The sequence below is a fragment of the Salvelinus alpinus genome, chromosome 4 (genome assembly GCF_045679555.1).
Source record: "Salvelinus alpinus chromosome 4, SLU_Salpinus.1, whole genome shotgun sequence".
Lineage (NCBI taxonomy): Eukaryota > Metazoa > Chordata > Actinopteri > Salmoniformes > Salmonidae > Salvelinus > Salvelinus alpinus.
In genome coordinates this window covers 52886920-53008815 of record NC_092089.1, presented here as the reverse complement: position 1 = coordinate 53008815, position 121896 = coordinate 52886920, and the positions used below count along the sequence as shown (strand labels likewise).

Sequence of the window (121896 nt, the reverse complement as noted above, 5' to 3'; positions counted from 1 at the left end):
TTCAGAATATGACTGCATGTTGAACATAGCCAGTAGAGGAACACAAGCTAGCTGAAAGGAAATGGCCTCTTTTTCAATGTAGATGAGGGGGAGTTGTTATGGAAGGGACCGTCGCCTTGTGAACAACAGAACAGAGAGGAGAGGTAAGGGAGATGTCACTCCAGTTATACCATCCAGCCTCCCTGTGGGTTTTCAAACAAGAAGGGGTCGGGAGAGAGACCGTGGGGAAGAGAGATAACAACGAACAAACAAACAAACAAGACGCAACCGATTAACACCATTTCATCACGTGTTTTATAGCAGAAAAAACCTGAATTGCTATAATGTGTTCTATCAAATGTGCATCCAATGGCGACACAGTACATAGCACTGTTGAAGTGTTTTGTGATCAATAATGCACGGCTGTCCATCTTGGGAGATGAGACACACCGGAAACACACCGGAGGCATCATCCTTCGTTTTCATATCATCCTGAAGGTCACTGAAGCGATGTGCGTGTCCGCAGTCCAGCTGCACCAGAGACAGGAAGTAAATAAAAGAGATGCTGGATTCACTCCTCTCTTTTATAGAGCACTTGGATAATAGATTTTAACGGTCCTCTTTCAGATAATGTGTTGTTAAGCCCATGTATGCATTTGAGTAGGCAAAGAATGTGATTGCCCTCTTCTATTTGTCCACCTATTTCTATGTTGTACAAATTACAATGCTGCAAATCTGGAAGCCGGATCACTGGGTTAGCTTTAGGTTGAAGGCTACTATCTTAATTCATTAATGTTTTCCTGATTCACTCACATCTCATCTGGAAGGCAATTATAGCAACCCCATGCAGCCACCCCTCACCCACAACCGTACACACACACAACCACACACACACATAACCACACACACACACAACCACACACACACACACACACACACACACACACACAAACACACACTACTAATGCTAATCCTTTCAGGATGACACATATAGATAATCGCCCCCCGACCGTATGAAGCCATGGCCACATGACAGACCAGGTCAATTAGACACCATTAAGGGCTGGTCCCAGAACAGCGGTAAGGACTTCCTGATGTCTTGTTTTTCTCTGCATGGTGCTGCAAACCAAATCCATCTTCTCCCTCACCCAAACCTAATTACAGGTATAGATAGTCTGGGCGAGATGAAAAGCTGGAAGATGCTTTGATGGAGGGTAAGGCCTCTGCAAAGAGAACAAACAGGGCATTAACATGACAATAGGGATGATGCAATGGCCTCATACAAAAGACACAGGAGAGTAGAGGTGGGGGAGAGAAGAAAGAGAGCAAAAAGCAAAATAGCAGGAGCCATGAGAGACCAGTAGTGAATAAACTTTGAAGCCCGGGGGGAAACAGAAATCTATAATTTCAATAGAACGGTAGTGGAGTGGTGGTAGTGTCGAATCAGAGAGAACACCTCCACTCCCTCCTCACATAGTTTCTCCCAGCCCTGTTTTCTATACGGGATTTGAGCATGAGCGCTGGGGTTAATGGGGATGTTGGAAGCAGGCAGTAGGGAGTGAATAAATGATTTATCCTTCAACAAAGTATACCTCATTAATATTGCATGAGAGCGTATTTTAAGGTAAATCATGAAAGCGTGGGGCTGTTGCATGATAGTTGTATCAGTTTTAAAGGTCACATCTGTAGCAGCAGAAGTGGCGCTCTTCCTATTCAGAAGATTCAGTTCAGTTTGTGCCTTGGAGTGTGAACAGTGTCAATACGCAGTGTGGGTATGGAGTAAATATGTATAGGGGTCTTTCTGCCCCTCCTCTCTCTCTCTCTCTCTCTCTCTCTCTCTCTCTCTCTCTCTCTCTCTCTCTCTCTCTCTCTCTCTCTCTCTCTCTCTCTCTCTCTCTCTCTCTCTCTCTCTCTCTCTCTCTCTCTCTCTCTCTCTCTCTCTCTCTCTCTCTCTCTCTCTCTCTCTCTCTCTCTCTCTCTCTCTCTCTCTCTCTCTCTCTCTCTCTCTCTCTCTCTCTCTCTCTCTCTCTCTCTCTCTCTCTCGTGCTTTCATAAACTAGGCGCTAAACAGCTTCCTGCATGCAATGGAAAAGTACAATTCTGACTGATTTCTGACTTTTGTTTGTGTTGATGGAAGATGAAATAAACGTATCCAAAGACATGTCATTAACTAAAATAAGGAGTCATACAATAAAAATGCTGAATTCTTACAGTTCAAACACAAACTTGGAAAACATGTTGAACATTGAGGAATATTATCATTATGGTGATAACATGACATATTGCAAATTTCTATTCTCCAACTGGCAATCGCCTTGGTTCAACACACTAAGTGAAAGCATGCCATAAACCCAGTTTGATAACACATCACATGATTGAAGGCCTCCAGTAACTCCCATTTTGCAAAAGAAATATTCCTGTGTGATTATTCTGTTGACAAGACGCCTTTGTTTTGGATTTTAATCCACTAAACTCTCTGGTCTCAAATTATTTCACAGCTTTGGTATCCATAGTAATGAAAGTGTAACCCCTAAAAGACAAAATAACTTTTATATCTGATCTCAATTTCCCCTTCGATGCATTTTCACAGAAGTAACGTTTTTATTATTTGGTTAAAATTTTTAAAAACGGTTAGGAAACCACATTGATTTGTGTTTAGCTGAGATCCAAATGAGTTTGGTTATCATTGACAACAGTATCATTGACAATGTTTAGTCGACACACAAACATGTTTTCAACTTGTTTGACAAGCTCTCACTGAATTAGGCTAGATCAAGTGCCATCAATATTTAATATGACTCCAATTAAGAATTACATTTGCTTAAAGTTTTGGGACAACTACTGCCTCCAATGAAGAGGTCCGTGTCACAATTCTAAAAGGGATTTACAGATGACAGGCATGCAGGGCAGTTTTTGGAAGACGGGAGGGAGGTTTGAGACAGTGCAGACAAGAGCAAGGCTATTGTTATGGGGCCCCAGCCCAGAGAGAAGGAGGATGGGGCACCCTGCTGTGACCAATCCTTCCTCATTAGATAAGGACTTATTATAAACCAGAGGATGTGATCATTCCTTTGTTTATTTTTACCTTTACTTAGCTAGGCAAGTCAGTTAAGAACAAATTCTTATTTTCAATGACGGCCTAGGAACATCGGGTTAACTGCCTCGTTCAGGGGCAAAACGACAGATTTCTATCTTGTCAGCTCGGGGATTTGATCTAGCAACCTTTCGGTTCCTAGTCCAACGCTCTAACCACTAGGCTACCTGCCGCCCCAAAGGACTGTCTCCAAGCCCTCCACGGGTGATTGGAGGTGGTAGTGATGACGATGCTGATCGATGTGCACATTGAGTGAGTAAAGGCAAAAAGTGTTTTTGTAATTTCCATTATCCATAGTGTGTCAACTGTGTAGCATCCTATTAATATGCATTTCCTTTCGTAAAAATGACTACAAAACTATTCCACTGTCCCATGCTTAGAAATGTCCTCTAAATGTAACCAAAGGTGCATATTGACTCCATGACATATCCTATAACTACACGCCGACACAAACACTTTGACGGAGGACGTTTACTTTGTTGTCTCTCATTTTGAAGTTTGACATATGATGTTCCTCACTTGTTTATTGTATTTCAGGGTGTGTTTCGTCAAGCACTCGAACAAAGATGAGAGGAGAGAACAGAGGAAGAGGGAGAATCTAAAATCACCCATCCCCCCCCCTCTCACAGAAAGCAGTAGCTCCGAGATTTCCTCCTTTACCTTCTGATGTTGCCGCTGTTCTTTTCCCTTCTTTCCCTCCCTCTTTCTGAAACACTTCCATCTGAGCTGCTCGCACTTCAGCCTACTGCTGCTTCAACTACAACAAATTGAGTTGCCCTAATGTGAAACAGACTCAATCCTATCAAGAATGCAACCTGTTTCCCCCCCTAAAAAAAATATGTGAGAAAAGGTCCTTCGATTATTAATACAGGTAACATAACATTGTAGATGTAGTCGCTAAATTCTGAAATGTACTCATATCTCACTCCTAACGCTAGAAACATTTTCTCATTCACCTGTCGGATGATACTATATATCTCAAAGTCAGCTGGGCTTCTGTTGGCTTCAGCTATTATTGTCTGGAGTGTGTGTGAGTGAGTTCTTTTGTGTGTGCATGTGTCAGTTTGGGGGAGGGGTAGTGTGTCGAGGAGGGAGGAATAGGAGATTGGGGATTCCAGTTCCTCTATTTTTTGCCAAACTCACTAAACTGAAGCGTTTGTCTAATTACAAGACAGGTTGAGCACTCAGCCCTACACAAACAACAGCTGTCTCTGACACACACACACACACACACACACACACACACACACACACACACACACACACACACACACACACACACACACACACACACACACACACACACACACACACACACACACACACACACACACACACACAGTACTTACTTAGATGTAATTAGTGTGATCAAGATGAGTGAAGAGATGAAGAGATAAGCAATAGATCTACATTGAGCCTGTGAATTTCCTAGTATGTGTTTTACTGGTCTTGCAATATAATTGTACTAAGACATTTAAAATCTATAGTCACCTACATGCAAGGCAATGGATTTGCATTATTTTTTGACATATTTATTTTAAAGAATTAGTTTTTAGGTTGCATTATGTGTCTACTGAGGATATCTCAGCAGCAATGTGCTGGCTGGAGAGCCCAGTCAATTGGGCTAATAGAATCCTAATGTCAGACAATGATGTGCATCAAAACCTTTAGGAGCTGCTGAGATGGTCAAATAAAAGATGATCAAATCAAGTAAAAAATCGAATCAAAAGTTATTTGTCACGTGCTTTTTAAACAACAGGTGTAATCTAACAGTGAAATGCTTATTTCCTGACGGACCGCCCCCAGGTGGTAAAGGTAGGCAACAACACATCCGCCACGCTGATCCTCAACACAGGGGCCCCTCAGGGGTGCGTGCTCAGCCCCCTCCTGTACTCCCTGTTCACTCATGACTGCACGGCCAGGCACGACTCCAACACCAACATTAAATTTGCCGATGACACAACAGTGGTAGGCCTGATCACCAACAACAACGAGACAGCCTATAGGGAGGAGGTCAGAGACCTGGCCGTGTGATGCCAGGACAACAACCTCTCCCTCAACGTGATCAAGACAAAGGAGATGATTGTGGACTACAGGAAAAAGAGGGCCCGAGCACGCCCCCATTCTCATCGACGGGGCTGCAGTGGAGCAGGTTGAAAGCTTAAAGTTCCTTGGTGTCCACATCACCAACAAACTAACACGGTCCAAGCACACCATGACAGTCGGCGGGCACGACAAAACCTATTCCCCCTCAGGACACTGAAAAGATTTGGCATGGGTCCCCAGATCTTCAAAAGGTTCTACAGCTGCACCATCGAGTGCATCCTGACTGGTTGCATCACTGCCTGGTATGGCAACTGCTCGGCCTCCGACTGCAAGGCACTACAGATGGTAGTGCGAATGGCTCAGTACATCACTGGGGCCAAGCTTCCTGCCATCCAGGACCTCTTTACCAGGCGGTGTCAGAGGAAGGCCCTAAAAATTGTCAAAGACTCCAGCCACACTAGTCATAGACTGTTCTCTCTGCTACCACATGGCAAGCGGTACCGGAGCGCCAAGTCTAGGTCCAAGAGGCTTCTGAGCTCGGCCCCAGTGATGTACTGTGCCGTACACACTACTCTTTGTAGCACCTTGCGGTCGGATGCAAAGTAGTGATGCAGCCAGTCAAGATGCTCTCAATGGTGCATCTGTATAACTTTTTCTACAATTGCATGCCAAATATTTTCATCATCCTGAGGGCGAAGAGGCATTGTTCTGCCTTTACTTCATGACTGTGTTGGTGAGTGTGGACCATTATAGGTCCTTAGTGATGTGGACACAGAGGAACTTGAAGCTCTCGACCCGCTCCACTACAGCCCTGCCGATGTGAATGGGGGTGTACTCGGCCCTCCGTTTCCTGTAGTCCACGATCAGCTCCTTTGTCTTGCTGACGTTGAGGGAGAGGTTGTTGTCCTGGCACCACACTGCCACGTCTCTGACCTCAATATACTGTAGGCTGATCAGCTCTGATTAGGTCTACCACTGTAGTGTCGTCAGCAAACTTAATGAATGTTGTTGGAGTCTTGCGTGGCCATGCAGTCGTGGTGGGTGAACAAGAAGTACAGGAGGGGACTAAGCACGCACCCCTGAGGGGACACCATGTTGAGGGTCAGCATGGCACAGCGATCTAAGGCACTGCATCTCAGTGCTAGAAGGTCAGTGCAGACACCCTGGTTCGAATCCAGGCTGTATCACAACCGGCCGTGATTGGGCGGCACACAGTTAGCCCAGTGTCGTCCGGGTTTGGCTGGTGTGGGGCGTCATTGTAAATTAGAATTTGTTCTTGACTTACTTGCCTAGTCAGGAAGTCCACGATCAAGTTGCAGAGTGAGATGTTCAGTCCCAGTGTCCTTAGCTTAGTGATGTGTTTGGAGTGCACTATGGTGTTCAATGCTGAGCTGTAGTCAATGAACAGCATTCTGACATGGCTGTTCCTCTTGTCCAGGCGGGAGTGGGCAGTGCGGAGTGCAATAGAGATTTCGTCACCTGTGGATCTGTTCGGCGGAATGCGAATTGGAGTGGGTCCAGGGTGTCTTGGATGATGGTGTTGGTGTGAGCCATGACCAGCCTTTCAAAGAATTTCATGGCTACAGATGTGAGGGCTACAGGTCGATAGTCATTTAAACAGATTACCTTGGCATTCTTGGGCACAGGGACTATGGTGGGCTGCTTGAAACATGTAGGTATTAACAAAATGGCATGTTTTGAATGAAATGACTGGTGGCTCACTCTACCCGATGAACTGTTACATGAAGTGTTACAATGCCAAATAAATAAGGGGCTTATGTACGGGTGCCATTTTAGAACAATGTCATTGGACAACCTAAGCAGCAGAAAGTGCAACCAGCTAGCTTCAGTGACATTATAGTACGATAGCAAACGTCTTGTATTGGAGTGTGCCAATGTAAAATGAGCTTGATAATCAGAACATTTTACGAGCTGAGCTGTCACTCACACGGGCACACAGACACAACCATTCACACAGTGTTGGTAGAAATGTCAGTTCGACATGATTCAAGGGATAGTTCACCCAATCTACAAGATATTGTCTTCCTTACCCTGTAAGAGGTCTATGGACAAGGTAAAACATTAATCCATGCATTGGTTTTGTTTACCTGGCCACTATCCTCAAATGCTAACTTTTTAGCATTACAAAACCAATACAAGTCAATATCCCCCATGTTAGCATTCTTTGCGCTTCATATCCAAATCATCTTAAAGTTACTATACCCCTAAATGCATAAGTGCATATTATGCATTATTTAGTCACTATGAATAGCATCAAATACACTATATATACAAAAGTATGTGGACACCCCTTCAAATGAGTGGATTCGGCTATTTCAGCCACACCTGTTGCTGGGAAAGGCCCTTTCCTGTTTCAGCATAACAATGTCCCCGTGCATAAAGCGAGGTCCATACAGAAATGGTTTGGAAGAACTTGACTGGCCTGCACAGAGCCCTGACCTCAACCCCATCAAACACCTCTGGGATGAATTGGAACGTCGACTGCGAGCCAGGCCTAATCGCCCAACATCAGTGCCCGACCTCACTAATGCTCTTGTGGCTGAATGGAAGCAAGTCCCCACAGCAATGTTCCAACATCAAGTGGAAAGCCTTCCCAGATGAGTGGAGGCTGTTATAGCAGCAAAGGGGGGACCAACTCCATATTGATTCCCATGATTTTGAAATGATATGTCCGACGAGCAGGTGTCCACATACTTTTGGTCATGTTGTGTACTTCCTTCAAGGTCAATGGTGTATTCAACTATTTGTCAACGAGTAAAAGCCGTCGTAGTGCATTCAAACAGCTAAAAACGACCCTGCTAGAGGCAAGCCCAGCCCTGTATTTAAAAGACACTGATGAGAAGGGAGAGTTTTTCCTTCCTTTCTCCTCCATATAATGTGTCCTCAGCTACATATGATGAGGCCATCATCGAAAGAGAAACCATGCATGGCAAGGAATCAGAAAGTACTTCCTGCCTCTGTGCTCCAAAACAGGATATGTATACAATGTATTCAATAAGCTGACAATGTGCAGTTCACCTCCTCAGCTCAGGAATCATATTATCCTCTTAGTTGTATTTTTGTCCATACCATCCTGGAAGCTTACTGTATAAAACACATACATTCACGTCATAGACTCCTGATGTTTTGTTTTTGTTGTTTGTTCTCGCGGCACCTTGTCTGTGTGCATGCTTCTCTTGCTTTGAATGATCTCGTTCCTATACGTGTGGCAGCCGGGATTGCATGTCTGAGTGAGGTAGGGGGGATACAGTGGTTTTTTTGAAGGGAGTATAGTGTGTGTGTGTGTGCATGTGTGTGTGTCTGCATGTGTGTTTGTGCCTGCGTACGTGCATGTGTGTGTGTGCCTGTGTGCGTGCGTGTATATCTGCATGAGTGAGTGCGTGCATGTGTATGTCGAGGAGAGTGGGTTTTAGACAGTGATAATTCTGGTGAAGAGAGGCAGAGGAGGGGTGGGTGGAGGAAGGAGAGCTGAAGAAGACAATGTCAGGGCTGCAGCGGCATCACTGTGTGCCGTATCCATCAGGCTCCCTCCTCCTCCTCCTCCTGCAGTCACTGCTGTTAAAATGCACTGCCAGAGACACACACACACACAGCCCCCACAGGAAATGGGTTCACTTCCTGGGTTGGCTGCTGGCTGCGCAGGAGTCCACTTTCTCATCCAAGATAGGATTAGCATGATATTACATGATTACACCACATTATTATATTAGCGGAGGAGGATGCAACCTGGGACTTCCAAATCAATTGCCTTATTCCCTATCTGAGGCAATACTTGTCAACACAATCACACACCCGATAAACAATGACAGGCATCTATTCATATTACACAATCATATGGACCTGCATCAATATCCACTTCAATAGTAAAATGCAGATGAGACCAACGTGTAATGCCTAGATGTCAAGTCAACCTTTTATTAACGGTGCATAACACATTTTACAAAAGAACAGCATTTTAATGTTTGTGTGACGCCGTGTGGTGTTCACTACCAACCCCGGTTGGTTGCCTGTTCTGTTGGCATTGATAACAGGGGTTGTTGTGATGTAATGCTTTGTGTTGCATGTCAAGGCCTGTGGTCGGATGTATTCCCCGGTCCTGAACGACGTGGCTAAAATAGCATGATCAATGGTGGGGGCGGATCCCCTCTCTAAGGCCACAGTGGAACTTGATAAGAGGGAAAATCAAACAGTGCTTTAAAAAGACAGCGAGGTGGAGGAGAGAGACAGAGAGGGGGGGGGGGGGGGGGGGGAGAGAGGGAGGGGGGGGACAGAGAGAGAGAGGGGGGGGGGGGCGTTAAGGAAACGGATTTAAAAAACGATGAAGGATAAGGGATAGAAAACAGAGGGTAAATAGAGTGTTAGTTATTTGGCTCTTATTCAAAACAAGTAATCTGATATATCACATGAATATTTGATATTGTATAGCCTTATGGTGGGGATTGTGTGTGCTCGTGATGTGGCCATTGGCCGTGAGGTAACAAAGCCCTCCACTTCAATCCCTGTGGTAAGGCAGTAAGGTTGTCAGTGCACACCAAACAGCTGACAATTAGCAAGGTGTCAATATTGCACTGGGAGCTAATTGAGCACAAGGGGCTGTGGTGTCAGTCAGTTGTGTAACACACCTTCACTGTTACTACAAGCTAGCTCAACAAAGGGCTTTTATAAACATAGTTGCTGTTGCATTCGTGTATGAGTGGAATATTACGTAGTGTATGGCATTGTGGTGAATACAAGTAGAAGCTATTAAAAGCCTGTCCTGAGGTTAGGACCAGCATGTGCTTGTGTGTGTGTGTTTTTGTGTGTATGTGTGTGTGTGAGTGCGTGCGTGTGCACTACCCTAGTTACTTGTGTGTGACTATGAATGAAGCCTAGAAGGCTAGGGTGACATTGCTTCGAATGACTCATTGAAGTTTTGTTTACAACCCTGAAAGCAGCGTTATTGCTGTGTGAATAAAGAACCTGCGACAGGACGTTTGACAAATGACAGGGAAGCCTCTTGAATGAGTGGCTTACAGAGGACACCTTGTCTCTTGACCCTCCCTGCCTCTCAGATGGTAGAGATAGAGGGAGCTTGGAGTACGACGCCTCTATTGTGACAAGATGCATCTCAGAACACTAGTCTAAGTCACTGCAGAAAAACTTAAAGAGGAAGGGAGCTCTATAGCCATGGTGTTATTATATGGCAGTGTGTGTACTGTACACATGTTCAGTGCATATACATTTTTTAAAGGGTAACTACCTCTCCCAAAATAATTATTTATTCGCTTGTCTTTGTGTATGTGTGTGTGTGCGCGTACGCATGTGTGTGTGTGTGAATATACAGTGCCTTCGGAAAATATTCAGACCCCTTGACTTTTTTCACATTTTGTTATGTTACAGCCTTATTCTAAAATTGATTAAATCGTTTTCCCCCCTCATCAATCTACACACAATAACCCATAATGACGAAGCAAAAACAGGTTTTGAGAATTTTTTGCAAATGTATAATAAAAAAAGATATAATATATATATATATATATATATATATATGTATATATATATATATATATATATATATATATATTACATGTACATAAGTATTCAGACCCTTTACTCAGTACTTTGTTGAAGTACCTTTGGCAGCGATTACAGCATTGTGTATTTTTGGGTATGATGCTATATGCTTGGCACACCTGTATCTGGGCAGTTTCTTCCATTCTTCTCTGCAGATCCTCTCCAGCTCTGTCAGGTTGGATGGGGAGCATTGCTGCACAACTATTTTCAGGTCTCTCCAGAGATGTTCGATCGGGTTCAAGTCCGGGCTCTGGCTGGGCTACTCGAGGACATTCAGAGACTTGTCCCGAAGCCACTTCTGTCTTGTCTTGGCTGTGTGCTTAGGGTTGTTGTCCTGTTGGAAGGTGAACCTTCGCCCCAGTCTGAGGTTATGAGCGCTCTGGAGCTGGTTTTTTTCAATGTTTTTATGATCTCTCTGTACTTTGCTCCATTCATCTTTGCCTCGATCCTGACTAGTCTCCCAGTCCAAATGCTGAAAAACATCTCCACAGCATGATGCTACTACCACCATGCTTCACCGTAGTAGAGGTCGACCGATTAATCGGAATGAGAGCCGATTTCAAGTTTTCTGTTATTTGGAAACCGATTTGGACGATTTTTTATTTATTTTTAAACCTTTATTTAACTAGGCTGTCACGTTCCTGACCTATTTTATGTTATTTTTGTATATGTTTAGTTGGTCAGGGCGTGAGTTGGGGTGGGCATTGTATGTTTTGTGTTTAGATCACTGTTAATCAGCCTTATATGGTTCTCAATCAGAGACAGGTGGTTTACGTTTTCCTCTGATTGGGAACCATATATAGGCTGGCTGTTCACACTGTTTGTTTGTGGGTGATTGTCTCCTGTGTTTGTGTCTGCGCACCACACGGGATTGTTTCGGTTGTATTTCGTTTTGATGTAGTCTGTTTCCTGCTCGTGTGTTCTTCCTGTCGTTATGTAAGTTCCATGTTCAGGTTTCGTCTACGTTGTCCGTTTGTTATTTTGTATCATTTCTAAAGTATAGTTCGTGTCAGTGTTCGTTTTGTTCAATAAATTCATTATGTCATCACACCTCGCTGCGCATTGGTCTACCGATCCTTCTCTCCTCTCCTCGTCCGAGGAAGAGGAGGACGACACCCATTACAGAATCACCCACCAACCTAGGACCAAGCGGCGGGGGAGAGCTCAACAGAGCAATCAGGACTCGTGGACTTGGGAACAGATCTTGGAAGGAAAAGGACACTGGGCGCACATTGGGGAATATCGCCGCGCTCGTGAGGAGATGGAGGCAGCGAGAGCCCAACAGCGGTGGTATGAGGAGGCAGCAAGGAGACGTGGCTGGAAGCCTGAAAAGCCCGTGAGTACTACCCAAAAATTTCTTGGGGGGGAGCTAAGAGGTAGTGGGCCTAGGGCAGGTAGGAGACCTGCGCCCACTTCTCAGGCTAACCGTGGAGAGCGGAAGTACGGGCAGACACCGTGTTACGCAGTAGAGCGCACGGTGTCTCCTGTACGTGTGCATAGCCCGGTGCGGGTTATTCCACCTCCCCGCACTGGTAGGGCTAGATTGGGCATTGAGCCAGGTGTCATGAGGCCGGCTCAACGCGTCTGGTCTCCAGTGCGTCTCCTCGGGCCGGCATACATGGCACCTGCCTTACGCATGGTTTCCCCGGTTCGCCTACATAGCCCGGTGCGGGTTATTCCACCTCCCCGCACTGGTCGGGCGACCGGGAGCATTCAACCAGGTAAGGTTGGGCAGGCTCAATGCTCAAGAGAGCCAGTAGGCCTGCACGGTCCGGTATTTCCGGTGCCACCTCCCCGCCCCAGCCTAGTACCAACAGTGCCTACACCACGCACCAGGCTTCCAGTGCGTTTTCAGAGCCCTGTTCCTCCTCCACGCACTCTGCCTATGGTGCGTGTCTCCAGCCCAGTGCCTCCAGTTCCGGCACCACGCACTAAGCCACCTGTGCGTCTCCAGAGCCCTGTACACACTGTTTCTTCTCCCCGTACTAATCCTGATGTGCGTGCCCTCAGCCCGGTGCCACCAGTGCCGGTACCACGCACCAGGCCTAGAGTGCGCCACGAGAGTCCAGTGTGCCCTGTTGTTGTTCCCCGTACTAGCCTGAAGGTGCGTGTCCTTAGCCCGGTACCTCCAGTTCCGGTACCACGCACCAGGCCTATAGTGCGTCTCAGCCGGCCAGAGTCTGCCGTCTGCCCAGCGGCGCCTGAACTGCCCGTCTGCCCAGCGGCGCCTGAACTGCCCGTCTGCCCAGCGGCGCCTGAACTGCCCGTCTGCCCAGCGGCGCCTGAACTGCCCGTCTGCCCAGCGGCGCCTGAACTGCCCGTCTGCCCAGCGGCGCCTGAACTGCCCGTCTGCCCAGCGGCGCCTGAACTGCCCGTCTGCCATACGCCGTCTGAACTGTCCGTCTGCCATGAGCCTGCAAAGCCGCCCGTCTGCCATGAGCTTGCAAAGCCGCCCGTCTGCCATGAGCCTACAGAGCCGTCCGCCAGACAGGAGCCGCTAGAGCCGTCCGCCAGACAGGAGCCGCTAGAGCCTTCCGCCAGACAGGATCAGCCAGAGCCTTCCGCCAGACCGGATCAGCCAGAGCCTTCCGCCAGACCGGATCAGCCAGAGCCTTCCGCCAGACCGGATCAGCCAGAGCCTTCCGCCAGACCGGATCAGCCAGAGCCTTCCGCCAGACCGGATCAGCCAGAGCCTTCCGCCAGACCGGATCAGCCAGAGCCTTCCGCCAGACCGGATCAGCCAGAGCCTTCCGCCAGACCGGATCAGCCAGAGCCTTCCGCCAGACCGGATCAGCCAGAGCCTTCAGCGAGCCATGACCGTTCAGAGCCGTCAGCGAGCCATGACCGTCCAGAGCCGTCAGCGAGCCATGACCGTCCAGAGCCGTCAGCGAGCCATGACCGTCCAGAGCCGTCAGCGAGCCATGACCGTCCAGAGCCGTCAGCGAGCCATGACCGTCCAGAGCCGTCAGCGAGCCATGACCGTCCAGAGCCGTCAGCGAGCCATGACCGTCCAGAGCCGTCAGCCAGCCATGACCGTCCAGAGCCGTCAGCCAGCCATGACCGTCCAGAGCCGTCAACCAGCCAAGAGCGTCCAGAGCCAGCCAGCCAGGATCCGCCAGTCATTCTGGTGTTGCCCCTCATTCTGGTGTTGCCCCTCATTCTGGTGTTGCCCCTCATTCCGGTGTTGCCCCTCATTCCGGTGCTGCTCCTTATCCTGGTGATGCCCCTTAATTTAGGTGGGGTTATTTGGAGGGTGGTCATAGTGGGGAGGCTACAGAAGCGGGGATTGATTATGGTGGGGTGGGAACCACGCCCGGAGCCTAAGCCACCACCGTGGTCAGATGCCCACCCAGACCCTCCCCTAGACTTTTTGGTGGTGTGTTCGGAGTACGCACCTTGAGGGGGGGGTTATGTCACGTTCCTGACCTATTTTATGTTATTTTTGTATATGTTTAGTTGGTCAGGGCGTGAGTTGGGGTGGGCATTGTATGTTTTGTGTTTAGATCACTGTTAATCAGCCTTATATGGTTCTCAATCAGAGACAGGTGGTTTACGTTTTCCTCTGATTGGGAACCATATATAGGCTGGCTGTTCACACTGTTTGTTTGTGGGTGATTGTCTCCTGTGTTTGTGTCTGCGCACCACACGGGATTGTTTCGGTTGTATTTCGTTTTGATGTAGTCTGTTTCCTGCTCGTGTGTTCTTCCTGTCGTTATGTAAGTTCCATGTTCAGGTTTCGTCTACGTTGTCCGTTTGTTATTTTGTATCATTTCTAAAGTATAGTTCGTGTCAGTGTTCGTTTTGTTCAATAAATTCATTATGTCATCACACCTCGCTGCGCATTGGTCTACCGATCCTTCTCTCCTCTCCTCGTCCGAGGAAGAGGAGGACGACACCCGTTACATAGGCAAGTCAGTTAAGAACACATTCTTAATATCAATGACGGCCTAGGAACGGTGGGTTAACTGCCTTGTTCAGGGGCAGAACGACAGATTTTTACCTTGTCAGCTCGGGGATTCAATCTTGCAACCTTACGGTTAACTAGTCCAACGCTCTAACCACCTGATTACATTGCACTCCACGAGGAGCCTGCCTGCCTGTTACGCGAATGCAGTAAGAAGCCAAGGTAAGTTGCTAGCTAGCATTAAACTTATCTTATAAAAAACAATCAATCAATCAATCATAATCACTAATTAACTACACATGGTTGATGATATTACTAGTTTATCTAGCGTGTTGCAGTATAATCAATGCGGTGGCATTCGCGAAAAAGGACTGTCGTTGCTCCAACGTGTACCTAACCATAAACATCAATGCCTTTCTTAAAATCAATACACAAGTATATATTTTTAAACCTGCATATTTAGTTAATATTGCCTGCCAACATGAATTTCTTTTAACTATGAAAAATGGTGTCACTTCTCTTGCAACAGAGTCAGGGTATATGCAGCAGTTTGGGCCGCCTAGCTCATTGCAAACTGTGAAGACTATTTCTTCCTAACAACGCCAGCCAACTTCGCCAAACATGGGATGATTTAACAATAGCACATTCGCGAAAAAAGCATAATCGTTGCACCACTGTACCTAATCATAAACATCAATGCCTTTCTTAAAATCAATACACAGAAGTATATATTTTTAAACCTGCATATTTAGCTAAAAGAAATCCAGGTTAGCAGGCAATATTAACCAGGTGAAATTGTGTCACTTCTCTTGCGTTCATTGCACGCAGAGTCAGGGTATATGCAATAGTTTGGGGCGCCTGGCTCTTTGCGAACTAATTTGCCAGAATTGTACGTAATTATGACATAACATTGAAGGTTGTGCAAATTAACAGGAATATTTAGACTTATGGATGCCACCCGTTAGATAAAATACGGAACGGTTCCGTATTTCACTGAAAGAATAAATGTTTTGTTTTCGAGATGATCGTTTCCGGATTCGACCATATTAATGACCTAAGGCTCGTATTTCTGTGTGTTATTATGTTATAATTAAGTCTATGATTTGATAGAGCAGTCTGACTGAGCGATGGTAGGCACCAGCAGGCTCGTAAACATTCATTCAAACAGCACTTTCGTGCGTTTTGCCAGCAGCTCTGCTGTTTATGACTTCAGGCCTATCAACTCCCGAGATTAGGCTGGTGTAACCGATGTGAAATGGCTAGCTAGTTAGCGGGGTGCGCGCTAATAGCGTTTCAAACGTCACCCGCTCTGAGACTTGGAGTAATTGTTCCCCTTGCTCTGCATGGGTAACGCTGCTTCGAGGGTGGCTGTTGTCGATGTGTCCCTCGTTCGAGCCCAGGTAGGGGCGAGGAGAGGGACGGAAGCTATACTGTTACACTGGCAATACTAAAGTGCATATAAGAACATCCAATAGTCAAAGGTATATGAAATACAAATGGTATAGAGAGAAATAGTCTGAAAATTCCTATAATAACTACAACCTAAAACTTCTTACCTGGGAATATTGAAGACTCATGTTAAAAGGAACCACCAGCTTTCATATGTTCTCATGTTCTGAGCAAGGAACTTAAACGTTAGCTTTTTTACATGGCACATATTGCACTTTTACTTTCTTCTCCAACACTATGTTTATACATTATTTAAACCAAATTGAACATGTTTCATTATTTATTTGAGGCTAAATTGATTTTATTGATGTATTATATTAAGTTAAAATAAGTGTTCATTCAGTATAGTAATTGTCATTATTACAAATACATTTTAAAAATCGGCCGATTAATCGGTATCGGCTTTTTCTGGCCTGCCAATAATCGGTATCGGTATCGGCGTTGAAAAATCATAATCGGTCGACCTCTACACCGTAGGGTTGGTGCCAGGTTACCTCCAGATGTCACGCTTGGCATTCCGGCCAAAGGCTTCAATCTTGTTTTCCTCAGTCCAGAGAATCTTGTTTCTCATGGTCTGAGAGTCTTTAGGTGCCTTTTGGCAAACTCCAAGAGGGCTGCCTTTTACTGAGGAGTGGCTTCCGTCTGGCCACTCTACCATAAAGGCCTGATTGGTTTAGTGCTGCAGAGAAGGTTGTCCTTCTGGAAGGTTCCCCCATCTCCACAGAGGAACTCTTTAGCTCTGTCAGAGTGACCATAGAGTTCGTGGTCACCACCCTGACCAAGGCCCGATTGCTCAGTTTGGCCAGGCAGCCAGGTCTAGGAAGAGTCTTGGTGGTTCCAAACTTCTTCCATTTAAGAATGATGGAGGCCACTGTGTTCTTTGGGACCTTCAATGATTCAGAAATGTTTTGGTACTGTTCCCCAGATCTGTGCCTCGACACAATCCTGTCTCGGCACTCTGCGGACAATTCCTTCGACCTCATGGCTTTGTCATTGCTCTGACATGCACTGTCAACTGTGGGACCTTATATAGATGTCACGCCCTGGCCTTAGTTATCTTTGTTTTCTTTATTATTTTGATTAGATCAGGGTGTGACATGGGGGATTTATGTGTTTGTCTTGTCTAGGGGTTTTGTATGTTTATGGGGTGTTTTCTAGTCTAGGTGTTTGTATGTCTATGGTTGCTTAGATTGGTTCTCAATTAGAGGCAGCTGTTTATCATTGTCTCTGATTGGGAACCATATTTAGGCAGCCATATTCTTTAGGGATTTCGTGGGTTATTGTCTATGTATTGGTTGCTTGTGTCTGCACTTTATATATATAGCTTCACGTTCGTTTTGTTTTTTTGATTAGTTTGTTTAAGTGTTCTTCGTTTCGTGTTAATTAAATAAATAGAAGAATGTATTCGTATCACGCTGCGCCTTGGTCCTCCTCTCTTCCTCCAAACGACGAACGTGACAATAGATAGGTGTGTGCCTTTCCAAATCATGTCCAATCAATTTAATTTACCACAGGTGGACTCCAATCAAGTTGTAGACACATCTAAAAAAAAATGTCAAAACATGTTTTCGCTTTGTCATTATGGGGTAATTTATGTTTTTTTGATGTAGAAATTATTTAATCAATTTTAGAATAAGGCTGTAACCTAACAAAATGTAGAAAAAGTAAAGGGGTCTAACATTTTTCCAAAGGCACTGTATATGTGCATGCCCATGGAAGCCATTGTAAGCTGGAGGGTGGTGTGTCAGTGCATACCGATTCAAGGGCTTGTGGTTGATAAGATGTGTCAGTGACTTAAATCACTGGTACATCAGAAGTTAGGAAGAAGGCTTTTTCCCTGTGCATGCGACGCAAACACCCCTATCCATGGCTTACTCACTGCAATGCAGATGTGAATCTACCCACAATCTAAATTTAACTCAAAGTTTCACAATTTAAAAGTATTCTCATATTATCTAGGCCTCTTAGTTTAAATTCAACCTACCATAGACTAAAGTCAATTTAGGCTGTTCAAGAAATAACCTTCAATTTATCTTTCAAATCGGTGTGCTTATACTTCCTATGCTAGTGAGTCTACAAAAACCGGCCAACCTACCACGCAGATATTTTTTTCACTGAAACCATATATTATTATTTTTTACCTCTAACACCACAAGTGGATTCCACTGTATCAAAAATAATAGATTAGGTTACAACATATCCTGTATTAATGCAATTGACAAATGCATACACTTTGCTTTTAGCAATTTTTACAGAATAAAAATGTAAGTACACCTTTGTAAAGATTTTAATATAGCTAATACATGTTTAATGAATTATATTTTAATAAAATGCCATGGCGTTGTAGCGAACGGAGGGAGCGGGAAGCTTACTGGGTCTCTGCATCGTACCAATAGAGTTAACTCACTTTGTGGAATTGTAATATGGCTCATATAACGAGGGCTACACTGCCCCATCCGAGCAGGAAGGTACGTCCCCATGCTTCGACTAACTTCAGTCTCACGATGCAATCCGATCGGCCCACGGCCCCCATCCCATTTCTGACACCGATATAGCTAACGAGGGGCGTGGGAAGCGAACCCGGGCCTCTGTGAAAGGCATACAACCTACGCATCTTGCCAATATGTTAACTCGATGGGAATTGTAACTTATATAGCGTGGATCGCTACAGTATATTACTTATAATTACCTAGGCCAATTAGAAGTTAGGCTAGTTCAACTAGGCTATTTGTGTTTTGGATTTATCTGATTCCTCTGTCTGTAACTGCATGCATTCCAAACGGCTTCTGTCTATGACGTCCGTAAGCAGGTTTGAGAACCTGTCTGAATTGAATCCAAATGATAACACATTGATACTCAATATTTTGTCATGTCATTGATACTCAATATTTTGTCATGTCGTCGTGTATGTCAACCGAATACTTTATTTAGTATAGTATCAAGAACTTTGTGCTGATGGAGACAATAGTAAATAGTTCATTTGATGCGGGAGAGACCATCCACAGCACTGAAAGGTGTTTCTATGAAACGATCGAGGAGCAAACGTCTTTGTTTTGCTCATAATGTAACACAGTCCAGGAAATACGCTATACTTAGGAGTTAAAGAAGCAATTGGAGGCTTTGCTTATCGTCATTGCTCGAGAGGAATCAAGCTCTTAGTGCATTGAATGCTTGGAGACCGATGACTATCCCTATGTCACAGTGGTTTCGACTCACTCAATCATATGCACTTCAACATACAGCGCATGCTTTCACCTTTGCTTTCGCCTATTCTTTGGGAGTCATTCCAGGATATTTTTTTGATCACACACTTGCACACAGGTACGTAACTATATTAGATTACATTGATGTTTCGCTTCCGTGTGTTTGGTGAGGGTTTTGAATGGCAGCCGAGTCGAGGAGTATGAGTAGGAATATGAGCAAATGCGAACCTATTAACACACTCGAGACTATATCAAACAAACAAACAAACATAACAAACGTTCCATTATCAACAGTCTGTATCGGTATCAATAACGACATTAGTACGTGGTTATATCATATGGGTTTGATAGAGCTGCCCTAATATAGGCTACCTTTGCTTTGTCATATTCTTGAAAATGTGAAGTTGAAAAGGTTGCCCTGTTATCATGCAACATCAAAACCCAAGGGATTAATCCGTTTGTAGGAACGTTATTGGAAGAGCTTGGTTGACTAGATTCATGATTGTTGTTTTATAATCATAGTCAATTATTAAATGGCTATTTAATAGACTTTGTTGTTTGTTCCTTAAAAACAGGCAGAGACAGAGGAACGCACATCCATATTAGGAAGTCAAATGTCCTACACATAGGCATAATGGACATGCCATAGCTGTCATTTAGTTAGAGGAACATGGCACAAATGTCATGCGTTCATAATAGCTGATTTTGAGATCGCTGAATCAAAAGTCCCCAACATCTTAAATAGCCTACCATCAAAATTAGTTGGAGCTCATTAACATGTGGCGGGGGTGGGGAGTCGAAAGATGCGGGCTGGGTGGGGGTGTCGGGAATCAGCACAACTTTTGAACCACATGGTATTCATGTTTTATTGTCCTTCATAAACTTCAATAAACCATTGTGGACGTATGTCCTATGCTCTATATGGGGAAGCCTAAATCTCCTGTACGTGGAGATGTGTGTGACATTGTGGAAGGAAGACAAGCAGGAGGGCTGTGCCTTAACAATCACAAAGTAGTGTCCACGTAGCGCAAGGGAGCATATTACAAGTCTGCGCACAGATTTCCGTCAATTAGGCTACGCGTAGCCTATTCAAACCTCATATATATATATATACTTTTTTGAACATGTGTTTACATATTTTACTGGTTTTATTTACTGACAGAATTCGATAACGGCTATAGGCACAGTACCCAAATCTATTGCCGTATAGGCTAACAATGAAACATGAAGGCCTAAACAATTTAAGCCAGCTGTGGGTTAGTATGCAATGCATAATTTTGATACAACTTTTCTGTTTCCCCTTTTTCAACCTCGAGCTGCCTGTCCTCGGTTCTAGTTGCAGGGACGTCACGCGGGTGCTCTACATTCTTAGCGCAAGTGACACGAGAGAGAGAGAGAGCGGGTGACAGACAGGGAGACAGACAGACAAACAGACAGGGATAGAGAGAGATAGAGAGAGAGAGCATGGAACCTGTACAGTCCTACAGCAACAAGAGAGCAGCGCGAGGAAAGTACGCGAGAAACGTGTCATGCAATGGAACTAATAATTCATAGAATAAAAATATGATAGTGGAACCGGCACTCTCGAAATAGTGCCCCAAGTCGTCTAGGCTAGGCCTATCTGGAGTAATTCCCTCATATTGCATAACCATACCTCTCCTAAGGGAAAACGGTTGTCCACTGTCTTACTGGGAAGGAAGTCGCTAAATACATATTATTGTTCCTGGTTGCAGGTCGAATGGTATTATAGCCTCAGACAGACTTCTTTGACTGGCCAAAGACTCAAAGCATTAATTTCCTTGCCCCTGTGAATACAGTGTTACTTGAGGAATGGGAGTGGTCATTAAATTAGGCTACTATTTAGTTTTATTTGCTTGTGCCCTGATTTGAACAATGTCATAACATCAACACATGGCTGTTTTGTTTCGAGGACATTGCAACATGTATCAGTATAGCAGTGCACTTGTCTGGCTACATTTCGGCAACAATGTAGTGTACAATCAGTGAGTGTTTTGAATGACACTGCTGCACACTGAAAAAGTTATGATGTAGTCCTACAACAAGACAAAACTTGAAAGATGGAAAATAACTTGACATGTTTGATACAAAGCAGACGTTTAGCAGGCTAATAACAGTGCAGTGGTCAGCATTGGGGACAGTTTCCTTATCCTTGCACACCTGTTTTACAGGATGCAGTTGTTATCTCTGGCGGAGTCAGGTTTCAGACTTACAGGAAAATTGTATTCACCTTTCAAAAGTCCGCTGATGAAAACAGTTTTATGAGATCCACAATCTCTTCCGTGACATTTGGACATGATTGTAACACATGACGTAGCCTAATTGTATTCTCCCTCAGAACTGAGTAGCCAATGAAATTAGAATGATAATCCACTGGAGCGTCACCTGATGTAATAGGACCACATATTATCTTCAAATTCATTACAGTGTAAAGGTGTCCATCCAATCTTTTTATGAGAGTAAATCACACGTCGCATAAAAAAATGTCACGACAGGCCTGATGGAAACGTCACATTTGTTGGCAAACTTTCCAAATGTCAACTAAACAAATACTCTAGGCAAGGTGGGATCTTTTTGTGTTGGTAAAATTTATTATGCGAGAAATGGCTCTGGAAACCGTTTTGTGTGCAAATATTGATATCATAACATTTATATCAAAGTAAATTTGGAGTCACGAAATGAGATGTTATTTAGTCCTCCCACTACGACTCGGGAAAGCATGCAGTTTATTAGGCTACAGATGAAATAAAAGGTTGGTGAAAGTGCAAGGTGGCAAGCAACATCCAATAACAACATCCACCTTTCCAATAAATAGAGGGTCTTATTCTGGGGACATGATGATCAATGCTTGGCTGCAGTTTGACAAATACACATAATCTCGCTCTTTTGTCTGTAATAATCTCATCATGTAGGCTATACCTGCACTGTAGGCCTTATACGCAGTCTGTTGGCTAGAGCGAATGTGCATGTGCTAATACCAGAGTGGGCACATTAGCTAAATAAAGCAAAAACATTTTTTGTGACAAAACCATTAGTAGAGTTGAAAATGTATTGGAAACCCTTTTCATTTGTATTTATATTAGGTACATGGGAACTTAACCCTCTATGACATAAATTTTTTGTTGTTGTTGGGGAAAGCAATATGCTACGAGGGTACTGAAACCACAAGGTTTTCTATAATACATATAAGTGGAATAAGGAAAACAAGCAATATATGCATTAGAACAAGTTTTATTTTGACAAACATCAACCACAAATGGTTCCAACCAATCACAATTAGAAGCTTTAAAGTCAAAACATCAAACAATCAAATGAACAAACTACTACTAATTACAACTAACACCTCATGTATAAATGTTTCTCACATTTCATATGAACATATAAACCAACATCCAAATGACTGTGTGTGTTTGTGTGTGTGGAGGGGTTAGCCTGTGTGTGCGGGTATATGTGCGAGTGTGTTTCAGTGTGTCTGAATGTGTGTTTGCGTGGGTTATTGTTTGAATCAGTATTTCTCTTTTTGACAAAGCACACTCTTGATTTCCTATTCTGTGTGGAACCTCAGGAAGCAGTTGCTGGTGGATGTGAAACAGAGGTGGACATCACATTTCCAGGCACTTGGCCATTGGTGTACATGTGTACCCTGGTACCTTGCATCTACCCTTCTTTTCAGCCATAATCATCCAGTAGGCTGTGGCATCCAGGCACACACCAGGGACTGGAATTGGAGCAGCGGGTCCTTTTCTCCTCTTCTCCCCATACTCACCAGCAATTGTGGAACTGGGACGACCTTTCTTGCGCTCCCGATTCTTTCCACTTTTGCATAGGCCTTCAGCGATGTATGACTTGAAGGTATTCAGCTTCATTTGTTCCTTCTTTCTCATGCCAGTGCCTTCACAATCTCTTCGGTAGAACCGCCAGTTGGTCACGATGATCATATCCAGGAAGTGGAACACCAGCCGGTGGTACCACTTCTTTGATCTGATTTTGTTCTGGCACAGTGCAATCAGTGAGTCAAGCAGATCCACCCCACCCATATTCTTGTTGTATTCTTTCACCACAGCAGGGCAGGGGACTTTGGTGATCATCTTTCGCTTGCGATCCCACCTGTCAACGTCGGTGACTGGTTGGGCTCCAGTGTAATCACTGAGAAGGGTGACTGAGCGGTTATCGTACCACTTCACAACGGGCAAGGCGGTTTCTCCAACCATGGCCATCTTCTGTTCAAAAGATCCACGTCCTACTCTCTTCAGCTCAGCATCGCACATCAAGTTGACGCCTGGTAGTCTGTTGCCACGAACAGTGCCAGTGCAGTGAATTCCCGTCAGTGTTCCTGCTGAGCCATCCAGCAATGTTCCTGCTGAGCCAGTGTGAGCACGAGGGACACTCGTAAACCAGTTGTCGAAGAAGAGCTTGTAGTTCTCTTGCTTGGGTATAGGCTGGGCCAGGCAGAGGACAACGTTGCCACTTGCTCCCACATCTGCTAGCTCGGGGTTGTACAACTCCCCCTGTGCAGATTTCTAAGTTGTGCGGGACACCAGCAGAGCCAGCCAAGACGAGAATCTTGTAGCCCCATTTCTTTGGTTTTGATGGCAGGTTTTGCTTCAATCTATTTCTTCCCTTGAATGGGACCATCTGCTCATCAACAGCCAGCTTCTCACCCATTGGGATCGACGTCAGTTTGGAGGTTAGATGAGTGACCAGTGGTCGGATCTTGTGGAGTGGATCATTATTTTCCTCCTGTCTCTCTTCATTGTTACTGAAGTGCAGGGATTTTTTGATGGCCTCCCATCTATTCAGTATCATGGTGCCAGCTACTTGGGACACTCGGCAGGCTTTGTTCCAAAACATGCGGGTGTCTGGTAAACCAAACAATGACATGTACACCACAATACCCAGGAACTGCTCCAATTATGTTGTAGTGAGGTTAAGGGGCTTGTTTGCGTTACATTGTATCGCATATAGATTTGACTGCCCTACAATAACTTCCAGAATGTCTTCAGAGAAAAACTTGAAGTACTGGAGGGGGGACATGATATCATCAGATCTTGAAAGCCGTTCCTGCCATTCTGAGTAAGCATTGAAGTATGCATTGTGGGGTGTTCTCCACCAGGGTAGGCATGGAACATCAACCTCTGCTACATCTTCATCCTCAGTCTCATTGTCAACAGACATATACCCATCTTCATCCACTGACACACACACACACACACACACACACACACACACACACACACACACACACACACACACACACACACACACACACACACACACACACACACGTTACTTTGCTGACTGACCTCTAATTGACCCCTGACCTCCTAACTGTCTCTCAAACCTGATTCGGGGATCCACTCTTCCTGACTCTCCTCAAGCTCACCGTCCTCACTGTCAGAGGGAATGACCCTAACTGCTCTATCATGTTCCTTCCGGCTATAAAATGTTCTTGTGTCCATTTCCTGTATCAGTAGATAGTAAAGTAAATACATTGACTATTGTCATAATTATGCATTCAAGCACATCTCCACACTTTAGCATGATATTGCCCGAACAAAAGTGGTCTAACTGCACAATGTTGCCCTGAGGCAACGAACCAAAAAACACAGTTTTAGTATTTAAATAAAAAACGAAATAAGTCTTTAAACAATCAAACATACTTCTTTACATACTCATGCACATGTATATATTTTTTATATAAAGTTATTTAAATTTAAACATGTTAAAAAGCGAATTGGATGGAAACCTAGCTACTAACCACGTTTCCATCCACAGTTGTTATGCGAGTAAAGTCATACCATTTGAAAAAATAAATATTGACAGCTGTGATTTTCTAAATGTTGACAGAGCATTTTTCGTTTGAAAATGGTGGTGGAAAAGCCTTTATGCGAAAGTTTGATATGATAACCATCATATTCGATGTAAACTTGAAGTCACGCGATGATATGGTGTCTGGTCCTCCCACTATGACTTGAGAAACCATGCAGTTTATTAGGCTACAGATTAAGTAAGTTATTATGCACTTCACAGGGTGTTGAAAGTGCACAGTGATTTTGATGCTTTCCTATAAATATCCAGGGTCTTATTCTGATGACATGATTGAGGCTTGACTGCCATTTGACAAATACAAATATTCTCGCTCTTATCCATAATCATCTCATCATGTAGACTAGCCTACCCGCACAACCCACCTGCGTTGTATCTGCAAGCTGTCGGCTAAAGCTCACGTACCAAGACCACAGTAGCCACATTTGCTATTTAACTCAACAGCTTTTGTGACAAAAACTCTCAGTAGAGTTGAAAATGCAATGGAAACACATTGAACTTTCAATTTGTTTTCGGTACATGAAAACATAAGTGAAAAAGTACATTTTGCGTGCACTATGTCATCACGGACTGACTTTTTTCCGCAACAATTGTTTGGTAGGAACACATCAATGGCGTTCTTTATGTGGAATTTAGAATATTCACATTAAAATCTGTCGCCAATTGAATGGAAACCAAGCTTGTGACTCAATGCGATAGATTTGTATGGCTTTGTGAGAATGACACTTGACAGGCACATTTACTAGTCTTTTTGTAAGTTTACAATTTTACAAGAGTAGGGGATGTTATTGTTGTTGTGTCAGTTGATTTAATGTCTGACATGAATTTAAATATTATGGTCTTAATAGTCTAAAACTAAAGTACAGTACCGGTCAGAAGTTTGGACACACCTACTCATTCAAGGGTTTTTCTTCATTTTTACTATTTTCTACATTGTTGAATAATAGTGAGGACATCAAAACTAAGAAATAACACGTGATGGTGATGGTGCTTTGATGGTGACCCTGTCTGTGATTTATTTAGAATTCAATGCACACTTAACCAGCATGGCTACCACAGCATTCTGCAGCGATACGCCATCCCATCTGGTTTGCGCTTAAAAAAAAAAAAGATTTCACTTTTATTTAACCACGTAGGCTAGTTGAGAACAAGTTCTCATTTACAACTGCGACCTGGCCAAGATAAAGCAAAGCAGTGCGACACAAACAACAACACAGAGTTACACATGGAATAAACAAACATACAGTCAATAATACAATAGAAAAAAGTATATATACAGTGTGTGCAAATGAGGTAGGATAAGGGAGGTAAGGCAATACATAGGCTATAGTGGCGAAATAATTACCATATAGCAATTAAATACCGGAGTGATAGATGTGCAGAAGATGAGTGTGCAAGTAGAGATACTGGGGTGCAAAAGAGCAAAATAAATGGGGATGAGATAGTTGGATGGGCTATTTACAGATGGGCTATGTACAGGTGCAGTGATCTGTGAGCTGCTCTGACAGCTGGTGCTTAAAGTTAGTGAGGGAGATATAAGTCTCCAGCTTCAGTGATTTTTGCAGTTCGTTCCAGTAATTGGCAGCAGAGAACTGGAAGGAAAGGCAGCAAAAGGAGGAATTGGCTTTGGGGGTGACCAGTGAAATATAACCTGCTGGAGCCCTACGGGTCGGTGCTGCAGGTGGGTGCTGCTATGGTGACCAATGAGCTGAGATAAGGCGGGGCTTTACCTAGCAAAGACTTATAGATGACCTGGAGCCAGTGGGTTTGGCGACGAATATGAAGCGAGGGCCAGCTAACGAGAGCATACAGGTCGCAGTGGTGGGTAGTATATGGGGCTTTGGTGACAAAACGGATGGCACTGTGATAGACTGCATTCAATTTGCTGAGTAGAGTGTTGGAGGCTATTTTGAAAATGACATCGCCGAGGTCAAGGATCTGTAGAATAGTCAGTTTTACGAGGGTATGTTTGGAACATGAGTGAAGGATGCTTTGTTGCGAAATAGGAAGCCGATTCTAGATTTAATTTTGGATTGGAGATGCTTAATGTGAGTCTGGAAGGAGAGTTTACAGTCTAGCCAGACACGTAGGTATTTGTAGTTGTCCACATATTCTAAGTCAGAACCGTCCAGAGTAGTGATGCTGGACAGGCGGGCAGGTGTGGGCAGCGATCGGTTGAAGAGCATAGTTAACACAGTGCACCCATGACCAGCTCGGAAACCAGATTGCATAGCGGAGAAGGTACGGTGGGATTCGAAATGGTCAGTGATCTGTTTGTTAACTTGGCTTTCGAAGAGCTTAGAAAGGCAGGGTAGGATGGATATAGGTCTGTAGCAGTTTGGGTCTAGAGTGTCTCCCCCTTTGAAGAGATGGATGACCGTGGCAGCTTTCCAATCTTTAGGGATCTCAGACGATGCGAAATAGAGGTTGAACAGGCTAGTAATAGGGGTTGCAACAATTTTGGCGGATAATTTTAGAAAGAGAGAGTCCAGATTGTCTAGCCCGGCTGATTTGTAGGGGTCCAGAATTTGTAGCTCTTTCAGAACATCAGCTATCTGGATTTGGGGGAAGGAGAAATGGGGGAGGCGTGGGTGAGTTGCTGTGGGAGGCGCAGGGCTGTTGACTGGGGTTGGGGTAGCCAGGTGGAAAGCATGGCCAGCCGTAGAAAAATGCTCATTGAAATTCTCAATTATCGTGGATTTATTGGTGGTGACAGTGTTTCCTAGCCTCAGTGCAGTGGGCAGCTGGGAGGAGGTACTCTTATTCTCCATGGACTTCAGTGTCCCAGAACTTTTTGGAGTTTGTGCTACAGGATGCAAATTTCTGTTTGAAAAAGCTAGCCTTTGCTTTCCTAACTGCCTGTGTATATTGGTTCCTAACTTCCCTGAAAACGTGCATATTGCGGGGGCTATTCGATGCTAATGCAGTACACCACAGGATGTTTTTGTGCTGGTCAAGGGCAGTCAGGTCTGGAGTGAACCAAGGGCTATAACTGTTCCTGGTTCAAAATGTTTTGAATGGGGCATGCATATTTAAGATGGTGAGGAAAGCACTTTTAAAGAATTACCAGGCATCCTCTACTGACGGAATGAGGTCAATATACCCGGCCAGGTCGATTAGAAAGGCCTGCTTGCTGAAGTGTTTTAGGGAGCGTTTGACAGTGATGAGGGGTGGTCGTTTGACCGCAGACCCATTTACGGACGCAGGTAATGAGGCAGTAATCGCTGAGATCCTGGTTGAAGACAGCAGAGGTCTATTTGGAGGGCAGGTTGGTTAGGATGATATCTATGAGGGTTCCCATGTTTACGGGGTTGTACCTGGTAGGTTCATTGATCATTTGTATGAGATTGAGGGCATCTAGCTTAGATTGTAGGATGGCCGGGGTGGTGGTGCACGAGCTCTGAAGATAGATGGGGGCAATCAATTCACATATGGTGTCCAGGGCACAGCTGGGGGCAAAAGGTGGTCTATAGCAAGTGGCAACGGTGAGAGACTTGTTTCTGGAAAGGTGGATTTTTAAAAGTAGAAGCTCAAATTGTTTGGGCACAGAGCTGGATAGTAAGACAGAACTCTGCAGGCTATCTCTGCTGTAGATTGCAACTCCGCCCCTTTTGGCAGTTCTATCTCGTCGGAAAATGTTTTAGTTAGGGTTTGAAATTTTGGTGGTCTTCCTAAGCCAGGATTCAGACACGGCTAGGACATCCGGGTTGGCAGAGTGTGCTAAAGCAGTGAATTTAAACAAACTTAGGGAGGAGGCTTTTAATGTTAACATGCATGAAACCAAGGCTTTTACGGTTACAGAAGTCAACAAATGAGAGCACCTGGGGAATGGGAGTGGAGCTAGGCACTGCAGGGCCTGGATTAACCTCTACATCACCAGAGGAACAGAGGAGGAGTAGGATAAGGGTACGGCTAAAGACTATAAGAACTGGCCGTCTAGTACTTTCGTAACAGAGAGTAAAATTAGCAGATTTCTGGGCACGGTAGAATAGATTCAAGGCATATTGTACAGACAAAGATATGGCAGGATGTGAATACAGTGGAGGTAAATATAAGCACTGAGTGACGATGAGAGACATATTGTCTCTAGAAACATAATTTAAAACAGATGAGGTCACCGCATGTGTGGGAGGTGGAACTAAAGGGTCAACTAAGGCAGATTGAGCAGGGCTAGAGACTCTACAGTGAAATAAGGCAATAATCCCTAAGCAAAACAGCAATGGACAAGGCATATTGACATTAGGGAGAGGCATGCGTAGCCGAGTGATCATAAGGGTCCAGTGAGTAGCTACACGGCGATTCAGACAGCTAGCAGGCCGGGGATAGCAAGCTAGCAGAAGGGACTTAGAGGGACGTCACGACGGAAGATGTCTGTTGTAGCACCCTCGTGCGGTTACGTCGGCAGACCAGCCGTGATGGATCAGCAGGGCTCCGTGTAGTAAAAGGGTCCAGGCCAATTGGCAAAATAGGTATAGTGGCCCAAGAAATTGGCCAATGGGCCTCTTAAGCTAACAGTCCGATATGCTCTAGACAGCTAGCGGGCTGCGGGTAGCAGGCTAACAGATGGGCATTCAGGGGACGTCACAACGGAGGAGAAGGTTGAAAAACCCCCTCGGGCGGATTATGTCGGTAGTCAAGTCGTGATGGATCGGTGGGGCTCCGTATCGGCAATAAAAGGGGTCCAGGCCAAATGGCAAAATAGGTATTGTAGCCCAAGGAGTGGCTGATGGACCTCTTCAACTAGCCGGGAGATGGGCCTAGCATAGGCTAGCTCCAGGGTAATTGGTGCATGCTTCGGGACAGAGACGTTAGCCAGGAGTGGCCACTCGGATAGCAGCTAGCTAGCTGCGATGATCCATGTGAATAGTTTTAGAGCATGCGATAGGAATCCGGAGATATGGAGAAAAATATGTCCGATATGCTCTGGTTTGAATCGCGCTCTGCAGACTGGCAAGAGTTGTCCGGGCTAAAGGTTAGCTGATGGCCGCTAGCAGTAGCTAGCTGACTACTAGCTAGTAGCTAGTTAGCTGGCTAGCTTCTGTTTGGGGTTCCGGTTCTAAAGTAAAGAAAATAGCAGATCCATACCACATTGGGTGAGGCAGATTGCAGGAGAGTGTGTTGAAGTTGAGGTTAAGAGAAATATTAAAACATATATATATGCGAAGAAAAAATATATAAAAATATATATACACAGGACACGACAAGACAAAGACAAAGATGTCTGACTGCTACGCCATCTTGAAAATCCAAATCCATTTAAGGACCTACTTTGTAGCAACATGCCATGATCCACAGCTGATCCTATTGGAGCTCCAAAAATGCAGAGCTTCACAAAAGAAAGCCATTGGTGAAAAAGCCTGTTGCAATGTTTTATATTCATGAATTCACACAGTGGCTCATACAGTACACGACCGAACAGAGATTTTATTTGATTGGGAAAGGGGGATACCTAGTCAGTTGCTCAACTGAATGCATTCAACCGAAATGTGTCTTCCGCATTTAACCCAACCCCTCTGAATCAGAGATATGCGGGGGGCTGCCTTAATAAACATCCACGTCATCGGCACCCAGGGAGCAGTTGTTGTTTGGGGTCAATTGCCTTGCTCAAGGGCGGAATGGCAGATTTTCCCACATTGCTGGCTCAGGGATTCGAACCAGCGACCGTTCAGTTACTGGCCCAACGCTTTTAACCACCAGGCTACCTGCCTTTTACCATCATGCATTTTTTGACTCCAAATGAATGATGAATGAAATAAATAAATTTAAACATTCGTTTTTCTGGACAACTTTACTTTCCATCTCTTGGCTTGTCACACTTAAACTTTACACACTGTACCATGAGATGCCTTTCAAAGACGTTTTGTCATAGTTCCCCCTCCCTTTCTCTATCTGTAGGAGTCAAATTTGTGATTTCATTTTTTTGACCTGAACTTGTTTTATCGGCCTATGTGAAACAATGAGGACAAGGAAGGCCTTTGTGGTGGCTGCAATGCATTTTTAACTCATGTGAATGGTGCCTCACATTCCACAGCAGCAGGCCCTAGCTGAATGGCACCAGTAACTCCCACTGCTGTTTTCATTACTGATTACTCTGTTGGGCTTTTTGAACAACACACACACACACACACACACACACACACACACACACACACACACACACACACACACACACACACACACACACACACACACACACACACACACACACACACACACACACACACACACACACACACACACACACACACACACACAGGAGTCATACACATCTTAATATATCTTATATCATGTCATTATGGAAGAGCCATAGATCCCCATTTGGAGACACTGGTTATGCATCTTCATTTCCTGTGTATCCAGTCTCTTTGTCCAGATAAAAGACACACGGTTGTGTGTCTTTTGTTTCCTCCATTTTTGTCTACCACGGCGACACCTTTATGGGCTAGTCCGATGTGGTAAACACACCACACCTCTACTACAGTCTAGGATATATAAGATACGTAATGTTGTTGCATAACCTGTATCTAGAGTAGAAAATACTTCCTATGGTCTTTTATCCATATACACAGTGTTGACTAATTTCTTTGTGGCTCACTTGGTTTGGGTAAAACAGCTAAAACAGCTATTTGTTTTTATGAAATGAATTTACTGTAATGGAATCTCTACCTGATGGCTATCTACAGACAATCCCATAATTAGTTTATAGTCAGACTGATAGGAAGTGGTACCGGGCTGTGTTAAGTTTGTGGCCATGGCATTGATTTCAGCTGCACAGTGGGACTCCTCCTGTGAAAGGGCAGTCTCTCTCTGCCAGCTCAGAAAGACTGTGGCTCCTGGATTAAATTATAAATGAGCCCCTCCATAGGAAACTCATTGCTTATGTCCTCAGTATAATCAAAAGGAATGTATTTGGCAAAAGACTGACTGCAGTCCCTTTAAGGCACTGCTGTATCTTCTCTCATCATCACTCCATACAAGAACACACACACACAGGCACACACACACACGGGCGCGTGTGTTTTCTCCAAATTCTGAGCAAGGGGTAACAGCTGGGTGTGTAATCCCCATATTTGGGTCACACCTGTAACCCCATGGCTGGATCAATGAAATGCCATGCTACGTAAGCATGGGCTTGATAGTAAGCTATCTAGCAAGATATCTGGCCAAATTAGACCCGAAGAAAATTATTTAGTCATCGGGGGACTAGGCATTAGAGGAGAGGGGTTGGAATGAGGTTGGGGGGAGGCTGTGGCCGAGGGATTTAGCATGACACATTTGAGACTGCATGGTTAGGTAGTGAAGAGGCTGTGCTGTTGTGATGGGGGCACAGTTAATATGGTGTATTGGTAACACTCGATGACACACATTCATGAATAAGCATTACAAATAAAAAGTCATTATTTGTAAACATTAGAAGCATTATAAAAAAGTGTTACTGTTGTTTTTCAGGGACTGTTGTAGTGAGACTGATTGTGGAATGCTGAATCTGAGATTGAATGAGGAGTTTCAATGGAAGATTTGATTGGGGGATTCCGAGACTGCCTGGTGTGTGTTCGATATTTTTTTCTTACACATATAAATGCTTCCTTTCCAATTAACACATCATGCTTATTATTGGCCATTCATCTCACATGAGAGAGCGAGAGAGAATGATTGAACACCATGTTGATTATGCATCTGTCCCACTCCTGGTGAGTCAATATCTTACCCCCACAGCAGATCACAAAAACAGTACTTTGATTAATACTTACAGTAATTATTTGAATCCCCGTCGGTTGTGGTATGCTATAATAAAAGAACATATATCTAATAGATTTTTGCCTGCTCTGTGAACCAATGGTGGCATTGTTGCTCTGATTGCTAAGGGATTAAAGAAGAGAAATAAGATTAGGGAGAAGAAGCCCTGAGCCACGTGGATGCAATCAGGGATTGGAAAGAGACTCCGTGTGTGTGTGTGTGTGTGTGTGTGTGTGTTTGTGTGTGTGTGTGTGTGTGTGTGTGTGTGTGTGTGTGTGTGTGTGTGTGTGTGTGTGTGTGTGTGTGTGTGTGTGTGTGTGTGTGTGTGTGTGTGTGTGTGTGTGTGTGTGTGTGTGTGTGTGTGTGTGTGTGTGTGTGTGTGCGCGCGCGCGCGCACGCTGGGGTGAGCTCATTGTCCAGCCCAGATGTCACTAGCGACTAGCTCACTGGTATTATTGATCCCCTTTTTATAGACCCACTGCTCAATAGAATAATTACATTATAAGCAGACAGTGTGTTGAATAAGACCAACATGATACAGTAAAAATGACTGTGATAAAACGCTCGCTCAGAGAATCATATTTTGTCTTTTGATCTGTTGCCTTCTTCTGTTGCCTTTTAATTCAAATGACAAAGGTCATCAAATTAAATTGATTCAATTAGGCCTTTCGCTTTTGAACGTGACTTTTCCATAAACAAAGAAAACCTTTTGGTAAAAATGTACCAGTCGATCAAATGATAATCATTAAATCAATAATAGGTGGGACTTGAAGCTATTCTGTTGCGCTTTCCATTCTTGTCCACAACAGCTCCATTCAGATTTAACAACAGCCTACCTGATGCTTGCTCATTGTAGCCTACTCCTTCTCATTTAACTAACTTCATTCTGTAATTTTAACTCCATTTTGCATTGATTAGAGATCTCTCACGTCGGTTGCTACACATGGAGCCACTGACAGTGCCACTTTGATTTGCCAACAATAGCAACAAACGCGTGAAACCTGTGTAGGTTTTCGTAAGTATTCAAACACTAATATCCGTTCGGATATTCGAATAACCGTGCCCATCCCTATCTAACACTACTAGTGCCCTAACACTATTCCCCCAACACTGTGCCTTCCACTGGCCATGCCTCTGTGTCTGTCTCTGCTGTGTGACTGAGGCTGTGGCCTTCCTCACGACCTTGTTCGTATTTGATGAGACACCGCGAGTCGCTAAGCCCCAGCGAGCTCTAAACACCCACCGTCAGGCCTGAAGAGAGGAGAGGTGGAGGGTGGGAGGGGTGCAAGGGTAAAGGGGTAAAGGGATAGAGAGGTGGAGGGATATGGAGTGAAGGGGTAAAGGGGTAGAGAGGTGGAGGGATATGGGGTGAATGGGTAGAGATATGACGACACTTTACAAAGTTAATCCAAACTCTGTGTTCTAAAGGGCAACAAAGTGGGGAGGGGGGTTGAGGCAACCATTCTCAAAGGAGACTCCTCTGTCCATGGCTTTGGCCTATATCTCATTCAAATCTCGAGAGGTGACCACATTTTTTAATGACAACGCTGGTTTAAAAATACATACTACTGTTTTTCTGCCACAAAAGTGGTGCTTCGAATTCCTTTGAATCCCAGTCGGATACAGAGCTCTTATACTTGTAAACAAACACATCATTTAGCTGAGATTTATGTACAGCGGGACAACTAGCTGGCATGTTATTTTTCCTGGTCCATGAAATGAACAGCAGGAGATGTGGTTGTGCTGTGAGTAAGGCTGCTTCATGGTGGTTAGTGAATGTTCTTATTAGATTAGATTAGCACGGCATCGTAGGCTGGACAGGCTCACACAAAGACCACACCCAACAGTCACAGTCATACATACAAATAGCACAGCAGACTCATTGAAGCATATTTAAAGTGGCTATACGGAACTTTTGCCTCTGGGTTGCTCTTGAGCCAAAAGGGGTCCCATAAAATAGACTGAAATATTGTCAAGAAAATACCTAATTGGAAAGAAAGGGGCATATATTTCCACACCCGTGAGCCAAAACATATATTGTTTACCCAAAACAAAGGATCTGCTTGGTCATCCCTAATATTTGTGGATGACAAATGTATTTCATTTATTTTATTTAACCTTTATTTAACCAGGCAAGTCAGTTAATTAAGAACAAATTCTTATTTACAATGACGGCCTACCAAAAAGCAAAAGGCCTCCTGCGGGAACGGGGGCCTGGGATTAAAAAAATAAAATAAATAGAATATAAATATAGGACAAAGACACATCACAACAAGAGAGACAAGACAACACGACATAAAGAGTCTAGATGTAACTTTAGCCTTCAGCTTTGATATGTGCTGAGAGAAGGACAGTGCACCGTCTAGCCATACTCCCAAGTACTTGTATGAGGTGACTACCTGTAATAACACCTGTGGTAAGAGGGGTATTCTTCTTACCAAACCACATGACCTTTGCTTTGGAGGTGTTCAGAACAAGGTTAAGGGTAGTGAAAGCTTGTTGGACACAAAAAAGCTTTGTTGTAGAGCATTTAACACAAAATCCGGGGAGGGGCCAGCTGAGTATAAGACTGTATCATCTGCATATAAATGGATGAGAGAGCTTCCTACTGCCTGATCTATGTTGTTGATGTAAATTGAGAAGAGGATAGGATCGAGCCTTGGGGTACTCCCTTGGTGACAGACAGTGGCTGAGAGCAGATTTTCTGACTTTATACACTGCACTCTTTGAGAGAGAAAATTAGCAAACCAGGCCAAAGACCCCTCAGAGACACCAATACTCCTTAGCCGGCCCACAATAATGGAATTTTCTACCATATCAAAAGCTTTGGCCAAGTCAATAAAAATAGCAGCACAACATTTCTTAGAATCAAGGGCAATGTTGACATCATTGAGGACCGTGAAGGTTGCAGTGACACATCCATAACCTGAGTGGAAACCAGATTGCATACCCAAGAGAATACTATAGACATCAAGAAAGCCAGTCAGTTGATTATTGATACGTTTTTCCAACGCTTTTGATAATCAGGGCAAAATAGAAATAGGCCTATAACAGTTAGGATCAGCTTGATCTTCCCCTTTAAATAAAGGACGGACCGTGGCTGCCTTGTAAGCAATGGGAACCTCCCCAGAAAGGAGAGACAGGTTAAAACAATTGGAGATAGTCTTGGCGATGATAGGGGGCAGCAACCTTAAAGAAGAAAGGGTCTAAACCATGGCCCAGATGGTTTTGTGGGGTCAAGTTTAAGGAGCTCCTTTAGCACCTCGGACTCAGTGACTGCCTGCAGGGAGAAACTTTGTAGAATAACTCGAAAACAACATAGAACAGAAGTTATTTTTCTGCCTTCCACTTAACTTGAATTCTATGAGGATGATCTAGTTTCTAAATAAAGACACTGAGTAGATGTGGGCTTTGAGAGTGGAACAGGATGGATGTAGGCCTCGTTATTGTGCTCTTTGAAGCCTGGTGATGTGAGATGTCTGAATGACTTAGGGAAACAAGCTGGAAATGTCTCTGGGCTACAGCTAATCATTCACCACAGAGGAACTGATCGTTAGCCACTGATGTCAACCTAACCTTGCATGATGGAGGGGGATATTTCTGTTCCTATTTGTATGGGTGTGTATTGGGTTGTGTGTGTGTAAATGCATGTGTGTGTGTGTGCATTCGTGCGTGCGTGTGTGTGCGTGTGTGGGTGTGTGAGGGAGGGGCCCCCCAGTAGCCAGGCCCAGCTGTTGTTAAACACACTACTTCACTAGAAGTGTGTTTCTGTGTGTGAGTGTGTGCCTACGCACGTACATGTGTGTCCCAGTAGTACAGAACAGTAGTTCTGCTTTTACTTGTTCTGTAATAAAGTGCTTTCATGTACATTATAGTATTTTTTTCCCCCCAAAAAACTGAAATGTTTATTGTGGTTGTGTTCTCTCTTAGTTAGCATCTCTTTCACTAAGCTACTCATGTGGAAAGCCAGACGGAGGGAGAGATAGTCTAGGATGGTTATTTGATTTCTCTGTTTCTGTCAGTAGCTGTGTCTGCATTCTCAGAATGAGGGAGAGAGATGGAGACAGAGAAAGGGAGGAGGGAGTGGGAGTGAGAGAGGGAGAGAGAGAATCCATATTTATGCTTATTTATGTTGTACTTTTTTTGTACTTTAACTTTTTCTACATCGTTACAACACTGTATATAGACGTAATAGGACATTTTAACATATGTTTCCCATGCCAATAAAGCCCCTTAAATTGAAATTCAGAGAGAGAGAGCGAGCTGTGGAAAAGGGAGACAGCAGCAGACTGGTTTTGAGGTCACTGAGGATGGGGGTGAGGATGATGACTGCCAGGGGCTAATGAACTTGCCCCATAGCCACGTGTGGAGCTGAATGTAAAGCTGGACAGAGCTAGCTACCACATTATCCACTGACTATGCTGGCCTCTCTCCACTACATAAGCCAAGGCAATGAAACATCACTGCTTCCTGAGTGGCATTTCTCTCTTCCACCCCCCCCCCCCCCCCCATCCTCTCTCTTTGCTGAAAGGCTCCACTATTGTCCCAAACTAGGCTTTTTAATTATTTCTTTTTTTAACTAGGCAAGTCAGTTAAGAACAAATTCTTATTTACAATGATGGCCTACTGGGGAACAGTGGGTTAACTGCCTTGTTCAGGGGCAGAACAACAGACTTTTACCTTGTCAGCTCGGGGATTCAATCCAGCACACCTTACAGTTACTGGCCCAACGCTCTAACCACTAGGCTACCTGCCGCCCCTGCTGCTACCTGCCGCACTAGGCTTAATCTGAGTCTGGGAACCCGACCCTCTATGTTTTCCACCTTCTTCTAGTCCAGATTCTGTCTTCTACCTTCTGTCTTCCATGGGCTACTGCTGCCAGCGGCCAGTGTTTTCCACTGGGGTCGCACGTTTCCCAGCTGCTGCCTCTGTACCTCTCGCTCTGTGGCTTGGTGGTGTAGTAGCGGTTCAGAGAGGGGAAACCAAAGTCAGAGAGCTCTTAGCAATGACCCCCGACCCCCCACTCGCCCCTCCTCATTGGTCCATTGGTGTTTTTTAAAGACCTAGATCTCCTTGCACTCCCCCGTACCCTCCCCTACCCCGCTGACCTCGGTGTCCTGTTCCCACATTATATCCAGATGTGTGTGTGTGTGTGTGTGTGTCCTGTATATGTATGTATGTGTGTGAGAGAGGGGCCCCCCAGTAGCCAGGCCCAGACTCAGATTATCTGAAGCTGCTGTTGAACACACTCATTCACTAGACTTCTCTGTTTACCCTACTACTGAGAGAAAGGAAGTCAGATTGCATCATGATGAACTGACTACCATGCCCTCTTTCAATTTACATGCATTTCCATATAAATAAACACTTTACATTTTCCAGGGTCGAGCAGGAACCTGCCAGTAAGAATTTCGTTGGACGTTGTATACCATGTGTATCCTGTACATACGACTACTATTTTTCTTTAAAAAGCATGCTTCCTTCCTCCCTTCATTGAAGCAATCACTTATCTGGCATGACAATAGGTGAATGGAACTCTGGCTGTCACAATTGATGTCAGAACACTGATAACTTCAAGGATGGTAGAAAGGGTATATTTTTTAAAGTATTCAAACAGGGCCCTGGAGGTATCTAACCTAGCTTCTCTAAGCTCTACTGGGTTATAACACTTTAGGAATCACAACAAACTCTTTGTCGTGATCTTGTTTTGTTTCCGCGATTCACTGTAACTCAACTCATTTCAAATAACATTTTATTTGTCACATGCTTTGTAAACAGCGGGTGTAGACTAACAGTGAAATGCTTACTTACGACCATTCCCAACAATGCAAAAAACAATAAAAACAATAAAATAATATAATGTTTAAAAAATATATATTTTATAAACCAGGTATAAATAGAAGTATAATAACACAAGGAATAAATAATACACAATGAGTAACGATAACTTGGCTATATACACGGGTTACCAGTACCGAGTCGATGTGCGGGAGTACGAGGTAATTGAGGTAGATATGTACATATAGGTAGTGATAAAGTGACTAGGCATTGGCAAATACAGTATAATAAACAGTAGCAGCAGTGTATGTGATGAGTCAAAAGAGATTAGTGCAAAAAAGGTCACTGCACATATTCTGGGTAGTTTATTGGTTAACTATTTAAGAAACTATTTAGCAGTTTTATAGCTTGGAGGTAGATGCTCTTCATGGTTCTGTTGGTTCCAGACTTGGTGCATCGGTACCACTTGCCGTGCGGTAGCAGAGAGAACAGTCTATTACTTGGGTGGCTGGATTATTTGACAATTTTTAGGGCCTTCTTCTGATGTACTGGGCCATAAGCACTACCCTCTGCAGCACCTTGCGGCCAGATGCCAAACAGTTGCCATACCAAGCGGCGATGCAGCCAGTCAAGATGCTCTCAATGGTGCAGCTGTAGAATGTGTTGATGTGTGTGGACCATGATAGTTCCTTAGTAATGTGGACACCGAAGAAATTGAAGCTCTCGACCTGTTCCACAAAAGCCCCATCGATGTGGATGGGGGGTGTGCTCGGCCCTCCGATTCCTGTAGTCCACGATCAGCTCCTTTGTCTTACTGACGTTGAAAGAGAGGTTGTTGTCCTGGCACCACACTGCCGGGTATCTGACGTCCGCCCTGTAGAGTGTCTCCTCGTAGTTGGTGATCAGGCCTACCACCGTTGTGCCTTCTGCGATCTTAATGATAATAATAGTTTGCAAGCCCTGTCACATCCGACGAGTGTTGGAGTCGGTGTAGTATGACTCGATCTTGGTCCTGTATTGACACTTTGCCTTTTTGATGGTTTGTTGGAGGGCGTAGCGGGATTTCTTCTAAGTGTCCGGAATAGTGTCGCCCTCATTGAAAGCGGCACCTCTAGCCTTTAGCTCAGTGCGGATGTTGCCTGTAATCCATGGCTTCTGGTTGGGATATGTTCTATATCTACGGTCACTGTGGGGACAACGTCGTCGATGCAGTTATTAATGAAGCTGGTGACTGATGTGGTAAACTCCTTAATGCTATCGGATGAATCCCGGAACATGTTCCAGTCTGTGCTAGCGAAACAGTCCTGTAGTTTAGCATTCGCTTCATCAGACCACTTCCGTATTGAGCGGGTCACTGGTACTTCCTTACAAGTTTTTGCTTGTAAGCAGGAATCAGGAGGATAGAGTTATGATCATATTTGCCAAAAGGGAGGGCGAGGGAGAGCTTGTGTGTGTCTTTGTGTGTACAGTAAAGGTGATCTAGCGTTTTTTCGCCTCTAGTTGCACAGGTCACGTGCTGGTGAAAATGAGGTAAAACAGATTTCAGTTTTCCTGCATTAAAGTCACCGGCCACTAGGAGCACCGCCTCTGGGTGAGTATTTTCTTGTTTGCTTATGGCCCTATACATCTCGTTGAGTGCGGTCTTAGTGCCAGCATTGGTTTGTGGTGGTAAATAGACAGGTACGCAAAATATTTCCATGAGAATTGTGGAAATTCAGTTGTTTGGTCTCTAGCATTGCTAGACCTGTGTCACCTGTGGAAAACCTTTCTATGAAAAAAATGACACTTGTTTTTGCTGAGCCTACGTATGAATGGTAATCTAATAGACCTCGGAGATTCAGAGCTCGTTGTCAGAATATTATTGATTAGAGGTGACACACACACAGAGACTCTCTCGAATACCACTATCTTGCTCGGAATGATTGTTGTCATGGTATTCCCATAACAAAGTCAACGAGACAGAGGCTCTTTTGATCTTGAGGCTCCTGGCCGTGATAATCTCATCTCTGGCCACAGAACTCTATTTAAAGAGCAAACTAATCTCATTAGATGATACCTGGCTGACTACCACAAAATCACCCAATTGGTGCCCCATGGCCATGGGTGGAAAATTCTGTTCGCCGTCGTAACCGATAGAATATATAGGAGGGCTGTGTTCATTTGAGCATGACGCATAAAATGTTTAAAAACATTTAGTAACAGAAAACAAAAATGTCTGTTCCTTATTGGACAAGTCGAGGTAGTCCCTCCCTGGTTCAGTCTGTTTTCTCCTGTTTGGTGCCTAATGAACACGACCCATGCTATTAAGGCAGAAAGGGAGTCAGTTTACAGGGGGCTGCAGGCAGGTGTCATTGGCCCAGATAATGCTAGCGGACAATTGTGAAGTGAACACTTGTGTTGTCTGCAGCCTGTTCCGTTGTGCTGCTATGTTACATTGGTCCTTTGTCTCTGTGGATCTTTACAGTCAGTGTATCACCACCACCTTATACTGTATGTCTTCAACTGTCTTCAGCTGTGCCAATATGTTATTCGCTCCTCTCCTCGGTGCTCGTCTATTCTGGTCTAAATCACCTCATTCTGTGCAGTGCAGACATCACTGACATGAGTTCTATGTAGGCTAGTGTATTGCTCTGTGCAGGGCGCTGTAGCACTGAGCTGCTGTGTGTGTTTGTGTTCCACTGTGCTGGTCCATGCTGCTGATTTACAAAGAATACACACCCATACCTATGTCTGCTATTATATGCTGCTCTCTACAGTCATGACGCCCTTCTCTGTGCTTATAGACACATACGTGTACATAAGACAAACACACAGATATACAGATGTTGTATCTTAATTTGACCAGTTTCTCACAGCAGAAAAATAATCCTGCAGCAACAGGCAATGTGAATTATTGTGTGGATTATAAGAAATTGCTATTTTTTTAGGGGTTAATAAAAAAAAATGTTAGGGAAAATCAAGTCTGACATTATATATATTTTCTTTTGTATATATATATTTTTTTGTATTTTACCCCCTTTTTTTCTCCCCAACTCATGATATTCAATTGCGATCCAATTACAATCTTGTCTCATAGTTGCAACTCCCGAACGGGGTCGTGAGAGGCGAAGGTCGAGTCATACGTCCTCCATACCGTGCTCTAGCAACAAGGAGTTGCCAAGTAAAGCTACCCCGGGGGAAAAAAACTCCCCTATGATGACGCAGGGCCAATTGTGCACCGCCCCTATGGGTCATGGCCGGTTGTGGAAATTGCAGACTTTAGAAACCTTTTTAAACCTTTTTAAACCTACACCCCTCAAACGCAAATATGGACCTCGAAGCCAGTGCGTTTTTTCATTATTCCATTGTAATCAGGGATTGATTTAGACCTGGGACACCAGGTGGATGCAATTAATGATCAGATACAACAGAAAACCAGAATTCTCCAGACCTCATAGGGTAAGAGTTGAATACCCCTGCACTACATGTTTGCATTTCCTGCAACAACCGGGGGATCAAATTAAGAGCGTACAGCTGTACAGGTTGTTTCCATCAGTAATGCATCCTCACACAGCTACAGTATATACGAGAAACCATGCTAGACATCTAGCCTAAATGCTGCAAAAGCACACTCTCTCACACACACGTATACACATATACACACAGACCCAAAGTCTGTTGTGTAAGGAAGGGCAGTAGCTCGGCCTGATGTGAAAAAAAAACGAAATGAGTAGTAATCCTTTGCTTATTTGTTGTGTAACAGGGCTGAGGGTTTAGCATCGCTTGGGCAGACAGAGAGAGACGCGCACGGCCCAGGTCTCTGTCGTCACGGAAACCGGGCGGCCCGCCTGGCAGGTGAATCCCGTTGGAATCATTGAGCTCCGTCACTGACTGTCTTGAGTTCTCCAGAGACCTGTAGACATGCTGTAATCACTACTGTTTACAGTATGGTTATGTGCAGCTGCGTGTGTTCAGCTTAGCTGTGCATATTAGTCCGCGCAACCCTCTGATGACATCATTGTCTATGCTACTTTACCTTACTCATCGTTTACCTCACTACTGTACTATCTAAAACCAGTGCGGAAATCTCATTATCTCACCCCAGGTTAATATACCCCACCAGGACACTAACACTAACACTAACGTAGGTGACTGGTACACTGTTAAAATTGAGTGTTTTGTAACACTAAAACTAGTAGCAACTAGTAAGCTGCCACCATCGTTAAGGAGACGAAACCGTAACTTTCCTCGAGTTTTAAAACACATGGGTGTAAGGGGTTAAGATACAGATTGAAGGTGTACTGAAACATTCATCCCGAGGTGTTCTGTAACATGACATAGTGTGTTGTAACACCACTTAGTCAAGAGTTGGGCAACACCTTGCAAGAGATTGGGCATGCTAACCCGGATAATGTTGAGTACACTGTTATGGCATTTCGAGTCCTGTCTCATGCAGAATTTGATCACTCATCTTTCGGAGCCGTTTCCCCTCTCTTAAGCTCCTAAACACTGTCACGGTGTGTCGAACGCTGTCTAGTGCAAAGAAAGATCCCTTCTTCTTGAGTTTCCAAATACTGTAAATGGGAGTCCCTCCTCTTGTTGTGTATTCCTTGCTCTTATAGGGTGTGTTGATAAACGCCTCATTGGTCATTCCCAAATGTCAAATATACAGTATTATGCTCAAACAAAGGGTAAAAGAAAATATAGTTTTGTGAAAGTACAAATGAATACGTTTGTCCAGGGTAATAATTCATGAGCACAAAATGTATTTTTCAAGACATGATTTTGAAGCTTCAAATGCTTTCTTTTCTTTGCAGATGTATTTGTTCTGTTACCTCACAATGGGCTTGGCAACTGTAGCCTGTAATTAGTGCCATTGCCTACCCTAGGAAAAGTATTAAATTCCCACGGTCTTCTTTAAAATGTTAATTAAAGAATCAATATGTACGCTACAAACCATTGGCATTTCAAAACCATTTGATTGTATGAGAGGCACAGTTTGCCAACATCAGCTTTTTGTGTTTTGATGCTGCCTTTTACGTGCACTGAAACACCAACAATGGTTTTCACAAGACTCTCTTAAAAACATGAATATTTCTGTGTTTCAGAGTACTTCCATTCTGTTTTTTAAATACATTCAGTGTATTATAACACTTACATTTGGTTTACATTCAAACACCGTCCATAGATTTACAGCCATGTGCCTTATCTCAAATCGACCCATTGCCCCTACGTCAGCGTTTCCCAAACTCGGTCCTGGGGTCCCACAGCTGATTCCTTGAATTAACTAATCATCAAGCTTGGATTAGTTGAATAGTGCTAGAGCAAAAAACCAAAACGTGCTTCTCTTAAGAAACCCAAATTTGGGAAATGCTGACGTATGTCTAAGCAATGTAGTGAACGTTTCACCTAGCTTATCAAAGGGCAAGATAGATTTAGAACCATATCACTCACGTCAATCAAATTCTCTCCGATCGTCACAGTTAATTGTACCTTTAATTCTACAGGGAGTCCCATTGAGGCCAAGGTCTTTTTCACAAGGGAGCCCAACATTTTACAATTTCACACATTTTACAAAATAAAATAGAATAAACAAATACAAGTGCATAGGGCATAGGACATAGGGGGTAGGGGTCGATTTTGGATTGGGCGACGGTATTTCAGAGGCACTGGTAGTCATTGTAGGAGACATTATGGCTGTAATGTTCAATAGACGCTGGCAGGTTGTGGCTCCCGACTCAAGTCAATCCTGGTCAACAGTAACTACTAATAAACAGACCAGCCCAGGTTCCTCTCTATCTCAGAGAACAAAGCAGAGTGGAGACCTCGAGGAACTTGAGGCAGACCAACGTAGTATTGTGCTGGTCCTTCTGGATAAGACACGTCCATTGAAACCACCTGTGACAGACATCACTACGTCCTTACTACTACTTGTTTTTAACCTCATGTATCTGAACTTTGACCTTTTAGCATTTCAAATGGAAGGGGACTCTAAATCAGACCATTTGAATGTATCTGTATTAACAAATCCCATGCAACATGAGGAAACATTTGGGTAGATGCAGTATGAAACTATGTCGAGTCATGATGCTATGCTAACACACAGTGACTGTGGCGTTATACTGTGTTGCCTTTGGGATGCAGAAAGAGACTCCTGTCTTCAACATGCATGTGGCATCCATAAGCCATAAACTGACAGAAAGAGGAAGCCTCTGAAATACTAATCCTATCAGATTCTCCCCCATAGGAGCTTTCTTGGCTAGAAGTGTTTGGAGATTGGAGAACACGTAGCATTTCCTTGGTGTGGTTTGAGCCTGCGGTTTACCCTCTCTCTCTCTGTATCTCTCTCTCAATCATTCACACAATCTCTTTTGTTTTCTCTCTATCTTGCTTTCTCATACTCTTTATCTCTATCTCTCTCTATCTCTCTCTCAACCTTCCTCCCCTCTCCCTCCACCATGCTCTTTTCAGAGGTAGCTTTCACTACTGCTTTCATTCTTAGTTTATACTTTCCACTTGGTGAGATAGCAAGCAAGGCTGATGTTCACCAGCGGGAATCAGTCAGCCCTGTAAAGACATGACCCAGATGTCCATGGTTCTGCTATCAATCACATCATTATGCTCATTGTAATGTCTCAGAGGCAGTTTGAAGGAACTATTTTACATGTAGCTTCCTTGTAAACAGACCTGGGTTCAAATGCTATTTTAAATCATGTCAAATACTTTATCTGAGCTTGATTGATCTTGCCTGGCTCAATAAACCAATATAATAGTTCCAAAACACCAAACCTTACCATTCTGGCACTCCTGGCTGGCTAGAGCAAACTCTCATGGTATTCGAAAGATTTCAAGTACTATTTGAACCCAGGTCTGCTTGTGAACTCCTTGTAAAGTTCTGTGTGAAACTGTGAAATATCAAACACCTAAAGTAGTGGTTTTCCTGTGTGCTGGTTCTGACTTATTGTTGTTGGCTCCGAGTCCTCGAGCAGCTGTTTCTTTCTGTTCCCAGTCCAATAGTGAAGTGGACTTCGTGACACAATAACAAAGTGTTTGTGGCGAAGAAATTGGATTTCACCCACTAGTTCTTTTATTTAGGTTGCACCTCGTTGTGTTATTGTATTTGTTTTGAACAGGTTGAGCCAAGTTAGTGTTTGAGCATCCACAGTCTCCATTGAGCTGAGGAGTTCTCTGTGAAAACACATATGCTTGAGAGAGAGAGGGAGAGAGAGATATTTTCTCTGTATCAAGTCCTCCATTCTCTCCATCCCTGTTTGTCGTATCTCTTCCTCTCATCCTCCTATGCACTTCATTTTCTATAATGTACACATGCTATGTTATCATTAGGTTTTACATCAAGTTAGGCGGCAAGATTAAAAAGGATTAGAATGGAATAGACAAACAAGAAAAGACAAGAGGAGAAACCCTGCCACAGCTATACATTGATAATGTCCTTCTTTCCATCCATCATTTTTGTTCCTGATTTTGTTTGTGGCCACGTGTGTGTGTTGCTGTGGGGCTGGCGGGAAGTGTCTCTCGTGGGCCTGCGCTGCAGAGGGGGAATGCACGGGGAGTTCAGTGGCCTAATTGCATTCCAGAGAGGCTCATTTACGTTGCTGTTCCAGGGGTTATTCTGGGTTGCCTACACAGGTGGGCGTAGCGAGAGAAGACCCTGGGACAGACCCTGGGATGCAGGTTCCACATGGGTCTCATCACAGCCTACTACTCTCTCCCTCGCCTCAGTCACAACAAGTCCATAAGAAACCTGTTAGAACTGGTTTGGCAAAGAACTCAACATGAAATGACCAAAACAAACAAATGCATCTTATCACTGTCCAAGTGTGTTTATAGTTCCAACATCTACTATTTTTGTTTTAATTGATCTGTTAAACCAGATGTCTTGTCTTGGGAGCTTAAACCGGATTTCGTGTTTTATTCGTAAGACAAATCCTGCATTCACGCTAGCTCTTTAGCGGTCTCTCATTTAGGGCGGGGAAATGCCAGGGACCTCACGATATGACATTATCACGATACATAGGTGCTGATATGATATGTATTGCTATTCTCACAATTGCGACTCGATATTGTGATTTTCTTGCGATTCGATGTTCCAAACATATTGTTCACCATATCTGTTGCAGAGAGACGAGATAGAATGAGAACTAGTTTTGATCAGTCGGGGAAATAGAAGTGCTGAAAACATGTTGGCTCACTATTTATAAGGAAGATGGAGTACAAGCTATAGGATGGACCAGAGTTTGGCGCAAGTGCCGTCGACTAGCGCTAGCTAACAATAGCAAAAACAAAAAAAATGGCTGCAGTCTCCGTACTAACCATGCGATTAGCAAAAAAAAAAAAAAGAAGTGTTCTCCTCCACTTCTGACTGCATGTGCTGCCATTCAAGTCCGTGATGGCGTAATGGGTGGACTGGCGGCATTCTTGTGAGAGTATCCATAGGGGCAAAGCAGGAAATAAAAGCAGGAAGTGTACCCATCAATATTTGCTGTGATTTGTTGATTCAACTCAACTGACATTACAAAAAATACATTCCATTGCGTGAGCCACATCAGTTTTATGGGCGCGCTCGTAAATTTGCTCTGGCTATCTACTCCGATTTCAGAGCACTCTCATCTGAGTGAGGTGTTCTCTCATTTGTGTCTGGAAGGAGCTAGCAAGCTAGCCAACGTTAGCTAGTTAGCTTGGATGCTTGACTGCCATTGTGGGGTCAGAACACTCTGATCAACCCTACTCCTCGGCCAGAGCGTCCAGTGTGCGCTCTTAACGCTCCGAGATCTGACAACTCTCTGAATTTTAAAACACTGGTACTCCAGAGTGAGAGAGAGTGAGAGAGAGAACGCACCTTACATCATTTGAATGAACATTCTAAATTATTGCACCACAATACCAGGCAGCTATTGCAAGTGTACCCATGGGTTTACCATTCTAGATTACCATGGAAATTATTGCATCACGATACCAGACAGCTATTGTGAGTGTACCCATGGTTTTACCATTAAAATGTCCACAGTTATGAGTTCCAAGTCTGTTATATTTATTCAAATTCTATGTGTGCTGCTGCTGCATAGTGGATGTCGTTGCCTAGGCAACCGAAGACTTGTTTGCTCCGGCGCCTTGCTTGTTTCAGCTAGGAACAACTACGTTTTATCACATTGCTAAGAGTCCATGTTACCGCAGAAACTAACTAAATTGCCCCGCAGTCCTTTCTTCAGTCAGCTGTTAGTTGATGCAATAATTTCCATGGTAATGTAGAAGTTTCATTCAAAGGATGTAAACTGATGTGGCCAAACCAAGTACCAAACAAATCAACCTAAAACAACAGTAGTGTATACTTGTTGTCTGTATGTTGGTCTGTCGAATCCAAATGTGAGAAGGATCTGAAAAAAAGGGAAGCACACTAAGGCTGCCCGCTTATGAAAGACACCCTTAACTGGCCCTCACATCTGCAGGGTTAACTCCAGTGGGCCTTGTTTGTGTGTCTGTGTGTGCTTTCCTCTCCCTCCATCCCCCCACCAGCCCTGTCTGTTTTTCTCACACCACTCATTTACCCCGAGATGCTCTCACAAAAAAAGAAATTATATATATATATACAGTTGAAGTCGGAAGTTTACATACACCTGAGCCAAATACATTTAAACATTTAATCCTAGTAAACATTCCCTGTTTTAGGTCAGTTAGGATCACCATTTTATTTTAAGAATGTGAAATGTCAGAATAATTGCAGAGAGAAAGTTTTACATTTTACATTTCAGGTAGCCTTCCACAAGCTTCCCACAATAAGTTGGGTGAATTTTGGGCCCTTCCTCCTGACAGAGCTGGTGTAAGTGAGCCAGGTTTGTAGGCCTCCTTGCTTGCAAATGCTTTTTCAGTTCTGCCCACAAATTTTCTATAGGATTGAGGTCAGGGCTTTGTGATGGCCACTCCAATACCTTGACTTTGTTGTCCTTAAGCCATTTTGCCACAACTTTGGAAGTATGCTTGGGGTCATTGTCCATTTGGAAGACCTATTTGCAACCAAGCTTTAGCTTCCTGACAGATTTCTGGAGATGTTGCTTCAATATATCCACATACTTTTCCTCCTCATGATGCCATCTATTTTGTGAAGTGCACCAGTCCCTCCTGCAGCAAAGCACCCCCACAACATGATGCTGCCACCCCCGTGCTTCACGGTTGGGATGGTGTTCTTCGGCTTACAAGCCTCCCCCATTTTCCTCCAAACATAACAATGGTCATTATGGCCAAACAGTTATATTTTTGTTTCATCAGCCCTGAGGACATTTCTCCTAAAAGTACGATCTTTGTCCCCATGTGCAGTTGCAAACCGTAGTCTGGCTTTTTTATGGCGGTTTTGGAGCAGTGGCTTATTTTCGGCCTTTCAGGTTATGTCGATATAGGACTCGTTTTACTGTGGACATAGATACTTTTGTACCTGTCTTCTCCAGCATCTTCACAATCTTCACTTTTCGCACCAAAGTACGTTCATCTCTAGGAGACAGAACGTGTCTCCTTCCTGAGCGGTATGACAGCTGCGTGGTCCCATGGTGTTTATACTTGCGTACTATTGTTTGTACAGATGCACGTGGTACCTTCAGGCATTTGGAAATTGCTCCCAAGGATGAACCAGACTTGTGGAGGTCTACAATTTTTTTCTGAAGTCTTGGCTGATTTCTTTTGATTTTCCCATGATGTCAAGCAAAGAGACACTGAGTGTGAAGGTAGGTCTTGAAATACATCCACAGATACACCTCCAATTGACGTCAATTAGCCTATCAGAAGCTTCTAAAGCCATGACACAATTTTCTGGAATTTTCCAAGCTGTTTAAAGGCACAGTCAACTTAGTGTATGTGAACTTCTGACCCACTGTAATTGTGATACAGTGAATTATAAGTGTTGGAAAAATGTCTTGTGTCATGCACAAAGTAGATGTCCTAACCGACTTGCCGGAATTATAGTTTGTTAACAAGAAATGTGTGGAGTGGTTGAAAAACAAGTTTCAATGACTCCAACCTAAGTGTATGTAAACTTCTGACTTCAACTTTATTTACACTACCGTTCAATAGTTTGTGGTCACTTAGAAATGTCCTTGTTTTTGAAAGAAAAGCAATTTTTTTGTCCATTAAAATAACATCAAATTGATCAGAAATACAGTGTAGACATTGTTAATGTTGTAAATGACTATTGTAGCTGGAAACGGCAGATTTTTTATGGAATATCTACTTAGGCGTACAGAGGCCCATTATCAGCAACCATCACTCCTGTGTTCCAATGGCACATTGTGTTAGCTAAACCAAGTTTATAATTTTAAAAGGCTAATTGATCATTAGAAAACCCTTTTGCAATTATGTTAGCACAGCTGAAAACTGTTATACTGATTAAAGAAGCAATAAAACTGGCCTTCTTTAGACTAGTTGAGTATCTGGAGTCCAGCATTTGTGGGTTCGATTAAAGGCTCAAAATGGCCAGAAACAAAGTCCTTTCTTCTGAAACTCGTCAGTCTATTCTTGTTCAAGAGAAATGAAGGCTATTGCATGCCAGAAATTGCCAAGAAACTGAAAATCTCGTACAACGCTGTGTCCTACTCCCTTCACAGAACAGCGCAAACTGGCGCTAACCAGAATAGAAAGAGGAGTGGGAGACACCCACTCAGCAGTAAAGAGGCAACTCCAGGATGCTGGCCTTCTAGTTAGAGTTGCAAAGAAAAAGCCATATCTCAGACCGGCCAATAAAAATAAAATATTAGGATGGGCAAAAGAACACAGACACTGGATAGAGGAACTCTGCCTAGAAGGCCAGCATCCCGGAGTCGCCTCTTCACTGTTGACGTTGAGACTGGTGTTTTGCGGGTACTATTTATTGAAGCTGCCAGTTGAGGTCTTGAGGACTTGTGACTTTCTCAAACTAGACACTCTAATGCACTTGTCCTCTTGATCAATTGTGCACCGGGGCCTCCCACTCATATTTCTATTCTGGTTAGAGCCATTAACAATGTCTACACTGTATTTCTGATCAATCTTATGTTTTTTTAATGGACATTAAAATGTATATTTCTTTTCTAAAACAAGGACATTTCTAAGTAACCCCAAACTTTTGAACGGTAGTATATATATATATATATATATATATATATATATATATGTATGTATGTATGTATGTATGTATGTATGTATGTATGTATGTATGTATGTATGTATGTATGTATGTATGTATGTATGTATGTATGTATGTATGTATGTATGTATATGTATGTGTGCATATGTTGTTTTTTATCTAACAGCTGACTGAAGAAGGGATGGCCAGGTGTTCATGTGATTTCGGTCGTTTATGCGGACTCTTAACGTGATAAAACTTTGCTGATCCTTGTAACAACAAGCAAGGTGTTGTTGTTACAACTAGTCTTCAGTTGCCTAGGCAATGCCCCCTACAATGCAGCAGCATACATTACAATATAATTATTACAACAGACTTGGAACCTCTAACCCTGGAAATTTGAATAGTAAAAAAAATTAAAGTTTCCATTTGATTTTCGTCCATAACCGTCAGTTACGCGGTTATATGTTAATTGTGCCATCCCTCATCACTACTTTCAATGTGAAGCCACTGCTGTATCTCTCCGGGTGGTTTAGCTCAGTAGTAGTTCGTCTCTGGTTAAGTTAAGTGGCCAACTCTGCATCTTTGTGTGGAATGCTATCATGAGTAGAAGAGGTCATTCAGATTGATACAAACAGGGCGTTCCTGTGGGAGCAGCTAAGGGTTAACAAGTGGTGTGAGAAAAGCAGACGGGAGTGGTGGGGGGAGGGGAGAGTGGAGCACACACAAAAGGGCCTCTGGAGTTAACCCTGCAGATGTGAGGGCCAGTTGGGGGACAGCCTCAGTGTGTTTCCCTTTTTTTCAGATGTTTCTCACATTTGGATTAGACAGCGCAACATACAGACAACAAGTATACAGTACACTACACTCTTAGAAAAAAAGGGTTATTCAGCTGTCCCCATAGGAGAACCCTTTTAAGTTCCAGGTAAAACCCTTTTTGGTTCCAGGTAGAACCCTTTGGGTTTCCATGTAGAAACTTCTGTGGAGAGGGTTCTACATCAAACTCAAAAGGGTTCTACCTGGAACCAATAAGGGTTCTTCAAAGGGTTCTCCTTTAGGTTCTAGGTTGCACCTTTATTTCTAAGAGTGTACTGTTGTTTTAAGTCGGTTTGTTTGGTAATTGGTATGGTTTCTTACTAGAAATGAGTAAGATGCTGCCAGTAAGGAACATAGAATAAAGAATTAAGGATCTTTTTAAAATAAATTATCCAAGTAGACAATGTGAGAATAACTCAAAACAGATTCCAAAGTGTCCAGAACATTTCAATTTAAGGGGCTTTATTGGCATGGGAAACATATGTTTGCATTGCCAAAGCAAGTGAAATAGATAATAAACAAAAGTGACTGCAAACATTACTCACAAAAGTTCCAAAAGAATAAAGACATTTCAAATGTCATATTATGTCTATGTACGGTGTTGCAATGATGTGCAAGAAGTTAAAGTACAAAAGGGAAAATAAAGAAACATTAATGTAGGTTGTATTTACAATGGTGTTTATTCTTCACTTGTTGCCCTTTTCTTGTGGCAACAGGTCACACGTCTTGCTGCTGTGATTGCACACTGTGGTATTTCACCCAATAGATATGGGAGATTATCAAAATTGGATTTGTTTTCAATTTCTTTGTGGATCTGTGTAATCTGAGGGAAATATGTGTCTCTAATATGGTCATACATTTGGCAGGAGGTTAGGAAGTGCAGCTCAGTTTCCAACTCATTGTGTGGGCAGTGTGCACATAGCCTGTCTTCTCTTGAGAGCCAGGTCTGTCTTTGGCGACCTTTCTCAATAGCAAGGCTATGCTTGAATCTGTGCATAGTCAAAGATTTTCTTAATTTTGGGTCAGTCATAGTGGTCAGGTATTCTGCCACTGTGTACTCTCTGTTTAGGGCCAAATAGCATTCTAGTTTGCTCTGTTTTTTTGTAAATTCTTTCCAATGTGTCAAGTAATTATATATATTTTTCTCATGATTTGGTTGGGTCTAATTGTGTTGCTGTCCTGGGGCTCTGTGGGGTCTGTTTGTGAACAGAGCCCCAGGACCAGCTTGCTTAGGGGGGTCTTCTCCAGGTTTATTTCTCTGTAGGTGATGGATTTGTTATGGAAGGTTTGGGAATTGCTTCCTTTTAGGTGATTGTAGAATTGAACATCTCTTTTCTGGATTTTGATAATTAGTGGGTATCGGCCTAATTCTGCTTTGTGTGCCTTTATTTGGTGTTTTACGTTGTACACAGGATATTTTTGCAGAGTTCTGCATGCAGAGTCTCAATTTGGTGTTTGTCCCATTTTGTGGATTCTTGGTTGGTGTGCGGACCCCAGACCTCACAACCACAAAGGGCAATGGGTTCTATAACGGATTCAAGTATTTTTAGCCAAATCCTAACTGGTATGTCGAATTTTCTATTCCTTTTGATGGCATAGAAGGCCCTTCTTGCCTTGTCTGTCAGATCGTTCACAGCTTTGTGGAAGTTACCTGTGGCACTGATGTTTAGGTTCGAGGTATGTATTGTTTTTTTGTGTGCCCTAGGGCAACGGTGTCGAGATGGAATTTGTATTCGTGGTTCTGGGAACTGGACCTTTTCTGGGGACTGCAACACTATTCTTTTTGTCTTACTGAGATTTACTGTCAGGGCCCAGGTCTGATAGAATCTGTGCCGAAGATCTAGGTGCTGCTGTAGGCCCTCCTTGGTTGGGGACAGAAGCACCAGATCATCAGCAAACAGTAGACATTTGACTTCAGATTCTATTGGTGGGGGGCCGGGTGCTGCAGAACAACTGTTTTTTTGTTGTTGAACACCCCTCCCTCCTTTCCTTGACCATGCAGTAAATCCAGCAGCACGGCCCACTCTCCGAAATCGAACATGACATTGTTGACCCAAACACCTGCTCTGGCCCCTGTTCCCTCCTACAGCCCTGCTATATACACCCAAGCAGGGATCCGGTGGGTGCTTTTCATTTGTAAGACCCTTCTCACGTAAATAGAGAGACCCCCACCCTCCTCTTCCACCCACCACCCTCCTCTTCCACCCACCACCCACCACCCACCACCCTCCTCCCATCCCACTTCTCAAAGGTCTGGAGACAACCAGAGACAGAGAGAGAGGATCCCTCCATTGCTTTGTCTATGCTGACACATTCATGGTGGGTTTCTGTTGGGGCTGTGGCTGGGGTTGAGTGGGGGGTATGATTGGTATGGGTATAGGGGACGGAGAATGGGGGGGGGTGGGGGGAGATAATGGACGCTGTGAGCCCCCCGCTGATCTCCCTGTCTGTGAGCTTGACCTGCTTTGACAGTCCCAGACCCAGACATTGGCCCAGGCAGTCCACAGGGTGCTGGGTTATGGGACTCTGCTGCCCTCCACCCAAACACTACATGGGCCTGTCCCACGCACACACCACAATGCTCATGCATGCATACACACACACACACACACACACACACACACACACACACACACACACACACACACACACACACACACACACACACACACACACACACACACACACACACACACACACACACACACACAGCAGGACTGGGACTACACTAGAACGCAAAGCCTCATTATTGTCATTGAAGCAAATACATTCAGCTATATGAACAGGGAGCATGACAAGAAGAGTTAAACAACAAAGTAAGCTACAGAGAATCAAATTGATTTGATTTTTATTTGTATGCTACAGGCGACACCAATTGGTCATACGTACATGTACATTAACATGCATTACATACGTACAAAAGTCATTAGATAACATAACTCCACTGTGTCTAAACAGTTGTATGCAGAAGTAGTAGCCTATGCTTTTCCAAACTGGGCATGCCATGGGTCGTCTATTGCCCTGTACTCCTTTCGTTGTTTATCCCTCTCTTCTTCTCGTTCTCTGGTTCTCTCCATCACACGGCTTACAGCAAGGCTCTTTGTCTGCCTGCCGGGAGTGGGGAGGCAAAGCACAGTTTGTTCATAATGGATTATTGATTGGTCTGAGAATCCACTGGCTTGGGGTTGATGGAGGGAGAGGCGAGGTGACGGGGGCTCTGTCCACACCACTGCTGTCCCGCTCTGAGCACTGAATGTCCACTTTGTGAGCCCGTGTCTCTATACTGTGTGTGTGTGTGTGTGTATGTGTGTGATTTTAAAGAGTTCTCTCTGTCTAATGCCCAAAGCACACATGTGACTGACTGCAGCTCTCAGTATGAACCAGTCTCTCTCTGTATGGAGCAGTGTTAGAAGCTCACAGTGTGCGTGGACCTCATTGAAATCTGGGTGGATAACTTTTGTAAAGCACCCCTCTGTTTGGCAATTTCATTTCTGTGTGCGTGTTTCTGTGTGCGTGTGCAGGCGTGTGTATGTGCGTGTTTGTGCATTTGTTCAAGCATGTGTGTGGGAATAAGCAGTCCACTTTTCATTTTCTATCCGTATAGGTTCCTCTTAATAAAAATTAAAACATTTATTTCACCTTTATTTAACCAGGTAGGCCAGTTGAGAACAAGTTCTCATTTACAACTACGACCTGGCCAAGATAAAGCGAAGCAGTGTGACAAAAACAACAACACCGAGTTACACATAAAGAAGGTAGGCAATAAATAGGCCCTAGAAGCGAAAATAATTACTATTTAGCATTAATACTGGAGTGATAGATGTGCAGATGATGATGTGCAAGTAGAGATACTGAGGTGAAAGAGAAAGAGGGTAAGTAATAATATGGGGATGAGGAAGTCGGGTGTGCTATTTACAGATTGGCTGTTTACAGGTACAGGTAAGCTGCTCAGACAGCTGATGCTTAAAGTTAGAGAGGGATATATTTGACTCCAGCTTCCGAGATTTTTGCAATTTGTTCCAGTCATTGGCAGCAGAGAACTGGAAGGGAAGGCGGCCAAAGGAAGTGTTGGCTTTGGGGATGACCAGTGCAATATACCTGCTGGAGCGCGTGCTACGGGTGGGTGTTGCTATGGTGACAAGTGAGCTGAGATAAGGCGGGGCTTTACCTAGCAAAAACGTATAGATGACCTGGAGCCAGTGAGTTTGGCGACGGATATGTATTGAGGGCCAGCCAACGAGAGCATACAATGCTGTGCTCTCTGTAACCAATGAGGCTACAACAGACAGCAGGGCTGACGATGCCCCACACTGAAATGGCCCTGAGCCATTTGCTTTAATAAAGCGCATAGTGAGTGAGAAGGAGAGAGAGAGTGTGTTTTTAAAGGCCAAATCACTCCACCCCCCCTCCTCTGTGTTTGGAGATGTGTGCTGCGTCTCCGCCTCTCTTTGCTCTGTTTGTTGTGATTGAGAGCCCTCCCTCTGGCTGACAGTGTCGTCCATCACAGCGATGAGAGTAAAGCTATGGCCCTCCGCTCTCCTCACCCTCTTGCACTCCTTCCTTGTCTCTCTCCCTGCCTGAAACACAGATGAATGTGCTGCAAGACCAGCTCCAGATGTCCCAAGAACCTCCCTGAGATCTGAGATGGAAATAGGCCCCCTTCTTTGAAGGGCTCTGGACCGGTGGGAAAAATAAGAGCGGATTTCCTCGTTTCACACAGCAGCTAGACCTTCAGCTGCCTGAGTTCAACATTTTGTGGGGGGGAAGTGTGTTTTTGTCTTCCTCTCCACTAACACCCCCCTTATCTCAGCTGATAGGGGTTATTTGGGTTTTAAACTCATGGTACGATACATTTATAGAGCTACAGTATAATAGACTTAGCCCTTCTCAAACCATGCGTCCGCATCAGGGTTGGGATCAACGACGCTAGCAAGATGGAGTGGGCTACATGACAGCCAAGGCAGTCATTTCAAGGTTGGGCTTATCATAGTATATGAGGAGCTTTTTGGATCAGTGGGGTGGGGAGAATGGGGGTGTGGACATGTTGAAATCAAGACTTTGAGAAGAAGCCCTTGGTGGGTGTAGTTTTTGCATTAGTGTAGCGCTCAGCACAGAAGTCCTAATAATGAATGGTAACGTTGTCCCTCTGGACACACGCACGCACGCACGCACGCACGCACGCACGCACGCACGCACACACACACACACACACACAACTAACCCCTAAACCTAACCCTAACCCGTACTCTTACCTAACCTTAACCTTAACCTTAATCCTAACCCTACCTCCTAACCCTAAAACTAACCCTAGCTCCTAACCCTGGCCCTAAACCTAATTCCAACCCTAACACTAATTCTAACCTTAACCGTAAACCCCCTAGAAATAGCATTTGACCTTGTGGGGATGAACATAATTACCTCAGCTGGTCAGATTTTTGTTTGCTTACTATTCTTGTGGGGACTTCTGGTAGAATAGTTAAACACGTCCACAGAGACACACATACACTATTAGTCAATTTGTCCTTTTTTCCCTTACTTTGTGTTGAGAGGGGAACACATTGTTTCTCCTTCAGCTAGGCTAATCTCATTACAGTTTAATTTGGACATGTGATCGTCTGGTGGATGACAGGCTTAATGCTCGCTGAATACTTACCCAATCAGCAAACCCCATTTAATAACAAATAAGATCATTATCCTCTTTTTTACGCTTAAACAGGAAGAGATAAACCAGGAAGTATTTATTAAAGGGGCAATCTGCAGTTCGAACAATAACGAAGTGAACTCTCCGCCACTGATTTGGTAAACAGCTGAGGAATGGGACTGGAGAAATGTAACCACTTTCAGACTGAATGGGGTAAGAGACAGATGGGAGGGATATTAAGGAAGAAAAAGGGGGAGAATGAAGATCTGTTCAGATCAAGGTGTTTGCTTGTCAGTCCTTTCCAGCAATGTGAATTCCTTATGGGTGATTCCAAGGTATTTACGCTTTGACTTTAAAATGGATGCCAAACGAAAACCATTGATTTCAGAGTACAACTCTATGGACAAGGAATAGTTTTAACAATTTCTACAGAAAAGTTTACAAAAACAAATTAATTGGAAGAACTGTGCAGATGCAAACTTTGGTAACAGAGTTATGGTAAAATCTCCCTCAGCTTTTTATGCGACCCACGTTTTCCAAAACCTCTGTTAAAAAAATGCTCCGAATTATTATTCAAAGATGTCTGCAGAAGAATGGGGTGTCAGCTATGACATGGTACCTTGAATTTGAAAAAAATCTCTTGGTTATTGAACTACAGTAATTGAAGTGGATTTACACCCGGTAACGGAATTACGGTATCGGAATTACATGATCTGTACTATACAGAAATGCATAATTATGTATCTGAATCTCATTCTCCTCATGTTTCACAAGTTTGGACATCACAGTACAGCACAGCAGAGTACAGTGCAGTACAAAACAGCACAGCAGGACAGGGCAGAGTAGAATAGAGTAGGGCCGAGTAATGCAGGGTAGAGTACAGTGCAGTAGAGCACAGTAGAGTTCAGTACATTACAGTAAAGTAGAGTATAGTTCAGTACAGTAAAAAAAAAAATCTCTACTGTGCGGTACTATCCAAACTTGTGAATCATTCGTCTATGATAGGTTCAGATTTGTCCCAGTCCAGTCTGTCTGTGGACGCTAACATCAACGCCAGTGTGGACTGACCAAATGTCAACTACTTTTCAACGTCCATGGACGTCCAGTGCTTAGTGGGTGAAAATGCTGGTTACAGTAAATGGAAAGAGAGGGTGCTTATGGGTAGGTGTCAGTAAGAGCTGGGAGAGGTGACCTGGAGAGGGAGAGAGATAGAGGGAGGGGTTGTCTAGACTCAGACTGTAACACTCTTGGTTTGACCACAAAAGAAAGACAAAGGAAACAGTTATCAACTGAACGTAAGTGTGCCAGTGGAAGGGAGGACAGTAGCAGATGATCCAACTGTGGTTTGTGACTACTACGATTTCCCATTGCAGCCAATTCAGTTGCAGTAATTCCGTTACTGATTTTGGGGTAATCTCGTTACCAATTTGGTTATGGAATTATGAGTTTGAATCACTTAATAATTCATAAACAAAATTGATATCAGTAAAATAACTATAGCTAATTGATGGGTCTACCTTTACTTGTTACTTCTGTGAACTTTCATTATCCTCCTTCCTGATGAGGGAGAGACATTTGAAAATGTCTTAAAGATATGTGAGTTTTTGGTTACGGAATTACAAGGCCATATTGCTTAAACCTACAGAAGGTCAACAATTTCTCCAAAAACTAAATATAAGTGTTGATATTAGTTGTCAGGGTCTGTCCGTCAACATTATTGTGTTTGATGTATTTTTGACACCTTTTAGGACTTTTTCTGACAGACCCCTTTTCCACCGGTTTATCATAAATTCCAAAGCCTTTACTTATGCCCACATTTTTTTTAAATGGAAAATGGTTGAAAAATGTATCTATGCCTTAGTTTCCCCCAACTATAGACTCTTAGCTTTCATTTGACACCCAATTTGACATGCTCCTATGAACTTCACATGTTGGTGCTCATGGGTCCTTTTACATGGAAATGCCCTTATGTAATTTGCTTAAGGCTTGTTTTAGTGTGATTCAGTGAAGTTTAGTCTCTTTTAGTTTTTTTGTGATTACTAATATCTGTTTCTTGAGGCTCAATGCTCTGCCAGGAAAATCATTCTTAGACTTTACTTTGATCAAATCAAAGCAAGGTGTATTGGTCGCGAACACGGATTTGTAGATGTTATCGCAGGTGCAGCGAAATTCTTATGTTTCCAGCTCCAGCAGTGCACTAATATCTAGCAATACAATAACAATCCAAACATAATCCAACAAGTAGAAAAAGAATAGCAAGAAGTTAAGAAATATCAGAACGAGCTATGTCAGAGACCGGAATACAAAACATTAGGAACACCTGCTCTTTCCATGACATAGGCTGACCAGGTGAATTCAGGTGAAAGCTACGATCCATTATTTATGTCACCTTTTAAATCCACTTCAATCAGTGTAGATGAAGATTAAATAAGGATTGTTAAGTCTTGAGACAAGACAACATATTTAAGTGCCTTTGAACAGGGTATGGTAGTAGCCAGGCGCACCGGTTTGAGTGTGTCAAGAACTGCAACGCCGCTGTGTTTTTCACACTCAACAGTTTCCCGTGTGTATCAAGAATAGTCCACCACCCAAAGAACATCCAGCCAACTTAACACAACTGTGGGAAGCATTGGAGTCAACATGGGCCAGCAAACCTGTGGAACGCTTTCGACATCTTGTAGAGTTCATGCCCCAAAGAATTTAGGGTGTTCTGAGGGCAAAAGGGGTGCAACACAATATTAGGAATGTGTTCCTAATGTATTGTACACTCAAGTGTGTATAAATGGTGTGTATAGACAGTGTGGACAGTATATGAATAGAAAAGTTGTGTACAGCACTAGTATATATAGGATAAGCCATGACTAGAATACAGTATATACACATAAAGTTAGTAAAAACAGTATGTAAACGTTATTAAAGTGACCAGTGTTCAGTGACTTTATGTACATCGGGCAGCAGTCTCTTAAGGTGAAGGGTAGAGTACTTTGATGCACCTGTACTGTCTCACTTATTTAACAGTGACTGTTTAGCATTTAGGTTGTGGCTGGCATTCAGACCTTGAATCGTTCAGTAATTCTCAATGGAACATATTGTCTTCAGCACCTTTGAGAACAGCACCGTTGGCTCTTAGTTTTTCTGGGGGGAGGATGTGGAATAGAGGCGACAACTAAAGTGTTACAACTGGTTTTAACTTTAAGTGGCTTAGATTGTAACGTGTGGACCGGGGGAAATCTTAACGTCTGAGATATTCACTCTCTCTGATACAATACAATGGGCTTCTGTCATAGGCATTAGGCAGTGTCATGCTCGCACAAATGTAGGCACGGCGTTCACCATACCTGTTGCGTTTATGCCTGACTTGCTGTTGACATGTTGCTCAATCCATATGATGTCCATGTACAGCAGACGATAACTGCTTTGTGATAACTCACATAGGCACGGTTTAACTTACATATAGGGCTATACTCTCCCCGTGTAAAAGCAACACCGTTTACTCAGCGATGGCAGTGTGTGTGTGTGTATCTGCACGCGTGTGTGTGTTTTGATAGCCCCTCATTTCCCACCTCATCCTCTTATGATCAAGGTCAATTATCCACTTACAACGATAGTCAGTCACTCAACCTGGTGAGCTATGAGCTGTGAGTTACGTAATAACCTGTAATTGTGCTGTCAATCATCCTTCCTCATAACTCCAACTCAATCCTCTATTATTCTCCCTTTCTATGTATTTATTATTCCTTTTAGTCTCTTCTGGTATCTTGTCAAATGAAAATTAATTTGAATACAGTGAGGGGCTTTTTGAGGTAAAAAGTTCACATTAGTCGGTGCCTTTGTCCTTTGTTGGTATGTGCCCTGCACTTCAATTGAGCTTTTGTTGAGCCCACATTCAGAATTGTGGAACTTGCAACAGTGAGATTGAGACATGAGAGAGAGTGTAAAGCAACTCATAAATGATCTCTCTCTCTCTCTCTCTCTCTCTCTCTCTCTCTCTCTCTCTCTCTCTCTCTCTCTCTCTCTCTCTCTCTCTCTCTCTCTCTCTCTCTCTCTCTCTCTCTCTCTCTCTCTCTCTCTCTCTCTCTCTCTCTCTCTCTCTCTCTCTCTCTCTCTCTCTCTCTCTCTCTCTCTCTCTCTCTCTCTCTCTCTCTCTCTCTCTCTCTCTCTCTCTCTCTCTCTCTCTCTCTCTCTCTCTCTCTCTCTCTCTCTCTCTCTCTCTCTCTCTCTCTCTCTCTCTCAATTCAATTCAATTCTTTATTGGCATGGGAAACATGTGTTAACATTGCCAAAGCAAGTGAGGTAGGTAATATACAAAAGTCAAATAAACAATAAAAATGAACAGTAAACATTACACATACAGAAGTTTCAAAACAATAAAGACATTACAAATGTCATATTATATATATGCAGTGTTGTAACAATGTACAAATGGTTAAAGCACACAAGTTAAAATAAATAAACATAAATATGGGTTGTCTCTCTCTCTCTCTCTTTACTCTGGAAGAGTAAAAAGAGCCACTTCCTGTTGTGTGCTTAAGATCCCTGCCATGTGATAGTGTCAGTTGAAGCGGGCGTGGGGAATATGGTGGCTAGGCTCAGGCTGCTGGTGCTGATCTTGCTGATGTGAATGAACGTTGCTCTGCGGTGCGATTGTGTTCAAAGTGTCGACTCAGCTGGAGTGGCGTCAGTGGCAGCGCCGTGCACAATCACACACAGTGGCCCTCTCTGTCTGACATTTCAACAGACTTACATATGATATCACCCCATGCACACGCCGAGGTGCTTACTTACATAGAGACGCACACACATGCTGCAAGCTCTGACACATACCTGGAGATATGAATATGCAAATGTGTAACGGATCACTGTAGGTGAAGTGGCGTGCTTTGGCTATGCTAACGCTGTCTCTTTGTTCTCTCTCTCTCTCTCTCTCTCTCTCTCTCTCTCTCTCTCTCTCTCTCTCTCTCTCTCTCTCTCTCTCTCTCTCTCTCTCTCTCTCTCTCTCTCTCTCTCTCTCTCTCTCTCTCTTTCCATTTCTGTATTGCCAAAATAAGCATGTTGAACAATTCAATAAGATATAAAAGATATTTAGAAACATTTATCAGAATTAGTGAGTTACTCGATTTCATTTGATCTCTTTCTCTCTCTCTCTCTCTCTCTCTCTCTCTCTCTCTCAGGGTGAGGCCCTGCACAGGCTGTGCAGAGAGCTCACAGAGAGTGATGCAACCTGGAAGCTGCTGATGTGCTGAAAAATAAAGCCAAAGAAAAGCCAGCCAGTGAACTGAACAGGAGAGGGGACATGGAGTAACAGTGTCTGACTATACACAGCCGCAGATAGAGCTTGTTAATGTGTTGCCATATACCATGACGGATTCAGTCTGACACAGTGTAAGGTACCCGGAGATGTACGATTCCAGATAGCGCTGTGTAAGCTATTTCACAAAGGCCCCTATAGCAGGTGCAGAGACATCGACTGTGTTGGATTCACTGACTGTCAGTGCATGGCTGAAGACCGATAGATGGCATTGGATTCATTAAGAAAAGAGTGTTAGATGAACACGGCCTAAATAGCACTGGAAGCACCCTTACAGTTGGCAGTGGATGAGCACGGACAGATAGCATTGGGATTGGCTGATACAGACGGAGAACGCTAGAGCTAGATGAGCTACTGCAGATAGCAGTGTAGATCCACTGTTAGCGAGCTAGCGCAGGCAGGGAGTTGGAGTGGGAGGCATAGCACCATGAACCCCAGAGAGAGCGGAGGAGGAGGAGTGGAGGCCATGGAGACCCAGGCGGGAGGGCTGGCGTTGGGGGAGGAGGGTGGCAAGGCCAGCCATGGAGGAGATGGAGAAGAGGGGGAAGAAGACAAGGCCTCAGCCTACGACTGCAACGTGTGTGGCCGGAGCTTCCCCTTCCAGAGCTCTCTGTCGCAGCACATGCGGCGCCACACAGGTGCACGCCCCTACAAGTGTCCCTACTGCGACCACCGTGCCTCCCAGAAGGGCAACCTCAAGGTCCACATCCGCAGCCACAAGCTGCGCACACTCACTAGCCACCACCCCGAGGAGGCGGAGGATGGGCCAGAGGAGGAAGAGGAGGGGTCAGGTGAAGTGGGTGTGTCCGAGGGCCTGGACGGTGGAACCAGTCCGACGAAGAGCAGCTCGGCCTGTAACAGGGTCGTCAACGGAGACGCTAACACAGAAGAGGGCATAGGGAAGACGGCGGTGAGGAGCGTCAAAAGGGAGAAGTCGAGCTCTGAGCAGCGGCCATATTGCTGCCGTCTGTGTGGGTACCAGACCCAGCGCGAGGACCAACTCCTCAGTCACATCGAGAAGGTCCACATCACAGCTGACATGGAGGACGAGACTAACCCAGTGAGTCAGGAGGCAGTGGCAACGGAGGGAGAAGCAGGGACTCAGGTCACTGATGGGGCCTTCCCCTGTGAGACGTGTGGCCAGGTGTTCACACAGGCCTGGTTCCTTAAGTCCCACATGAAGAAACATGCAGGACTTTTTGAGCACTGTTGTCGGGTGTGCGGCCGCCGTTTCAGGGAAGCCTGGTTCCTCAAGAGCCACATGAAGACCCACACTGGCTCCAAGTCCTCCGGCCGGGGGAAACCCAAGGCAGACTCCCTAGAGGCCGCGGCCACCATCAACGACGTGGCCCAAGACCCAGAGACCAATGTGACCTCCACAAACCTTTACCAGGTTTGCTCCAAGTGTGGCAACCTGTTCCATGACAGAGAGAGCCTGAGGGCCCACGAGAAGGTCCACAACCAGGCTAAGCAGCCGACACAGGGCCAGAGACGACCTAGTGATGACGGGGACTCTCCCAGTGCCAAAAGGCGCCTCCTGGACTACCTCAGCCTCCGCCCAGCTGCCGAAGAAAAGCCCCAGGAAGAGAAGAGGCTCTTGGGCCAGAGAATCCCCGAGCTGGACCCAGTTTGTAGCTACCAGGCCTGGCAGCTGGCTACTCGGGGCAGGGTTCTAGAGCCTGTGGAGGCATACAGTATAAAGGCTACGGCAGGTGGAGAAGGGGATGAGGTCCTGGCTGGAGGGACCGTGGTGTACGAGAAGGAGAGCAGCCGCTACATCCTGGAGGGCCAGCAGAGGGAGAGACGCTCAGGGAGACGCAGCAGCACCAGCGGGGGAGGGGGTAGTAGCCACTACACCTCCCCAGGGGAGCACACCCCCGAGAGCCTGAGCGACTCGGAGTACCGTCCCTCCTCCCGCCAGGGCCGACGTCCCTCGTCCTTCCAGCAGAGCCAGACCAAGTCCACCGAGTGCTTCGAGTGCGGAAAGGTGTTCCGCAGCCGCCACCAGATGATTGTGCACCAGCGGGTCCACCAGAGGCGAGACGGGGGCAGGGGTTCCGGGTCCGGAGGGGACAACAGGGCAGGGCAAGGAGTGGACCGCTGGGGATCCACCAGTGACCCCGAATCAGGCTCCCCCAGCAGGCCCAGCACCCCAGGGTACGGGAACTCACCACCAGCCTCCACCCTGGGAGAGGACGCCCCTGAGATGAGCACCGCCGATGCAGTCCAACTGGCAGGTTAGTGAACAAACCTCGACTGTTAGTTCCTGACCCTAATATAAGCCTTCTGGCGGGTGACCTTAGTTGGACTAATGAGGGGGGAAATTGGGCAATATTTAAGAGGAAATAGAATGTAAACAAAACCCTTTCTCTGACAACAGCAAGTTATTTAGCTCTGTCCTCAACGCGCAGATGTTGTATGCAGATTTAGAATGACAACAGCCAAGAGATAAGCTTCAATGCAAGGAATATGTTAAGCATGCTGTAGGAGCTCATTCCTTTTCAAGCTCTTTCAATGCCCCTGATCTTGACACTCTCACTAGCAAACATCTGTTGGTGAGATCCCTATCATTGTGATTCCATCTCATCAACTCAGCCCCATATGGAGTGGGGACATGAGCCACCCTGTGGCGATAGTCGGAACTGCTTAGGATCTGTTTTTGAGTGTGCTTTACAAAAACAACATGATAGACTGCATCATGTCAGGTCATTATATTCTCATTTGAGTTCAAGCCACTGTTGAAAAGAACAAGACTGTTGACAAAAGCAGTCCGAGATGAAAAGTCAATGGGTGGTTTGATGAAAGCTTATGCTTTGAAAGTGGCATTACAATGGAGTTGGAATTTTCGGAATGCCTATCATTTCTTCACTCCTTTGAGCAATAAACACTGTGAAAAAAATCTTTAGCTATAAACACCGTGCGGGGGGGGGGGGGGGGGGGGGATCATGATAAACATATACATCTGGGTTGATTTAAGAGTCAAGATTGCTTGGTATGTATGTTTTGTTCTTCAGAAGGGTACAGACACAGGTATTTGAGTGGGTGTCAGTGTTAGCACTAACTTGTTGAAAATATGTCTCTGCTTATCATGGTTTCATACACAGTTTAAGAATCAGAGCTTAGTCTTTCACTCTCTTCCCTGGCGGTTTAGAATGGCAGAAATAGAAGTAGCTTTTCTTCGGGCTCGAGCAGTGTGCTATTTCAGCTTTTCCTGTCTCAGGAAACCCCCCCCTTTTATCTGTGTGAATATGTTTTTGCTCTCCTTTAAAAAAAAATATTTACAGTGAAAAAATCTGTATTTTTTTCTCCCCCTCAGCTTTCAACATGAGAATGTTTGAAAATTGAGCAGAGAGAAATAGAGAAATAGCATGAGAACAGCCAACCATAGACGTTCAGTAGACTAAAGAAAGAAAGGAGCACTTGTTGCTTTTTTAGTCGACATAGTGTCACACACAAGAAAAAAAATAAAACACTTTTTCATGTCTGTTGTGAACTTCCTGTTTTGTCATTCATGTACTAAATCCTCAGACAGAAACATGTATTTATTCAGTTAGTATGCAGAGAATGGATCTTACTTATGATATCCCTTAGGATGTTATGTGCAGTAGCCTATGTATGAGAACATTAAGAATATTAACTCATGGTAGTCGGTTTAAAACATAACTCAGGGTCATGTTCATTAGGTTACACAATGAAATACATTTTTAAATGTTCTACAACAGAAAATACAAATAAGAATTTCTTATTGGACAAGGACAGGTAGTCCCTCCCTGTTTTTCAGTTTTTTTCCCCATTTGATGCCAAATGAACAGGACGCCAGCTGTGGCAGTGATGGCCACATTTTACATTTACATTTTAGTAATTTATCAGACGCGACTTACAGTTAGTGCATTCATCTTAAGATAGCTAGGTGGGACAAACACATATCACAGTCATAGCAAGTACATTTTCCCTCAATAAAGTAGCTATTAGTAAAGTCAGAGCTAGTAAGGCGGCGACAAAAGTCAAGTGTGAGTGTTAGGTCACAAAACCTTTTCTGGGGGGGTGCGAGGGGGGGGGGTGATGTTGTGGGATTACTTAAAATACTCTTTGAAGAGGTAGAGTTTCACTTGTTTTCGGAAGATGGGCAGGGACTCTGCTGTCCTAGTGGGAGGGTCAAGAGACCAGAGGTAGCAGAATGGAGTGCTCGGGTTGCGGGTGTAGGGTATGAGTGCAGTCTGAAGGTAGGGAGGGGCAGTTCCTCTTGCTGCACTGTAGGCAAGTACCATGGTCTTGTCGTGGAACTAAGCTTCGACTGGAAACCAGTGGAGTGTGAAGAGGAGCGGAGTGACATGGGAAAACTTGGGAAGGTTAAACACCAGGCGAGCTGCAGCATTATGGATACGTTGCAGGGGTTTGATGGCACAAGCGGGGTCCCAGCCAACAGCGTAGTCCAGACAGGAGATGACAAGTGCCTGGATTAGGACCTGCGCCGCTTCCTGTGTGGGGTAGGGTCGTACTCTACGGATGTTGTAGAGCATGAACCTGCAGGAGCAAGTCACTACTTTGACGTCTGCAGAGAACGACAGGGTGTTGTACAGGGTCTCGTCAAGGTTCTTTGCACTCTCGTAGGGGGACACCGTGGAGTTGTGACACCGTGGAGTTGTGAACCGCGAACTGTGATGGAGAGGTCTTGGAGCGGGAAGGCCTTCCCCGGGAGGAAGAGAAGCTACGTCTTGTCGATGTTGAACTTGAGGTGGTGAGCCAACTTCTAAGTTAAGATATCTGCCAGGCACGCAGAGATGCGTTTCGCCACCTGGGCATCAGAAGGGGGAAATGAGAAAAGTAGTTGAGTGTCATCCGCATAGCAATGATATGAAAAATCATGTGAGGTTATTTCGGAGCCGAGTCACTTGGTGTATTGAGGGAAGAGGGCCTAGAACCGATCCCTGGGGGACACCAGTAGTGAGAGTACGTGGTGCAGATACAGATCCTCTGCACGTCACCTGGTAGGAGTGGCTTGCCAGGTAAGATGCAATCCAAGAGTGTGTAGAGCCTGAGACGCCCAGCCCTGAGAGGATGGAGAGGAGGATCTGATGGTTCACGGTGTCGAAGGCAGCGGATAGTCCTAGGAGGATGAGAACAGAGGAGAGAGAGAGTCATCTTCTGTGACACAGAGAAGAGCGGTCTCGGTTGAGTGAACCGTCGTGAAGCCTGACTGGTTGGTGTCAAGAAGATCGTTCTGAGATAGATAATGAGAGAGTTGGTTAGAGACAGCACGCTCAAGCATTTTGGAAAGAAAAGAAAGAAGGGATACTGGTCTGTAGTGTTTGACGTCAGAGGAGTTGAGTGTTGATTTCAGGGATGAGTTGATGAGGGTAGTGAGGAATGGGAGAAGGCCTCCAGAGATGGCCTAGAGAAGGGAGGAGGAGATGGGGTCGAGCGGGCAGGTTGTTGGGCAGCCGGGCCTCACTAGCCGCAGGATTTTATCTGGAGAGAGAGGGGAGGAAGCGGTCAAGGTGTAGGGTAGTTCTGTGGGACCACTGGACTCAATAGGCTGAGCGAATGAGAAGCGGATGTCGTCAGTCTTCTTTTCAAAGTGGTTGACAAAGTCGTCTGCAGAGAGGGAGCAGGGAGGCGGAGGGGGTGGAGGATTAAGGAGGGAGGAGAAGGTGGAAAGAGCAATCTCAGATCCCCTGTCAGACAGTCCGGTAACAGGGCCTGGTAGGACGTCCTCTGCCCTACCTATACCCTCTATGTTCCACTGGCTGGTTACCTAATCCCCGCTGACGCCATCCAGTCACCCTGATCCCTATCCTGCTCTCCACGTCTCAGGGATTTGTTATTTATAGAGACACTCCTAATGGACACACATACTCTCAGAGGACACACACACACCTAGCATGCACCAGCTGCATACCTCCCTGCGTCCCACTGCTGGCTTGCCTCTGAAGCTAAACAGGGTTGGTCCTGGGTGGGAGACCAGATGCTGCTGGAAGTGGTGTTGGAGGGCCAGTAGGAGGCACTCTTTCCTGTGGTCAAAAAAAAAAAGATCCCAATTCCCCAGGGCAGTGATTGGGGACATTGCCCTGTGTAGGGTGCCGTCTTTCAGATGGGACATTAAACGGGTGCCCTGACTCTCTGTGGGTCACTAAAGATTCCATGGCACTTATTATAAGAGTAGGGGTGTTAACCCCGGTGGCCTGGCTAAATTCCCAATCTGGCCCTCATACCATCATGGCCACCTAGTCTTCCCCAGTCTCCAATATTGGCTCATTCATCCCATTCCTCTCCTCTGTAACTATTCCCCAGGTCGTTGCTGTAAATGAGAATGTATTGTGAGTCAACATACCTGGTAAAATAAGGGTAAAATACAAATAAATGCATGTGCACACTCAGTTATACACACAAACACACACACACACATACTCACTCCCAGACAGGCTCGCCAATCAGATCAAGCGTTGAACGGCGATAGCCGGCAACCGCACAGCTGATGTTTTGGCGGTGTCGGAGGTGGAACTGCGTTGGAGCTGTCAAATGTGATCATTGTCACGAAGCCACACCAGTCCCACTCGCGTTGGAAGTTCAGAGCGAGAAAGTCTAGGCTATATAAAATAAATTAAAATCGTTAAACAAAATAATACGAATTTATATCAGCCTAATCAGGGTGTAGATTACATCTCACGTCCCAGTAAACAAGGCTGCATGGCTGCAAGATTTCTCTTAATGCGACTCCGTGCAGCCAATGGCAATGTCCGCTTTAGGGATACCGTGAGCCTCTTGTGGATTTGACAGCTCTTACGCCGTTCCACCTCCGACACGTCAAAACATCAGCTGTGCGGATGTTGGTTAAAGCGGATTTGATTGAATCGGTCCCCGAGTCATTCAAATCAGGGGTTCGTTCAAGGTTTGCACTGTTGACAATGTTGTTTATAGTTTGGAAATGCCAATGAACATGACTAGATGGCTGCAGGAGTGTGCTGCTCAGGTGATATCTTATCAGGTGATCAGGTCCATGGAGGTGAGGTGATACACTGCTGAGGAGTTGGCAGGTTGCCACCCTGTCCATCACTCTTATCATCCCCAGACAGAGACAGTATTTAAAGTCCTTTTTTAAAAACCTATTTACTATTTGTACAGGAGAACATGATCATTTTCAGGCCGTTACTTATGAAGTGTGGATAGTCTTTCTAAATGGCTGAGTAATGAAGGTTTAGAATGTTTGTATGGTTACTGTCGGCAGTGGAAATGGCGAGCGCAAGCCAGATCTGGTTCTGGGTTCCAGGAGTACCTGCATGTCTGCACTGCACGTGGAGGAGAAGAGCGTCGCTACAGTGTCAGTCTCGATTGCCTTGACTCAGAGCACTCAGAGAGTGCTGAGTGGGAGGGAGCGAGGGAGGCAGGGAGGGCGGGAGGGAGCAAGCGAAGGAGGGAGGGAGCGAGGGAGGTGTGCAGTTAATGGCGGACATCCCACCCAGTGTTTGTTTATGTCAGATGGATGTTATTTCCCCCCGTGGTTTCCCCTTGGCAGCGAGGCAGGTTATGGCACTGACAGCTCTATGGGAACCAGGGCTTTCCCCTCCTCAAACACAGACATGCACACATGCACCATCTACTAGCACATACTTTTCTGATAGTACGTTTTTACTCAATACAGTAGCTAACTATGTATGACTGAGAGATGTGGTTGTCTCACCTAGCTATCTTAAGATGAATGCATTAACTATAAGTAGCTCTGGATAAGAGCTAAATGACTAAAATGTCAAATGTAAAACACACTCACTCACGCACTCACGCACGCACGCACGCACGCACGCGCACACACACACACACACACACACACACACACACACACACACACACACACACACACACACACACACACACACACACACACACACACACACACACACACACACACACACACACACACACTCAGAGATTAGCCTCCAGCTCAACCCTGGCTGGGTGTTAGCCACTGCAGTATGTGGATAATAGGGAAGCCAAAATGAAAAGCAGATGGCAGTGGCATGTTCTAAGTGCCGCCTTAAGGGGCCTCGAGAAGTGTTACTGGACATTTGTGTGTGTTTTGTGTTTCTTCCGGTATGAGGGAGAGAGAGTGAGAGGTGGGTGATCAATGCTCTGGAGTAGTGTGGGTGTTTTTGTATTCATGTTTATGTGTGATAGATTGCGTGGGGTTCTGTTTATGTGTGGGTGCAGGGTGGATTCAGTATATATGCCCCCATGTGGCGAACATTGACAACTGCACTCTGAACTGAACAATAATATAAACGCAACAAAGATTTGACTGAGTTACAGTTCAGAAAAGGAAGTCAGTCAATTGAAATCAATTCATTAGGCCCTAATCTATGTATTTTACATGACTGATCACAAGTACCTTAAAAAGGAGGGGCGTGGATCAGAAAACCAGTCGGTATCTGGTGTGACCACCATTTGCCTCATGCAGCGCGACCTCTCCAGCGTGCCAGAGCCATCGAAGGTGAGCATTTTCCCTCTGAGGTCGGTTACGACGACGAACTGCAGTCAGGTCAAGACCCTGGTAAGGATGACGAGCATGCAGATGAGCTTCCCTGAGATGGTTTCTGGTAGTTTGTGCAGAAATTCTTCGGTTGCGCAAACCCTCAGTTTCATCAGCTGTCCGGGTGGCTGGTCTCAGACGATTCCGCAGGTGAAGAAGCCAGATGCGGAGGTCCTGGGCTGGTGTGGTTACACGTGGTTTGCGCTTGTGATGCCGGTTGGATGTATTGCCAAATTCTTTAAAATGACTTTGGAGGCAGCTTTTAGTAGAGAAATGAACATTCAATTTTCTGCCAACAGCTCTGGTGAACATTCCTGCAGTCAACATGCCAATTGCATGCGCCCTTAAAACGCGAGACATCTGTGGCAATGTGTTGTGTGAGAGAACTACACATTTTAGAGTGGGATTTTGCCTCCAGCACAAGGTGCACCTGTGTAATGATCATGCTGTTTAATCAGCTTCTTGTTATGCCACACCTGTCAGGTGGATGGATTATCTTGGCAAAGGAGAAATGCTCACTGACAGGGATCTAAACAAATTTGTGCACAACATTTAAGAGAGTTAAGCATTCTGTGAATATGGAACATTTTGGTGATCTTTTATTTCAGTTCATGAAACACTTGACATGTTGCGTTTGTATTTTTGTTCAGCGTAGTAATGCAGCCAATTTAAATACATTAATCAGGGTATCAAAAGGCAGGAAGACTATTTTCCCTTCAGTTATTCTTATCGTGATATCAGAAACCATGATCATACTCATCATTAGGCCTAGGAATACTTCTCGCATCAGAGTGAATTTCTACATGTTGTTAATTTCCCGATAAAAGACACTGTTTACTCTCGTATGTCGGAATAATCTGGAATGACACTCTTGTGACATGTACAGATGCACTGAATCAGATGCGAATGCCATACATTTTAGCCTATGGGAGAGTCTCAATTGCATTTCCTTGACTCTTGTCCGCTCTCCTGGCCTCCTTCTCAAAACCCATTGTATAAGAAAATCAGAATTCCCACCCCTCTGACCTCATGCTCCTATTGGTTTTGGGAAGGAGGCGAGTAGAGGGGACATGAGGTATCAATTCAGATTCTCTCCATATATTCTTATGGTTTGGTATTTAGGCCAACACTGTCACCAAGTGGTCATGAGGAAGCGCAACACCCCCCTTTTTCATTGAACATGACTCGATTAAACTTGTCAGCTACTATTTCAAGCATATCTCTAGGCAGATCAATGTTTTGTAGAATGTTTCATAGACGTTAGCAAGACAGAATGTTCATATAATATTTGTAGAATGCAGTGGTGTAAATGAACTAAGTAGAAATACAGAAAGTTCGGAAAGGAAACACCAAGTAGAAATATGTTTAACCATTTATTAAAGAATGGATAATGCCAGTCTTGCCGATATAGGCTCTGCTCCTTCAGGGTAGCTCACTGCCCAAGCAAAGCGTCAATATATAAAATGACCAACAAGCAGTGAGCGCGGGAAGCTATAAAAATCCCCCAGCAGGAAAACAGAACCTAACAGGTGGAGGCAAAAGAAGCAAAAGCATACTAGCAGCAAGTGGTAGCTGGATATGTGAACAGAACCGGTCAGTTTAAATAGACCACCATATAAGGCAGGCGTGATTGTTACTAGCATCTAATTGGTGCAATCTCAGCTGATGCGTCAGCTGAGGCAGGGACTCGGGTTCCGTTTCTGAACTGGCTTCTCTTTATTTGTTTTTTGCGTATCTGTACTTTTCTTTCCTACTTATTTTTTGACAACTTTTACAATTTACTCCACTACATTCCTAAAGGAAATATGTACTCTCTACTCATGCCATACATTTTCCCTGACATCCAAAAGTGCTCGTTGCATTTTGAATGCTCAGGCAGGAGAGCGATATGGTCCAATTCACGCACCTATCAATATAACGTGTTGTCATCCCTACTACCTCTGATCTGGCGGACTCACTAATCACAAATACTGGATTTGTATTTAGTATTTTATTAGGATCCCCATTGGCTGCTGCCAAGGCAGCCTCTACTCTTCCTGGAGTCCAAACAGGAATAAAGCAACAGATCGCAACCAAAAACATTGTCTACATCATTAATAAAACAATACATCGCACAAGACATTGTGAGCTATACAAATGTACACTGCTCCACAATCGCACATGTACAATGTACTAGTGTGTGTCTCTTTGTGCCATGAGGTGTTGTTTTGTCTGTTTTAAAAGAAATCAGATTTGAACGCTAGCTTGAGCTACCTGATGTGAAAGAGAGTTCCATGTAGTCATGTCTCTATTTGCTACTGTTTGTAATAATGTCTGTGTTGGAGTGTGCCCCTGTCTGTCCATAAAAAAATACAAATAAAATATATTTGTGCCATCTGGTTTGCTTAATATAACATAAAGAATTCGATGCAATTACTTTTTACTCAAATATGAAAATGTACTTTTTCCACCAGATACTTTAAAACCAGATACTTTTAGTAGTATTTTATTGGGTTACTTTCACTTTTACTTGAGTCATTGTGTATTAATTACTTTCACTCAAGTATGACAATTGAGTACTTTTCCCACCACTGGCCGAATGTTTCAGAGAAGTGACCAAACCATCTCTGTTCTGTTTTGCCTTCCACAGATGAGAAGCCTTACGTCTGCAGCCTGTGTGACTTTGTCAGCACGGAGTCCTCTGCCTTCCTGTCCCATCTACGTCTCCAGCACACCTGTGACGGCCGACCCATTCCCAACCCCAGCTCCAGCTCTGAGAGAGGCACCCCCAGTAGCTTCCCCAAGCTGAAGAGGGCCCTCCTCGACGGGCTTGCTCAATCCTCTGCCCCCCACCCTTACCTCTCTGTCCGGCCGTCGAGAGACAAATGCACCGACGGGAGCAGTTCACCCACTGACCCTCACCATATTGCTCCTCTGGACCTGTGTGTGAGAGCCGAGGGCCACAGGGGCCCGGCCTCCTCAGCCCTTCAGCAGACGGGCCTGCCCAGTCATAAGTGCTCCTACTGCTCCCACTCCACCCACTACCTGGAGGTGCTGTGGATGCACCAGACTGTCGCCCATCGCATCAACAGCAGCGCCCTGGCCCCCAAATGGGCCCTCCTGAAGAATGGCTTCAAGGGCCCCCGAGAGGGTTCGTCCTCCAGGAGACGCACGGGCCCTCCTCCCGCTCTGGATGGGAGGGAGTGTCCCCCGTTGCCCCCTGTGGTGCGCACCCCCCGCACACGCCCCCCATCGTTGAATGGGGGCCAGAAGAAAGACGTCAGGGACAGGGCAGCCAGTCAACCCAGCACCTCTTCCTCCTCCACACAAGGATCCTCTGCCTCAGGCTCCCAGAGTGTGCGGCCTCCCAGGCCAGGCAGCAGACAGAGAGGCGAGGCTGTGCCGGATCAGGGACAGCGCTCTCGCTCCAACTCCAGGCCCAGGGTGGAGATCTACCCACGGGGAGGCTCCTTGACCGGCTCCCTGGAGAAGAGCACTGCGGCCGGGGCTCCCCAGCGACCCTCAGCCCCTAGCCCCAGTGTTGGAGGAACCACCAGGCTGGTGGATAGGTACATGTTGCCTCAGGAAGGCCTTGGATTCATGCTGTCCAGCAAACATGGCCTGGCAGAGTACAGCAGAGCCAGAAGCTCGCCTCAGCCCCAGCCCAAGTCCAGCAGCTCCCAGTCCCACACCCAGTCTCACCCCCAGTCCCAGGGCAGACCCAGGGCAGAGCGCCCAGCCCACAACACCACCACGGCAGGCCAGGGCTATGGAGCCTCCCACTCCCAGACACTTGGGAGCGCCGTCCAGGTATCCTCCACCTCTTCCTCCTACTCCTCCTCAGCCCAGCATGTGGAGGTGAAACAGGAGGAGGCACGGGGGGTGGAGACACCAGAGCTGCCCATGGACATCTTGAGCTTCCTGAAGAACTGTAACTCCAATGACCTGGCGACGCTCTACCACCGCTGGGGCGCCGCCAACCCCCTACTGGACCCCACAGGTAAGAGCCAGGGCAGAGCTATGAAACAACCTTAGGTCCTTTAAATAGATAGGAAAATATGTTTAGCGAACTTGGCACATGACGTGGACACAAAATAACATCAAGAAAACAGAGGGAACGTCCACTCATTGTTTGCCACTCTCACAAGAGATCTTTAATGACGGTAAAGTCACCCTCTGGCACAAAACTCAACCTTCTCACAAACAGTGAGAAAAAAATGACATTTTTTCCACATTTAGGCCTGCTCTAATACTCAGATCCTCAGACATGTTTTTCATCTATGCAGCCTGTCAGTGCTGTGATGAGAAGGGGAGACATTGAGAAGGGTAGTAGGGATAATGATAAACATGCCTTAGGATCATGTGTTTAGAGGAAAGGCAAAATGTCAGGAGATGTTGAGCAGACCTTTTTTGGCTCGCTGATTGACAGCTCATGTCACATGTGGCGGGGAGCTTCACTGGACTGGATCTGCCAGCAGGACTGGCCCCTGAGGTGGTCAACACAAACACACGGGCTCAGTTCTGTACACGCACACATGTATGCAGGCGTGCACACACACCGCGCACGCACGCACACAAAAACACTCGCACGCCTACACACACACCATCTAGCAGAAGATGATTGATAGACAGGCCGACTGGCCAGTCTGACAGGAGCATAAATAATGAAAGGGAGATGCATTAAAGTAGCTGTGTGTGTGCTGACCATGTCAGAATACATGTGTGTGTGTGTAGGAGCACACAAGGTACTGTATATTGTAAAAAGGCTGTATCTGGGGCAGTGTGTGTTCTATATGTAGGGAGCAATGGCGGCTGGTGGGATGCGTTATAGGAGGACGGGCTCATTGTAATGGCGGCAATGGAATACATGGAATGGTATGAAACACATCAAACATATGGGAATCACACGTTTGAGTCCGTTCCATTGATTCCATTCCAGCAGTTACAGTGATCCCGTCCTCCTATAACGCCTCCCACCAGCCTCCACTGGTGATGTTATAACGGTGAAAGATGTGGCAGGACCTTCGTGGGTCTCTGTTCTGCAAGGCATATCTCCGCTCTCCCGGTGACCTGTCGCCAACTGTTTGGTTCAGGGCTCCGGCTGATGATACTCCCACAGACGGGGGGGGGGGGGGGGGGGGGTAAGAGACATAATAATTAACCCAGCAGCAGCTGCTTTAGAAATGGTGATTACCAAAACATCCTGAATTTTCCCCGTATTCTGCTGCTGCTTTCCTAAGGTCAAGTGGGCCTCTGCTTAAGACACCCAGCTGGCAGGCTTCTATTCCTCCCCATGTTCCAGAGAGAGAAAACAGCCTGGGAGGCAGACGTATGACATCGCTGTCACCCGTCCAGGCAGATACCGTCACGCTCCGCCTTAGCCCTTTGAGTCAGATGCTATAAAGTGACCTTTTTTTGAGAAAGCCAGGATGTGTGTTGTTTGTGTGTGTGTGTGGCAGAGGGGTGGGGTGTGTGTGTGTGTGTGTGTGTGTGTGTGTGTGTGTGTGTGTGTGTGTGTGTGTGTGTGTGTGTGTGTGTGTGTGTGTGTGTGTGTGTGTGTGTGTGTGTGTGTGTGTGTGTGTGTGTGTGTGTGTGTGTGTGTGTGTATGCATTAGTGTGTTTAGTCCAGCTCACTTGTCTTTCATTGGTGCCTCAGAGGGAGAGAGAGAGAGGCTTGTGGGTCTGGCTGGATGTTTCCTGGGGCCAGGCAGGGTTAGATCTGCCAGAGACACTCTCAGTCACCTCCCCTCCCCTGTCACCCATACCACCAGCGGGTACCACGAGCCCAGGTACATGCCAAGGCAGGGCTGGGAACTCACCCCCTCACTCACTGCACACACCCCAAGGGCTTTTTGGCTGGCAGGGGAAGAGGTCATTGGAGGGGTTGGTAGTGGCGGTGGTGGGGAGGACAGGGGATATGTGACGATGGATGGACCAAGTTGGTCTCTCTCGTCTTCCTGCTGCCTCCCTGCATCCTGCATCACCGGATGACACGCCGGTGATCTTTTATATCCCCCTTCTGCACATGTACCCACACGTACAAATAAACAGAACTCACTCTCTCTCTCTCTCTCTCTCTCTCTCTCTCTCTCTCTCTCTCTCTCTCTCTCTCTCTCTCTCTCTCTCTCTCTCTCTCTCTCTCTCTCTCTCTCTCTCTCTCTCTCTCTCTCTCTCTCTCTCTCTCTCTCTCTCTCTCTCTCTCTCTCTCTCTCAAACACACACACACACACCTGACATGTGACACGCGGGCTGGGCAGCGGAGCGGGCACATCACAGCCGGGGCGTTTTAATTGGCTGTAATTTATGCAGCGGCCGTGTAGCTGTGTGTGTCTGCCTGTCAGAGCCTGAGATGATGCTGTGTGACAGCTGCAGTCCAACCCCTGGAGCTAGCCTCCCATAATGACACATTAGACATACTAATGATGCTTCCCTCTCTATACTCTACTCTTCTCTACTAGAGTTGAGGCTAGCTCTCTCCAGCCAGAGACGAGAGACTAGTCTGACCACGTCTGTCGGCGTCTACTCCTTTATGGCCCTGTGTTCCATTCATATACTTCCAATCAATCAATTACACGTGATTATAAAGTCCTTTTTACATCAGCAGATGTCACAAAGTGCTTATACAGAAACCCAGCCTAAAGCCCCGAAGAGCAAGCAATGTAGATGTAGAAGCATGGTTGCTAAGAAAAACTCAGTTGAAAGGCAGGAACCTAGGAAGAAACCTAGAGAGGAACCAGGCTCCGAGGGGGTGCCAGTCCTCTTCTGGCTGTGCTGGTGGAGATTATGAGAGTACATAGTTTACGTCATTTTATGTATTGTTCGTCGTATTAAATCCCTCCCAAATGAAATCGCTCAAGGGGAGAGTTCTGCCACCACCTGTCCTCTCTGGAAGGTCATGCCATCTCTGTCTTGACCTGTGCCGGTGGATATTATAAGAGTACATGGCCATTAAGGCGAGATCGTTCTTCAAGATGTTCAAACGGTCATAGATGACCAGCCGGGTCAAATAATAATCACAGTGGTTATAGAGTGTGCAACAGGTCAGCACCTCAGGAGTAAATGCCAGTTGGCTTTTCATAGCTGAGCATTCAGAGGTCGAGGCAGCAGGTGCGGCCCTTCATTTAGTCCTTCACTTCTATCTCTCCTTTTTTCTTTCCATCCTCCCATCCATCTCTACATCTTCATTTTGGTCATCAGGTTTTTTGTGTGGATTTTCATTTTTTTCTCTCAATTCCCCATTCCCCTTACTCTTCCTTTATCACCCGTTCCCTGTTACCTCTCTTTCTTTCTTCCCGTATCCCTCTCTCTGTGTCGTCACAGAGGGTGTGTGTTTTAAGATGACGTTTTAGCCCATGTTCCTCTCTCTCTGTGTTGTAGGGATGCTGAGGTCTCAGGTTCGACAAGGGGAATATGGCTGCCAAGAGTGCGGGAAGAGCTTCAGTCAGCCCAGTCACCTCCGCACACACATGAGATCCCACACAGGTAAATGGGGATTAACACAGACACACACACGCACACACACACACACACACACACACACACACACACACACACACACACACACACACACACACACACACACACACACAAGCACATACATACGCAGGTGTGTGAATACACATGCACACGTGCACATGTATGTGCGCACAAACACATATGCCTGTACACACACATGTGTACACACACACACACACACACACATACACATACAATCACATATCCAATACTGAACATCAGTACCATTCAACTAGATTATTTGTTCATTTGCGCTCCTCGGCCTGTGGGTTCATTCTTTGCCCTCGACCAGAATAGCTGTCTGTAGGTTGTAAACGAATATGATTTGCTGACCTGTGACAAATATTATACATTATTAATCACCTGTCAGTTAGAGAGAAGGAATTGTGCATGCTAGTGAACCATAGAATTTGTCCATCATGCCAACATATGTCTCCCATTATCACGCATCCTTGTTCAGCAGCCAAACCAGTTATTGTGCCTCCTTTCTTATCTTTTCCTCTCCTCTGCTCCTCCTCTTCTTTGTCCTCTTTCTCCTCTCCTCTCTGGTCATGTCCATCAGTGGGGGCCAGCTGTAATAGGGGTAGACAGTGAGATAAGTAACTTCTTTATGGAGAGTGTGAATGATTTGTGGCACAGCCAGTGATGCTAAGTGACAGGAGCCAAACGGTAAGTGATGCAGAGGGAGTCTTCTTCCCCCCCAGCATCCACTGTAAACACACATGAGCGTTTGCAGGCATGCACACACACACACACACACACACACACACACACACACACACACACACACACACACACACACACACACACACACACACACACACACACACACACACACACTTTACCCCCTACACACACACACCGCACAAACACACACACACTGCACAAACACACACACACACAGAGAGAGAGTGAGCTGTAATTAATGTTGTCACCGATGGTTTTATTCAGCATGGACGTCATCCTCACGCGAAAGGCCAGTCACCCCGAGGCCTCCCATTAGCATGTCTGTGTCATATTAAATCACTGGCTTCACTCCACCAGGTCTCATCATCATCATCATCATCATCATCTAGCTCAACTCCGCTCTGCTGTTGTTGTGTTGTCTCTCTCTAACTAACTGGTCGTTGCTGTGGTGATGCTGGCGAATGGAGACTATGAGCTTTTTTTTTAAACAAGTACCCCCCCCCCACCCCCCCACCCTCCTTCTTCCCCACAGTCGTGTTTGATTATAACGGACTCCGAGGTGCTGACGCTCAGACCAACCCCTCGGAAGCTCCCAAACAAGTATGTTGTTCCCATCGATTCACGTTGGGTTGCTGCTTCCCATTGCTTATGCCCGTTAGTTTTGTGTGCATGTGTTTGTCAGTGCATGTTTGCTGGTGCTCATGTCCTCTTTGTTTTATATTCATTCTGTTTTTTTTTCACTATGAGTTATGTGTCCTTCTGGAATCATCCCCTTTCAGACTACCCATATTTCTTGTTGTCACTATGTCACCAAGTGACTAGAACCATAGACAGCAACAATACAGTTCCGGTAGTCTGTCCCTGTGTGAAGGATTGTCCCTGAGAACACACAAAATGTCTCTTTTCTCTCTGCATCAGATGAAAGTTTTCTGAGAGAGAGGGGGAGAGAGAGAGAGGGTTAGGTGAGGTAAATCTCCTCTGCTTTGACATTCGGAAAGAGCCAGGTCTGCAAGCCGCACCTCCATCTTAATGAATCACCCATCCGCAAATTTATCGCAACGCTATGAATGATGGGAGCAGAAACAGCGTCGGGGTCCAATTAGATGTAGTGTTGGCGGTGCTTTACAGTGACGATAACCTTTAGTGTAATTTAGTGCACCACTCCCATCCAGCCTCCCTCCCCGCCTCTCTTCCTAACAGGACGACGGTGTCCTAGAGGTGCTCGCTTTCCGCTCACGTCTCAACCTGCCCGCCTGATCGCCTGGCTCTGCTTTTAGATTCTGCGTGATTAATTGTGCATTTTTGTGGTTTTATTTCCCCCACCGCAATATAATGATGTATGATAACACACATATGTTTCTGTTTCTTCTTCAGGTAACAGAGAGAGAAGAGAGGTTGAGGGCAGAAGGAGTCATTTGTTTTCCCCCATTTATATTCTTCCATTTATCATCGCGATAATTAGGCGCAATTAAATGGCACTGTCATTTGTTTAGTTCAGGTGTGCTGTTGCTTATTTATGTGATGGCGTCAGAGCCAGTTGTAGGTCATTCTAATTAGCAAAGCGAGTGGGTGGGGCCGGCTGATTGAGGGAAAGAGAGAGAGAAATGAAGTAGGACTTCACTGACATCAGGGTTGCATGGCCCTTTTCCACACGCGTCAGGCTTCTCTCACAGGAGACGAGGGCAGGTTCATGTAGGTTAGAAAAGAGGAAAGTGAACTTGTTGTTTTTGGAATCAGGTGCGGTATATTTTAATGGTTTAGAAGTCTGTTGCCATGAGGTTTCATGATTTGGGGTTAAATTCGTTTTTTGTGTGCCTGTTTTGTGTTATAACTGTGTGTATGTATTCATGTCTTATTCATTGTACCGTTTAACTACAGTCAGTCCCAGCATGGTTTACGTCATTTTATGTATCGTTCCTCGTATTAGATCCCTCGCAAATGAAAGCGTTCCAGGGGAGATTTCTGCCGCCGCCTGTACTCTCTGAAAGGTTACGCCATGTCTGCCCTCTGTGTGACCTTTGAACTCTATGTGTGACCTCTGTGTGTGTTGTTGTGTGTGTGTCCCAAAGGGGAGAGACCGTTCCGGTGCCGCCTCTGCCCGTACCGAGCCTCTCAGAAAGGGAACCTAAAGACTCATGTCCAGAGTGTCCACCACGTGCATTTCGACAACGCCCAGTACCCTGATTACAGACCACCAGGACTGGGCCCCGAGCAGGAGGAGGAGCAGGGGGACTGGTTCTCACCCACCACCACCAACCCACCCCGACCTAATAACAGACCCACCAGCGTGACATCCCCAGGGCCTAAGATAGAGATAGAGACTCCATCCATATTCCCAGCTGTGTCAGAGACACCACCTGACAGAGTGACATCAGAATGAACTCACCCCTATTGCCCTTTTAGATTAAATATTACCAGGACTAAATGTGTTTTAAAATAATAAATAAAAGGATTTCTTGGAAAGAGAAGAAAAATCGGACACTGTGCAACCAAATGCTGTTTTTTTCCTCTGTGGACCCATGGGCAAGGATGGCATGGTGGCATAGCGACGCCCCTATAGCTTTCAATTGTCCTATTTTCCCCCCCATTTGATTTAGATTGTGATGAAATGGTTTTGTGCATTCCTCAGGACACTGATCCCTTAATAACACACGGCAGAATGGAGCAGCCAAGTTGGTGATGTTTACACTGACTGAACTGAACTCACTTAGCTAACCCTCCGATTGCAGCTGACTTGACAAGCTCAAGACGGTGTGTGTGTGTGTGTGTGTGTGTGTGTGTGTGTGTGTGTGTGTGTGTGTGTGTGTGTGTGTGTGTGTGTGTGTGTGTGTGTGTGTGTGTGTTCTATCCTCTCGAGCACCACTATGACGAGTCCAGTATGAGTGGCTGTAGTGAAGTGACCACTACACGATCTGACTCCGAGGCTGTTTGGCCGGTCATTAAAGAGTGAGAGAGTGAGAGAGAGAGAGTGAGAGAGGGCTAATGACAGTGTGAGAGGAGGTGCCTCCTTTACTGTTCATTAAAAAGAGTGCGCTTTTAATGGGGGGTATGAACGAGCGTGCTGTTTTAACGGTCGTTCAATTATTGGGAGAAGAAGAAGAGGCCGTTTTCTGATCCCTCTGATCCGAGCGTAGTCCTCCTCCCACACCCACACCTCCAACCTCAAATTAGACCCACTTACTGAAACCTCTTAGCAGGAATAAAGTGGTCGGACTGTTTGGTTCAAGTTGCCCTTACTCTCTTTTCTACTTGAATAAGAGTACACTCCTAAAAGCTAGTCCTCACAACAGTGGCTTTTTTTGGGGGGGAAGGTTGAGAGGTCAGGCGTCTAGAGCTTTCAGGGAGCATTGTTGGAGACAGTGTTTTGTTTCTGATGGCTGCGGAGCCGTCGCAGGGTTGGTGTGTGTGTGTGTGCGGCTTGTGTGTGTGCGGCTTGTGTGTGTGTGTGTGTGCGTGTGTGTGTTTTGCCCCTTCTTGATTACCTCTGCGTATTAGACTCCCTTTAGACGCTTTGCATACTACCTCCTTTGCAAAAAAAAGCTTGTTTTGGTTTTTGTACGGCCAGGTATGAAGTGAGGACCAAAGCCATGCTTATATACTGTATATACCATATAAGGAGAGGCTTCACTGTAACCATATGTGTGATGTTTTTCTCAAAGTTGCATTCACCCTCATAAAACGCCTCCTGGAGTCATAGCCATGCCTATGACTATTGGATTACCTGTTCGTTAGGGCAGACACCAAAAAACATTTTTGCAACGGAAAACAAAAATGAGCATTTCTGATTGGACAAATCCAGAAGTGCCCTTCCTGTTTCAGTCCACTTTCTTCCGTTGGGTGCCTAATGAACACAACCCAGGTGAGGTGAATCTCTAATAAGTTAGTAATTCTTGTTTTGTTGCATGGATGTCAACATGTTCGTTCAGACAAGCAGACTATTGGTCAGACAGTCTTTTTGAGCAAACGTATACACGCAAGGCCACATGCACTGTACAAGACACTGCAAATGTCAAAGTGTGAGACAGATAGAAGTGAATAATTATCAGCTGTTTAGAATTAAAACCAAAAAAATTGGGGGGGATTCAAAGATATGTAATTATTATGTCATGGGACATAATACTGTCTACTTTGAGACCTCGGTAGTAGTTTTTACATGAACACAAGATGAAACGATTTCTGTGTCAGTTTCTTTATATGGTTGATTGAATATGCATACAACAGTGTGCTTACGTATACCGACACATACTGTACGTGTATATTAAAGATGAGGATAGTCAAATAATTGTAACGGATATTATAGCCTATCAAGTAGTGTCCTTAATAATTAGTGCCCTTAAATACTGTTGTACAGAATTACCCTTTAAGATTAACTCCTAGAATACACATTTGTACTCCTAAGTGTGATTTAGCAAATATGAGCAGACCACACGGGAGTGAGAGAGTGAGTATTTGTCACAGCGTTAGATACCAAATGGCATTTCCGGTGCACTTAGACTATGTTACTGCTTTAACCCGTTTAACTGTCTTCATTTCATTCAGTCTTTGATTGGTAAAGGTGGTCCAGTTCAATGTCACCTCTGGTTTTTAATCATTATTGTTCTATTATTAAAGATATCCATGATTTATTTAATATCATTTGCTATGTGTTTTTTTTTGTTTTGCGTTTGGTTTGTATTACACTGCTCAGTTCAGTTTTCGAATGGAAAATGATAGGCGCATAAATCGTTTTCATAAAGAGTGTGTTTTTAGTCTCTCTCTCTTTGCTAAAAAGTAGAACTTCTTCAGTAGATAGCCATGGTTACCCTCCCAAAGAATGTGGTGGAAGTCATTATTTCTATTTGGTTGGGGTTTTAACAATGCCTCCAAGTTGTGTGTGTTGGCTTTTTATTTGTAATTAACTACATTGTAATTTTTCCGTAGAGGACATTATTTGGAATGTATTTGGTTGACATCTGTATTTATTAGTTACAATGATCAGAGCAGAAGCAGACAGGAGTTGTTTTATTTGATTCTTTTCAGACTTTGTTTTTTTATACTTCGTTTTCACTGTCCCCGATGTGAAAGCTCTACCTCGTCTGAGACCTCCTCAGTTCTGTTAAAGTTTTGTACATCGTTGCAGAAAATGTAAAAGTCATCATGTCCACATTAAATACACGAACATGGCACCATTCAACCGGTTTCATCAGTCTCCCTTGCTTGCATGTGATAGAATGAGCAGCATCCTATTGGGATCTGCAGATTAAATACTCTAGGCTCCTGAATGTAAAAAAAAAAATGGCACAATTTACCCCGCTCTCCCCTACTGCATCAGGAGTCCTGATGCAGTAGGGGAGAGTGGGGTAAGTTGTGCCTTCTTTTTTTTTACACTCAGTATGACTCTGTCAAGAGAAATATAGTATTCTTTCTAACAAAGATATCTACATATATTTCAGGATTTTGTGCATCTCTGGAAATAATCTGAATTCATGTTACCATTACAGTTTTGAAAATGTAGCTTGTCCAATAAAGTGGTCTCTTGACATTTTTAGACTGAATTAATTATTCCCCACTACCTTTTTAAAACCATGTCTATGTTAATTTCCCAAATTCAATTCAACATCACTTTTTTTTGTCTTTTAATCATTTAAAGCATATTTTAACACAGGCTTAACACCTAACAGACACTTTTTTTTAAAACACTTTGAACATCGTTCCAGCGACAATGCCTTGCATTACACCTGGGGAAAAACACTTCAATTTGCTCAACTTGCCATTGGCTCAACTTACCCCAAGGCAAACATTTTGGGGTGGCAGGTAGCCTAGTGGTTAGAGCATTGGGCCAGTAACCGAAAGGTTGATATATTGAATCCCAGAGCTGACAAGGTAAGAATCTGCCATTCTGCCCCTGAACAAGGCAGTTTACCCACTGTTCCTAGGCCGTCATTGTAAATAAGAATTTGTTCTTAACTGACTAAAAACATTTTGACTATATTAGCCCACACAGCTACAAGGATGCACTTTCATGCTAGATTTAGGACTTCATTTTGAAGCTTTTAGAGACTCCAACGGATGTATTAAACAATATTACAATTGATCTACTTTGGTTTAGATACAAGCATCATGAAACCTCTAACACAATAAATTCATTTGACTTGTTGAAAATTGTTTTTTTTGGACCTAACTTGCTTACCACTTTTTCCATGTGGTTACTTCCTTTACCAATTCCATGAAATGATGACCTCTAACCAAAATTGTTGGTCAAATCATAAATTTTTTGTATGGTTTCCTAGAAACAAGGGCTGCTCAACTTACCCCTTTAGCTCAATTTATTCCACTCTCCCCCTCCAGAGAAGTACTGGGTCATGTTCATTAGGCACCAAATGGAAGAAAATAGGGAAGGACTACCTGAACTTGTCCAATAACAAACACTTGTTTGTGTTTACTGTTGCATAAGGTTCTAAAACGTTTTTGTTGTCTAGTGCCTTAATGAACACGACCTTGTTCTACACTATTCTACTATTCCTATAATTCAGAGATCTGACTTTCAACTTGTAGTAACATGCCATTTTCATTAGGCATAAACCATTTTCAGATGCAAGTATGGTAGGCCAGGAGGGACAAAATACATTTTTAGGGGTTGACCATCATTTTTTATGAACCACATGTGACACTTGAAATTAGATGCTTACTGACACCTATGATTAAAGGCCCAGTCCAGTCAAAATTCATTTTCCCTGTGTTTTGTATCATATTGTATAACAGCTGATGAAACTAACTAAAAGTGTGAAAAATGTTGATCAGTGTTATTTCTTGATAGTTGCTGGTTGAAAATACAATCTACTCAGGACTTTCTAATCAGCAGGTTCGCTTTGGCTGAAGTTTCAGCTTGCCTGGGGACATCACCAGGTGGTAAATTGGTGTTTCAGTTTCTGGGAAAGTTTTTTTGCTAAAAAGCTATTTTTGTCAATTTTAATCAAAAACGAATACAGTAGAGGTACTTTAATACCCATAAATGATTTGATTTAAAAAATGGCTGCATTGGGCCTTTAATGTGGAAAAATAGCTTGAGCTCGTTTCTATTTCTGATGTTCTGCCTAGTTAGAACCAAAGTCCACTTGAGGCAATGTTCAAAAATGGACTCCCAGTCTCCCACCCACCTATAGCAGAGACACACTAGGACTTGACAGTACTGCTGCTCACTTTACCAGTCCTTTTCATGTACTAGCCTGTGACTGTGTGCTTTGAGACCTGACTGACTGAAGGACTGACTGGCTGAGTGGTGAGTGACAGGTTTTCCCGGAGAACATGGCACATGACGTTAATGCCAGCGAGGCCTGCAGGCCGGTGGAAAGACAGAGAGACAGCAGCTGCCTGTCACTCTCCCCCTCATCAGTCACTGAGAGCGGCCGCCCCAACATGACGGCCATGCAGGCAGCACTCACTGAGAAACCTGTTCCCTGACATCTCTGCTTTCTGTCTTACTGACGGGAGAGAGAGAGAGAGGAAAGAAGATCAAACTTCAGGCAGCAGACTCCATTTTGATGACTGATATGATATGTGCCTTCTGAATAGATGTATCCTTTTGAACTTGAATAAACTTGTGAAATGCAGTATTTGCAGTTTAGAGTACTTCAGGGATCATCAACTAGATTCAGCCACTGGGAGATTTTCTCTTGAGTGGATAGTCGGGGGGCCGAAACATCATTACAAATCATTTGTAGACTGAAAATTGACCTCAAGAAGCCCAAACATATAATATTTGACAAAAACATAATAATTTCAAACCTTGCTTACATTGTTTACGATCACGTGTCTATATTATGTGTTAAAAATGTAAGGTATTTTATGTCCAACCATGAAAAAGAACTAAAAACCTGAGGGGCCAAATAAAACCACCTGTGGATAAAACTCATTAGGCCTATATTTTATAAATGTTTGTGATCATACATCTGTTTTCACCCCACAGAGAGACACAAAATATCACGCGTCCCTTTACAATACACCGCTCAGACTTTAGTGGTAGTATTACTGTATGTACAGTGTGCCTCACAGCTCACACTCACAGCCACAGGACATATCTTCAGTGCTCTTTGCTGTTGTTCTACTGCGTAAACATGTCTGTATCTATTGTCTCTCCAGACTAGCTCTCCTATGTGTCTCTTGTCTCTGTACGGTCCTCTGTTGTGTCTGTGTCAGGGGGCATGATCTGAGCCTGCCACCAGAGTGCAGCATTCTGCTCTAATAGTTACTAAACTACCATCTTCGGGAGGACAAGGGCCACATCAAACACCAACCCTGACCAAATGGCACTTGTACCGTGTGGGGGTGTGTGAGTGGGGGAGGGGGTCTAAATCAACTTTAAAAAACACACACACTCGCGTACACAGAACAGTAGAGCTCTGCTCGGCAAATCCAGGCAAAAGGCCAAACACATTTACAACACTTCAAGTGTCGGCGACACGAGAATGCCCTCTCCACCGAGAAATATGTAAATATTGCACTAATCAAAGGGTTCCGGAATCGCCAAATGCCACAGAAAAGGTTATGACCTGGAGCCTGTGGTAATAGGAGAGTGAAGGCGGGTTGGGGGGAGGTCGAGAAGGAGAGGGTGTCGGAGTGACAGCTTCCACAGGCACTCCTCCTGCCTGAGGAGGACCTTCACATGGTGACCTCTGCCTCCTGTGCCTCACCGCGCCTCCTGCACTCCACCAACGCTGACAGTAATGAATAGAAAGGGGCTGTATATGAACCACAAGAAGAAAGGGAAAGAAATAGAGAGAGAGAGAGAGATGCAGAGCCCTCTGTGCACAATGCATAGGAGGACTGTGTGGACTTCGCTTTGAGTGGAGGTCATCTGTCACTCATTTAAAATAACATGTCATGTTTGTTGTTTTATTTTTCATGGATGAATGTTTAATGGTTCATTCATCAGGAACACAAATATGGAATTGCGAATAGAGACGATAATTAATTATTTCTTAAAGATATATCAGTCTGTTTAATAGTTTTACCCCTAACCAAAGCCATATATAAGCAACAACTATATACGGCCCTGCCGTAAAACACTGCAGGGTACTAAATTCTGAGACAGAATCAGGAAATACATACATTCCAGGCATGTCATTTCTCTTCGGTGGGATTAATTAGTTTTTACATTGACGTGATTGGTCTTAAATACCCCTGGAACCTTAAAGCCAAAAAGGAAGAGAAGCCTGAGTGGAATTATTTAAGGAAATTATATTCTCGTGGTGACACGCTCAAGAAAATAACCTTGAGCCAGCGAACAATGAGCAATCAGCTGCCAAAAAAACGTATGTGTTTTTTAACACTACGTGTCAACATCAACGGTTTACCGCTCTGGTACGTTTTATATCACTCCTTGCAAAGAATTAAGTTGGATCTTAAGTATGCAAATGAGAACCTATTCTGTGCCCCACCACCACCACCACCACCACCCTCTGTATGATTCCCTGGACACCCCATGGCATTTAACATCTCCTTCACTAATTTGTGCTTAATAGCCAAAAAGTGACTAGAATTAACATTAATGACATTTCATATGTCCTCCACATTCATGTCCCCCTATTCTGCTGATACTTAACCAGCTAATGCTTGTGGCTGCTTCTTCTTACAGCTTAAATTTAATGGAACACTTTTGGCAGAAATCCTTCAGTCGCTTCTACTTTTTCTCTCTCTCTCTCCCTAACAGCCACCCTGCTTCTTTTGCGGAGTAACAACAAAAAAAGGAGAAGAGAAAGACTTAAAGCGAGAGATTGTGGATTGTAGTAAACCCCTTTAAGTTTAGAATCTATTCTATAGGTCACACACTCTTTACCAATTGACATCAGCATCACCAGAGATTAAGAGGGGAGGGGGGGGTCGCTTTCTCTTGTCTCTTCTGTGCACATCTCTAATTTTAGCTCCCGCTCCCCCTCTTTAAACAAATGCTGTCCGATACCCTTCATCTTCAAACTCCAACCCTGTGGCATGCCTATAGTCTTCCTCTCAACGCCAAATCACAGAAAGGACAACGTGGATATAATATAAGAGGAGAAATGCTACCATGTGTTCCTACTCATTCTTAGGACGGCACAGAAAGAAGAAAAACATGGACATTGAGCACTGAACGGCCAGTCCCTTCCTGTGGCTCGGCAGTCCCATGTGTTCTTTGTGTGTAAACCACACGTGCAGATGAACACATCAGCATTGCTCGGTGACTGACTGTCAGAGAAGGAGACAGCGAGGATAGCAGCTGAGCTCATCTCTTGTTCCGTCTAATCGCTCTAACTGGTCACTCTCCCCTGGGGGAGGGAGAAGAGGAGAGGTGGAGGGGTAAAAGGGGGGGGGGGGGTGGTGGTGGGTGCTCATGGGTAATGGCAGGGGCACTGGCGCTGACGGACAGCCCAATCTCCCGCCTGGACAGGCTCAAGAGAGACGTGTCACTCTCCTTAGGCACCCCAGGCCGGCCGAACCGCTACAGTGCTAAATGCATATTGGCAAACTGTCCGTGCCAATGCCATTAGCCAGCAGACGTAAATTCCCCTGTAATTTTCCACGGGCCCCTCGTTATTGGCACCTGTGACGGGTTAAGTATTTGAGTCCAGGTTCAGCTTTAATGGATGACTGCATGGTGGTGGGGAGCAGGGGAGCGGCTCACGATTTCACCCCCAACCACTCTCTGTCTGCACGTCCCAATGAGACAATCACTGACGCTACCCAGCATCCTTCGTTACATCAACAGGAGAGATCTAATGGAGGAAACCATGGGAGAAACAGAGGAGATCCAGATTGGACAACCCCCTGTTTCTTCTTGACTTTCTGGAACCAACTGTCTCCTCTCAAAACTAACTACACTGAACAAAAATACCAACGCAAAATGTAAAGTGATCATCCCATGTTTCTTGAGCTAAAATAAACATCCCAGAAATATTCCATAAGCACAAAACGCTTATTTCTCTCAAATGGTGTTCACAAATTTGTTTACATCTCTGTTAGTGGATATTTCTCCTTTGCCAAGATAATCCATCCACCTGACAGGTGTGGAATATCAAGAAGCTGATTAAACAGCCTGATCCTTACACAGGTGCACCTTGTGCTGGGGACAATAAAAGGGCACTCTAAAATGTGCAGTTTTTTCAAACAACACAACGCCACAGATGTCTCAAGTTGAGGGAGTGTGCAATTAGCATGCTGACTGCAGGAATATCCATCAGAGCTGTTGCCAGATATTTGAATGTTCATTTCTCTACCATAAGCCACCTCCAACATCGTTTTAGAGAATTTGGCCGTACGTCCAACCGGCCTCACAACCACAGAGCACGTGTACGGTGTCGTGTGGGTGAGCAGTTTGCTGATGTCAACGTTGTGAACAGAGTGCCCCATTGTGGCAGTGGGGTTATGGAATGGGCAGGCACGAGCTACGGACACTGAACACAATTGCATTTTATCGATGGCAATTTCAATGCAGAGATACTGTGAGATACCCATTGTCGTGCCATTCATCCGCCATGACCTCATGTTTCAGCATGATAATGCGCGGCCCCGGGTTGCAAGGATCTGTACACAACTCCTGGAGGCTGAAAATGTCCCAGTTCATCCATGGCCTGCATACTCACCAGACATTTCAGCCATTGAGCAAGTTTGGGATGCCCTGGATCGACGTGTACGACAGCGCGCTCCAGTTCGCGACAATATCCAGAAACTTCGCACAGCCTTTGAAGAGGAACGGGACAACATTCCACAGGCCACAATCAACATCCTGATCAACTCTATGTGAAGTAGATGTGTTGCGCTGCATGAGGCAAACGGTGTTCACACCAGATACTGACTGGTTTTCTGATCCACGCCCCTACCTTTTTGTGAGATCTATAGATTAGGGCCTAATCAATTCATTTCAGTTGACTGATTTCCTCATATGAACTGTAACTCAGTCAAATCTTTGAAATTGTTGCATGTTGCGTTTATATTTTTGTTCAGTGTATTACCAAGACCAAGTAGGCAAAACTGGTTGCAAAGCATCAATTTGGTGTCTTTTATGACGTTATGGCCAAGTTGTACACTATCATCACATCCTAAGCAAAACTTCAACACTGTCAGATAAACTTGTCTGTTTCTGGTCTGCTTGTGTTGAGGTCCTGTAGTATCTAGCTTGCTAAATCAGCCCTTGCCTAAGCCATGGATGGAGATGTGCGTTTGGATTTGTGGTTTTGACTTAGTTCTCTGTACAGGCCAATGATTATGACGGCGATTCTGATCTAACCATAAGTTCATATGTTGTGCCACTGGCCTGAGACGATTGAAGATCAATATGTAACCTAGATGTAGCCTAGATGAGGTCAAAACAATTGTTTTACTTTCACAAGCAAGCACACACATGCTGACATGTACGCGCAAACACACACACACACACACACACACACACACACACACACACACACACACACACACACACACACACACACACACACACACACACACACACACACACACACACACACACACACACACACACACACACACACACACACACACACACACAGATAGACAAAGACACACACACACCCACCCACATACAGAGAGAGAGAAATCAGTACCATGGACAGCCACATGCTACTTCGCAACATTGATTGGACTAAATTGTTTTTGGTATTTTTGAATTCAGTGTATTAAACTAAGCATATACTGTATGTATGCATTGTTGATTTGATGATGTTTCAATGTTTAAACTGAAATGGTGCTGGAATTTCGGAGGATTACTCCTGATGTCTTTGTGCTGACTTGCGGTTACTACATGGTAACCGCTAAATCAGTAGTTTGTTTAGTAAACTGTCGAAAACATTAACTCCTTGACCATGATGCAGGTCATATAACTGTTTGTTACTTGTTTGTTACTTGGAATATTTGCTTTGTGGACTTTGCTCTCTGGTTTTGTGATGAAACAAATGTATGTGCGGTTGAATTTATCCCACCACTGTGTGACTGTTGTCTTTTTGTTGTCACAGCCTTATTGTACAGTGGCTTGCGGAAGTATTCACCACCCTTGACATTTTTTCTATTTTGTTGCCTTACAACCTGGAATTAAAATGTATTTTTGGGAGGTTTGTATCATTTGATTTACACAACATGCCTCCCACTTTGAAGATGCAAAATATGTTTTATTGTGAAACAAACAAGAAATAAGACAAAAAAACAGAAAACTTGAGTGTGCATAACTATTCACCCCCCCCAAAGTCAATACTTTGTAGGGCAACCTTTTGCAGAAATTACAACTGCAAGTCTCTTGGGGTATGTCTCTATAAGCTTGGCACATCTAAACACTGGGATTTTTTCCCATTCTTCAAGCCAAACTGCTCCAGCTCCTTCAAGTTGGATGGGTTCCGCTGGTATACAGTAATCTTTAAGTCATACAACAGATTCTCAATTGGATTGAGGTCTGGGGTTTGACTAGGCCATTCCAAGACATTTAAATGTTTCCCCTTAATCCACTCAGGTGTTGCTTTAGCAGTATGCTTTATGGTCATTGTCTTGCTGGAAGGTGAACCTCCGTACCAGTCTCAAATCTCTGGAAGACTAAAACAGGTTTCCCTCAAGAATTTCCCTGTATTTAGCGCCATCCATAATTTCTTCAATTCTGACCAGTTTCCCAGTGCCTGTCGATGAAAGACATCCCCACAGCATGATGCTGCCACCACCATGCTTCATTGTGGGAATGGTGTTCTCGGGGTGATGAGAGGTGTTGGGTTTGTGCCAGACATAGCGTTTTCCTTGATGGCCAAAAAGCTCATTTTAGTCTCATCTGACCAGAGTACCTTCTTCCATATGTTTGGAGAGTCTCCCACATGCCTTTTGGCGAAAACGAAACATGTTTGCTTATTTTTTTCTTTAAGAAATTGCTTTTTTTCTGGTCACTCCGACGTAAAGCCCAGCTCTGTGCAGTACACGGCTTAAAGTGGTCCTATGGACAGATACTCCAAGCTGTGGAGGTTTGCAGCTCCTTCAAGGTTATCTTTGGTCTCTTTGTTGCCTCTCTGATTAATGTCCTCCTTGCCTGGTCCGTGAGTTTTGGTGGGCGGCCCTCTCTTGGCAGATTTGTTGTGGTGCCATATTCTTTCCATTTTTTAATAATGGATTTAATGGCTGTTCAAAGTTTCTGATATTTTTTTTATAACCCAACCCTGATCTGTACTTCTCCACTGCCCTGTTTGGAGAGCTCCTTGGTCTTCATGGTTCTGCTTGCTTGGTGGTGCCCCTTGCTTAGTGGTGTTGCAGACTCTGGGGTCTTTCAGAACAGGTGTATATATACTGAGATCATATGAGAGATAATGTGACACTTAGATTGCACACAGGTGGACTTTATTGAACTAATTATGTGACTTCTGAAGGTAATTGATTTGCACCAGATCTTATTCAGGGACTTCATAGCACAGGGGGGAATACATATGCACGCACCACTTTTCCCTTTTATTTTTATTTATTCTTTTTTTCATTTCACTTCACCAATTTTGATTATTTTGTGTATGTCCATTACATGAAATCCAAAATAAAATCTATTTACATTACAGGTTGTAATGCAACAAAATAGGAAAAAGCCAAGTGGGATGAATACTTATGCAAGGCACTGTATATCACGGTGGCATATGAACGAATGGGTTATAGAGCAACAGAAGTTGTAATATGGCTTTTTTACTGGCTTCACCGGTGATTTGACAAAATGCAACGTCTTTCCTATGAGTTGTCTTTACCTGCTTAACAGAGACCAATTGGTTATAATCTGGTTACAAGATGTCTTCATAACCTGAAATTCAGTCTACATCCATGTCGCCTGCTGTGTAGGGACTAGGAATAGAACTGTCCCTGGGTCAGTGATTAGTGAAAGATCAAATACACTCCCCACCAATGATTGCCTGGCAATAGAGACAATATGAAATCATTATTTACAGAGTCTTATCAAAGGCTAAAATACATATTGAATGGCATATCATCAACTATAAGGCAGGTCTATTGTGAGTTGTGGTTCTATAGACGTTTGAAACTAAACAGATGTATCTTTCCCCCCCCCCCACTCTCTCTCTCTCTGCCCCGTTCCTATGACATTGCCCACAGTGTGCTGCTTTGCGCCAGGGGAGTAGGCTTTGTCAGGGCTAAGATAAACAAACCACAGAGGTAAATAAATATATAAATAAACAAGAGCAATTTAGGTCTATTGTAATTTGTATAGCATTTGACAACCTTGCTGGAAAGTTTCACCCCAGAAATGCTAAGTACTCCCAGCAGGAGTCAGTCAGTGAGAAGGGGCTCTTTGGTTTTTAATGTATTCCTAGGCTGCCGAGAGGCCTCCAAAACGGCAGAGATGTGGAGACGACATACACACGCATATCTAAAGCTAGGCACTGAAGGAGTGTTGCTAATGGGCCTGTTTTTAATGAGCCAAGGAAGAGGAAGGGAGGAGTGACCCGACGAAGGTGAAACTCTCTCTTTACTCTCTCTCTCTCTCTCTCTCTCTCTCTCTCTCTCTCTCTCTCTCTCTCTCTCTCTCTCTCTCTCTCTCTCTCTCTCTCTCTCTCTCTCTCTCTCTCTCTCTCACACACACGCTTATGCTCACACATACACACACACACACACACAAGCGTGCAGACAGACACACATACACACACTGTATACATAGCTCTATCTCTGCACTGAAAAGTATACTTTGTCGGCAACAAAACTGTGTATGTCATTTTCACATGTTTTTTTCCCCCGGGACTGTGTCAATGACTGTAAGGTTTATTGAAGGCCCATCTGTTAAATGTCCATTCTGTGAGAAAACAGAAAAGAGAAACATTACAAACTACTCCAAAATACATTGTGGTACTGTATTTCAAAATATGCCACCTTCATCATCATCAGCCAACAAGATCTCATCGTTTCCCTTTGAAACTCAACGTATTACGAAAGAACGTCTGCTAATTCCACATGGTTACAGGGTTAAAACCTAAACAACTCAAAGGTTTACCATTTAGGCATTCATTCCGAGTGGTTAAGGTTATAGTTTGGGGAAGGCTTAAAACAAAAATAATAAAAAACGATACGCTATTACCATCAAGTATCATCAAGTATTCTGACGGCTTGCTAGAGCACTGTAAAATGTGGTGGCGCAGTGTTCTAAGCAGCACGCTCTGTCGCTGAACGTCACGAGTTCGCCCCCAGTCCTGGGTCATGGTTTTTCTTTTTTTTTGTGAGAGCCCGAGAGAATATATATTTTCAAACGTCTGAAATCGAAGTCTGTTTCTGGTGATCAGGCTGCACTGTTGGCACAGCACTGCCATTCAAGCTACAAGTTGCAGAAGATGCTTCTATTTCTTTCAACTTACCATTCCCATTAGTCCAACACATATCCCAAGATGATGACACCCATTGCACTGGTGTTCAGTCATTTTAGTTCCATTCATTTTCCAGGTATGAGAGAGATGAGCTCAACAAGGTGCAGTTCCTCAGATGACCAAAAGATGGCACACTATGGTAAGCGAGTAGCCTGTAACCTACAGTATACTACTGGTAGGACTGAGCCATGTGCTACTGTTGCTGTTACCGCTCTATAGTTACAACAGAGGGACTGGAAAAAACCTTTCCTCTACTGGGAGATTACTGGTGTCTGTTCAGAATGGTGCAACACTACAGCACGTTCAGATAGAAATGTGTTATGTAGAACCAACCCGATAGTCTGCCATGTAGAATACGGGAATCATGTCAGCTCTATTCATTCCATTTCTATCTGCAACATTCTGACAGAACTTTTGGATGGACATGTGCTGTGTAGAACAAAACCGATTGTCTGCCATGTTGAATAGGGGGGGATCATGTCAGTTCTATTCGTTCCATTTCTATCTGCAACGTTCTGAACGTTTCACCTTTTTGAACACACCGCTGGTTAGGTTTCATAGAGGAAGAGCAAGAGAAGCACTAGATGTAATGTGTACACGCAATATCCTTGCCCCTGTTGTTTAACAAGCTTGGCCCTTTACACAGTGATGGACTGGAGGATATACTACCACGGCATTTAGGGTACTCTACATCTAGACACTGGCACATACACTAGTCCATTTAATCTAGAGACAATATAGTGTCATGTTAGGGGAGTATAAACTTTCTAATTTTGAGTTTTGAGTGCACACATGTCACTATCTTATTCATCATTCATGTAAGTGAATTGTCAGTGTCTCTAATTTAGTTATTCTAATCCACCCCAAACAGAAGAAAATGTAATTCTTTAATTTAAGGTAATATTTTACAGTGCTAGTATCTTGTAATTCTGATGTACTGTTCGTATCACATGATAAATAACATTGTTTTTATTATTATACATGTATCAAAAAGCACATTCTCCTTTTAAATGGCTTTTTCTTCCATTGTCCAATTTATTTTGTTGTCTACGCACGGCTTCTGTTAATTGCAGGTGTTTATTTTTCCTTTTTAGACAGCCAATTGTATTTGCAGATAGGGATGATTGGAATGTCCCCATTAAGTTGGGTTAATTGCATACGGACTTGGGATTTGGGAATCATTACATTGTCACTGGCAGAAATATAATCTGTGGAATGTGCGCTCCTTTTGCTGTGTCGGTACGTCCTCTGTAAAGATTTACAACAGTGGTGCTATCTTCTTAACACATCAGTTAGCAATAGAACCAATGCAAAAACATCTCATTCCTATAATTCAATCTAATTTCATAATTCGAACGAACCTTCATTTTTAGAATTAACCGATGTTGGCTATAATTATACAGTACTATCCTTTAGAAACCTTTGTAAAGGAAGACTCTTATTTTGTGTTTTTGAATGCTGCCACCGTGTATCTAAGCAATGGGTTTGAGGTGGGTACACTGATCGTTTCCCACAGCCTGACTACAGCTATTCTGTCCCCAGTACACCCCCATAGCTCAGGTCCCTGCCTTAATTTACTCTACTTAAATACACAGCTCTCCTTTCCAGACTGACACACACACACACGCACGCACGCACACACACCCACAAACATGAGACTGCTGAAAATCAATGTGACAGGTTTCAGTCTTCCCTCAGCATCTCCCAGATTCTCTTCTGACATCTGATCCATTACCTCCCCCCTCCACACACGCACATGCACTGAAACACACAAGCCTACACACACACTCACACACACGCATGCATGCACACATACACAAACACAAATGCACACGTATAAACACACACACAGAGACACACACACACACACACCCTCCCCTGGCCGTTCTAAGCCCCTATGAGCCATATGAAATGTACTCTGTGCAGGAGAAACCAGATACTGCTCGCTGTGTCACATCGCGTTTGCCAGAAAGCGTCAGGGCCAGGCCTGTTTGACTGCCAGGCATTCTGACAGTGTCAGTCATCTGCTCAGAGAACCCAGTGTGTACCCACAAGCAGTACAGAGACAGAGAGACAGGGAGCTGAGAACCCTCCACCAGCTACATGGATAGTGTGTGTGTGTGTGTGTGTGTGTGTGTGTGTGTGTGTGTGTGTGTGTGTGTGTGTGTGTGTGTGTGTGTGTGTGTGTGTGTGTGTGTGTGTGTGTGTGTGTGTGTGTGTGTGTGTGTGTGTGTGTGTGCGTGCGTGCGTGCGTGCGTGCGTGCGTGCGTGTGTGTGTGTGCCAGTGTTCGTATGTGCATGTGCAGTACTAGTCAAAAGTTTGGATTATTTTAACTATTTTTTACACTGTAAAATAAAAGTGAAGAAATCAAAACTATGAAATAACACATATGGAATCATGTACTAACCCAAAAATGTTAAACAAATCAAAGTAGCCACCCTTTTCCTTGATGACAGCTTTGCACACTCTTGGCATTCTCTCAACCAGCTTCACCTGGAATGCTTTTCCAACAGTCTTGAAGGAGTTCCCACATATGCTGAGCACTTGTTGGCTGCTTTTCCTTCACTCTGCGGTCCAACTCATCCCAAACCATCTCAACTGGGTTGAGGTCGGGTGATTGTGGAGGCCAGGTCATCTGATGCAGTACTCCATCACTCTCCTTCTTGGTCAAATACCCCTTACACAGCGTGGAGGTGTGTTTTGGGTCATTGTCCTGTTGAATAACAAATGATAGTCCCACTAAGTGCAAACCAGATGGGATGGCGTATCACTACAGAATTCTGTGGTAGCCATGCTGGTTAAGTGTGCCTTGAATTCTACATAAATCACCGACAGTGTCACCAGCAAAACACCCCCACACCATCACACCTCCTCCTCCATGCTTCCCGGTGGGGACCACACATGCGGAGATCATCCGTTCACCTACTCTGCATCTCACAAAGACAAGGCGGTTGGAACCAAAAATCTCAAATTTGGACTCATTGGCCCGAAGGACAGATTTCCACCGGTCTAATGTCCATTGCTCGTGTTTCTTGGCCCAAGCAAGTATCTTCTTCTTAATGGTGTCCTTCAGTAATGGTTTATTTGTAGCAATTCGACCATGAAGGCCCGATTCACGCAGTCTCCTCTGAACAGTTGATGTCAAGATGTGTCTCTTACGTGAACTCTGTGAAGCAAGTATTTGGGCTGTAATCTGAGGTTCAGTTACCTCTAATGAACTTAACCTCTGCAGCAGTGGCAACTCTGGGACTTCCTTTCCTATGGTGGTCCTCATGAGAGCCAGTTTCATCATAGCGCTTGATGGTTTTTGCGACTGCACGAACAAACTTTCAAAGTTCTTGAAATGTTCTGCATTGACTAACCTTCATGTCTTAAAGTAATGATGGACTGTTGTTTCTCTTTGCTTATTTAAGCGGTTCTTGCTTAAAGTTGGTATTTCACCAAATAGGGCTATCTTCTGTATACCACCCCGACCTTGTCACAACACAACTGATTGGCTCAAAAGCATTAAGGCACACCTGTTAATTGAAATGCATTCCAGGTGACTATCTCATGAAGCTGGTTGAAAGAATGAGTGTGCAAAGCTGTCATCAAGGCAAAGGGTGGCTACTTTGAAGAATCTCAAATATATCATATATTAAAATTTGTTTTACACTTTTTTGGTTACTACATGATTCCATAAGTGTTATTTCATAGTTGTGATGTCTTCACTATTATTCTACAATGTAGAAACATAGTAAAAATAAAGAAAAACCCTTGAATGAGTAGCTGTGTCCACACTTTTGACTGGTACTGTAAGTATGTGTGTACATATTTGTTTGTATGCGTGAGTGTGTGTGTGCATGCAGTCGAGTCCTTACTTGTCACGACTTCCGCCGAAGTTGGTCCCACTCCTTGTTCGGGCGGCGTTCGGCGGTCGACGTCACCGGCTTTCTAGTCACCACCGATCCATGTTTCATTTTCGTTTTGTTTTGTCTTCATTGTACACACCTGGTTTCCATTCCATAATCACGTTCCTTATTTAACCCTCTGGCGTCCCCTTTTGTTTTGTGCGTGATTGTTTTTGTCAAGTGGTTCCGTGTACGTGTTCTGGATTGTTTATGTTTATCCTTGTTGGATTATTGTTGATATTGAGTAAATATCGTGGCTTTACTCATACCTGCGTCTGACTCCGCTTTATTCCATTCACCTGGAACATTGACGTTACTGCTGTGATAGTCTGCATGTGTGTGTGTGTGTTTGTGCGTGAGTGTGTTTGTGCGTGCGTTCGTGTGTGTGTAAGGGGTGGGGACTTTTACAGATTGAGGCTGATTGAGGTGCTTATCCTGTCAAGTTTGATGGGTAGACGCTCATTTTTATTTCATTGTATGTTTCTTTCTTTATTTCTGAAGCTCAGATGGAGAGCGAGTGCAATATGTTGGCCCAGAGGAGTAGAGAGTATGACACACACATGCACAAACACACTGAAAAACACACACATGCGCGCACACACACGCACACACACCAAATGTGATGGCAACCTGGTTTGTCAGCCTTTCAGACAGCACTCAGCAAGGTGAGGTCCCACGTGGCCCTGCAGATATCGGAGACAGGGGGACAGGAGACCTGGATACCAACACCTCCTGGCCTGTATCCTCAACCCCATGCCTGCTTCTTACACGCAGAACAGCCAGCCTCTGAAGGGCCTGGCGGACTGAAGGTGATGGACAGAGAATCTCCAGTGTGAACTTGAGAAGAGAAGAGTGACCCTACGATCTCTCTCTCTCTCTCTCTCTCTCTCTCTCTCTCTCTCTCTCTCTCTCTCTCTCTCTCTCTCTCTCTCTCTCTGGGAATTATTACATTATCATTGACAGAAATATAATCTGTGGAATGTGCGCTCCTTTTGCTGTGTCAGTTTGTCCTCTGTAAAGATTTACAACAGTGGTGCTATCTTCTTAACACATCAGTTAGCAATAGAACCAATGCAAAAACATCTCATTTTTATTATATTCCTATAATTCAATCTAATTTCATAATTTGAATGAACCTTTTTTTATATAATCAACTGATGTTGGCTATAATTATACAGTACTATCCTTTAGAAACCTTTGTAAAGGAAGACTCTTATTTTGTGTTTTTGAATGCTGCCACCGTGTATCTAAGCAATGGGTTTGAGGTGGGTACACTGATCGTTTCCCACAGCCTGACTACAGCTATTCTGTCCCCAGTACACCTCCATGCACGAAAGCACGCACACACGCACACAAACATGAGACTGCTGAAAATCAATGTGACAGGTTTCAGTCTTCCCTCAGCATACACATCCTCTCCCAGATGCTCTCTCTCTCTCTCTCTCTCTCTCTCTCTCTCTCTCTCTCTCTCTCTCTCTCTCTCTCTCTCTCTCTCTCTCTCTCTCTCTCTCTCAGGGCAAAGTCTGTCTGCCTGCCTGTCTGCTTGTCTGTCTGTCCGTCTGTCAAATCGCCAAGAGGGGGGAGTTCTTCTGACTTCTATCTATCTGTTGAAGAAACAGGTCCTAGCTTTTACGAATGATTAATAAACAAATCTATTAACATTGCAGCAGACATTTTACAAAAAGGTTCATTTTAGGAATCACAATCTCCCTTTTGTTAATAACGTCCATTAATCACGGGAGGATGTCACTTAACGCAAGGTTAATGAAACATTGTTAATGCCTCGCTAATCTATTCAGAGTCAGAAAACCCTTATAACTGTAATTCGTGACCCCTAAACTATTTCCTGGAGAATTTTAAGTGGCTGATTGATGGGTGTAGGACAGGGGATGTCCATTATTTTTAAGTGGAAACACAAAGGCAGCAGGTGGGGGTCAACCTGGGCAGAACTCAGAAAGCTTTACCTGTCCAAAGCCGTAATGAACCAATGCAAAGATATATGAGAAACACTTTGGAGAAGAATATAAGTAGGACATAACAGCTTCGTAATGGATTTACTGTGGCATTCACAACCATTCATTAACAATCAGCGATAACATCCACAGCCACCTTCCATAATGCTCTGCTTTGAGATGAGTAGACCTACACTATATTCCATCATGCTGATAGTCTGTGACTTGTACATGACTTACATGACTGAGGCCAGGATTCAATCCAGACTGCGGAGGGAACCGCATTGTAGCACGATTGCATTGCCTTTAAATGGTGAATAGCCGAAAAGGAGCAACAGGATCGAATCCCGGCCTAAGGGGAAGGAAGTGATCGGGTTGGCATGTGATATAGTCTGTGTTTAGGTCTCAGAGATATGACAACAGTCATATTAACCTGTGTTTGGGGCATAAGCCCTTTACTCCAATAATTGTTCTTCCGCTCCCGAGCCCATATATATTCACAAAGATTCTCAGAGTATTGCTGATATAGGATCAGTTTAGCCTTTTAGATCATATTGATTAGGATTATATGGATAGGGGGAACCTGATCCTAGATCAGCACTACTTTGAGATACTCTGTGAATACGGGCCCTGAACTCAAACCCATACTTCAACTTAGACAGAGTATTGTCACAGTTTGTGTGACATGGTGTTAGCATGTAGTGCTAACTGCTTAGTGTTACATTAGGGGGGACGTTTGTTGTAATCTGGCTTGCTGTCTGGTTGCGGCTCAGCTGCTCAGCTCCAAGGCGTTTGGAGAAGCGGATGAATGTTTGTTTGATTGTTTGATGACAATGTTGGGGCTTGCATCTCTATGCCTTTCGTCTGCGTCTCTGAAGAGCCATGACATTACACGTTTGATGTAGGTGTGTCGATCTGATGTACAAATACAAACCCTACCAGAGAGACCAGACAGCTTTTTTTACACAGCGTTTGTTTTTGTTTTTCTGTTGTTTCCAGAATCTAGTCGAGTTTTCCCTTCCGTTCTTTGAAAGTTTGCATTGTTTTTTAATCAGATATTTGCCCAAATTGAATTGTTTAAAAAATAATAATAATTTGGGGTGAATAACTTTTTTGTAATAAATGTTTTCCATTGGAAAACCTCTTGGTTTTCAATAAGATGTTGGTGTGTGATGTTGTGATGCAATCTGTGTGTGTGTGTGTGTGTGCGTGTGTGTGATGTTGTGATGCAATCTGTGTGTGTGTGTGTGTGTGTGTGTGTGTGTGTGTGTGTGTGTGTGTGTGTGTGTGTGTGTGTGTGTGTGTGTGTGTGTGTGTGTGTGTGTGTGTGTGTGTGTGTGTGTGCGTGTGCGTGTGCGTGTGTGTGTGTGTGTGTGTTTGTATGTGATACAGAGTGGACGAGGTAGAACAGATTCTGGTCAATATGAGCTCTAATAAACCAGGAGTTCATTTCCACCCTGCTCTCCCCCTGGCCAGGGGCCACTCCATATACAAGTCAAATCGGCTTTTTGCCTCCCAAAGCTCTGTGATTTATGACCCGCTTCCATTGACCAGACCAGCTAGTTTTCATTTTTGTTAAATCATGCTGGCCCCTAAATGAAACTATCGATTTACAGTCAACTTACTGAGGATTTAATTTGTATTTGGAAAATTAAAGCAGGTAAAGCGTTATAATTTCACACTACAATGGAAATACCAGTATAATCCCCTACCAGCTCGGCATCCACATACGCTGAAGCATCACACTGCTACACTGCCTCCCCCTCTCTCCTCTCTTGTTCTCTTTGTGTAGCCATTAAGGAATTTGGGATTGGGAGACGAGGGATTTATTGGCCTGGGAGTCATAGTTGGACTGTCCCAGAGTTATTGGCCTCTGTCCAGACCTGTGGAGAGCTGTGGCGCATGAGCATTGGACCGTCGCCGCTCACCCTTAGTCCCTCTTTGACCTTGACTTGCACTGCCGCCTCCACCGCCCCCCTCCTCGTCCCCGGGAATCTTCCCTGGAATCCCCACCTCTTCCCTGGGATGAGATGGACAGCGTGGCAGCCTCACCTCCCCTCATCCTGGCCCCGCTGAACACTCTCTTCACCAAGCCCTTCATTAACTCCCCACCCTCAACCCTCCTCTCACTGGCATTGAAAAGGCACTGTCTTTAAACCTGTCCTCATCCAGCGCCCTAGCGTTGAGGTTTCAATAGGGGCCCTGCGGGGGCGGGAGGGTGGATCGTTCTCTCGCCCCCTCGCTGGCGGTTTATATTATATTTAGTCATAATAATCACAGCTATCTGTGGCCCGGCTCCCCCCACTCCTCTCCCTTTTTTTTGTTTGAGTCTCCCACTCGCAGGCTGGTAGGACGGGAGTGCTGTCTCCGTCGCCTCCACACCTCAGCAGGGCTGTGTGGTGTCGCTCACAGGCCCATAAAGGAGAGGGAGGAGCGGAAGGACGTGAAGCTCTAGGGTGTCATTAACTCCTTTCTCCTGCCCAGGAGGAAACAGCGGGTTGACTAGCATGAGCCTGACCCCCCGCACCCTTTCTCGCCCCTCACACAAGCCCCCTCGCGACCCTCACCCCCAAGCTCCTCCATAAGTGTTTATTAACATGTGGTTGACTTCCCCAGGGCCTTTAAGCTAAAGCTGCTAATGCTATCCCCTCCACCCAGATACCCACCATCCTCATTCACACAGTTGACGCTTGTACTGTTATCAGCATAGACCTGCAGAACATTGGACACTTCACCTTTCCCCGCCTCTTCCCTTTCTTTTTGTTTTCTTGTGTTCAGTGGTGATAACTCAGCTGACACCAACGCATTTAAATGGCTAACTTAAAGGCAAATGTCACTGTGCACTATTTAAAAGACCTGTCTCGCTTACCCTTTTTGAAAAATGTATCTGTGAGGAGGACATTTCAAAAGTAAACAGCTTTTTTTTGTTACGTCAAAAGCTGCAGCGGCCTCATCCCAAAAATAGAGTGGAGGGCTCCGGTCAGCGTCTTGAGAAGTGGGGGGAAAGTTTTCTGAGAGATTCTGTAGTGCGGTGGGGACAAGAGGCAGCTGGCAGCGAGGGAAGGGTGGATGGATTCTGGATGGTCTGGGACAGCTCAGTTCTTGACTGTGTGGAGGTCCCCGAGGGAGGGGCGGAAAGGGTTGGGGGTGGGGGGACCGTGGAGCACCATGTCTTCCTCCTCCCATAAACATCATGAGGGGTGATGGCTTTAAAAGGCGCTGAATGACATCTGTGAATGGAGGAACGCTAGTGATTAATCACCACGGTGATTCTCATGGAAATCAACCCTGTCGAGAGAGAGAGAGAAGGGGGGGAGAGAGGGGAGAGAGAGAGAGAGAGGGGGGGGGGGGGTTCACAACCGTGTGAAACCCATCTCTGGCAAATACTGGGGAGCCTGATTGCGCACAAGGGGATTTTTATGTTATTCAAAAAATAAGTTCTGTGAGCACAATGGGCTCCTCCCCTGCAAATGCATTACAGTGTATTTTCAATCTATAGTTTACAGATTAGAGAGACAATTCTGATCGTTCCATATATTAATGTCACACTCAGAGCGTGAGCAAATTACGTGGTTTGGCTCAGTTACTAATCGTATGCCATTCATGGAGCCAACACTATAGAAATACAAAAGCAGAGAAAATGAGTCACAGGCTCATATACTGGTATCATGCTGTGGTTCATTGTGGCTCAGATGGTTAGCACGTGGGGCCAGCAACGTGAAGGCTGTGTGTTTGATTCCTGCAGGGATCACATGCTTACACAAAACAGTTAGCATTTACTGTAAGTGCAAATGCATATTTCACTGTACTGTAAGTGCCTTTGGATAAAAGTATCTGCTAAAGCATATGTTTACTAAATATATATTCTGTATATATTTAGTATAGGCAGAAATAGGGAACACTTGAGACCCTTACTGTCCCTCCATGTTCCCATCAGGTGAATTAGCTGATGTGTTGTTGCGGTTAGGGGTATACAGGCTGCAAGTGGGATGGAGGTGTTGGATGTAGTGTCACTGCCTCAGATTTCCCTGTGGGGCGGTTCTGCCTGCTATGCTTCTGGTTCTGTATTGTCCTCTAACAGGTCATTCAGATAGACTGATCTCACTGACAAATATTGTTTTTCCACAGACAGAGATGGATCTGTGAGCAGAAATCTTCAAATATATCTCCGGCTGCCATTCCTGAGCAATGTAGGAATTCATACCGGTACCTCTTCGTGACAATGCCTCCAAAAGTTACAGCTGACACAGAGAAATGAATGAAAGTTAAATAGAATTCGGAGTGTTTGTCAGAGGTTGAGTTTATGCAGTTCCGTGTTACGGCCTTCCTGAACCAATAATTCTATGCCAGCATTAAAAGCAAATACCCAAACAGAAAAATATGGTTTGAGGAAATTTTCCAAAGTGAGAAATTGATTTTGTCTGGCTCTGGAGAGTACTTCATTCTTGGTCACAGCAGTAGGAGGGTTTAGAGACATGTTTTACTAACGGGAAGTGCAAAGGCACCGAAGCAAAACTATTTTTTAACGGTGCCTGGAAAAATCGACTTCTCCTGTACTTCAATATTTTGTGTGGGTGCGCAGATGACACAATACTTTCCAGTCACACGTCACCTACAGGAGCACCTCATGGCCACCGTTCTGATTTAAAGCTACAGCAGAGCAACATGCTACCCATGTTATTATCAAAGTAGCATGGGCCACAGAGAGAGATGGTTTACGGGATGTTGAATTGGCTGGTACTGTGGTACATTTACCAAAATAATTCTAACCATCATTGAAGTGTCAACAACGCACAGCTCCTTAATCCCTAACTATAAACCTGATCATTTGTTAACATGTCTAAACATCAACTTACCCTACCCAAACTTACCCTACCAATACTCTTACTCAGAGGATGATGATGATGATGATGATGCGGGTGATGGCGATGATGTGGAGGAGCAGGAGCAGGAGGAGGAAGAGGAGGAGGAAGACTACGATAACGACATATGCAACGACGAAGGAGAGGATAATGAAAGCGATGGGGATGGTGATAGTGACACCAATCATAATGATCGTAATTATTCTGATTAGTATAATGATGTTATCATTTGAGACATGATCATAACACGCTGAAAACGATACTGCTTTCACTTGAGCTGTCACAGTTTCTGTCCACCTCAGCAACAACCTCGGTTTTTATGAGGGAATAAGGAGAGGAAAATGTGAATAAGCGAATTTGGAAAGCCTGACTCCTCGGCTGTACTAATTTAGTGTGTGAGCTAAGTGGCTGCTATTTATGTGAACACCATTGTGTTCCTAACTATGCAGCAAACAATCGCTGTTCGGAGGCAAAGAATGACACAATGTGAACAATAGAACAATGAAGGCCTTTTTTCTCGGTTGCTGCCTGGAGGAAAAGATCCTAACAAAACAAAACTGGGCTGGTATAATTGTTTTCTAAAGCTTTTGATTCAGGGATGTTAAATATGGCTGAGAAACAAACGAGACAAGATGCTAGGACATACAAAAGAATGGTTTGTGTGCCTGTGAAAAGCATACCCTCGGAAAACAGGCTTCTTCAACCTCAAACAGAGGTGGAATGAATCTGAGTTCTCATGCATACGCACAAACACATACATGCACACAAACACATGCACACACACACACACCGACATGCACACAATGCACGCATACACACAGACATGAATGTGCACACACACACGCACGCACGCGTACGCACACACACACACACACACACACACACACACACACACACACACACACACACACACACACACACACACACACACACACACACACACACACACACACACACACACACACACACACACACACACACACACACACACAGACACCACACACACACACACACACACGTGGTATCACACATTTCAGACATTCCTGGGTGATGCCATGTGTGTTAGTGTGTATGTTGACAGGGATCAGTGATGTGTGGGAAACCTTTCAGCCCTCCTCCCCATCCACAGCCATGCCATTGACAGTGTGAGACCTGCCACTGTGCTCCCTAACCACTATCTATCACTGGGAGCATGCAAAACTCAATGCTACAGTGGACACACACATGCACAAACACACTCACATGCACAGACACACACACACACACATGTGCGTCGTAAACATACACACACTCACACACACAAACATAGCCATAGAAAGCCGACACACCTTATACAATTAAACAAGCAACTTGCTATTTATGTAGATAATGTGATGCTAATACAAACCAGTGAACACACCTTAAATCTCACCCATCATACAGTGACTTCAGAAAGCATTCATACCCCTTGACTTATTCCACATTTTGTTGTGGACTCAAAATTGATTAAATATATTTTTTGGTAAGCAACTCCAGTGTAGATTTGGCCTTGTATTTTAGATTATTGCCCTGCTGAAAGGTGAATTCATCTCCCAGTGTCTGTTGGAAAAAAGACTGAACCAGGTTTTTTCCTCAACGGTTTTGTTCCATTCCAATTTTCGCCCGACTCCATAAATTGTTTATCCTGAAAAACTCCCCAGTCCTTAATCTGTAAATGAACCGATGATATCAAGCCACACCCGGCCATGATTACAGACACCTGTGTGTCCTTTGAAACTATATAAACTAGTGACCCGCAGTGCTTGTCATTATACCCTGATGAAGACCGCTTTCTCTGTCAAAACGTTGGTTATTAAATTATTCCATCTGAGATCCTTGTGTGTGTGGCTCTCCTTTTCTTTTTTTAAGTGTGTACTCTGCTAGCTAGCACCTCGTCTAAACAGGTGTGCGTTTCTTTTTGACTCCAGATACAACCATACCCATAACATGATGCAGCCACCACTATGCTTGAAAATATGGAGAGTAGTACTCAGTAATGTATTGGATTGGATTTGCCCCGAACATAACACTTTGTATTCAGGACAAAAAGTTAATTGTTTTGCCACATTTTTTTGCAGTACATCCTCCATATAGTGCCTTACTGCAAACAGGATGCATGTTTTGGAATATTTTTATTCTGTACAGGCTTTCTTCTTTTCACTCTGTCATTTAAGTTAATATTGTGGAGTAACTACAACGTTGTTCATCCAGCCTCAGTTTTCTCTTATCACAGCCATTAAACTCTGCACAGTAACTGTTTTAAAGTCACCATTGGCCTCATGGTGAAATCCCTGAGCAGTTTCCTTCCTCTCTGGCAACTGAGTTAGGAAGGACACCTGTATATCTTTGCAGTGACAGAGTCCATGCAACTTATTATGTGACTTGTTTAGCAAATTGTTACTCCTGAACTTAATTTAGGCTTGTCATAACAAAGAGGTTGAAAACTTATTGAGTTAAGCTTTTAATTTGTATTAATTTGTCAAAATAAAATTCCACTTTGGCATTATGGGGTATTGTGTGTTGGCCAGTGAAACAAAATCTCAATTTAATCCATTTTAAATTCAGGCTCCATCACGTGTTCATGGTAGATCAAACACAGTTCCTCCCTAGTGTCTGCCCACTGGGTACATACTGGTTGAATCAACGTTGTTTCCACGTCAATTCAACGGAATTACGTTGAATTGACATCTGTGCCCAGTGGGTGGGCCTGGTGTCCACCTACTAGCATGTCTCTGTCTCTGTCTCTCTCTCTTTCTCTCTCTCTCTGTCTCGCTCTCTTGGATGATCCTACAATCACTCTCTCAGCCAATCATAAACAGCGAGCACTCTAGGGTGTTGTTACACATACACAAATGCACATGATATACTTAACACACACAAACACACAGACACACACACACACACACAATCGCCTACAAACACTATTTCAAAAACATCCTTTTGTTGCTCTTGTCATGTCTATTTGTGATATACAGTACAGTACAACACAATCTCTGAGACACACACCCTGACATCCTATACAATAACAGTACACAAAGTAATTGACACCCTGTACTTTTCCATTAGGGTCTTGCTCTAAATGGCCCCACTACCCATTTCAACCCTTATAACACATACAGCTGATAATAGCAGACATGAATCTGTGTCTCTCTGCACTAAACAGATGCTGGCTGTCCATAAATCACACCACCTCCATTTTGTTTGAGAACAAAAAGCAGTGTGTTTCAACAGGCCTGGTAGTAATCCCATTGCCTCGCGTTGTGTTTTGTCCCTCTCCTCTTTCCTCTTCTCTCTTTCCTCTCTTCTCTCTGTCACGCTCCCGCTACTCCAGACGCAGTACAATAGGGGCAGCGAGGTGATTAATATTTGTGTCCGGCCTGGCGTTAAGATTTCATTAATCACGCAAAAGACTACTGAGAAGCAGCATACCTGGTCCTAGCTAGCAGGCCTTGCACCAAGCTCTGGGTATACATAAGCCTTACAGACCATTTGCAGACCAACCATATGCTTTTTTTTTTGTGTCGTTGTCTTCTCCTCTCGTTCTCTCTCTCGCCACCTTTCTATCTGTCCTTCTCTGTCGTGGCATGATGGAGTGACAGATGAAAAGAGACAGAAAGGCGGGGATGATAAGGAGGTCAAATTTGTAACATTTACTCATTCTTTTCATTATTGTCTTTCGCCCCGGGAGAAAAAGGGAAGGAAGGAAGGAGGGAGGGAAGAAGAGAGGGAAGTAGTGAAAACAAACGGGTGAGGTACAAGGACACCTGGGCCGCCAGGGCCTCGTTCACAAACCACTCAGCCTTGATAGGATTCACCAGCTGCCATGGATATACACCAGTCGTTCACTCTCTCCCTCCCTCTCATTCTCTCTCTCTCTCTCTCTCTCTCTCTCTCTCTCTCTCTCTCTCTCTCTCTCTCTCTCTCTCTCTCTCTCTCTCTCCCGCCCTTACTCTCCCTCACACTCGCTTTCTGTCTGTCACTCAATTTCGTCTCTCTTTCTCTGTCTCTGTGTACCCTCCCTCCCTCTCTTTCTTCCTGTCTGTAGCCCAGAGCGGTGATGGATAGACATGTGCTGGCATGCAGAAGAACCTATTTGGACTGGTGTGTCAGCCCATCTTTATCAAATGTTGTACAGGTGTATTCTCTTGTTATGCTTCATTACTCTGGAACGGCGTGCCTGAAATGTTTGACTGCTCGGTCTTCTTCTCACATCCCTCTGCCTCACCACTCCCTCTCTCTCTCTCTCTCTCTCTCTCTCTCTCTCTCTCTCTCTCTCTCTCTCTCTCTCTGTGCTCCTCCTCGCTTCCCCCGGTCTCATTTAGCTGCTGTGGTTCCCTATGTGTGAGCTATGCTGGAGCTACGTTGCCCTCTCTCCGTGGTTAGGGGAACATGGCACTGCCTGGGGGACAGATATTGATTCCACTGCCTGGCTAACAATGCTAACAATGCCCCGCCCCCAAACAGCTGCCATGCCACTCTGTCATTGGCTGCTGATCAATGTAGGCCCTGCCAATCAGAACTCCTGAGAGGGCCTTGTTCCCTGACAATGACCTCAGGATGACACACAACAGAGAGACATGTCAGGGCATATTGTAGGACAAATATGTGTCAAATATGTGTCACCTTACAAGACAGATTCAATGACCATTCCACATATAACCGATCAAGTGAGCTAGGTATTTCTTTTTTTACCATGTGTCGGTAGTTCCAAGATTGTAGAATGTTGCATATATTATTTTTCACCCAAGATTGAACCTTTGGTCACCTTTTATGAAGTGTGTCAGAAAACTACTCTGTGTCTGTCCAGTTTCATTTGACAGTATATCTGGGCTGCACACCTTGACTGCAAAGCCCCAGTGTGTATGTGTGGATGAATGTATGAAGCCAGAGGAAGTGGAGATCAATAGTAAATCCTCTTGAGCTGGTGGATATTTCTCCAGATAGGAGGGGAGTAGAGGGGATGGTCTTAACCAATCAATGGGGAGTACAGACACACATCCCTTGGACTTGATGGAAGTTTGGACTGGTATGAGATATGACTCAGGCCGGTGCTATACACCATCTGGAGTAAGTAAGAGTGTAGACAATAACTTAAATATAGAATAAACAAACATAAAACAAATGTACACATGTGTCACTGTAGCCTACTCTACATGGGTCATCACATACTGTGGATTGAGTCATCGTTTTTTCAGCCTCTATTAAAGACATACACCGGAATGTCTTTGGCAACTAGTAAGTATTTTTAAAACCTCCCGCTTTGGGATGGATGTGTCAATGTTTAGTTCATACATGTATAATCTATGAGAAGAATGATTGTGTTACCTCAATTAGCCACAAAATCCCGAGTTTGAAAGTGAATGTTTACTGGAAGCTGTGAAGTGCCATTTTCCTTACATTTTCCTCACGTGGGCCAGTCCTCCAGCAACTCGAGTTCCAGTCAATTAGCTTCCCTACAGGACTCCAATAGGACTGGTTCCAAAATCGGATATTATTGTTCTATTGGATTCTTGTAACGGAATCCCATAGTAGTCCAATGCGTTTCTTTTCCATTTTGGCGACCTCCAAATCAAAAAGCATCACTCCAAAATGTAGCTGGTTGTCCTCTAATGAGTAATGTAACAATATTTCCAGTTTCCATGTGGTTTTTGAGTTGTCCCTAGTCAAAAAAAGAACAATCCTATTAGAAACTCTTGGAACCTATCCTATGTGATTGTATCATAGGATTTTGATCTATAGGAGTGGTTCACTCTTTTTTCCTTTTTTGGGGGGGGGGGTCCTTGTATGGAATCCTACAGGATCCTATAGGTTAGAATCCTGTAGGAGTCCAATAGAACTGGTTCCAAAATCTGATAGGGTTTTTCTTATAGGATTCTTGTATTGGAATCCTTTAGGATCCTATAGGACACAATCCTATAAGTTAGAAACCCATAGGAGTCCAGCAGGACTGGTTCCAAAGTCTGAAAACATGGTAAGATGGCACCGGAGAAGAAGGCAGACGTTTTACGTGCCGCCAACTGATTGTGTTTTGTGTTTGCGTTGTTTGTAGCTTTTTTTTTTTAAATTTATTTTGTACATAATGTTGCTGCTACCGTCTATTATGACCGAAAAGAACTTCTGGACATCAGGACTGCGATTACTCACCACCGACTGGCAGAATCCTTTTTTTCCTTTAACGAGTCTGACCAGACAGACACGAACAATATACTGCTTTCTCGGGAACAGGCCTAGATCACCGTAATTTGCGTGAAGAGGAGGAGGAGAAAAAGAGTCCGGAGGGCGGGCTGCCTTCTGAGAATTCGTAGGCCATCGAATAAACCCCCACTTCCTTCCATTCCGCTAGCAAACGTGCAATCACTGGACAATAAAATAGATGACCTACGCAGAATATTAAACTACAAACGGGACATTCAAAACTATAATATTTGATGTTTCACGGAGACTAGGCTGAACGACGACACTATCAACATATAGCTGGCTGGTTATATGCTGCACCGGCAGGTAAGACAAGAGGCGGCGGACTATGTATTTTTGTTAACAACAGCTGGTGCACGATATCTAAGGAAGTCTCGAGCTATTGATCGCCTGAGGTAGAATATCTTATGATAAACTGTAGACCACACTACCTACCTAGAGAGCTTTCATCTGTATTTTTTGTAGCTGTTCACATACCACCACAGTCAGGGGCTGGCACTAAGACAGCATTGAAAACACTCTGGACAACCTTTACTCTCCCTCCATTTGGCAAATTTGACCATAATTATATCCTCCTGATTCCTGCTTACAAGCAAAAATTAAAGCAGGAAGCAACAGTGACTAGATCAATAAAATTGTGGTCAGATGAGGCAGATGTTAAGCTACAGGACTGTTTTGCTAGCACAGACTGGAATATGTACCGGGATTCCTCCGATGGCATTGAGGAGTACACCACTTCAGTCATTGGCTTCATCAATAAGTGCATCGAGGACGTCGTCCCCACAGTGACTGTACATACATACCCCAACCAGAAGCCATGGATTACAGGAAACATCCGCACTGAGCTAAAGGCTAGAGCTGTCGCTTTCAAGGAGCAGGACTCTAACACGGAAGCTTATAAGAAATCCCGCTATGCCCTCCGACGAACCATCAAACAGGCAAAGAATCAATACAGGACTAAGATCGAATCGTACAACACCGGCTCTGACGCTCGTCTGTTGTTGTCACGACTTCCACCGAAGTCGGCTCCTCTCCTTGTTCGGGTGGCGTTTGGCGATCGACGTCACCGGCTTTCTAGCCATCGCCGCTCCATTTTTCATATATACATTTGTCTTGTCTTGTTTTCATACACACCTGGTTTTCATTTCCTCAATCAATCTAATTGTATTTAACCCTCTGTTTCTCATCATGTTTTGTGTGTAATTGTTTTCATGTCAAGCGATGTTCTTTAGCGCTGTACTTTATTGTTCCGTTTTTTTGAGCGTGTTTGTTTTGTTGTGCTCACGGTTTGGAACAATAATAAAGTGTGCTTTATTTATCATACTCTGCTCTCCTGTACCTGACTTCGACTTTATACACACCTTCACAGTTGTGGCAGGGCTTGCAAACTATTCCGGTCTACAAGGGGAAGCACAGTCGAGAGCTGCCCAGTGACACGAGCCTACTAGATGAGCTAAACTAATTCTATACTCGCTTCGAAGCAAATAACACTGAAACATGCACAAGAGCACCAGCTGTTCTGGAAGACTGTGTGATCACGCTCTCTGCAGCCGATGTGAGTAAGACCATTAAACAGGTCAACATTCAAAAGGCCGCAGGGCCAGACGGATTACAAGGGAGCATGTGAGCATGAGCTCTGACCAACTGGCATGTGTCTTCACTGACATTTTTAACCTCTTCGTGACCAAGTCTGTAATATCTACATGTTTCAAGCGAACCACCACAGTCCCTGTGCCTAAGAATGCAAAGGTAACCTGCCTAAATGTAACCAATCTCAATCACACTCCACACTGCCCTTTCCCACCTGGACAAAAGGAACACCTATGTGAGAATGCTGTTCATTGACTACAGCTCAGCATGCAACACTATAGCACCCACAAAGCTCATCACTAAGCTAAGGACCCTGGGACTAAACACCTCCATCTGCAACTGGATCCTGGACTTCCTGATGGGCCAGCCCCAGGTGGTAAGAGTAGGCAACAACACATCTGCCACGCTGATCGTCAACACTGGGGCCCCTCAGGGGTGCGTGATTAGTCCCCTCTTGTACTCCCTGTTCACCCACGACTGCGTGGCCAAGCACGACTCCAACACCAACATTAAGTTTGCTGATGACACAACAGTGGTAGGCCTGATCACCGACAATGATGAGACAGCCTATAGGTAGGAGGTCAGAGACCTGGCCGTGTGGTGCCAGGACAACAAACTCTCCCTCAATGTGAGCAAGACAAAGGAGATGATCATGGACTACAGGAAAAGCAGGGCCGAACAGCGGGTCGAGAGTTTCACGACAACACCTTTTCCCCCTCAGTGATATATTGGGCCGTACACATTACCCTCTGTAGGACCTTAAGGTCGGACGCCAAGCAGTTGCTATACCAGGCGGTTATGCAACCGGTCAGGATGCTCTCGATGGTGCAGCTGTAGAACTGTTTGAGGATCTGGGGACACATGCCAAATCTTTTCAGTCTCCTGTGGCCAAGCTTCCTGCCATCCAGGACCTATATATTAGGCAGTGTCATAAGAAGGTCCAAAAAATTGTCGAAGACTCCAGTCACCCAAGTCATAGACTGTTCTCTCTGCTACAGCACGGCACGCGGTACCAGAGCACCAAGTCTAGGTCCAAAAGGCTCCTTAACAACTTCAACTCCATGGTATAAGACTGCTGAACAATTAATCAAATGGCCACCCGGACTATTTACATTGACCCCCCGCCCCCCCTCTGTTCATAGTCACTTTACCCTTACCTACATGTACAAATTACCTCAACTTACCTGTACCCCATGCACACTGACTCGGTACCGGAACCCCCTGTCTATAGCCTCGTTATTGTTATGTAATTTTATTGTGTTATAATTTTTTTTTTAACTTTAGTTATTTAGTAAATATTGAACTGCATTGTTGATTAAGGGCTTGTAAGTAAGCATTTCACGGTAAGGTCTACTACACCTGTTGTATTCGGCGCATGTGACAAATAACATTGATATGATTTGATTTTGACTAGGGTTCAGCCCCTTGCCATCTGTGACTGCTAGTAAGATGCACACACAGCAGAGCAAGGGAGAGAGAGCAATGACTTGTGCACATACAGTGCATTTGGAAAGGATTCACACCCTTTCCCCTTTTCCTAAATTTTGTTACGTTACAGCCTTATTCTAAAATGGATTAAATAAAATACAATCCTCAACAATCTACACACGATACCACATAATGACAAAGTAACTGTTTTTTAGAAATGTTTGCTAATTGAACAATAAAACAGAAATACCTTATTTACATAAGTATTCAGACCATTTGCTATGAGACTCGAAATTGAGCTCAGGTGCATCCTGTTTCCATTGATCATCCTTGATATGTTTCTACAACGTGATTGGAGTCCACCTGGACATGATTTGGAAAAGCACACACCTGTCTATATAAGGTCCCACAGTAGACAGTGCAGAGCAAAAACCAAGCTATGAGGTCAAAGGAATTGTCCGTAGAGCACCGAGACAGGATTGTGTCGAGGCACAGATCTGGGCAATCGGGGGAGAAGGGCCTTGGTCAGGGAGGTGACCAAGGACCCGATGGTCACTCTGACAGAGCTCCAGAGTTCCTCTGTGGAGATGGGAGAACCTTTCAGAAGGACAACCATCTCTGCAGCACTCCACCATGCAGGCCTTTATGGTAGAGTGGCCAGACGAAAGCCACTCCTCAGTAAAAGGCACATGACAGCCCGCTTGGAGTTAGCCCGAAAGGCTCCTAAATGACTCTCAGACCATGAGAGACAAGATTCTCTGGTCTGATGAAAACAAGATTGAACTCTTTGGCCTGACTGCCAAGCATCACGTCTGGAGGAATCCTGGCACCATCCCTATGGTGAAGCATGGTGGTGGCAGCATCATGCTGTGGGGATGTTGTTCAGCGGCAGGGACAGGGAGACTAGTCAGGATCGAGGAAAAGATTAATGGAGCACAGAGAGATCCTTGATGAAACCTGCTTCTGAGAACTCAGGAACTCAGACTGGGTCGAAGGTTCACCTTCCAACAGGACAACGATCCTAAGCACACAGCCAAGACAATGCAGGAATGGCTTCGGAACAAGTCTCTGAATGTCCTTGAGTGGCCCAGCCAGAGCCCGGACTTGAAGCGATCGAAAATATCTGGAGAGATGTTAAAAAGCTGTGTGGCAACGCTCCCCATCGAACCTGACAGACCTTGAGAGAATCTGCAGAGACGAACGGGAGAAACTCCCCAAATACAGGTGTGCCAAGCTTGTAGCATCATACCCAAGAAGACTCGAGGCTGTAATCACTGCCAAATGTTCTTCAACAAAGTACTGAGTAAAAGGTCTGAATACTTATGTAAATGTAATATTTCTGTATTTCTTTTAACATTTGCAAACATTTGTTAACCTGTTTTTGCTTTGTCATTATGGGGTATATTGTGTAGATTGATGAGGGAAAATAACAATTTAATCAATTTCAGAATAAGGCTGTAACGTAACAAAATGTGAAATAAGTCGAAGGGTCTGAATACTTTCAGATGCACTGTATTTGACGTAGTAAGCAAGACCTCCCTGGGAGAATCTCAATTTAATTTCCTTGACTCCTTGCGTCCACTCTCCTCGCCTCCTTCTCAAAACTCATTGGAGGAGAAGGTCAGAGGGGAGGGACCTCTAACTTTTTTATCCAATAGGTTTTGAGAAGGAAGCGAGGAGAGGATGTGAGGAGTCTGGGAAATGGAATTGAGATTCTCCCACTTTTATGTTCCTATTTCGCTCCATTTGGATCTGTATGTATGGTAACGTCATGGGCAGTGCCTTTTCAAAGGAGCCAGAATGGCCCTATAATCTATGACAGAAGGGGGCACTATGGGATTCAAAGCGAAAACATAGCAGCCATAACTTTCTGGGTTAATTATGTTTGGAGTAAATGTCAGTGCACCCCAGACGTCTGGGACTCAACGGCCTCCTCGTAATACCAGCTTTTGTCATTCTATCAAACAAAATCACATTTGGACCAAAATATTTAGAGAACGAGCATGTTGGGGATTCGCTCCATGCTGTGCAGTAAATTAGCAGAGAAATGTAAACTAGGAACTCCTTTATGACATGTGCGGTAAACATGCTGTAAATTGGATTGTCAATGGTTGAATCCTTTTTCATGGTTGATATGTTCTAGAAATGAGTGTAGGGTGTTTAAAGGGAGTGGTTGAGTTGATGGTTGTGGTAGAAGAGTTTCTGAATCGAAGTGAAACAAAAAGGATGGTCCGTGCATCTGTGATAATTATGATTACGCTCTGTTTTGCGTAATCACCATGAAGATAAAAAAAAGCGGAAGAATAAGGACAGAGCTTTATCAAAATGACGTGATCTTCAAGGGAGAACGTTATCAACATATCTGTTTCACATCCAGATTTCCTTTTCATGTTTAGCACATTTAACCTTCTTTGTCTGTTTCTCAAATGAAATTGCAGTGGGAAAAAACAGACTCGTGTTAGCATGAAAAGATGGCTATTTTCTGGAACAAATAGCAGTCCTTGAACTCGACATCATTACAGGGAACGCCATCATTTCCTTTTATTAGGATGACTGTGTGCAGACACACATTGCAGTTGTAAGGTGTAGCAGCAGCAGCATCAACAGCAGCAGGAGACTCATTTAAAACCTCCCTAATCTACAAGATTATAGCTGTAGCATTTAGAGAGTTTAGACTGACTCCCTCTCTCTGAAAATGCCTGTTAGGAGGTTTTGTCATTCAGCTATGAGAACAATATTTTTAGACTATACATGTTGCAAAAAAATATATGATTTTCCCCCAATTTCCCGCAGAATCTAGCTATTTGGTAACAACACCTGAGACATGTCCTGTTCTATCATAAAGTCCGAAAATGGCCTTGCTATTTTGTAATGTGTATCGGCCTACTGTATGGAGAGAATATATCTATGCTCATGGTCCATGGGCAGGAGTCTGAAAGACTATTGTAGGAAGAACGGACATGGACATAAAATCCTCACAAGGTGCTTTGTAATAAAAAATAACAATGTTATGAAACGCAGTGAAACATAGAGAAAGGGCCGGGAAATATCCATCAAATGAACACGTCAGTGGTTTGATTGTAATCTCTCCGGCCCTGCCGCGGCTCTCTCTGCCACACAGAGAAGCAGGCGAACGCGATTTATCAATGCAAACCTAATAGCATCAATATGAATCTAACTAAAAATCAATATTTCATTACCAAATTGTTAGCGAGAACGAAGAAAAATGGCCACCGTCAGTGCGTTCTCCAGCGTAGGAGCATCTGGAGTTCAATGTGACAAGATGAGCGATGCGTGACTCGGGGCTCCAGGAAGGACACCACGAGGACAGGACTCAGTCTGTGCACACTTTGAACTCTCTTTTTCTCTCTTCCTCCTCCCTCTCTCTCTATCTTTCTCTCTCTATACCTCCTCCTCTCTCTCTGCCCCTTTCTGTTTCTCGCTCTCCCACAGTTTCAGTTATCACATTATTCTCTGACAATTTCATTGTTTTCAATGCAATTTTCCATCCTTTCATATCTCACTTTCTCGCCATTTCCTCTGTCAATCTGTGTGTGTGTGTCAGTTTGGTTTCAGTCTAGGACCACACTGTTTTTTCTTCACTTAATTAATGGAAAACTCAAACATGGAGGCACTCAATCTCCCACCACCTATTTCAATTATTTTTTCTCCTTTGAAGACAAGTCAGTAGATTTGTATAAAAATCTCTCCCTCTCTCTCTCTCCCAGTAGATATTTCTCCCAAGGCTCATCATGCTTTCCCCTAAGCAGCTCAGCATGGCTTCCTCGGTAATGAGAGAGAGATGGGTTGCTGTGGTGAGGATATACTGTATATACCTGGACTAGATCACACCTCCCACAGACCTTCACTTTATTTGTATTCGCTGTGTATTTATTAGCAGGAGTTGTGATTGTGGCACTTTTTCAGGTAAGTAATGATGTACCCCTCTTGCTTGTGCAGCAGCCCCCATTCGCAATTAAGAACAAACACTTTTCCCCCTTCTCTGCATCATTAAACACTCAAGCTCCCAGTTACCTTTTCCTTTTTTCTCCACCCGCTCAACCAGACATAAAACACAGTAGATGTAAACTCGGGCTACTCCAATTTGTATGATATGCTACGTTTCATATGGTATATATTAATTTATGATCCATCTCGTATGATATGTTACGAATTACAATTCCTATGATATGTTACGAATTGCAATTCGTGCAATATATTACACATTTGCAAAATATGTAATATGTTACGAATTCCAATTTGTTGTAGCTAATGTTAGCTAGGTGGCTAACGTTAATGTTAGCTAGGTGGCTAATATTAGCTCGGCTAGGGGTTAGGGGTTAAGGTTAGGGTTAAGGGAAGGGTTAGCTAACATGCTAAGTAGGTGCAAAGTAGTTTAAAAGTAGTAAGTAGTTGCTAATTAGCTAAAATGCTAAAGTTGTCTGGGATGAGATTCAAACACGCAACCGGAGCATGTTATACGCCCACCCATCCACCAGGTCCACAGGTCCACTCCTCAGAATGAAAAGGAGAAGGGGTGATTGTAAAACGTATCATTACGGTGACAAAACAGCACACCACACAATGACTCCATCCTTTGATGATGTTTCGGGGAGAAGGGATTCCTCCTGTAATTTATGACTAGTGAGATAAGCATGCTGAGAAGTGTTTTGTGTGCTTCGAACCGCAATGAAGGATATCATACATGGGGAGAAGAGAACCGCTAATACGAATGCTAATATCACTTGTGACATACAGCAAATCAACCCTGTGTGTGAAACATATGCTGCTCTGGATAAAATGTGCCTGTTTCCTTTGCTTGAAGACGAACCCGTGATGTTCTTTTATTGATATTTACTTATTCCCGAGCGTAAGTGTGGGAACGAACGAGGGTGGGGGAAATGTTCTCACACAAACACATTGTACGTGACAAAACGCTACACCCTCTACTCGTGTCAGGTACACCTTTTCACAGTTCCCAACACAAAGCAGATAAAAAGTTTGTCTCCGTATTCAGCGGAAGCAAAAAACGGGTCTGGAAAATGAGGCTAACAAGACTTCAGTTTTCTCGTGATGAATCAATTAGACCAGGTAATGCATAATACATAGGTAATCCTGTGTTGGATGGAGTGATAGATAATACATATCATTCATTATTTATTTAATGACATTAACTTGGTTGGGGGTTTTGGAGCCAGGAGTCCAGTTTTAAAGAGCATGATGAGAATAGCATTTATCTGGTTGATTCTGTTCAATACGACCGGTACACTGCCAATTACAAAAATATGGGAGAATTGGTATAAAAATGCACTTTCGAGATATAATGTACGTCAAATAACTACTGCCTGCGGAGAACAGGCAATCTTATCCAATTCATGTATAGTGAAAATGTCTGGGGCGCTCATCTGTGGGTCTACTTGAAAAGGGTGAAATATCTTTATCATCCGGCTAGCATGTTCCCCACCTACTATGTTCTGGTCGTAACTCTTTTTTCCACTTGACACCCTCATCAGGTTGGGTGATCAGACCATAGAAATCTCCATAGCTACTCAGTAAAAATATTATGGCCCAAATCTGGCCCACATCTACAAGGTTACTGCTTTCCACTTGGTCCAATTACCACTTTTGGTTCACTATACAGGTCATTCAGACCTCTTGACTTATTCTAAAATGGATTAAATCGTTTTTTCCCCTCATCAATCTACACACAATACCCCATAATGACAAAGCAAAAATAGGTTTTTAGAAACAATATTTTTTTTCTGAAATATAGCATTTACATAAGTATTCAGACTCTTTACTCAGTACCTTGTTGAAGCGATTACAGCCTCGAGTCTTCTTGGCACTATTGTATTTGGGGAGTTTCTTCTATTCTTCTCTGCAGATCCTCTCAAGCTCTGTCAGGTTGGATGGGGAGTGTAGCTGCACAGCTATTTTCAGGTCTCTCCAGAGATGTTCGATCGGGTTCAAGTCTGGACTCTGGCTGAACCACTCAAGGACATTCAGAGACTTGTCCCGAAGCCACTCCTGCGTTGTCTTGGCTATGTGTTTAGGGTCGTTGTCCTGTTGAAAGGTAAACCTTTACCCCAGTCTGAGGTCCTGAGCACTCTGGAGCAGGTTTTCATCAAGGATCTCTCTGTACTTTGCTCCATTCATCTTCCCTCGATCCTGACTAGTCTTCCAGTCCCTACCACTGAAGAACATCCCCACAGCAGGATGCTACCACCACCATGCTTCACCGTAGAGATGGTGCCAGGTCTCCTCCAGACGTGATGCTTGGCATTCAGGCCAAGGAGTTCAATCTTGGTTTCATCAGACCACAGAATCTTGTTTCTCATAGTCTGAGAGTCTTTAGGTGCCTGTTGGCAAACTCCAAGCGGGCTGTATTTGTATTTGTCACATGCGCCGAATACAACAGGTATTAGACCTTACAGTGAAATGTTTACTTACAAGCCCTTAACCA

General features: G+C 44.4%; 1 protein-coding gene across 3 annotated transcripts; it reads left to right on the top strand.

Moving 5' to 3' along the window:
• Positions 1-18845: 18845 nt before the first annotated feature.
• Positions 18846-84678, top strand: LOC139573945 (zinc finger protein 516-like). 3 transcript variants are annotated; one of them, XM_071397951.1, is made up of 6 exons: positions 18846-19367; positions 62319-64692; positions 73606-74955; positions 78333-78437; positions 79690-79757; positions 80532-81220. In XM_071397951.1, exons 2-6 carry the CDS (start codon positions 62883-62885, stop codon positions 80613-80615), a joined length of 3417 nt encoding a protein of 1138 aa, XP_071254052.1. In that variant the 5' UTR covers positions 18846-19367; positions 62319-62882; the 3' UTR covers positions 80616-81220. The 3 variants fall into 3 exon arrangements, with proteins under 3 accessions (XP_071254052.1, XP_071254051.1, XP_071254053.1); XM_071397952.1 differs by lacking the exon at positions 80532-81220 and adding an exon at positions 81227-84678 and having other exon boundaries at positions 18848-19367; XM_071397950.1 differs by lacking the exons at positions 79690-79757; positions 80532-81220 and adding an exon at positions 81227-84678 and having other exon boundaries at positions 18847-19367.
• Positions 84679-121896: the final 37218 nt, after the last annotated feature.

Bases quoted from the DNA above. Each gene is read 5' to 3' on its own strand.
- LOC139573945 (XM_071397950.1), top strand. From the start codon at position 62,883: ATGAACCCCAGAGAGAGCGGAGGAGGAGGAGTGGAGGCCATGGAGACC. The intron at 74,956-78,332 runs GTAAGAGCCAGG...TCTGTGTTGTAG, and splicing joins CCCCCTACTGGACCCCACAG to GGATGCTGAGGTCTCAGGTT. The intron at 78,438-81,226 runs GTAAATGGGGAT...TGTGTCCCAAAG, and splicing joins ACACATGAGATCCCACACAG to GGGAGAGACCGTTCCGGTGC.